This window comes from Bradysia coprophila, unplaced genomic scaffold (genome assembly GCF_014529535.1).
Source record: "Bradysia coprophila strain Holo2 unplaced genomic scaffold, BU_Bcop_v1 contig_324, whole genome shotgun sequence".
NCBI classification, from domain to species: domain Eukaryota; kingdom Metazoa; phylum Arthropoda; class Insecta; order Diptera; family Sciaridae; genus Bradysia; species Bradysia coprophila.
In genome coordinates, this window is record NW_023503584.1 from 497159 (window position 1) to 619054 (window position 121896).

Sequence of the window (121896 nt, forward strand, 5' to 3'; positions counted from 1 at the left end):
TATGCAAGTTTCCAGATTTACTACATCGGCCTCTCTTACTCATGTTTTCAAAGAGTGAGAGGAGCATAATTTTCGAAAGAGTATAGTTAACAGCGAGAGAGAAAATGTTAAACTTACATTCAATACGCATACGTAAAAGAAACCAAAACTTTCCTTACGCTGCTGTTTTGTTTGTAATTTCGTTTTTCGGAACACAGTGTTAAATAAGTCTGAATATAAGCCAACATAATAATTTAGAGTTGCACTTGGTCGTTGCCCACAGAGCATATATAGACAAAAAATTCATAGCAAAATTATGTAAGTAAACAAATTGAAAACTTGTTTCATAAGATAAGATTAGACAGACATTTTCGGCATAAAATTTTTGTAGATTTCCTGAGAAGTGTCGTACCAACAACATATTGATATTTCATTCCATCCGAACCTCCAAGACTTATTAAAATGCTACCCCGCCCAACACTTAAGGATTTGCAAGAGATATCCGAGGAATATAACTTAAATATTTCCGACGATAAGTTGAGTTTTTACATGAGTAAGAGACGCATGATAAATCGATTGAATGAGTGAGCTGAGGTCAATTGGAATTTTCCCAATATAGAAGCCATCGAACATAATTTGGAAGGTTTAAACGAAGTAAATGCATGGAAAAGTCCTCTCGACGACAAAAGGCTTAAGTATGGAAATCGGCCGTTTCATCGTGCCACACCGCAAGAAAATCCGGACAACGCATGGTAAGCTACATATGTTGATTGATATGAAATATGTTACTCGCTGCATTCCTGGAAAACGAGTAATTACTTCATAGACATGAGCATTCAAACTCAATTCGCTGCGGCTTAGTGAGTAAACTTACGTAATTGTTTGGAGCTTTGTATTACTATTTTGACTTGTGATTGTAACCCTCTCACCCTCACTCCGCAGATCATCAGATTCTAGAGATTACGGTACTTTCAAACGTATCGTATAGGGTTACTTCAGTTTCGTTGAACGTTTCGTTTGAAATTTTTTTAACGCAATTTCTTAACATGGATGGGGTTTCAAACATACTTGAAGATGATCGATTGTTCTAAACGCGATTCTTAAAACTCCCCTAGGCATCACATATGCAATATAAAGGGTGGTCAGAATGAAGACCAAGCTCAGCTACTAGCAGACAAAAAACTTGCCATAAAGGACAACATCTTCATTGGAATGGTACCGTTGATGAATGGTTCGAGAACACTGGAGGGATTCGTGCCCGAATGCGATGCCACTGTTGTTGAACGCATTTTAAACCATGGAGGCACAATTGTTGGTAATGTGACATGTGAAAATTTGTGTTTAAGTGGTGCTAGCTTCAACACAACGTACGGACCTGTAAGGAATCCATGGAATACCAATTATTCAGCAGGCGGATCGAGTTCTGGTAGTGGTGTTGTGGTAAAAATTTCAAACCGGAACCATTTACTATGATTGAAAACATTGATTTTAAGGTGGCTGTAGGTGATGTAGACATGGCTTTGGGTGGAGACCAAGCTGGATCCATTCGAATTCCATCTAGCAGTTGTGGTATTGTAGGACTCAAGCCTACGTACGGATTGGTTCCTTATACAGGAATAATATCGATCGTTCGAGCAATAGATCATGTTGGACCAATGGCTCGAAACGTAACAGATTGTGCTCGATTGTTAACAGCGATTGCTGGTTTCGACGATGGTAAGGACGATAGACAACCATCGACTGGATTCCAACCAACGGATTATCTGGCTGAGGTTCCAGAACAGATAACCTCGTGCATTGTCAGAGGTGAACGAGTTTTGTTTTATTACAGGTCAATGCAGCTAGGTCTGGCGTTCTAAGAATTGGTATTTTAAAGGAAGGATTTCAAGGATGCGATGACGTAATCATCGATTGCATTCAAAATGCAATTGAGTTGATTAAATCGTCTAATCAATTTGCGGAAGTGACAGAAGTATCCGTTCCAGATCACTCGAAGGGTACATTTTCACGATCTGATAGCATTTTTTGAGTTCTCCAAGAAACGCTTCTTACTTACAGCTTCAACACCGTTTTTTTCACCCATTCTATTCTACGCCACTCAGGATCAATTGATCGATGGATGCGGTTAGCTCTAACCTAAATTGTATTGTAATGCACTGAAGAGACAACCTTGTTTTTAGGATACGGCACTTCAGTCAGTGGTGTCCTGTCGAGTGCTCTGTCTGAAAAGGTGTACGATGGTTTGAGGTCACATGGGCGTACACTTCATGACCTAGCCAAGCAGCTTATCGTATCAAGCGCTTACGTAAAGAAGTATTGTGGACATGCGAAGTACACGAGCTATGCAAAGGCTCAAACCTGGTTTTGGCATATCGGCAAAGCTTACAATAAAGCATTGGAAAAGGTCGATGTGCTACTGATGCCTACGTTGCCGATATTGCCTGTTAGAATACCTTCCCCCGACGCACCTATAAGAGGTAAATTGAAGCTGAACTGGAAATTTTGGAACAAGTCTCACATATTTTTTGTTGATTATAATCTGTAGAAGTGATGGCTGCAGCAGGTGCTAATTTGATTAAAAATACGGCTCCATTTGATTTAACACATCACCCGGCCATTACTTTAAATGCTGGATACGACAAGGTAACTAATTTGCCTATCGGTTTACAATTGGTCGGAAGATTATGGGATGATGCAACAGTATTGAAATCGGCTAAGTTGATCGAGGATTCCTTGGCTGAACTGCAGAAACCATTTAGTTTCACTATTTGATTTTGGAAGCTTGCGAACAATAAAGAATTTTTTTACGGAATGGAAGAACAGACGCTTCATTAATCTTAAATATAACAGCAAAATGTCAGTAATCACTAATGAAGTAACTGATTTCATATGTCTCTGTATGGTAAGACTGTCATTATGCATCAGCTCAGAGAGGGAGTTTGGGTTTATCTTTGCATCGACACATAAAAATTTGTATGCATCAATGTCCAAATGTTTATTTTGACGAGTTGGATTATGATCCGCGCCTTCGGCTTTCATGCGGGATCATTTTTCTATATAAACTCCCTGATTCAAATTAATAAATGGAAGTCATGACTTATTCTTCATTTCTACATTAATGCAAATAAATCGTCGCTGATTCTTTTCGTTAAAACTGATCCGTTCGTTCAACTGTTACAATCGAACATATGTACCGCCTAATTACCACCTAGTTACAGGTCGGTTGCAAGCGAATTCGTGTGTGATCTGTTTTCATCGCAGATGCCACATTTAAATGAGGCACAAAACAAATGTTTTTTATTAATATTTTTCGATGGAGTTTTTTTTTTGTTTTCCTTTAGAGGCGCCTTCACTCAGTGATGTGGATGTGTATTAGGGTGTAGCAAGTTTTTTTTTCTTTAAATCGCGTGTATCAGTCAGAAATTTTCCAATCTTATTGGAGAAACTGATCTGAGGTTTCCTATCTGTTAATTCAACATTTGACAATGTGATTTCACACCCTGATGTTCAGAGTTACGATTTAATTATAATCCGCTAAAGTGAAAACCAAGCTAAATTAAGGTAAATGATGGAGAGTTGACCTAATGGAAAAGTGATCTTAAGCGAGATCTTAAGTTGTCCGTGTAAATTTGTATGAAGAAAATATGATCGGTCAACTCACCATCCAATAAACCGCGAGTTGTCCTATGACGTTTGTATATGGGACAATTCACGATTTGTTGAACTTATATGAAATCGGACAACTCACGGTTCACGTAGGTTAACTCTGCATTTTTATTAATTAATTAACTTTGTTAAACGAAATCTTCAATAATTAATAAAATTTATGTTAATTAAGTAAACAAAAGATAAATCTTTCAAATAAAAGTCGTTCCATGTAACATTGTTCCAAAATCGATAAGAAATTCCAGTTCAAAGTTTAGCTTTGTCAATTTAGGTCAACTCTCCATCATTTACCATATACATCTAATGTATAAATTACCAATTGCCAAGTATGTGCTTCGGTATGTGTACATCTGATGTACAAATTACGGATAACATTGATTGTACTGTGGAATGTGTGTGTACATCTTATGTACAAATTAACGACTGCCAGGTCTGTGCTTCGGTCTGTGTACATCTCTTGTACAAATTATAGGGTGCAATATTTGCGCTGTGGAGTGTGTACATCTTATATACAAATTACCGATTGTCACGTATGTGCTTCGATATGTATACATGTTATGTTCGAGGCTATGTTTGTGCTTCAGTGGGTGTACATCTTATGTACAAACTACCGGGTAGAATCCTTGTGCTACGGTAGGTGTACATCTAATGTACAAAATGTCGACTACAACTTTAGAACTTTGAAAAGTTCATACCAAATGAACGAGTCTCCACGATTTTCTTCTAGTTTTTTAAAGTATTCAACTGAATGTTAGGTTTTTTTTTAAATAACTTCCGGTTCATGAGCCAAGCGCGTTACCAACTCTGCCGTATGTAAAATGGTTTTAATTAGAATATAAGTTAAATTTTAGCTGAGCATTATTTGTACATTTTATGTACCTTCCTCATAGAAGAATATTTGAATGGTTTCTGGTTTCTTTTTACAAGACCTTTTCAAAAGTTTTAACAATATATGCCGAAAAGTACATAAAATGTGCATAAAAAATGTTCAAATGATGCTTCTCTAGATATACACTTATATTCACACTTTGACCATCTTTTATACACGTCTCAGTGGTCTAGTTCGTAACGCGTTTGGCTCATAACCCAGAGGTTCGTGGTTCAAATCCCGGTCGTGTCAAGGTAAATTTTTCTGAAAATCGTCGAAACTCAGGAAAACTAGGAAAACTCCATCACAAAAAATTTACAAAAGTTGGCAAAAAATAAGAAAGAAATTAGAAGAAAAATTATTTTTAAGAATTTAGTTGATTTATCGTTGTCCATTAAATGTACGTTTAGTGTCCATTTAATGTACACTTATTGTACTCTTAATGTACAATAAGTGTGGATCAGTTTCAGGACCAGTTAAGGTGTAGATTACTGGACCACATCAATTGAGCATTTAATGTACATTCGAAAGTCAAAGCACATTCGGTGTGATGGGCCCATTTTCCGATGGCAATTTATGTACATTGCGTGGGACAAATTGTTAACTGGGAGTTGAGTTTTTAAAAAGTATGAATTATCAAAATAATTCAGTTGCTTCTTCAATTATATCAACGCACTGTCTTTCTTTGTACTAAGGGGTATAGAAACAGACATTTTATTCAATCGTTGATTGAATATCCTGTGTAGATCAAACGTTGCATCCTTATACAGGACGTTTGGTATCACTAAAAATACCCCCAGCTGAAATGCCCATAAAAGAATTACTAAAATATAACGAAATATAATCAAAGAAAGGAAAACAAACAGAGATTTTGCCTACCCACTTTCACTTTAAGTGACTTTAACAAAGACGACAAAGCTGTTTCGACCTCAAGATTCACACAAATAAAGGACTGAACCGATCAAAGTTCGCTATCCTTTTTCATACAATGGCTATCAAAAATTTAAAAAAAAATTGTCAACAGGTGTGTGCTTGGCCTTCTGATTGAATGATGTCAAAGTCGAGAGGTCCCGTGTCCACATCCGCAGCTGGGCAAGATAAATTTTCTTTCATTTGTGTCTATGTAATACATTTGTTCACTTCCCAATTATGAGACAGTCCTATGATTATATCAAAGATGCAATTATTTTAGGCAACCCGGAAATGGAATCGTTTCCAAATTGCTATACACCCTAATGTGTATTTAGACGAAAACTGAAAAACTGATCAAATAAACTTGAGGTGTGCTAAAAACATCATTGACATCATGGAAATTTTTCAAAAGAGAGTTTATGCTTACAGACCTTAAAAGCAGAGCAACGTTCTACGAATTTGTCAGTTTCTTCTGTAACTTAATACGAGTTGAATCATAAAAATGATTTACTTAACCGCTATCCTATTGGTTACAGCATCTTTTTGCGGTGAGCTGGCAATAAATTTTGTGACGAAAAGAAAACCGTTTAACCGTTTAAAAAAATAGAAACATCAAATGCTGAAACATGTAAAGTTGGAGAAGATGGATGTACATGGGATTGTCGTGGACCACCACCTGGAGCTATAACTTGTCTTGCAGCCATAGCAACTCCCGAAACCTGTGTTGTCGGTTCAAGTACAAGCTTGTGCGGAACAACGTGTACATGCAGTAAGTGACGAATTCTAAATCCTTGTATTGTCGGTTGAGTTTTATGTGAGTCATTTCCGAAACGTAGACAAATCCAAAGCGGAAACATGTAAAGTTGGAGAAGATGGATGTACATGGGATTGTCGTGGACCGCCACCTGGAACAATAACATGTCTTGCAGCTATAGCAACTCCCGAAACCTGTGCTGTCGGTTCAAGTACAAGCTTGTGCGGGACAACGTGTACATGCAGTAAGTAACGAACTATAACTGCTTGGAGTTTTGAATGAGTTTGAATGTGTCCCATCTCCAAAACATAGACAAAGCTAAAACATGCAAAGTTGGCGAAAATGGATGTTCATGGGATTGTCGCAGCATTCCAACAAAACCTGGACATGTGCAATGTGCTGCAGTTCCAACACTTTCCGATACTTGTGCTGTTGGTTCAGTTGTAAGCCTATGTGCAACAACGTGTACATGCAGTAAGTAACGATTGTCGATCGAATGCATCAGTATAAAACATTTTTTGAACGAAAATCCTTTTTCCACAGAACAACAGGAAAAGTGCAAAGTCGGCGAGAACTGCCAATGGAATTGTGTCACAATGCATTCTGATCCAGACATAGTACAATGTGCAGCAGTGCCGAATACACCATCTGAATGCTATATCGGGGAAACATCGTCAATGTGTGGAACAACCTGTACATGCACAGCATCTACGCGCAATAATAATTTCCTCGATCGAATTCGCGAACTGCTTGTGAATTTTTTGAGACGAATTCTCGGTCTGCGTGTAACTTCAGGAGATGCATGTGAAAAGTAATTTCGTTTCCCAGACCTAGAATTGAATATTCGTTGAATATAGAGCGATAATTGAGTTGTTCGACTTTTAGTATATAGCGAGAGAGAAAATAATGTAAAATATACAGTCAATGTGTAGACGTGAGAGAAACAAAAGTCTTATTTCTTTCCACTGCTGCTGTTTTTCTGCATTTTCGTTTATCAAAAGATAAGCCACAATAATAACATAAAGTTACACAAAGCTGTTATGCGTTGTTCCTGTTAATCATTGTGGTAGATATAAATATATTCTCAGTGCATAGAAGAAAATATCATTGCGAAATGTAAGTAAACCTCTATGAAGTAAACCAACTGGACACTTGTTTCACAAGATAAGATTATCGCCCAAAACCACTTACAGTGGAGGTGTGACGCAAGTTTTATTTCCAAAAAAAAGACACAAAATTTTAGAAAGAAAATTATACCAAAAAAACTGCGTCTCAAAGTGGGAGATGTTTCGACTTTTCTCCGTTCTTTCAGAAAATGTTTTTCCCTTTTTTAAACTTTTAAATTTTTTGTGTCTGTGGTTTTTAATAAAGTAGTGAAGTATGCGAATATTTCAATACCTTTTTTTTCATTTCTTCATTGCAAAATTACCATTAAGGCTGCTAATGGTAGTATTGGTATCATAATACTACTCTATTTGACGTGTAAAAACCTCTATTACCCTGCTAGGTGCTTTATTAATAAAAATCAGCTGTTCCTCATTTTCCTAATTGTCTACCATTTGTGATACTAGTTCTTTTATTAGAGGATTTTTTTTTAGAATTTGGGGAAATTTGAGAAATAGGTAGGTAGGCTGTGCAAGTAAGACGGACGTGAAAATTTTGCTCCGTAAATTTTTTAGTAAAATTTGCATTTATTCCTTCGATTTCTTGTGTTTTCGCATCGAAAACGTTTCGAAAGTATGTTTCACGGGAACGCGCCTCGGATAATTTGAGAATTTCATCCATTTGGACAAAAATTGGTTCATATTTCTATGCGCGAAAATTTTGAGTGCAAGCATTTAAACTCGAGAAATGAGTTCATATCCCCACTGCGATCTAGGCTGAAGAACCACTTACGTGTCTCTTCATATGGATGAAAGTTGGGCCGACTGAAGATAGAATAACTGGTTTGACTCGATCGTGTCATAGGATTTGAAGAAAACCTGTTCAACGCATGAGTGATGCCAAGAAAGTTTTGAAGCCTGGACGCACCAGGCAAAGGCGTTGCAACAATGGCCGATTCTGTCATAAAACCACTCGCTAAACGAAAAGAGGACTGGTATCCATTAAATGAATGAAGAAGTTTCACTTGCAGAGATTGTTCAGAGCAATGAAAAAGCTCAAGCGGTCGGTTCATCTCCCCACTGCCGACAGTTGGTCCGTACACTAACTGTATTTCGGGTCTACGACGATATCGCTCGCGTAGATCCGTATCTGGCCAAATCTCAAGACGTGTGACAGCCTTCTGCCAACCTGAATGAACGTGACCCTCTGCATATCAATTATCTCCTCTCCAGTCCCAATGCATGAATTTCCCTTAAGGCAAACAATAACGACTGGATGATTTTGGGTGTCAGGACACGAGAAATGAAGTGAACCATGGACACACGTGAATGAATGAACGGTGAAGGATATAGGAGTCAAGACGAGTGTAATAGGATGCGAAAAGGTACAGAGTATAACAGGATGCAAGTGGAAAAGGTAATTGATGAAATCTGATAAAGTAGCTAGTCCGACCACATAGATCGTGCGACGGTGGTCGAGTTAGTTACCACAATAAGTACTCTGTGGTATATAAGAAAACAGTAGACCAGAGTGGTGTGCCCTACACTGATATTATTCAGAACACACATAAATGTCAATGGGTGGTAGCTGAATTATAAAGTAAAGACATTTAGTGATGTGTGCTTTGAACATTATCAAGGAGAACGAAAAGGGGGGATTAGGGTATGACTCACGATCATGCCAAAGTCCTCACGTTCAATGTTCTCATGGGATCGCTCACAGGAGCACGTTTTGGTTACTCAAGTCAAGATTTTTTTTTGAGAATTTGGTATAATCAAGGCAATAAATTCAGCGACTTTTTTGAAAAACCCTGAAACACGTGTCGACTAGAATGTGAAACTCAATAAATTTGACTTTTCAACGAACTCTCTGTCTGCCATATTTTCCGAGTATGGGTCAAATAGCTCAATAGCTTAAAACACTCATAGCTCCGAAATTATAAATTTTTAAGAAAATTCCTTCAAAATAGTTTCTTAGAATTACGTTCTTAACACACCCTGAAAATTTCAGCCAAATCCACCAAGTAATTCAAAAGTTTCGTTGTAACGAAGTAACAAAGTAACAAACTCACATAGTATCAAAGGTTGGTGAAATCACGACAGAGGAAAGTTAACCAGGCAGGAGCGCCGATTCGACTAGGGACCTGATTAATCTAGTAGCCCTATATCTTTTGCGAATAAAATTTTTCAATTTATGTTAGTGTTCATTTGAGTTCATTCTCACACAGTGTATTAGGTACCTAATTTGACGTTTCGAAAATGAACCGCTCCTGCCTGGTTTATTTTACTCTGCCGTGGTAATATTCATAAATATCAAAAAATATGAAAATCCGTTTTTTCATAAATTTATTATCTCGGCCAAATCTAAACCCATTTTACCGTGTGATATCTCGTTGAACTACTATGGACGCCCAGATTACGAATTAAATACTTTGGGGGTAGTAGGAGCAAAGGGAGAAAAGTAAAAAAGTTCCTGTATGTTCCTCAGTCGTACGGACTTTCTTTATTAATTTTATAGTGTGAACGGACTTGCGTCACGGCCCTTGACTAACGTAGGGCCATGATGAAGACACTTTCCGCATCGAAATTTTGCAGATTTACTGACAGTGTTTGTCATAATATAGCAACAACGTATTGAAATTTGATTGCAGCCGGTCCTCTAAAAACCTGTGTATCTTGTGCACCAATTTTTAAAATGTGAATTTTTTCAGTACTAGTCCAAATGGAGATGTGCTGAAATAGTACATTTCGCCATCGAAATTTTTTCAAATTTACTGATTTACTGAGTGGTGTCGTAATAATAACAACATATTTACATTAAATTGCAGCCGGCAGTCCTCTAAAAATCTCATTAAAATGCTACCCTCCCCAACCCTGAAGGACTTGCAAGAAATATCCGAGGAATATAACTTAAATATATCCGACGATAAGTTGAGTTTTTACATGAGTAAGAGACGCATGATAAATTGATTGAATGAGTGAACTGTGCTCATATGGAATTGTCCCTAATACCTATAGAAACCATCGAACACAATTTGGAAGATGTAAAGGAAGTAAATGCATGGAAAAATCCGCTCGACGACGAAAAGCATAAGTATGGAAATCGGCCGTTTCATCGTGCCACGCTGCAAGAAAATCCATACAATGCATGGTAAGCGATGATGATAAAATAGGGGGAGTATTTAAGAATTGATCGCTGGAAAATACGAAAATTTATTGATAAGGTGCTTCAACGATCACTTTTCTGATTTTCTAGCGATCAATTTGTATTTTCCTTTCACAAATCTCTAATTATGTTTTTGAAATGATCGGTGTAATTACATCCCACAAAAAAGTATTTTTTGGTACGAGTGATGAAAAGTGGAACCCCGTTAGGGCAAGCTTTTGACTGGTCCTGAAAAATTCCTCTTTCATCAAGATTTACAAACAACGTTTCTTGTGCCGTAAGGATCATGATGATACGAAACAATACAAAAACAAAAAATCAATCTATTTCTTTGCAAACTGCATTCATTTTCTAAACTAATGTGATTTACATTGTCTACCTCAGTCCAAAGTCTTGCTGCTTTGAGTGGAACCAATGCTCTCTCAGAGACGTCAAAATGCCACCTTATTTCTTTGAGAGAGTATTGCTGGATTTTATAAACTAAATAACGAGGTATAAGGGGAAGAGGTTGTAAGAAAATGGTTTCGGAAAAGTCAGCGCATTCCATTTTCTTCTTTAAACAATTGAATTAACTGTAATTTGTGGATGTCAGTGGACCTTAATCTCTTCAATGTGATCCTTGACTGTGTTTCACCAAATCTGTAAACTTATAGGCATCACATATGCAATATTAAAGGTGGTCAGAATGAAGACCAAGTTCAGCTACTAGCAGACAGAAAACTTGCCATAAAGGACAACATCTTCATTGGAATGGTACCGTTGATGAATGGTTCGAGAACACTGGAGGGATTCGTGCCCGAATGCGATGCCACTGTTGTTGAACGCATTTTAAACCATGGAGGCACAATTGTTGGTAATGTGACATGTGAAAATTTGTGTTTAAGTGGTGCTAGCTTCAACACAACGTACGGACCTGTAAGGAATCCTTGGAATCCCAATTATTCAGCAGGCGGATCGAGTTCTGGTAGTGGTGTTGTGGTAAAAGTTTCAAAGCAGGTCCAACAAAACCAGTTACTATGATTGAAAACATTGATTTTAAGGTGGCTGTAGGTGATGTAGACATGGCTTTGGGCGGTGACCAAGGTGGATCGATTCGAATTCCTTCTAGCAGTTGTGGTATTGTGGGACTAAAGCCTACGTACGGATTGGTTCCTTATACAGGAATAATATCGATTGTTCGAGCAATAGATCATGTTGGACCGATGGCTCGAAACGTAACAGATTGTGCACGATTGTTAACAGCGATTGCTGGTTTCGATGATGGTAAGGACGATAGACAGCCATCGACTGGATTTCAATTAACGGATTATCTTGCTGAGGTTCGAGAATAGATAACCTCTGTCAATGCACCAGAGGTGAAAGAGTCTTGTCAAATTACAGGTTAATGCAGCTAGGCCTGGCGTTCTAAGAATTGGTATTTTAAAGGAAGGATTTGAAGAATGCGATGGCGTAATCATCGATTGCATTCAAAATGCAATTGATTTGATCAAATCGTCCAATCAATTTGCAGAAGTGACAGAAGTATCCGTTCCAGATCACTCGAAGGGTACATTTTCACGATCTTGAATTGTCTTCACATCCTCTACAAGAAACTTTTCTTACTTACAGCTTTGTCACCGTTTTTTTCACCCATTCTATTCTATGCCACTCAGGATCAATTGATCGATGGATGCGGTTAGCTCTATAGAAATATGTGTTGTAATGCCCACACTGAAAGAAAAAGTTTTTTTAGGATACGGAACTTCAGTCAGTGGTGTCCTGTCGAGTGCTCTGTCTGAAAAGATGTATGATGGTTTGAGATCACATTCTCATACACTTCATGACCTAGCCAAGCAGGTTATAGTATCAAGCGCTTACGTAAAAAAGTATGGTGGACACGCGAGATACTCCAGCTATGCAAAAGCTCAAACCTGGTTTTGGCATATCGGAAAAGCTTACAATAAAGCATTGGAGGAGGTCGATGTGTTACTGATGCCTACGTTGCCGATACTGCCCATTAAGATACCTTCACCCGATGCACCTATAAGAGGTAAATTGAAGCTGAACTGGAAATTCGGACAAGTTTTTGTTAAATATCTTTTGTGGATTTTGCAGACGCTATGGAAGCAGCAGCGATTAGTTTGAGTAGAAATACGGCCCCATTTGATGTAACACATCATCCGGCCATTACTTTAAATGCTGGATACGACAAGGAAACTAATTTGCCTATCGGTTTACAATTGGTCGGTAGGTTATGGGATGATGCAACTGTATTGAAAGCGGCTAAGTTGATCGAGGATTCCTTGGCTGAACTACAGAAACCATTTAGTTTCACTATTTGATTTTGGAAGTTATGCTTGCGAACAATAAAGAATTTTTTACGGAATGGGGGAACAGAGGCTTCATTAGTCTTAAATATAATAGCCGTGACTAAAGAAGTAACTGATTTTGTATCAATACTGTTAGGGAAAACTAGATTTTTAGCATGACAAACCTTGCAAAATTCTATTTCAGCAATTTGTACATTGAAATCGGTATCCCTTGTATGTCGACTGTGAAGAAACACTCTGTGAAACAATCGAAAATCAAACAATAAATCCGCATAAATTTGAAAGCAAGACTATGTTCAATTTTGTACTAAAAAGAGTATGTTTTGCTGGTTCTGCCGCGACAGCTGTTTCGCCGACAGAAACAAAACACTACTGTCAGGTCTGTCACTCCAGTTATAACCAAGAAGAAGTGTTGTTCCTTTCGATTAAATTTAATTTTCCGATTTTAAAATGGTGCTAGTAACTCCAACTTCGTCAATACTGTTGAAATGGAATAGTGTGAGGCGATTCAATTTACTTCCCCTATCAAATATCGTGAGTTTTTTTTTAACAAAAATGCGAAAACCAAAAACCTCTAAACGGAAAGTCGTTTTCAGCTTCGCTCTCAATATTCGTCTGTCAAGGAACCGACAGACCAGCCAGATATTGTGGTTCCGAAGAATCCACTGGAACCGTTTCAGACAGCTCATCTGCAAGCCGAAAACGGTGCTATTTACGATAAGAAACCCTGGAAATTAACTCTCGAAGCAGGCAAACGGTACTCGTGGTGTCTGTGCGGAAAATCGAAAAATCAACCGATTTGCGATGGAACTCACAAGAATACCTTCCTGAAAATAAAATTGAGGTTGGTGGACACATTCGGTGTGTTAATTCTAGGGACAAGTCGTTTTAACCTATATTCGATTCCAGACCTATTCGATTTCAAGTGGAGAAAACGGGCGATTACTGGCTGTGCAATTGCAAACACACGAAGAACCGACCTTTCTGCGATGGAACCCACAAGTTGCCAGAAATACAATCTGCTACAGCTGCTGTAAAATAAAAATTATTTCACACACTGCAAGTGGTGTCGGTGTTGCTCGTTTCGCATTTGTTAAAATAGGATTTAGGATTGAAATAAATGAAATCAAAGAAATTGTGTTGGTCTCATCGCCGTGTGGTGCGTCTCAAGTGATATCCTCAGATTCAAAACTCGGGCTAAATTTGTAAGTGGAATAGAACCAGGTGAGAGCATCCGGCTGTAATATGTTTGAAGGCGCGATATTGAGAGACATCCGAAAAAAACAGACTATGATTTGAAGATTGCACTCACAATGTGGGTTGATGAAATTGATTTCTTTGATTGAATGTTGGAAATGCCTACCTGTGTTCTGATGTAGCAGAATTTTACGGTTTTTAGGTGAGCCTTAAGGCAGGGACTATTTTAGGGAAAATTTTAGAGAAAATCGGGAAAATTAAGGAAAATAGGGAAAATTACGAGGAAAATTAGGAAAAATTAAGGAAAATCGGGAAAATTGAGGAAAATTATAAGGAAAATAGGGAAAACTAAAGAGAAAATAAAAAAATAATTTTTTTATTGCGTAAACCTAGGCATTTTGAATTCAATATTCGTTTGTTCTGCATTTCACAGTTGTCAGCCGCCACAGTTGTCGGGGTTTTTATACTAATTGTAGATATTTGGGTGTTCTATAAAGTCATCAGTCAATCTAGATTATTTTATTTGAGGAACAACGAGAAGTTTGCAATTTCGAAACATTTACCAAAATTTCACAATCTCATTGTGAAGGATTAACTAGCTAGAGCGAAAAAAATTATTTGGTTTGAATTATATTCTGCGCTGGTGTTTTTAATATTCGTCATATTTAGAATACGAAATGGAATTTGGAGCTGGCTTACTACGGGACAGTAGGGGTGATCTTTAAAATGATTAACATCCTTGACATAGTTAATTTGTCACTGAGACTTGAGGTAGTAGTTAATCATTAATATTTAAGAATAACTTTCATGTCAGTTGATATAGTCGTTTTCGAAAATGTAAATTCAAGATATAACATCGGAGCTGAAAGGCTCTTTCAATAAAAACGGAAGTGGCAGTCGCTAATAGGGTCTTGAGAATAAATGACAGAGATCTGAACAAGTTTAATTACAATAAATACGTCAGTTTTCCGATTGGTTTGCAGATTGAAAACTCAATTATTACAGATACTACAGATATCCTGACCATAAAATGGTAAAAAACATAAAATTGACCTCTTTTGTTTAATGCTATAAAGATTTAGACATTAAATCTAGACGGATTATTAAATCACTAAAAATTGTTACTCTTTTGCAACTCTTCTTAACGTGTGCAACTCTTTTGCAACTTCTTACAATGATTTCCTCTCGGTCTAGACGAATTTTATCCGATACCGAACGAAGTATTTAAATCCCCGATTACTAAAGGTTGCTGGTTGCTAAGTGATGGAGATAATAAGCCTGACCGAGTTATTAGATTTTGATTAGTTATCATTTGTCATGTAGAGGTAGCGGTTGACTGGAACGTTTAGCTTGTGATTCTGGAGTATCTAGTTAAATGAATTTCGAGTGAGTTCACCTTGCACGGTGATTATGGACAAAATTGCGATTTAATGAAATTGTGTTTAGTTGGTCATTATTTTAAACTAAAAAATTGTTCTACTTTATGCCTCAAAAATGCAACGATTTTTTTCGGAAAATTAGTTTAAACAACGGAACGGACAGCCGAATATAAAAAGCCAAAAGTTGCGCAATATAGCAATAGATGTAAAAATTGTCAATCCGAGGCGAAGCCGAGTCCAGTTTAGGCACAAGTTAGCAACAAGATTTTATGTACAGGAATGGGATCTTCATTTTTCCAAACGTCATATATGAACATCCATTTACGCACTACTTTGATCGCACTACTGTACAAAAAGTTCATATAAAAAATGACTTTTCCCCAGTACTCCTTGCGACAGAGCACCTCAGACATACGTTTAATTTTCGCGGCTGATCAAGCACCGCGGTTTTTGGTGTTTCTTTACTAATAAAATCGTTTCATCAGTACTCATTATGTGATTTCAGCACACCCGCCCTGAACAAAAATAAAGTTTTGCCGAAAATGCACCCAAAAATTGATCGCTGTTCTGAATAAGCTGGACCAGATGCTTCCCCAGCCCATACAATTTTTTCCTTAGTTGTATGGGTGTGGGGAAGCATCTGGTCCAGCTTAACGGACCATCGTTTTGAACTCCTCTAGGGTCCCTCTATTTAGAACAGCAATCAATTTTTGGGTGCATTTTCGGTAAAACTTTATTTTTGTTCAGGGGGGGTGTGTCAGATAGAATTTTATTTATTATTAATTGAAGAAGTCTAAGAGACTTACATTAGTATTTAGATAACATGAAATATCGAGATGGAGGTCTAGTTCGCTATTCACTACAAGGTATTTTCTTCATTGGAGAGAAAAAAGGACTCGATGGTTTCAATCCACTTTGAGATGACAACAAATACTTTCAGGAAATCGTCCACCACTATCAAACCATTTATTTTATTTACCCATTAAATCTGGAAGAGAGTTTTGAGGTGTAATTTAGAATTAACGTAAAATCGGGAAAAATAAGGAAAATCGGAAAAATTCAGGAAAATAAGGAAAAATTGGGAAAATCAGGAAAATCAGGGAAAATTAGGAAAATCGGGAAAAAGTTTTCCCTAAAATAGTCACTGCCTTAAGGTCAGAAAAGGAAAATATTCGTGGTACAAGGAACGTCTATGAAATATTTTCGATATAAGTGAGCTGTTCCAAGATTTTGGTTTCTAGATTTTGGGATTCAGACCGATTCACCGATTTCTCTAGATTTTTTTAAATTTCCACAAGGTTTTTTAATGTTGTCGAAATGACATACTTACAAAAGTAGTGATATCAGTCAAGCCCTTAAATGCAATTACCAGGAAATTTTCCCATTTTTCATCTATTCTTGAGGTTATTGTCAGAAAATGGCTTTTCCTTTTGATTTGAAAGCTAGGTGTACTAAGGCAATATGCCAGGTCTTAATAACCAGTCTTAAAGCGTACACCTTTGACCGGAGCGAATATTACTAATGAAAAGGTAATAGAATTCTGTCACTTTTTTAAACGTAATAGAGCAACGAAGATGTCTATAAATCCTTGCCTGGCGCGTGTATATCATATATAATATCGTACTTGTATATTTCATTCATATGGTGTAATCGTGAACACTTATGGACTTATCACTTAGATACGTATGACGTATAAACCTCTGACGTTTCATGGTTTCACGTATAAACTTAAGCACTTATAAGTTTGACCTTATAAGCAGTCGACTTATAACTTATGACCTATAACCACCTTACTTATAACTGACTTACATATAACTTATAAGTTCATATTTATAAGTCGACGTATAACTTATACGCCATTTGCGCAAACTGTCTAATGTTTACATGAAATATGTATACTTATACCATAACAGAAATTCTGATTTCCGATAAGCGTTCACAGTACAAACAAACCATCCTCCCAAGAGCTGTTTACTTACAATGGCTACAAGAATTAATCAGTTCAAATTTTCTTATCATCAAATCGCACGTCAGTCTATTAATGTAATAAACTGATTGTCGTATCAGTTCAATTCCATTTATCAAACGAGATAGGAATGGACAATATTTAAACCTTGCACAGGGAAAATGTATTGAGGGAAATCAGTTTTCGTGGCTTTAGTGTACGTCGTTTTTGTCAGAGAAAACATCATGGGCTATGAATTAACGCGTTTCGTTGGCGAAATTGATCCTGACTTTCTTTGCCAAATGTGTAAATTGGTTCTGGAGAATCCGGTACAAATACCTTGCGACCATTTGTTTTGTTACGATTGCATAAAGCATCGAATTGCAACTGATAGGACATGCCCCGTTGACCTGACCCCTATAAAGCTCTGTGGTGAAGTACAAGTATTTAAAGCTCCATGCTTGGCTTTTCGCAATCTTTTGTATAAACTGAACATCATGTGTGACTTTCGTAAGACAAATAGTCTGACCGCTCAGATTTCGACGCTAACAATTTTTTGCTTTTACAGAAACTCTAGGATGCTCGAAGATTATGAAATTGGAAGGTCTGGCTGAACATGTGAAGAACTGTGAGTACAATTGTGACTCAGAAATTATTTGCGACAAAGGATGCAACTTGACAGTGACTCGACGGGCGTATTTAACTAGCAGTTGTTCGATACATATGAAGAGAGAAATTGAGAACCTGCAGCATCGGGTCAGTTTTCAGAGAAAACGTTTCGAAGGCTTGGCCAATTGCCTTTATGAACGCATTAAGAAACTGAATGACGAAATAAACTGTAATCGCATCCAGAAACAGCAACTGGAAAATGTAATTAGGCGTCAGCACCAAGAACTTTCGGCTTTGAAAAGTAGAAACTTAGCAAACACTCAACCAAAATGGCAGATGTGCCACAACATGAACATCGACGAGAGCAATAATTTAAAAATCGACGATCATAACTTGTCCACATTCGCGTTCGTTCAGTCTTATCATCCATTGAAACCAGAAAGGCCTCACTTCCAAATACAATTATCCACCGCAGCGAACTCATCCGCTCAGAAAGGTGTTTGGATTGGATTGACTCGGAAAGGACATTCGATTGTTCGCAATCCCGAAGCACGATCTTTTGCTTGCATCTGGAACGGACGCATACAATTGGATAATGACTGTGTCGCAATGGGACCGAGATGGGAAGATGGAGATGTCATTAAACTTGGATTTACATTTCCGAACAACTTTATGATGACCGCCGGCAATAACAGTGCTGTAGTGTGTCTATACAGGAATGAGAAAAGGTTTTTCGAAAGACTTGTTGAGATACCTAAAGATGGATTTTTTCCAACTATTTGTATTTATGGTAAGGACTCCAAGGTCACATACATCTACCATTAAATGTGATGTAAAGCGGAAAAAATTGAATTTTCTTTTCAGCTTTGAATAATATTATTTTTCCTTTCTGAGTAGGCCCTATAGACACAGACTCTACCCAATTGGATATAGAAGTAGGTATTCAAAAGTTATTTTTGATTGAAGTGTAAAATCACCAGTCCGCAGAAAGACTGGTAGTTTGGGCGTCCTATTACTACGCTATGTGCTTTGTGTCAGCATAGTCAGATAGCGTGTGTAGTTGTGGTGTATGTACTAAACATTAATAGTTATTTGTATGCTTGCTAAGAGGACTGAAAGTAAAGCTGTCAATTCGCAGGACCAGCTTGAATTGACATTTATTTACTTTCGGTCCTCTTAGCAAGCATACAAAACTTAATACGTAACTCTTTCGGCCTACTCAATCGATACGTAAATAACTATTACGTATCGATTGAGGAGGCCGAAAGAGTTACGCATTAAGTTTTATATGCCGCCTACTGGGGACGAAAGTTGAAAAATTTAATCTTAAGGGTCGAAAGTGGCAGAAAAATGTAAGCCCAAGGGGCGAAGGTTTCGTCGCGGGTTTACATTTTTTCGCCAGGCGAATCGCAACAAAATTACTAAATCAGTTGCTTGCTTTGTTCAACATCTGTACATAACACTGGCTGAAATAAAAAGGACATAAAAATTCAAATTGATGTTTACACGAGTGTATAACGCTGAAAATATTCTCCGGTATCATAATCTACTATTATGACATCGAGTGGAAAGTACTTTATTAGGCTTCAGATATGTCATTATGACATGACACATGAGGCAGTAGAAACAAGAATCGTATGGAGGTACAAGACATCGTGTGCGATAAAATACCAGCATATGACTCTTGTTATATAAATATAACTTCCTTGATCTTGTATTGCTTGTGTGGACAACCAATGAAACGATTTGTTTACGAAAATTTGTTTATTGTTTCCCTTTGCATTCGGTCGTCGTTACCGACCATAATCATGGCTAAAACAATAAGTAATCATAAACGAATCGGCTCTACATGTTGAAGCTGAGCTTCACTTAAACTTACGTTACTTCTAATGTCACAACAATTTTGAATTAAATTCGATTTCTGGGCCGCAGATTATATCTGATGGGTTCAATATTGTGTTGATTGTTGTTGTTTGTGTTGACATGACGTATGTCAACATTTGTCAGAACATCTGTTGCAGGTGGGCTACTGTACAAAATAACTATTATCAAAGCGTTGCTATTATGCAACAGAGGCAACTAAAATAAGCAATTTTCAAACAACGATGCATAGTTGCATAAATAACTGTTGTCGTAGTTATCGATAACAGACGAATTCGTAAACGCTTAAACGAAACGATTTTTAATTAACTTTTATCCCTTGACCATCAACGCTACTTGAACGGATATCAATTTTCCCGCTATAATGAAGTGCCGCTGATAAAATCATAAACTTTTTCATTTTCTTCCGAAGGGTTGGATGACATTTTTCACGGCTATTAACAACGTTTTGGTAATTATCTTTTCCAGGATTTATTTCTTTTCAATAAAATTTTTTGCATCGCAAGAGGCGGGACAACATAGCTTAATGATTTTCGTCTACTATTTCACTGTAGATATTAATATATTGGATTCGAAAGCTAATAGAATCAGTGCCGCTTTTAGCTTTTGGGCGCCATCGGGCAATTGGAAAAATAGGCGCCAATTTAGTAAAGCTATTTTTTTAAGGACCTCGGGCGCCATTTTCTTCTACTCCACTTCGGGCGCCACGGGCATTTGCCCTTTTGGCCCATATGGAAAAGGCGGCTCTGAATTGAATGATGCATTTATCGATATAAATGTAACAAATTTCGCGATGGGAATTTTTTTCCAGCTCTGAAACCATCGAATACTATTCATCGCATAATTAGGATTCACCAGCATGTTCGACGTAGAAATCGATTGATGTATGAGAATGATAAAGGGACCTCAACCACTTTTTTGTATATTTATCCTCTTCCACATAGCATTAGGCAGCGTGTACGAGGAATTTTATTTTCGTGTCCCGTAGATTTATCCCAACAAATCATCTACTTAATATTTAAAGTTGTTGAAGTCAAAATGTGCCCACTAATAAATTTTATATCCGCCACGTGTCATCACCGTCCGCAAGTATCATATACGAATTTAATTTGACGGATTACGGTTGAATAAACATCAGCAATCACATCATTAAGGGGTTTTTTCTTCTCTAAATAAACGCAAGAGGAATGGATACATTACATATGCAAGCAAGTCGTATACGTTGATGCACTTTTTTCGACGCAAATATACCAGTAGCTGTTTGTGTTCAGATTGTGTGTGACATCAAGTGGAAATTGATTCTGGGAGTGTGTAACACCTCGTGTGCTTTTACAAATTTCTTGATTTAATATAATTTTTTTTGTCGTCGAATAAATTCGGATCAAACATCCAAATGTTTATTTATATGAGCAATATGATTAATCCGATAACAATAATATCTCCATGATGCACACACGCTCTGTTGTTGTGCGGTATATCTTTTGAATATATTTTGGAATTAGCCTTCGACCGTTTTTTATGCTGTTGTCCTCCCGGAGTGTTTTTTGAATATTAATTTCAAGGCGAAAGGAACGAATCATTCAAAAATAGATTACGTTCGATTATGTCATTGTTCCGCCGGTACAATAAAATTTGATAGTCCTTTGGTGCAAAGAGGAGGTGCTCCTCCGAGAACTTTAGGTACTGAGGCTACCGAGGTAATGCATCTGGAAACTTTCTTTATATAACTTTTTACGGACTGCTATTGATCTGTTACCGATAGATAACAATCGACAGATTCTCTGACTGTATGAATTTTAACAGGAAAATGCATGTTCAAAGGAATGAAGTAAAAGATGTCGCTTCATTATTTTGAAACTTGCTTATCCTCCAGTAGCGAAATGCCAAATTCCAACAAGAGTCAATGTCGTACAGTCAATGTGGTTAGGCCTAAGGATTGACCTATAAGTCTCATTAGCGAAACCGAATACCTCACTCTGAACAGACAAAAAGGACCATTGGACAAAACGTAACAATGAATGAATTTAACTTCGAAGTGGTGCAGTCGTTTAAGTACCTCGGTTCGATCGTCAATATCAACAATGATTTAGAGGAAGAAATTCAAATGAGAACGCCAATATGTGTTATTAAACACTAAGACACTAAGCTCCCTTCTGAACAGTCCGACGAAAAACTATATAAAACAATGGCTAGGCTAATCATTTTGTAGGGATGTGAGACATGGACACTAACAAACAAACAGGTAAACGCACTCAATGTATTCGAGAGAAAAATGTTACGCAAAATTTGTAGCCCCGTCCAGGAAAATACCATTTGGAGAGCACGGAACAACACAAAGTTGAGCGATTTTCTTGGCGTTTATCTTTTTAGTGTAGGAGCGATCAAATCATCCAGACTTCCCTTGAAATGGGCGAAATCCTGACATTTTGCTAAACCCCAAATGTCAGCCCTTCCAAGTGAATGCGCGCCTGTTTCAGACGGCAAGGGCAAGCATATGACCAGTATTATTATCGGATCTATTACTTCCATCGATCAACGTATTTTTTATCAGTTGACTTCGAATCTTGTACTTCAATTTATGTAAACATTTTACTATATAAAGGACGATATTACCCAGCGCTTGTCATTATTTTTGTCGTCGTTATCGATAACAGATGAATATTCGCGTGTGACATGTTAAGATCGGATAACAAACGATAGAGCAGCAAAAAGGATACTTGACACGAACCGAACATTATTTGAAATCGAACAAAGGGTAGACCGCGTAAAAGATAGATTGATACCGTTGAATATGACGTAAAGAAGCAATTGAAAGCAGGGCCTACTTTTTAGAAACTTTTAGAGAAAATCGAGAAATTCAAGAAACTTTGAGAAATTCAAGAAACTTCGGGAAATTCAAGAAATTTCGAGAAATATTTCTTGAATTTCTCGAAGTTTCTTGAATTTCTCGAATTAGAGAAATTTCAAGAAATTCAAGAAAAATCAAAAAATTCGAGAAACTTCGAGAAATTCAAGAAATTTCAAGAAACTAATTTCTCGAGTTTCTTGAAGTTTCTCGAATTTCTCGAATTCGAGAAATTTTAAGAAATTCGAGAAAATTCGAGAAATTTCAAGAAATTCAGGAAATTAGTTTCTAAAAAGTAGGCCCTGATTGAAAGAGTGTATAGTCGAAGATCGCAGCAATGGCGAAGTGTGCTATAAACAGACAAAACGCGGTTGGGTTAATATGGTCAACGAGTGGTTGATAAGTAAGTAAAATTATACAAAAATCTGACCGCTTCACTAATTCATTTAATCTATTGCACTACTCTACAGATGGTAAATAGAAAATTGCTGCAGTTACGAGTTCGAAAACCTATGGGTATTTTTCCCTCCTGATTATAAATCCAGAAAAAACAAATTTCTAGGACGTCTGGATCAGGAGATAGTGTGAGAACAATATTTGTCTCTCTCACACCAGTTGAATTCCCATCTTAAAATAGGTCTAGCTCCTGATCCAGACGTCCTAGAATTTTTTTTTTTGGGATTTATAATCAGCGTCATTTTCATACAAGGAAGCGTTGAAATGTACTTTTCGGTTCACTTTTTCATCGAATCGTTCACTTAAAATTCAAATTTTAGGCACACTTACGGCGTGAATACCAATAGGTTTTCGAACTCGTAACTGCAACGTACAGGGTGTCGAGTAGTGATTAATCTATTATCAAAATTAATTTTCTCGTGCGAAGCTAGGTTTGTTTCACTTAGTTGCCAAAAAAAAACGAACAAAAATTGACGTCCAATTTTTATCTTTGAGTATGAAAATTCACTTCGATCTTATCAACGCACTCCAAGAACAGGCACGAGATCCGAATGTAAATAAGAGGCCTCCACGATTTATTAGTCCAAAATTCACATTAAATTCAGTTTTTTATGTTAGTATAATCCACTACGTTACGGACGTTCCATGCAAAATAAGAGGCCAAATGAGCGTAAAAAAATCTTGTGGCTTTTTTGGAGTGCGTTGATTTGGCCCAGTGGTAGTGGGTGCCACAATGTAGAAAAGAAAAATCACCTCAATTAAAGGTTTTCAAGACTCTCGTTGATGGAATTTAAACATTTCAATGGAAAACATTATTGAAGTTCGTAAACTGCATGCACTCATCATATTCGTATTCATTCAAAAGTACACAGAAGGGCACACAAACAGACCACACCTCTCACATATTTTGGTTGGTTGGAATCAGAACGTTTATTCAACACCTTGTTTTATCGATTAGTTGTAAACGTATACGCGCTTGTTAACGTGTAAGCGCTGTAGCAATGTAGAGAGTGGATAGTGTATAGCAATGAGAAATTCAAATTTGAATTGCTTTTCTAAATGTTGAAAACTTGTCGACCAACACATTGCTCCCATACTAAACCACGGAGCTATTCAACTTATAGAGTTATTTTCAAAAGAACACTGGAGGGAAATAAAACATTTTCCGGATTCAATCACAACGAAAATTGCTTTTCCACTTTACACCTCACTTACAACCAAACCTAATCTCATCATCCCTTCGGTGTCTGTTCCATGCTAAACCGATTTTAACTGTTGGAGGTGTGTCTTAAAAATACGGGTTACAATAGTAGCAAAATGTACCATGCAAGTAAATATTTTGTTATCTCACACTTTCCACATTTTCTCAGCAAACAAGGGTAGATATTTTCAACATACGAACCAGTTAGGCTTTGTAAATCGTTTGGTGTGGTTCGTACAAGTTGCAGGGGTGAAAAATCATTGTTATTTTAATGGTAAATTTATTGAAACACATTTTTTGCGAAAGTTATAGTAACGTGATAATAAACTTCCGAAAATAAGTAAAGTGAGAAAAGGATTCAGTCTCTGTAATTGTAATAAAATTGAATGGTGGATCATTGGACGTTTCTGTGATTCATATTTAGTTCGGTACACTATAAAGGAATTTTGTTTGAACCTTTTTTTTCATATTTATAACTCGGTTCTTTAAAGTTAGTTTAAGTTCACAGCTAAGCTAATCAATCGTTACAGCACTTGGTACATTAGTGCGCCTGAAATTGTAAATAAAAATATTTCTCGCACCTCTGGTACCCGAATTGTGGGATAACTTCTTGAGACCTCAGCGCGAAATACCCGTTTAAAGTTCTAGGGCTGGAGATAATATAGCAGGATTATTGAAACTGTTCTTAAGTGTTTTTGATTCATAGTACATTACTTGCCAATGGCATAGCCACAATGAGTAAAAAAAACAAGTAATAGTTCGTTGTTCACCGAGTGGAAAAAATTGGAAATTGTATCGAGTGTGTTGCGAGGATCACAACTCATACGATAAAATGCAATTTCTAAACTTTTTAAATAGGGGAGAAAATGATTATTTTCCTTCCTGCGTTTAGGAAAACTGTTTTCACCATTTATTCTATTATCAACTAAGGTATTTACTCAAAAAACTTGAAGTAAAAATCTTTTACTTCATTTGTTTTAACACTCATTTTAATGTATACTGTAGTAAATAAAAGATCGCACGTTATAAGACTATTACATCCACAGTCATGTTGAGCTGATTATAAAACATTTTCCGCCGGCACTTACTTAACGTTACATGATAAAATTGTAAAATCCTGTAGAGAGTTTGATCGTAAATCTACAATCTATATCCAGCAATTCTTCATCTTAATTCATATTTTCAACCTTGGATGAGTCCGCAAGGAATCGAACACCTAGGCTGCTATAAACATCGTTCAAAACCACTTACAGTGGAGGTGTGACGCAAGTCCTGTTATCCACTTACATAAGAACTGTGTAACTTATGCCACTTATGACGCAATTTTTTTGTTACAATTTTCTTTCTACAATTTTTCTTGTGAAATTTTTGTTGACAAAACTTTAGCGTACTTTCCTCATCAGCTGCCATTTGTGACGCATATCTTTTTGCGTGTCGAATCTGTAAGCGTCACCTACACCGATATCTGTTCTTTTGTAAGTGGATAACAGTACTTGCGTCACACCTCCACTGTAAGTGGCTTTGGGCGATATCAGTTCTTTTGTAAGAAGATTTTTTTGAGAATTTGGTATAACGCAATAAAATCAGCGAATTAAAACAACCCTGAAACACATGTCGACTAAAATCCAAAACTATAACTTTACATTTAAACCGAACTTTATAACTGGCATATTTGCCAAGATATAGATCACATAGCTTACGGTTAAAATGCTCATAGCTTCCAAATAAGCGACTTTTTAGTAAAACCCTAAAACACGTGTCGACTAGAATCTAAAACTCTATAAATTTGTCTTTTACCCGAGATTTCCATCTGCAGTATTCTCCGAGTTACGGCTGACATAGCTCGCACTTAAAACGTTCATAGCTCCCAAATAGACGACTTTTTAGGAAAACCATGAAACACGTGTCGACTGAAATCTGAAACTCTATAAATTTGTTTTTTAAACGAACTTTCTATCTGCCATATTTTCTGAGTTATGGGTACTATAGCTCAATAGCTTAACACGCTCGTAGCTCCGAAATTATAAGCTTTTATAAAAATTCCTTCAAATTAGTTTCTTAGAATTACGTCCTTAACTTACCCCGAAAATTCCAGCCAAATCCACCGGTAATGACATGTTGCATAATCGTGAAATCACATCGAACCATTTTTAAATGAAAGATGTTAAAATAAGCATAACTTACCATTACACCTTATCAAAATATTCTTTAGGTTTTTTTTAAACTAATGATGAACATTAATTTCAGAGGAAAGTATGACGTCAGACTTGTGCGGTCGTTCATATGTAATACATACACTAACACACTCGAATGATTACGTAAACGAATTACAGTGAACGACATCTCAAATGTCTCACTGTCATTTTTTTCAGAGAATGTCATTGTGAATTTGCAATGACACAATAAAATTCTCAGAAAAATTTGACAGTGAGACATTTGAGATGTCGTTCACTGTAGGAAAATTTAAATTGCTGATTTAAAATACTAATTCACTCAAGAGATGTGTAAGATTGTGTATTTAAGGGTTTTGAAACCCGAATAACAATAATAAAATATTTCCAGAAGATGCAAGTTGTCTATTCAAAAGTTTCGTTGTAACAAAGTGACAAAGGGACAAGTTGGTAAAATTCATCTATTTCAAAATCCAAAATGTATGGAAATCAATTTCTTCATACAAATTTTCAAGTTTTGAAATTTAATATCTCGGCCAAATCTTAACCTTATGAGGCGTGTGATAGCTCGTTGAGCTCGTATGGATGTTTAGATAATAAACGAATAAAATAAGTGGGGGTAGTAGGAGCAAAGGGGGAAAAGTCAAAAAGTTCGTGTATATATGTTCATTTCATTTATTTTTCATAATAATAAAACATAACAAGTGACCTGCGTAGCTCCGGTTTTAAACAATTCTAAGGAGCTACTTTAAACTGTTCCTCAGTTCAGTGTGATCGGACTTGCGTCACGGCCCTTCATTAACGTAGGGCCATGATCCCTAGTCCTGCGGAAAAGAATTTTGTCAAATTTTTCAGTGTGAACGGACTTCAATAACGTAGGGCCATGAACAAAACAGGACTAATTTTAGTTAATAAAAGGAAATTGTTCTTGGAAATCTTACTGTGTTGCCTCCGTAGAAAAATCCAACTTTTGTATCTGAGCTTTTCTTTGATTTCGTACGCTATTTCAAGTGACAAATGAGAGAAAATAGTGAAACCAAGAAGACCAGCTTATATACCGAAAATTGGATTTTTTACGTGTGAAGCAGCTTTCCGCTATTTCCCCAATATTTCCATCAGCAGATGGCAATTTCTCAATGCAAACTATCCTACACTTGTTCATGGAACGTTTTGCTGCTGTCTTGTGTAAGAGGCTAGCGGAAGCAACTGAAGATGGTCAGTCCACTCTGACCAGTGACCGCCGTTAGTTCTCGAGGTCGAAACAGCTTTTCTTTCTTCTTTTTTGTCACTTTACGTGATGTGTGGGCAAGGGAAGAGCTATAGCTCTGTTTGTCGTTCCGAAGGATAGTTTCTTTGTGATTTAGTGAATGTGAAAAGGAGTCCTGTTTTGGTTTGTGTGCAGATGTCCGGTTCTTGCAATTTGCGCCCCTGAGCTTTTCGTCTCAGGTTAAGCAAAATTGGTATGTGCGAAGTTGTTTATGTCGTCGTAAGATGAAAGGTGCCCTGGCACTATCGTTGTCCACTCTTACCTTGTTAGGCGGCGCTTATTGCATGGATTGGGGTATTAGCGTTTTTTGGGGTTCCCATTGTGTTCCACTTTGCAAGAGGGAACAAGAAGTAGCTGTGTGAAACGAATGAATGCAATAGCCGTGTGAAACGAATGCAATGTTACTGAAATCTCTGGTTGGTTTGTATCCTGATTTCAAACGTGATGATGAATGTCTGATCTGCCTGATGGTACGCGGAATTTCTTTAACGGGCCTACGCGACCTGTGGGCGAGAATCTCATCAAGCCCGATGTGGACAAAACCGATGTGGACAAAATCGTTCTGCTCGGACCTGGATGACGCAATTTGATTTGGGTCGGGCCAAAAAACGGACCAAGAGTGAATGATTGGAGTTAGGGAGGAAAGCAGATTGCGGAAAGCGAAAGCGAAAACGGAAAACGGAAATGTTTCTTTGTGTTGAGGATTGAGGTCAGTCTTTGCAAGTCGAGTGCTTGTGAGTCACTTCTTGCAAGAGTCATTTTCGACCAATGATTTTGTCGTTTGCTGCTGTGCTTCACTCGCTGTTGATCGCTTTAGCAGTCATCATAGTTTTGCTTATACTGTTACTTCACTCGCAATTGTAATTTCGTAGATTCAGTTACGGTTTATGACTTCAAAGACTGGATTTAGTCTCTTTTCTGATGTTTCCATTGTAAAGCCGACTAAAGTTGATCTTTGCAGATCGAGTGCTATAGCGAGTCATTCCCTGCAAATTGAGTTTCAACGTTTGTGTTTTGAAGGCGACTGGTTGATCTTTACAGATTGAGTGCTGGCGAGTCATTCTCTGTAAATAGAGTTTCGTCATCCGAATTTTGGGCCAGTTAGTGTAGCTTGAGGCCATACTTCACTCACTACGAGATTTTCTTCTACTGATTTTGTTCAGTATTGTTGCTACACAGAAGGCTAAGAAATATTGTTGCTGCACAGAAGGCTAAGAAACATTCAGTCAAATTAACTTCAATCGAAGTTTTTCGCGAGATTTTCGCATTGTTTTTCCGTTTTTCCATTTCGTTGTTTCGTTGTCGTTGTTGCTGTTTTGCTGGTGATTGTGCAATTTTCGCTGGATGGATGAATGGTGAAAATGAGCGGATCAGACGGTTGGTGACGTGAGTACGGTGCATGAGAATTTTTATTTTTTATTTTTTGCTTTTGAAGCTCAGGCTCAGTTCTTTTGTTTGCTTTGCTGCATTTTTTGGTGATTTCGTAGCAGCTTTCCGCTATTTCCCCAATATTTCCATCAGCAGATGGCAATTTCTCAATGCAAACTATCCTACACTTGTTCATGGAACGTTTTGCTGCTGTCTTGTGTAAGAGGCTAGCGGAAGCAACTGAAGATGGTCAGTCCACTCTGACCAGTGACCGCCGTTAGTTCTCGAGGTCGAAACAGCTTTTCTTTCTTCTTTTTTGTCACTTTACGTGATGTGTGGGCAAGGGAAGAGCTATAGCTCTGTTTGTCGTTCCGAAGGATAGTTTCTTTGTGATTTAGTGAATGTGAAAAGGAGTCCTGTTTTGGTTTGTGTGCAGATGTCCGGTTCTTGCAATTTGCGCCCCTGAGCTTTTCGTCTCAGGTTAAGCAAAATTGGTATGTGCGAAGTTGTTTATGTGAAGATTTAGAGAAATTTTTACGGTTCTTAGCCACCATGCGGAGAAAATGCCTTTCTGTGAAATTTTTTAAAATGAAAAGCTCATTTGAATGAAAGGTGGATTTTATTTCAAAAAAAAAAGTCAAACCCAGTCTACCTTTGTTAGCAAGGACGTACGTCTCTGTATAATATTCTTCTCTATTTACAAAATAACGCAGAGCACCTTGGATAAGGTAGATTTTTCTCCAAAGATATTTCGTTGAATACAAATAATCTAAACTTGTAGCAGCTCACCTTTGCACCGGTTACCAGGCGAGGAACATATGGCTAGATACCAACAAAATTTTCAGCACAAAATAATTCTGCAAAGACCTGGAGCACATTTTCAAAAGTTGTGGATGCTGACATCACCAAGCACTTCACTCACATTTTTCTCTCAAAACCTTAAATAACCTTAAGCCCTGTCTATCAAGTTCGTTGTTTAAACAACAGTAGGAAACACTACAAAGAGTAAGAGATAACCACACCACTGATTCAATTCTGTCCCATCTCCATTGAGTGAACAATCCGACCAGCCGCAATTCCTAAATTCAATTTGTTTTTCAGAAAATAATGGACGCAGGCGAAACCGATGATGTTCAAACGGATAGGAGCTCAACATCTTCGACCGAATTAACTGGGCAAACTTTCCGATCGAACAATGACCATGACATCAACAGTCATACGAATTCTGGTAATGGTTTGTCGAACAACCATCACGATTCTTTGTCCGACGAAGAACTGTCCGACTTTTCGATGAACTACAGTGATGACGAAGATAACAAAACTGGTTCCGGACTGAATGGTTAGTGTAATCATTATCCATTGGCAGAAAAACTGTTTGACTTTTGGTATTTGCTTTCCTCATAGTTCCTTCAAGATTGTTTCCATCCAACAACGCGTCTATCAGTCCAAATGGAAACTACACTACGAACCGCAGTGGACAAGTGGTGAGGAAGATTTTTACGAACTCGAGAGAAAGATGGAGGCAACAAAATGTGTCTGGGGCATTTGCCGAACTACGGAAACTCGTTCCGACACATCCGCCAGACAAAAAGTTATCGAAAAATGAAATTCTACGAATGGCCATAAAGTAAGTGGAACGATGGTGGTTTTAGGTTGTGACAGCACTGTGTGGGTTTTGAATTCCTCACACCACACACCATTCGTGTATCTTCATTTCAACAAAGAATTTTTCTTTGTTCCAGATACATATCCTTGCTGACGAATGTTTTGGAATGGCAGAATCAACAAGACCAGCGTCGATTGCCCGACAACGAAAGAAACAACAACAACTCGGTGGCTTTGGTAAAATCGGAGCTTACATCGTCCGATAAGAGTCGTGCAAACAAGACATCAATTAACAAATCCATGGAAATACGAAACGACTCGGCGAAATATTTGGACAAGGACTTACAATACTCCAGCAACAAATTGATGCGATCGCAAAACAATTTACTAATGATAGCTCCACTGAATGGTGTGGCTAAATTCAACATGGAACATCGAATCAAAACGGAAATTGTGGACGAGGAGATTAATTTGTGTGATGTGGCAATGACTAAGGAAATTTCCGATGCTGGTCGGAAGATGTTTACACCGTCGAATATCAAAGAGAACAATCCCATTCAGTTTAAGGGTTGCAATTCATCATTCGACACGTCCAACATTATGTTCAAGAACAATTTATTGTCGGTGCATATTGAGAGAAGTGGCGCTGAAATTGAAAGGGCCCGAAATTTTGCCAGCACAATCCAATTTCGCCCGATGTTACATCTGCAGGATAATTCAAGCATGAAAATTGAACGACAATGCTCGATTAAAGACGGGGAAAGTGGGCAAGCATCAGGTAAACCGGGAAAGAATAAACGAAAGACTATGGGCGGAGCTAAGGCACTAAGCGAAAAGCGAAAGAAAAACTAAGATTGAGCTAGGTGTTTGGTGCAATAGTTTTCATCTAATAGTGACGTGACGTAAAATATGATCTGTGTTTGTTTACTCGAAATATATTTGTTCAAAGCTTCAGAGTCTTTAGTATGTACCAATCGGACGTTTCCTAAATGTGTATACATTGCAGGAGCTAATTTCGACGATTTTCAGACCGTCATGAGCTACGATAAGGTGTGGGGTAATCTGGCAAACGGTGCTAAAACGACGCATTTCTCAACTACATAAAATGTGAAATCGTGAATTTCCCGTTAATAAAATTTCGTAAAAGGGAATAGTTATTTGCATCCAGGGCCTATTTTTGGTAATTTTTTGGAAATTTTTACCAAAATTTCCAAAAAATTGCCAAAAAATTCCAAAAACTGAGATCGTCAAAAATTGAATTTTTTCACAAATTCGAACAGTTTCGGCAACTTCTGAGCTCAGCCTTGTGTCTTAGCCGGCTCTAAATGATTTTATTTGCTTACTGACGCTCTCATCTATCAAATTAATCACTTTCGACTTCATTTTAAAGCTGATAGTGTCAAGAATCAACTAAAATCGTTGAGGGCCGGCTAAAACACAAGGCTGAGCTCATGAGTTGCCGAAACTGTTCGAAATTGTGGAAAAATTCAATTTTTGATGATCTCAGTTTTTGGAAATTTTTGGCAATTTTTTGGAAATTTTGGTAAAAATTTCCAAAAAAAATACCAAAAATAGGCCCTGTTTGCATCACTTGGATTGAAACCACGAAATTACAGTATACGAATTCACACAATACTGTGATTGAGTGGTTTCAATCCTGTGATGCACACAATGTTACACTCGTCACACCATGAAATACACAAACAAAAAAACCAAATAAAACACACCGTTCGAGGTTGAACTTGATTGTATAGAAGAAGAATGAGAATAAAAACGAAACCGAAAATACGCGATCTAAAGGCGAACGAGTTGATCGTTCGATGTGCATCACACTACTCGTTGATACGGAGAGTAAGCTCCGCCTTCGTATCAAATTTCTCTCTTTGACGAATAACATAAACAAACTCCACCATTAAGGAAAACATAGCCTGGATCCCTAGACCTGTTTGCAAGGTCTGCTGAGAGATAATTAAAAAAGTGTGGTTTCCGATAACTTTTGACGCGTGATATTCAGTGTTTTCATGGTTTGATGAGTGTAAAATTAGGTTGATGACTGGTATAGTAAATAGATTCCCCGACACCGTGTTCGTTTCTTCCTGAGATAGGAACCACATTATATATCCAAAAATATATATGTCTCTGGAATCATATCACGACCAAGAATAAGTTAGGTGTAAATTTAAAATTGTTTTTACCATAATACCATAAAAGTACAGTTAATTAACCCGATTTGCCGGTTTCTTTAGTTTATTTGTCTTCAATTATAGAGAAAAGGGATGCTTTACATAGGAAAGACTATTGAATTGAAGCACTTTTTAAACCAAACAAATTTTCAACTTTGACACATTTCTTAGGCCCACCACCCACCTTGTATTTTCTACACAATAGCTTCCTAAGCATTTTTTCCTGGTTCTTTCTATACAAGAGAAAAATGTCTGAAAACACGTATTTTAAGCTGGGAGCGGCAATCTATCAAAACTGAACCACTCCTACACAAAATGTATTTTTTTACTCTAGACAATAGATCTACTCGGTTTGCGAAACTGATGACAAATTTTAGACATTTTTTTTCAAGCAATTCAGCGCTTTAATTTTCCTTAACTTCAAATATAATCATTTCACTGTTACTAATATATATTATCACATACGCGCGGTGTTCGGATGTCAAAATTACTTAACTAGAAGTTTAATTCAAAAATTACACTTCAGGTCTATGTTGCTGCCTCGTTTTCGCTTATGTGATAAAATAGAGTACACTTAGGACAAGGACAAGTGTACTTTATTTTATCACATAAGCGAAAACGAGACAACAACATAGAACTGAAGTGTAATTTTTGAATAGTGTTATGATGAAAGAGATAGAAATATTTTGACAAGTACCCCAAGGCAACTTATAATAAACTGATCTTCGGTCCTCTCGCTCTCAACGTAACACGTTGAAAGATAACGCAATATTTTGACAAGTACCCCAAGGCAAGTTAAATTAACTAGTCTTCGGATCTCTCGCTCTGATCATAACAGTCTATTAAACTTCTAGCTAAGTAATTTTGACATCCGAACACCGCGCGTATGCGACAAAAGTATTTAATTCAACTTTCCATTAGAATTCTCTATGTTGACGGTTTTCTTGAAAAATATTTCAAAACCTACAAAGGTGGCTCTGTTTAGTTTGCACACAAAGATTAGTACATGCAAACCTCGGGGTCTTGGCCCAGCTTACTTTGCTATTTAAATATTGTTCCCGGTCTGGCTAATCGATAAAATCGATGTATTGACAATCCGCATATTATTTATTTTGAATTTATAACATTTTAGTAGTTTCTCCAATGTGTCGTATATTAAAAATCACAATAAAAATAAAGGATAAACATTCACCAAAATCCATCATGTTTTTTTGTTAAGTTGTCACTTGAGACTGCTCTCTGCATAACCATCAGATCTGCTGCATAGTGGGGAAAATGTCAGACTAGTTGATGATACACATGTTTACAATAATTAATATGGCTGCTGCATAAGAAAGATTTTATGTTTGAATAATCAAGTTTCCCCGAAGTAAATCTTTACGTTATAACTGGTAACATGCCTAAAAGAATTACTTGCTGCCTTTGTTCCAAAAGAGTGGAAACAAATAAACCAAGGGTGCGAATTGGAAGTCCTTCTGTGTGGCCGTTGTTCGAAATTCATATTGAAAAAATGAGTTTAGAAATTACATCTTTCTCAACTGAAGCAAATGTTTGCATGAAATGCTACGGGATGTTATCGCATTATCAAATGTCTGACCGGGGATCAAACAAAGTGACGAAGGTTTCAAAGCCAGCGGACACTCAGTTGATCATAACAAAAAATGTTCTTCGAAGTGCTTCAAGAAATAATGAAAATGTTACAGATCCTGGTATGAAAGTGAATAGTAATCTACAATAACAACTTTTCTTAAGTTGCAATTAAAACTGTTTCATAGCTCATCAATCTTCATTACGTCAACCCGACACACCGACACCACAGCCACCCGGTAAATTATTTCCAACAACTAGCTACAATGCAGTTTAGCCCTTTCCGGTTTTCTTGTTTTGAGGGCCATAACTACACTTAACTGACATACGAATCGTATTTAATCTTATCAATAATTCTTTAATCTATGCCAATAAGTGCAAAGCTCAGAGGCGAGTACTTCATCGGAATCGTTGAATGGCGACATCTTGTCTACCCAAAATGAATCACATGTAGCGGTTAGAAGCAATAGACATTCGGAATCTGATTCAGCAGTGCATAACGGTTCGATGATATTTACATTCTAATTATCGAATTCTTATAAGATGATAGAATTGCAGGTACGCCAGAATTAACAAAGAATGTGTGCGTAGACGGGTTGGTGGTTAATACAGATGAAAGTCGCTCTTGTTTACACCGTGAAAATGAATCGTTTGAGCACAATGTAGATCAAGGTAACGAAATCATTTTAGTGAAGTATCACTTAGCGACATAGATTTACGGAGGGCTGTCTTCGAAATCGTTTTTCTGTTATTTGCATGCAAAACATTAAATGATCTATGTCACATTTTGCATCAAGGTATTTTCTACTTTAGAATACGATGAAAACGTCGAAGACAATTCTCTGTACGATCCTTATCCGAATACATCTAAATTGGAGGATCAAGTTCATGAAAACCTTGTTGAGGACGACCGGTCGATTGTTACTTCGTTGCACATTGAGTTTTTGCAGAATTCGGAGAATAGTAGTAGTAGTAGGAGTAGAGGTATGAGTTAACTTGCACCAAATAATATGGATTAATGACACAATTGAACTACGATATTTCTTGTACATCAGATGAAATTGGCGATACTATTGGTGAATTCGAACCAGATTCGTTGTCTTCTTCATTGGCTTCGGGTGATAATGAAGAAACTTTGACTTTAACTAATGCCGATCTCATCGAACTAAATGTGCAAGGAGTGAAGAGTTCAGAATCGTATTGCTTCGTATGCAAATCGAAAACTGGGAGAAGTTCTATTCCTTGGGCGGCGATTCAACAAGTATGGTTTGAACTAAGAATATACATTCCGAAGTCCAACAGAACATGCCAAGACCATATTGACGGAACGAAAAAATTCAAGAAAGAAGTTCTTGAAATTATTGAAGCCACCGAGCGCAAAATTACTGTAAAAAATGATCAGTTTGAACGTTGGTTACATGAAATATCGCAGCTTCCCCAATCCAGGCCATGTAATTTAGAAATTGATGGAATAGAAGCCGAGGAATACGTGATGTTCTTTGGTATCAAGAAAGAATTTTTTGACGATTTGTTAGAATATCTTATAGGTAAAACCTTTTAGTTCTTTTCCAGTCGAATCCTCATTTTTTCTTTGACAGGAATGAGAAATACTGATGCCCGATCACGTCGAAGTGCGTTAGGAATGTTTCTTATGCTGCTAAGAAACAATATGAAGCAGGAACTGATAGCCTTCCATTTTTCAACAACACAACAAGTAGTCAGCCAAGCTATTGACAGTGTATCCATTGCACTTGAACAACATTTTGTACCCAAATATTTGGGATACCATCACATCACGCGTGAGGAGGCACTTCAGAAGCACTCACTTAAGCTGACATCGAATGTTTTGAATAAGCCAGAGAACTGCCTCGGTGTAATAGCTGATTGCACATATAATTATATAGAAAAACCAACCGACTATCAGCTTCAAAGAAAAACATTTTCATTGCACAAGAAACGAAATCTGCTCAAGCCACTCTACATAGTTCTTCCCGATGGATACATCCTTGAGGCAGCTGGACCTTACTTTTGTGATGCTAAGAACAACGACGCTGCCAACATTCGACACCATTATGCCAATTCCGACCTTCTGTTGTTCTTGGAGGAAGATGACTTCTTCATTTTCGACAGAGGCTACCGGGATGTTGTGGATGAAACAGAAGCACAGGGAAAAACTGTTTTCATGCCACACTTGTTGACGGGGAAACGAACCCATTTCGAGTGCTCTGAAGCTAATGACTCCAGAAAGGTAATTATCGTACTTTATATGAATATTTTAAGCAAACCACTCGGGAAAATTCTATTTACCAGTCAATTTGCTGTGTTGAGTATTTGCGTCATACCACCGACCCACCATTACATTTGACCAATGAAATTAACTTCGACATTGACCCTGTGACAGCATTTAACCATATTGTTCCCCCGAGTGAATTGGTATTCTGCTATCAAACTTCGATATCTAAGAGTTGTGATTGTAGTCTATGTACGTACACATTCCCAACAAAAAGCGCTTCAGTAAAATCGAAGCAGGAAGCTGAGTAATCAATCGAAATAATAATTCCTTAAAGAGCCGAAGGTCCAGGAAAAGTAGCAGTAAAGCGTTACACTTAGTGCGACAAAACCTTAGATTCATTTTTTTTAACTGTTAACGATTGCATACGCGGCCCCTTAGAGTTACTTATTACCGGTTTTACACATTTCAAGGTTGGGTTCTATTTACTGACACTATCACAAATTACGAAACTATCGATAACTTTTTGAGTTTTAATTGGATGTTAAATGATTGCAGGTTACCATGAACAGATGGGTGGTGGAGGCCGTGAATGGGAGAATCAAAAATGTGTTTCCATTTTTTAAACACACTATTGAGGGAACGTATGTCCCTAAAATTATGAGATTCAACCGTATCGCCTGTGCCATCATGAACAAGTTTTTTCCACCACTGACCAGAAACAAAGAATTTCACGACGTTGTCTCTGACGTCGTTCAAAATCACAATGTGAATACCAACAACCTCAAAAGTGAAATTGAAAGACTCGGCATTCAGCGCATGTCAGCCCGATGGCAGAAAGCATCTGACACTTCGATTGCCGATTTTCCGGAGTTAAGCATGGATGATTTACAACGAATCACACTGGGCTCATACCAATTGAAAATGGCAGAGAAATACATCCAACAGCACATGAAAAATGACTCCGAATTCGACATATATGTCCACAGACAGAACGATGAAATTATTCGTTCGAAAATTCAGTCTCGATTTTCAAATTCGAAAACCCACAACTCTTGGATCAAATTCGATAAGAACCAGAATGGACATGACAGCATTACGGGCCTTTACTGTACTTGCAAAGTTGGCGAACGCACCCTTGGGTGTTGTAGTCACCTCGCTGCAGTAATTCGGTACCTGGGATATGATAGGCATCAACCTGTGCGGGTTGTGTCTCGGTCACGTAGTGCTTGGGATGCGATCGACTGTGCTGGAGAAAATTCTGAAAGCGAGGCTGAAGAATAAACGATAATCATAGTCTCCGTGACTGAAATCCAGTCATTTTCATTTATTAATTTTTGTGATTACATATACGAAGGCTGTGAGCTTACTGCTAAAAATTCCATTTTTATAATGTTAATGAAGACTAAATAAAAACCTATTACAAAAATGTAGATTTAGAAGTTTTATCCACCATTAACCAGAAACAAAGAACTTTACGAAATCTGAAGAACCAGATAGAAATGGTTTGCTCTGGACAAGCACTGTACATTTATTGACACTTTCGACACTGTCATAATTCAGTTTCGGCTGGACTTGATTCTATTCTAGGTTTGTAGTTATACATTGCAAAATATTTATCTTTGCAACACGATTTGATATCTGAGATTACCACGGCAGTCATGTGAAACCTATATTAAATAGCAATATGTAAGAAACACATTTGTTTTTAAAAAGAAAATATATCTACAATTTACACCATCACAAATTCCAGTACGACAGATCTTAAAAGCAAAACACATAATTTTTGTTCATACATGAATGAATTTAGCCGTTTATTTATTTATCTCTGAATGATATTTACATCAGATCCATTATGTCATATGCTGCCAACAAAAAAAAAAAAAAAATCACTCATACACTTTGTTCGCCGCTCTCATCTTTCAGCCGAATTTATGATCTTAGCCCGTATTAACCTTTTGGTATGCAATCGCACTGCCAATCGTCAACCGAAGAGACGCAAATGACGTATGATTTATGACTTTTACGTCATTTGCGCTGTCTAATATGTTATTGCGAAAGACTGTCCGTTACACCCAAACTCCTTAGGTGACTAGGATTCAGAAAAAGTAAATGTCTGTGAGAAAGATTAGATTTTAAATATCAACTTTCCAAAAGTATCAATAGTTATTTTATTTTTGCACACCAAAATGACGGAGCAACACTCAAAATAAGACGTCACAATCACAAATTATTCACTTTCGAAATGGTAACAGGAGACGGAAATTTTTCAACAGAAAAAGGGACATCGCTGCTCATACTCCATTTAATTTATTTTTAAAAGTGTAAAATTTTCTATGACAGAATACACTACACAGTTTGACCACCTTAATTTTCATAGTTTGGTTGCTAGAGAAAGTATTGAAAGTACTTATAATTGATCGTGTACGGGTTTTAACAACGCACTTCAAGCATGAGTGGGACTCTCAATAGGGTACTGAAAGTGGACAGTGTATCGAACAAATTTTGGCACTGTGAAAAAATTCGTGCAATTTTTTCATACAAAACAGGCAGCTGTCATTAATAGCACTTTTGCTTGAAGTGCGTTGGTTTTAAGTTTTTTTTTATTATTCTTTAAAGATTGCCCACAGTTTTTTAGCACAATTGTATCGTCTACTTTTTATTCCAAAAAATAGATGGCGTCGTCATACACACGCACACAGCTGGTGGATATGAAAAGAAGTGTCAAAACACTTTTTTTTCTCACACAATTACAATTTGCAAATAATAAAAGTTCTCTAAATTTCTAGAAAAATTTAAATTTTCTTTTTGTTTGCTTCATGTTTATTATGATCTTTTTTGAATGCTATGTTGCACAACGGTAAGATCACATAGTCCTCGTTGACGATTTGGTAACGAATCGGAATGCATTTGTTCGTTAACGAAAAGCATTTTCGACTGCGAACAAATTTGTGTGTACAAAGTGGAAATTTCGAATTATTTTTCAGTCACCTTCACTAGCAGCGACTAACAACAAACCTCTACAATGTCGTTGTATTGTTGGGGCAATACGGCACATGGGGAATTGGGTCTGGGTGGCATCGAAGATGAACAGGTTGACCAGAAAACACTTTTACTTTGAATGTTAAGCATCAATGTGAAACTTGACGAATTTTGTAGATCTTGACACCGCGAAAAATGGATTGGTCGCAAGCGTCTGAAGTCATTCATGCGTCGTGCGGATTAATGCATACACTACTGTTGACCAAATCGGGACGCCTGTATTCGTGTGGAAACAATGATCATGGTCAATTGGGTCATGAATTGTCCAGGAAAAGGCCACGTATGTTTACGTTTAGTATGTGGCTTCTCATCATCTAAAGTCGATATGCATGCAAATCCCTTTTTGTGTTCATCTTAGCTGTTAAATTTACGGTCCACATGAGGCCGATCACACTTCACCGGTGGTACCGACACAGGAATGTGTGACAATGTGTTCTCTGTGTTTCAGAGTCCATTCCGGCCCTGGAAAACTATAAAATTGTTCAAATCGCCTGCGGTGTGGCCCATTCAATGGCTATGGATGAATGGGGACAGGTTTACACGTGGGGTTCCAATTCGCGTGGCCAGCTCGGCAATGATACCACCAATTACGGACCAAAGCCCGTCAAAGCGCTAGCCACTAAACACATCGTCCAGATTGCAGCTGGACAATATCATTGTCTTGTGCTAACGAACAGTAAGGAAACAGAAATGTCAATTCGTCGAAGGTGAAGCACAATTCACAATTCGGATCTGTTTCAGCTGGCGAATTGTATTCGTGGGGTGCGAATGCTTATGGACAATTAGGCATTGGAGCAGTGAGCGAAATGTCCAATTCACCGATGCTAATAACGTCATTGGCTGGAGTGCCAATAGCATTTATTACTTGTGGTGGAAATCATAGTTTTGCGGTATCAAAGTGAGGAGAACTCATATACCTAATACATCAGGTCTGCCATCCCTCAAAGTGAATCCGCTGAATTGACGATATTGTCGAAAGTCATTTAAAGTCGGGAAAACGGGACATGAAGTCGTACGGTCTATCTTTTTAAATCTCCCGCCGCCATCAGCAAAACAACGAAAAGTATTTGGAACTGTGACAGTACGAAGCAGTGCGGTCCAGAAATTTCTGTGGGCTACTTGTTCCTTTCCACTGACAACGTAGTCTCGGTATTTACTTAAAAGGGCCGTCAGCCTTTCATTGCCTTGAATATAACAGTGGCCTGGAGCCAAAGTCAGAACGACTTCATTGTTTGGTGTTAGTAGTTGAGTGAATTTTCTGAGTGCAGGAGACGAATAGGTTTTTGCAGGGACCTAACGTCCAATGGCCCTCAGAGAGTTCGTACTATCTGCACATCTTTTTTGAATGGCAGGCCTGTCCAGTATAGTAAGACGACTGCTTTATTCATGTTTAAAACCAAAAAAAAATCCTTCCACAGATCCGGCTCAGTCTTCGGATGGGGCAAGAATTTATTCGGTCAACTCGGTGTAAATGACAATATCGATCGACCATATCCGACACATTTGAAAACACTTCGAAGTCTCGGTGTTCGCTATGTAGCTGCCGGTGATGATTTTTCTGTTTTTCTCACATCGGACGGTAAAGCATTTGAAGTGCCTACCTAACAGACCACACTGTTCTCACCCGCTATTCCACATATTCTGATCGTTTCAGGTCAAGTGTTTACATCCGGTGCTGGAACATATGGCCAATTGGGCCATGGCAGTGTTCAAAATGATTATTTACCGCGAATGGTCGTTGAACTGATGGGAACAATTTGCACACAAATATCTACTGGACGACGACATACTCTAACGTTTGTGCCTTCTCGTGGTCGTATTTATGGATTCGGTTTGGGGTGTTCCGGTCAATTGGGAAATCGATCGGCACAAAATTCGTCTGTGCCGCAAGTGGTTGTAGGTACGAACCGCAGCGATCTTCGAACGAATTTCTGTTTTTTTTGTGTTAAATTACTGATTCGTTTACGCAGGTCCATGGGTATCGCCAAGTGGTACGTCTTTAATCGCTAAAGATGCAGAACAACAGTCAACGGTGGTGCATCAAATTTTTTCGGGTGGCGATCATTCATTCGTTTCGACCGTCATTCAAAGCAACAGCAACGAGGCAGTCGATTTCCGGATATACGAGTGAGTGGTTCCTATCAAATCGATCGATGTCGTTTACCATACGAATCGTACCGTTTTTCAGTCCGACCACACAAATTGTATGCTTTTCGGGACAAATAGCCGAGTCCTGTTCGAAAATCAGCAAAGACGAAACGATTGACATGGATCTTATGGCACAAGTGGAAGTTATTTTCAAAAGTCAGGCCTGTTTCAATGCATCGTTCCTCGCCAACAAAACCGGCAACTTCAGTTGTACGCCGAAATCGTCGGGAATCGATGTGACCGCAGCGGAGAAAGCATTTTCGTGCATCGCAAAATTCGAGAATGATACGCTGAAGCAAATCGTAAGTGAAATTTTCGTTGATTTATTTGAGCAGTTTTCGTTCTGGTGAAAATATTTTTCGCTCGTTCGGAGGGATTCTTTTGAAAAACAGTCGACCGAAATCCAACGCAGGGGAATTTTTTACATGTGCCCAGAAGGACAATCGACCCTAGAAGGCAAAACCACTTTCAAAAACTTCCTTCCTACATAATCTCCAGTTACACGAGCCATACAGGGTCGTGTGGGGTGTCATTAGAATGGTAATTGCATGTAGTTCCGGGACATATATCTTATTGGGGTTTAAATTCGTCCACCACTGAGATACCTGCAGTTGAATGTTTCAACCGAAAAAGACTGAAAAACAGAAATTTCGCGATGTATGTCATTAGAGACGTTGAACTTATGTTGGTTCAATAAGACCCTATTTGCCCTGAAAAAAACATAAAATTACCTTTCTGTAAGAAAAGTGTATGTTTTCGGTTTTTGATCACCTCACACTAGCGACACTAGATTCAAAGAATTTTTTTGGCTTCTAAGGTCGAGAACCTTTCTGTGCTCATATAAAAAATTCCACTTGAAAATGCGTCCGATTTCGGTCGGCTGTTTTAAAAATAAGCCTCTCGCCCAAATAGTCTAGTCTTGTAGTCTCGAGAGTAACGGGACAGCGTTCAATCGTGAGTTGGTAATATTTTTTGTTCCAAAGTAGAACGGCTTTAGATAAAAGCATTTCATTTATCTGTGTCTCTCGCTACGATACCTTATAAGCTTTCGATGCTCATATTCGTCAATTTGATGCCTTTGCTGAATTCAAACTTCTGTGAATTTATTGAGATTTGTGATATTTCGGAAATAATTCTTTGTCAGAACCGGTGGTCACTGAATGATCGTTGAAAATTATGCACCTGCAGATAGGGTAGAGTATGTGGGTTGAATTCGCTGAGAATCGGGTACCACCATTTGGCACGTCTTGCAAAAGTTGTAGAATGAATCTGAAGATTTTTATAGCTCTCGTCAGGCGAGATGATGAAAAGTGGTACTTAATCCCGACGTACTCCATGCTGAAGTCCAAACATACGCAGAGTTTTCAAGGCATAATAAGAAGTGATGGTCTATTAGCAATTGTCCAAAAAGTGCACATATTCGTCATGTATGTGGTAGGCGAGTATACTCGAGAGCAATTACAATGACTTTGAATCTCTCACAGACGGTAAACTAGAGTATTCTATCGAGTCTGTTGCTTCGATTGATGCAATCATCTATTATAGATGATCTATATAACAGTGAAATATTAGTGTTAACGTCAGAGCTCATTGTCTGCTTTCATTGTCGCTACAACAAAGCCGTCAAAAAGAGATTGACCAATTATCTAATTCTATTTGTTTGCCATGCGCCTCAGGCAGCTCAAGAATCCACAAAAAGTTTTGATTTTCATCCGTACCGTCGATGGTAGTGGAACATAGTCCATCCAGTCTACAAAGAGAGTTAGCTCAAAACTAGTTGGGGCTGCAATCTGTAGTGATTAAATTTATCATAGCAATAGCACAAAACGTCGGTCTCATGAGTTCAAGGGAAGCTGGTAGAGACACGCTAAAGTTTAAAAAACATGATTTTCAAAAGGTCATAGAGGCCTATGCACTTGAGATATGAAGCTGATGAACAGTGGTAGCAGAAGAGGGACATTACCTTTCCCAATATCCAACAAATTACTTTTGGAGACCGACGTATATCCCGACAGTAGCTTAAAGTTTTTCCCTGATATTTGGTCACAATGGCGAAACTCAGCGCACTGAAACAATTAATTAATTAAACTGGTTAATTATGATATGCTGGCAGTCTCAGCTTTCCATCGATACCACAATTGCTATGACTCATTCATATCAACAGTGTCACCCTGTTGAATGGATAATTGAGTAGAGTCCTTCTTCGACTACCGCCCTGTCCTACAAAGCTTACACTTACATATTCACTAACGAGATCAAACTTCTCTTCTTTCTTTCTCGTCAGATATGGGACGGCGTTACAATCGACCTGATCAACTCACTGAAATCGTCACCAGCCGACATTGAAACGCTACGCATTTACTTAATCTTGCCGCTGTACCACGAATTCGTCAACTCAAAACATTACAAAACGCTGCACTCACCATTCTGCAAAGCCGTACTCGCCCTGACCAAAAATCCGCAAACAATCGTGTTGCGATGGTGGTGCAGCCAGTCGAAGGACTATTACGAACGTTTGGTGGAGATATTCAAGGGCGTCGTTTCGTACATCATTGATTACAATGTAAAAGTGTTTGGTGCGAAGCCACGAATTCAGTACGATGCGTATTTGGAGTTGTCGTTGAATGTGATGAGATTATTGTTTGCGGCCAATACCCAATCGGAGAAGGTGCCTTATAGTGTATTCACCATACCTGAACTGACAGAAAACATAGACTTACGATCGGACTACGTCAGCTGGTTAATGGACAAAAGTGTAAGGGAGAAATTGAGTCGGGAATGCGGACAGTTCACCTAACGAAAATTCGCAAATTTTTCCAGCCAATGAACTTTTACCTCTGCAACTATCCGTTCTTATTCGATGCCAAAGCGAAAACATTGCTGCTGGAAACTGACCAATCCATTCAAATGGGTATGGCGATGCACAATGCAGCAGCCAATTCGGCATTAAGTTCACTACTTCATTTGAATGTCAATGCATCACCGTTTGTGGTGCTACAAGTCTCGCGTTTAAATTTGGTCGAGGATACAATCAAAGAGATCCAACTGTGCAGCAAAGGCGATCTCAAAAAACCATTGAAAGTTAAATTCCACGGCGAGGAGGCTGAAGATGCTGGTTCGTGCTGTTGTGCTCATCGAATTCTTTCCGATTTTCTAGCAAAAAAATTCTTTTCCATTCACAGGTGGTGTCCGGAAAGAGTTCTTCATGCTTTTGCTCAAAGACTTACTGGATCCCAAGTATGGCATGTTCAAGGAATATGAAGACTCACGCGCCATCTGGTTTTCCGACCATTCGTTCGAAGACGATCAAATGTACAATCTGATCGGAACGTTGTGTGGCCTGGCCATCTACAATTTCACGATCATCAATCTGCCGTTTCCGTTGTGTTTGTATAAGAAATTGTTGAACGATGCGGTTGATCTGGCGGATCTACGTGATCTGTCGCCGGTGCTTGCCAATTCGATGCAAAGTATTTTGGACTATCAGGAAAGCGATATGGAGTCGGTGTTCGGGCTGCATTTTGAAATAACACGAGAAATATTCGGCGAAACGCAACAGGTTCTGCTGCGACCGAATGGTGATAAAATTCCAGTTACTCAAGACAACAAGTACACACAATCCGTTTTTGATGTCTTGCCGTGGAGGTTCACTAATTTTTTTCTTCTTCCATCTTGCTCACCCACAGAACCGATTTTGTGACGAGTTACATCGACTACGTAATGAATGTTTCAGTCGAAAAACAATTTGCCGGATTTCGGGACGGTTTTATGAAAGTATGCGGCGGACGCGTCTTAGAACTGTTCCAACCGGCTGAACTGATGGCTGTGGTAATAGGAAATGGCAACTTTCCGTTGCCTTTATTGCGAAAAACATTGTATACAACTCGATTGCTTTTTTAGGTAATAGGAAACGAAGACTACGATTGGCATGCATTAGAATCTGAAGCCGATTACAAAAATGGATATTCGTCCAGCGATCAAGTGGTAGGTTTGATGAATTTAACGTCTCGTCTTGTTTCACTACCAATATTTTCTGCCGCACAGATTCGATGGTTTTGGGAGGTGTTCCACGAGCTGCCACTGAGCGAAAAGAAAAAATTCCTGCTCTATCTGACTGGCAGCGATCGCATTCCCATACAGGGAATGAAGGCCATCAAAATTGTTTTCCAACCGACCAACGACGAAAAGTTTCTTCCAGTCGCCCACACATGCTTTAATCTGTTAGATCTGCCTAGATATGGAACGAAAGAGCGTCTCAAATACAAACTGTGCCAGGCAATTCAACAGACCCAAGGATTTAGTCTGGTTTAACCGGGAAGAACCATTTTTTTCTTGTTTCACGTTATGTTTAGTTGGTTCAATATCATGAATCAGTGAGTGGGGGGATGGGGGTACCAATACCCAATATATCTGTGACACGGAAATTATGAAATAAATTGTTGGTTTTTTCTCATTCGATGGTTTGATTGGACTGACAGTAGTCGAAATCGCAGTCGCTTCAACTGTTACAAAGTAACTCGCGGACGGTGTGGTCATATCACGAATTTTTACTGATCGAATCAATTACGTCGTTTCCACCAAGATTTTTTTTACGAATCTGACTCTGACCTGAAGCTACCAGACCTGAACTTGAAATGTTGGGTTCAGCTGAAAACCCTTCCCATCCAGTTTTTGGTTTCAAACTTTTGGATTGTATTAGCAGAGAGGTTTCTTCAACGGAGATGTTTGCCTTTCGAAAGTAAGAGTTCCATAATTTGACACGAATTTGGTTCAATCATGTACGTTTACTCAGAGGGATTCTTCTGAAAAACGGAAGACCGAAATCGGACGCATTTTCTATTGGAATTTTTTATAAGTACCTAGAAAGGTATTCGACCCCAGAAGCCAAAAACACTTTCAAAAAATTTCTTCGAATCTTGTGTGGCTAGTGTGAGGGGATCGAAAACCGAAAACCAGCACTTTTCTTACAAACATTTCTCCAGTTACACGAGCCGTACAGGATCGTGTGGGGTGTCATTAGAAAGGTAATTACATGTACTTACGGGGCAAATAGGGTCTTATTGGGTTTGAAATTCATCTACACTGAGATATGCACAGTTGAAGATTTCAACCGAAAAAAGACTGAAAACTTACACTTTTCTTACAGAAATTTCTTGAGGTACACTGAGCGTGCATGGTTGTGTGAAGTGTCATTAGAAAGGTAATTGCATGTACTTTCAGGGAAAGTAGAGCTTACGGAAGTTTGGTAGCATCTTCGATTCGATATAAGCACTTAAACATTTCTCATAATTACTCGTAGATGCTTCCAAACCCCAATAAGTCCCTATTTGCCCTGAAAGTGCATGTAATTACCTTTCTAATGACACCTCACACGACCATGTACGTTTCGTGTATCTCGAGAAATTTCTGTAAGAAAAGTGTAAGTTTTCAGTCTTTTTTCGGTTGAAAACTTCAACTGTACATATCTCAGTGTAGATGAATTTTAAACCCAATAAGACCCTATTTGCCCCGGAAGTATATGCAATTACCTTTCTAATGACACCACACACGACCCTGTACGGCTCGTGTAACTGGAGAAATTTTTGTAAGAAAAGTGCTGGTTTTCGGTTTTTGACCTCATACCAGCCACAATAGCTTCGAAGAATTTTTTTGAAAGTGGTTGTGGCTTCCGGGGTCGAATACCTTACTGGGCACATATAAAAAATTCCAATAGAAAATGCGTCCGATTTCGGTCTTCTCTTTTTCAGAATAATCCCTCTCATTAATTGTCTGTTCATTTTGCATTTTGCGATTGTTTCTATAACAGAGCTCGCTTTGATAATCGATTGTTATTCGGCACACATTCTGTTGATTATTATTCAAAGCACATAGATCTCACTTAACATTCAATGTCATATTGGCGCAAAGACAGATTTTGGTTTCTTGTGGTAGCAGTTGTAATCGATGAAACACCGTTGTTAAAAGTGTGCTCGCAGAATAAGCCTTTGATCGCGTAATTTCTTATACACACACGGAATTTTGAAAGCCAACACATTTTCTGTTTCTGTGTTTTACTTGAGTTTCTGATTTCTCCATAAAAAAATACATGCAAAATTCACAAAAAACAGTAAACCACGAAAAAGAATATGTGTCTGTGGTCAAAATTCCGTGAGTGTACCCAAATTCCAAATGTATACCCAAAAAACTGAGTTTGGGGTGAACCAACCTTGGAACACCTCATGCATGCCGAAAGTAACCCAAATCCATCGAAAAATCCGACGGAAGTTAGGAAGTGCCAGAGGAATCATCTGTCATCCCAAACTTTAAGAACCAACCTAGTGGAAGTTAATACTAAATGATCCCCACGATTTTCAACAAGAACGTCATACATCGCAAACATACACACCCATACAAATTGGCTTTTATATGGCAATTGTATGGAGATTTGGGGAGCTCCAACTTCCAAGATATGGGTTTTTTCCAACTTTTGAAAATTCCATTCTTATTTTTGGGCCATTATTAGCCTATAACCAAAATTTCAGGAAAATCTATAGAAACGTTTAGGAGTTGCTGGATCCACTTTCCACAGGAACTAACTGACTAACTAATTAGGCGATTTAAATACCCTCTCTAGCAACCAAACTAGGAAAATTAAGGAGGTCAAACTGTGCAGTGTATTCTGTCATAGAAAATTTTACACTTTTAAAGATAAATTAAATGAAGTATGAGCAGCGATGTCATTTTCGAAAATGAATAATCTGTGATTGTGACGTGTTTTTTGTGTATTGCTCCGTTATGAAATGAAATAAATTTTAAAATTTGTCTATTTCGTGTGACGTTGATATTGCCTTAAAAAAGAGTGCGGCAACTCTATTACTAAAAAAAGGCAGTGTCACATTTGTCAAAATAAGATGGTATTTTGACTGCGTCAAAACGAAGTTTAGTTGCTAGAGATGATACTGGCGATTTGCATTATCTGAAAATTCGAGATTTTGCTTATTTTCACACAAAAATCAATATTTCGAAGTTCAATATCTCGGCCAATATTGGATATTCCAGATATTTTAGTTTGTAGCCAATGGAGAGAAGTTAAAACTTGCTGTAAATATGCTCCGCCGTCACGAAAAAAAATAAAACTTTTTTGGTAGTGGACTTGCGTCACGCCCGCTGCAGTGACGTGCGGGCATGATGTACGATAGGTATTAGCAGGTGTAATTGATGTTGACAGTTTTATATGTGAAAGTAAATAATATGGAGAATTCAAAAGATAAATACAGTGCGCATACAACTATGCCTGGATGAGTTGTTTGGATCTGAGGTATAGTTACGGGCGTAAAATATGTACTATTAACGGCGACATTGAAGGAATATAGGCCACCTTGTCCAAGTAGAAGAATGATAGAGCGCCGAGCTCGTTATACAGCAACTGTTGTGATGAGCTTAGGTCTCGTCTTAGGCACAAAGTTGCTGCCACAATGCACTTCAATCAAAAACGCTTCGAGTGCCAGCTGCCTAATGGATGGATATGTACTATCCAGTTTCAGTACTCTATTTTGAGTGTGTTGAAGCCACATGTGTTTGAATTTATATTTGTTTCGATTTTCAGTTTTTTTAGTTCAAATAACTTTTGCTAAATTTTATAACTTATGTCTGTCGAACCTGTCGAAGCAGTTAATCGCCAATTTTATACGTATAATATAATCAACGGCATTGAGATTCATTTAACGATTAAGGTGATGCGGTCTCTGGATAGTACGATATTTTCGTGTGTGTACGATGTAGCATGGTCGAACAGTGACCAAGATTTGTTCGATAAGATTTCCGTCGCAATGACCGTGTTCGTAATGGGTTCGCTTGTATTAAATTTGGTCGGACCAGTTCGATATGGAAAATCAGCGTCGTTTATTTCGACGCATCCGAATTACCTAAATTACAATCTAACTTCGAAATTTGTGTGGAGGGTGGGTAACTATTATAGTCGTGGAGTCGAGATTTTGTATACTAATGAGTGGTTGTCTTCAGTATGGCTTCATAGCCACAATTCTTGTGCCACTTCTGATGGTCTTCGTCACCCCATGTTCGAAAATTGGAAACTTTTGTAATGCTGCTGGCCTGACGATTGATTGCCTACATTATTTTAATCGGTAAGCCTTCAATGAATGCACTGATAAAAAAATTTCGTAAACATACGTCCAGTATGTATGAAATGGCTGGCAGACAGCTTCATTTCTGCCTTAATTCGGATATGTATATTCCAACGTCTGACATGTATATCGTACATGTTCGACGTATTTAAACATACGAGTGACACAAATAGTCACGTACAGTATGTATGATTATACGTCGGACATGTACGATATACATGTCAGACGTTGGAATACACATATCCGAAGTAAGGCAGAAATGAAGCTGTCTGCCAATCATTTCATACATACTGGACGTATGTTGACAAATTTTTTTTTATCAGTGTGCTTCATAAAATCGCGATTGCCACCTCACGCTTTCCTTCATAATGCCAGGACAATTATTTATCCGTCGAAAATCTCGCCGAAAGCTACGCCTCAAACTCTGTGGTTCTTCCTGCTAATGGTTCTGATAACAACGCTACATGGATTCATCCAATCACATCATTTACTGAACGTTCACACTTCAAGCGTTACCTCTTTGACCTATTTGGGTAAGTACAGTTTTTACGACCACTGTTTTTTAGCACACCATAGTTGGTGGCAGATAATGTGTAAGGCGGGAAAAATGTTGGCACAGTTGCGTGACCAATTCCTTCTGATTATCAGGCATATTGCTCTACATCGTCGGTGCATCAATTAATTCCTACCACGATAATCTACTCATTAATTTGAGGAACACATCGACCACAGCAGGTAGATTGGACAGCAGCTCCAATTACAAAATTCCTACAGGAGGCATTTTCGAATACGTTTCGTGTGCCAACTATCTCGGCGAATTGATGGAATGGTGGGGTTATTTCATGGTGACGAAAGGTTATCCGCAGGTAGTGTATGATGCTAATGAATGGGTTGGTTGAGGCTTGGAAGGATGTTATTGCAATTATGTTTTCAGTTCCTGTTCGCAATATTTGCGACTGCATTTTTGGGATGTCGGTCCAGATTTGCTCACAAATTCTACAAGGACAAGTTTGGTGGTGAGTATCCGGACCACAGGAAAGCGATAATTCCATTTATTTACTGATGAGAGGTGTATTGTATTGATCTGGATTGTAAGGAACTCTGGTACGGTCGGGGAAATTTTGTTGCTTTTTATTTACAAATTCACGCCATAGTATGTCTCTCAGAATATGAATTTTAAGTAAACGAATGATTAAAAAATGAACCGAAAAATACATTTCAACGCTTGAGAATATTAATGCTTTGTAATTTAGACTCACGTTCCATTTTGAATTGGGTAGTGCAAGTAGTGCACCCATGTAGTGAATTGTCATCACTACTCACTGGCCTCGTCGATAACAGGGAACATTTTGCAATTCCGAGCATCTTCGTTTCCAGAAAATTATCTGTGCGTTGTCATGGAAAGAAAAGATCGGAAGTAAGTCAAGATCGAACAACTCACATCGATTCTGCTTTCAACTTATTTAAGAAAGAAATGCAATCAGCTTCAGACAATCGTGACCTTTAGTGAACACGCAACGTTTCAGCACTCGCGCACTCTTCAGTACTTTCGACAACATCTCATACTCAACAAATCTTAAAACTCCTGAATCGTCCAAACAAAGTTTTTTTCATTCCTGATCACAATGGAGTCCTACTCTATCAGAACATACTGCTATTTTTGGGTAAGGTAGTTTTGGCATACCCTTCCCAGTTTTGGATATTTGATTTCAACGGAAATTTTTCTTTAGCGAAAGTAAGTTCTTCATGATTTGTTATGAATTCAATTCAATCACGTAAGTTCATTCAGTAATCTTCGGTTTATTTAACAATAAATTGCCGCGAAGATTATACATATCAGCATGCAATGTACACAGTTCATTACACCAACACAGTCTTTTATAATAATTAAGAGTCAATCTGCGAAAACTTCGAACAATTTCAAACTCCAAATCCTTCCGGGCTGTTTGAAAGTGGTCAACGTCTAAAGTATGATTATAATTGAATAAAAACTTAATACAAAGCCGGACCAGCCACACTGGGAAGTCGGGAGTTTTCCGATTGGTATTTCGGATTTTTTTTGGCGCTAGGTTTATGATGTCATGAATGGACTATTCGGAATAGTAGAGGTCCAACGGCATCAATATCTTTCAAGGTTTAGTTTTTTTCTTGTAAACACTTCGAGAAGTTTGTAATTTGTTCCTCTCAGAATGCCTACTGCACCGCTCCAATGAACATTTTCGAGAATTTTAAAAGACCAACGTAGGCTTCTCTAATACCTACCAGCGCCAAAATTTCAAATAAGCCCGTTTTTTATTGTCAGAGATTTAAATTAAAAACGAGTTTGACCTTTCCAATGGCACTGGGTTAGGTGCAGACCAATTTTTGACCAGTTGCAACATGAAAACAAAATGGTTTCAAGACCAAATTTGACCTGTAGATTACTGAGAGGAATCCTTTTAAACATTTAGTGCCTGAATTTTAAAAATCGACGATGGCTTGTTTTTGTGTTTCACACAACTTGTTCGACGTTTTCGCAAAATGACTCTTAATACTTCTATATGGAAGTGGATCATTGCAATTCGTTCGTGCTGCAACTATAATGTTAAAGCGTTGCTTGTTCGCGATAAATATGTAAACTAAAAGGTCAAGTACCTCATTCATATTTATGTCAATAAATTACTGAACCTACCACCTACTACACTTTCATGTTCATTAATATTCTCTTTATATACTTCATTGTAAAACAGTGTTATCGTGAATTCTTTTGTTTACATATTACTTTATGCAACGCACTTCAAGCAAAAGTGATCATAGTAGTCAGCTGCAGAAAGTACTCTATTTTACATGAAAAATTTTTTACAGTGTTTTACAGCTGTGTGACAGACTGTCAAGTTTCAGAGTACAACTCATGCTTGAAGTGCGTTGCTTCATCCAATTCTGGGCCTTACCCACCACACAGTATTTCTTTTGCCGCTATTTGCACTCACTGTGTGCTAATAGAATTTCTTATAGGCACTCGATCTCTAAAGCTTGTAAGAAAACTAGGAAAAAACCAAGTCTCGTTTACATGCTTCTACACCGAAAACCATTCATTTCATCAATGAGGCACTTTTTTGGATGCCCTCAGTATGTAAAATGTAGGACGTAACTCGGACGAAAAATAAAAAGCGACGTTTTCGCGTGAAGTTTGTTGATCCGAGGCGAAACCGACTGTTTAACTTTTCCATTCTTGTGACGTAAATTTCTATTGTTTACTTTTAAATACTCAATGAAAAGTAAACCATTAGGAGAGTCGAGAGTCCTTCATAATCTTCTGCTGGAAAATCATCATAAAATTAAAATCGAGAAACAGAACTCAATCCGTGCCGTTTCACCATACAAGTTTTCACGTATGGAAGTTACATCTGTTTCTGTTATTTACAATATTCTTACATACAATGAATTTCTCCACACTACGACGTCGGTAAGACCGGTCTGGCTTCAATTTATTCATATTAAAACTGTTATGAAGGTCTAATTCACATACAGTTCATTCGTTCCGTTGTTTGCATTGCATTACAGGTTGCCAAGAGGTTGGTTGTCCAACAGGTTCAGCATCCGATGTAGTGATAACATTCTGTCCAACTGTGTGTTCATGGGTTGTTATCGTTTGCACCTTTATTTTTTGTCGTTTCGTTACTTATGATAGAATGCACAGCTCTGTAGCAGTGCTGTGTAGAATGATATCGTGGTGAAGACAGTGTTACGGTCTTAAAACAGTACATCGCATAGCATATCATCAGTTTTTTCGTAGTATCTTCAGCAAGAAACTTGCAATAATTCAGCCTTTAGCCGAAGTGAAAATAAAAGGTTCAAATTTTGAAAACAAACAACGCGCTTCAAGCATGAGTGGTACTCTAAATAGGCTACTGAAACTGGACAGTGCATCGAACAAATTTTGGCACTGCACTTTTGCTTGAAGTGCGTTGAAACAAACAAAGAAACGAAGAGCATTTATTTCACCTGCGAAATTTTGGTAAGAAATAGTTCCAAAGTTGAATGGTTCCTGATGTACTCGGAAAACACCCTTTAGTCATGAATTCTCTTCCCACTTTTGGGGAATTTTGGGTCTGGCTATGACACCGATGTGATGGAAAGAATACATGACTGGTTGATGTGCCATACTTAACCTATCACATACGGTTATTCATCTGTTATCGATAACGACGACAAAAATAATGACAAGCTCTGGTGTAGTGCCCCTTACTATATTAAGTAAGAGAGAAGTAAGTTCTCTCTCTTTAGTATAAGAACCATGAATATGTTACTTAAGTGAATAAAGAATCATTCCATATTATATCGTCAAGCAGTGCGTTTCACTTAATACAACACTCCCGTTAAGACTATATATACCAACTATATATATACATGGCGACCGTGACAGTGATATAAAAAAAAAAAAACGATAAGTGGTCGGGTTAGTGAAACCGTTGTACTGCAAAGTAAATAATTATTAATAAAGTGAATCATTAAATGAATAAATTATGGGCACATCTGACTCAAAGCCGCAAACCGCCACAACGGATGGTACTAACAGTAATACTGATGTTAATAGTGTCAATATAATTCAAGAATTTTCCGAACACAAAACCAGCACTGGCATTTGTTTATTAATAATAGTGGTACTATTGGCAATTCACTTTATCTATAAATTTTACACGTTACATAAAAAGTGTATCGTAAAGCGTGAGAGACAAGTACGCCAAATTTGAATATTGAATATAAAAACAGAAAAATAAACCACGAACAATATTTGACGGGATTTGAAAAATAAATGAACAAATAACATTACTGGAATTGATGGACATCCAAGAGCACAGGCACGAAAATTCGTACAAATTTGGTCCGTGGGGTCCGTGGAAAACAGGAGAACATTGCTAAGTCAACAGCGAAGGCACAGAAAATCATAGATCGCACAGGCGCGTAAGGTCGTACAAAATTTGGCCCTGGGTAAACAGATACACATAGCAACAGGTATGAGTTATGGAAATTAAAATTTGATTTTTTTTTATAAGAAAATGTTTTAAATTTTGAAGTTTTTATATGTAACGACACGCGATTGAAAATTATATTTTATGCTTACGTTTTAAAATCGATGTTATATGAGAACGATTGTTTATTTTGCGACAGGATGTTGAAATATTAAATACGACGAAAAGTTGTTCTAATTAAAAAGAAAGAAAAAATATTTTTTTCTGATGTCAGCGAATTTAACACGCGCAGTTTTGAAATTCTTTACACGCGCAGTTTTGGAATTATTTTTTTTCGCTTACAATCGGTATTTGGTATTATTTTATGAAAGAAATACGATACTAAGTTTGGGACAGGATGTATAAATTTTGAAAATAATTGCAACATTGTGATTGATAAAGCAAACAAAGCGTATTTAATGGTACGAAATGGAAACGTTTGAATCAAAGCCTTTATTTGATTTAACGGAATTTTTAATTGTTTATTTTTCAATTTTATTTTTCTTGATGGTCTTGTCATTGGTTTTAATTTGGTTTTATTGTCAAGCCCGAACGAATAGATTCATTTGATGTGTTTATATTGTTGGAAATCTGGTGAAGTTGATACGAATAAGTATTTTTTATTTGGCAAAGTATGACTACATGGACACAATTAAGTACTAAATTAGACGAACACAGAATAGAATTTGAAAGAATTTATAAATGCCTGAGTGTTTCAATTAAAAGGAAAATTCAACGTGAAACTTTCGATAAACATTTACAAGACATTATTGAAGTATATAACGCTGCGACAAAGTTGATAAGAACGCACGATCTGCAAGAAGACCATTTGACTTATTGTACGGAATTTCACACAAAAATTAGAGATCGTCTTCTCAAATTGTTTGGAACTTTGAAAGTACACATTGTAGTACCCCCCGGAGTAAAAGAAATTGACCCAAAAGTACTTGATAAAGGTGATTCAGACTCAGATTCAGAAATGGTACAATCAGCTGAAGAGTTTCTTGCCTTGGCAGGAAAAACTATCTCTAGGAATTATGCAGGTGACCCATTAGCCCTTACAGCTTTCATAAACTCTATCAAACTTCTCGAGAAGATGGCAGGTACGACGCACGTTACCCTTTTGATAACATATTTAATGACTAAATTGGAAGATAAGGCTATGGAATCAGTCCCTGAAGATCCACAAACTATTCAAGAAATAATTGATGGACTTAAAGTAGGCATTAAACCTGAGACGTCTAAAGTAGTAAAGAGTAGGTTACAGGCTTTGAAGTTTGACAGATTCAAGGTTCAAGACTTTGCCCTTGAAGCGACGAAATTGAGTGAAGCACTCCAAAGAGCTTTAGTGTTGGAAGGTGTTGGTAAGGTCAAAGCACGAGAAATGTGTGTAGATGAAACTATTGACATGTGTCGGGCGAATGCTCGAAGTGATCTGATTAAAGCCGTATTATCAGCGTCTCAATACAATGATCCTGATGAAGTAGTTGCTAAACTGATTTTAGAATCGTCTACCGAAAAGCAGGAAAAGCAAGTGTTAGCATACAAGGCACAGTTTAGAGGTAAACGGGGAAAAGGTAGAGGCCGTGGTGGTTACGGTAATTACGGTAATAATTATGGAAACTATAATAAATGGAATGGTGGAAATAATAATTACCATCAAAACGGCAATGGTCGAGGTAATAATGGTAGAGGAAGATCCTGGAATCGTGGCCGTGGTCGTGGTCGCGGAAGTTATCAGAATTATCAAAATTATCCGAATCACTCAGTTAGAATAGTCGAGGCTTTGGGAAACGAGGAAGCCCCTCAGCGATACCAGCAGCTGGGGGAAACAACAGCAATGATGCCGTATCAGTCTCAATAGTCCAAAGGAAGGTTCTATCTATGAACCCAAACTACTCAGATTTTATAGTTTTGAGTAGTTCGATTTCAAATAAACAATGCACATTCCTAATTGACACGCAGGCGGACATAACTCTCTTAAAAATTTGCGCAGTCCGCCCAAGAGCGCTATTAGATGTAGAAAATTTGATTGACATAACAGGAATAACGGAAGATCCCATAACGACTTTGGGTTGTACGAATGCGACGTTGGGTAATGACGATTTTAGAGTAAATTTTCCAGTACATGTAGTACCAAATGAATTCAATATTCCGTCAGATGGGATCCTAGGTAAAGACTTCATGAAACATTTTAGATGCAATATAAATTACGGAGATATGACGTTTAGATTTACATTAAACGAACAAATGATTACGGTACCAATAAGGGAAGGTCCCGAAGTAAATACGATAGTTTTACCCGCGAGAAGTGAGGTAATTAGACAATTCAATTTGAAAAAAGAAGTGTTAGAACCCCAGTGGGTCGATTCTTGGGAAATTAGTGCAGGAGTCTTCACAGCTCGCACAATAATTAGCTCAGCTCAGCCGTTGATCCGAATTCTCAATACTACGGATAAAGTACAAATAATGAAAAATGACCGTCTACCAATTCAGAAGTTGTCAGATTATAAGGTTTACACAACGAAAAAGGAAATCTCTTCTAAAGAAAGGACAGAAACTTTACTGAAAATTTTAGAAAACAAAGTTCCTAGTTACGCTAAAGAACAGCTTTTCCCGTTGATAGAAGAATATGCGGACGTTTTCGCATTAGAAACTGACAAGATGACCACAAACAATTTTTATGAGCAAAAATTAAGGTTAAAAGATGACACACCGGTTTATATAAAAAATTACCGTACACCGCACAGCCAGATTAATGAAATAGAAGCTCAGGTGAATGAATTTTTAAAAAATGACTTAATAGAACCAAGCGCATCCGAGTATAATAGCCCTTTGATTTTAGTCCCGAAACCCCCTTTGAATGGTAAAAATTAATAAATTATAAGCAATGGTTAGTTTTAAGACTAAGAAAAGTTTAACTTTCAAAAGGAAATAAATAATGTACGAAATAAATAATAATACGATTGGCATACACCAATCTAGCCGAAGAGGGATGGTGTAGTGCCCCTTACTATATTAAGTAAGAGAGAAGTAAGTTCTCTCTCTTTAGTATAAGAACCATGAATATGTTACTTAAGTGAATAAAGAATCATTCCATATTATATCGTCAAGCAGTGCGTTTCACTTAATACAACACTCCCGTTAAGACTATATATACCAACTATATATATACACTGGGTAATATGGTTATGTAGTAAAATACATGTTAAAAAATTGAAGTACAAGATTTGAACTCAACCAATTAAAAATACTTCGATCGATGGAAGTAATAGACCCGATAATAATACTGGTCATGTGCTTGCCGTCTGTAACAGGTTGTTAAATGTCGATTTGATAATAAACGTTTTCTCAACTCAGTGACGAAAAGTGAAACTTCTGTTGGGGAAAATGTTGTATGCAACTCGGTGATAAATGTTAGGCACATGATGCCTAAAAAAGCATTTAGTACTTGATGGCATAACTAATTTACAACGCATTCCTGCCATGGTACTAGAATTTTAAAGTCACTCCGCCACTCGCTAACACTCTTTTTTTCATATTAAGTTATGTCCCAGAAGATTTTTTCCATCAAGATTTGTGTATATCCATAAATATATCAAGATTTGAGTCTTCAAGTCAAATTTTTCTAAGGAAGACGCGGCCCCCACTGCGTCACAGCTGGCTTCGGCACTGATTTACATTGCAAGTGTGGTGTATAGTAGTTACTTGATCACAAATTGCGTTCAGTTGGAAGAAAGAAACAAGTTGGTATATATATGTGGTGTAAATGTGATTTTAGATTGTTTTTCAATGAAAATTTTGAATTTTATGCTTTGTTTTTAAGCCGAAAGGAATTCGCTCTCTAAATTACAAAAAACATTGTATGAAACACGATTCGTGTACTCGCCTTCGCCTCGGTTTGGTTCTTAGTGTGGCCGGTCAGGTTAAATAAAAAATTTAGTGCAATTTAAAATAAAGAAAAGAGTTTTAAGTGATTAAGCCTAAGTGTGATTCTTGTTTCATTTATAACTATCATATCAGTGCGCGATTTGATAATCAATTATTATTCGTCGTTGATTATTTAATATGCCAAACGCATAGGTATGTACGTCTGATCTTGACACAGAGACAAAGATAGACTTTGGTTTGACCGTTTCTTGTGTAACTGTTGTTGTAATCAGTATAACACCGTTTATTGAAGTGTGCTCACCAGATAATGGAACTTGACCCGTGATCGTTTAAGTTCTCTTGATAGAAATTGCATGGAACTATACCGCTACTTAATGAGTGTGCCTTCAATTTGTTAAACTCGATAATCGATAGTGATTAAAGTTTGTGTTCTTTTGCAGTGAATCACAATTGTAGCTCGTACGTAAAGTTTAATCATTGCTGCGTCAGTCAGACTTATTTTTACAGCAATTCACGATGCGATCGCTGGATAGTACGATATTTTCCTGGGTGTATGATGTAGCTTGGTCGGACAGTGACCAAGATTTGTTCGATAAAATTTCCGTTGCAATGACCGTGTTCGTACTGGGTTCGTTTGTATTAAATTTGGTCGGACCAGTTCGATATGGAAAATCGGCAAGGCCTATTTCGAAGCATCCGAATTACCTAAATTACAAATTAACTTCGAGATTTGTGTGGAGGGTCGGTAAATATACAGTCGTGGAGTCGAGATTTTGTATACTAATGAGAGGTTGTCTTCAGTATGGCTTCATAGCCACGATTCTTGTGCCACTTATGATGGTCTTCGCCACACCATGTTCGAAAATTGGAAACTTTTGTAATGCTGCTGGCCTGACGATTCATTGCCTACATTATTTTAATCGGTAAGCCTTGAATCAATGCCTCATAAAATTGCCATTTCCACCTCATGCTTTCCTTCATCATGCCAGGACAATCATTTATCCGTCGAAAATCTCGCCGAAAGCTACTCCTCAAACTTTGTGGTTCTTTCTTCTAATGGTTCTGATTACAACGCTGCATGGATTCATCCAATCACATCATTTACTAAACGTTCACACTGCAAGCGTTACCTCTGTGACCTATTTGGGTAAGTACAGTTTTTGCGACCACTGTTACTTGACACACTATAGCTGGTGGCAGATTAAGGTTCAAGGCGGGAAAAAGTTCGACGAGTGAGTGAAGACTGGTGGTGGTTACAACTAGGTGGGAAAACAAACCCATTGCCTGCCTGCCCGAACATTCGAAATTGCTGATAAATTAATCGACACTCACCCTGCTCCTATATAATGACTTGAATCATGTAACAGTTGCGTGACCAATTTCTTTTAAATTTCAGGCATATTACTCTACATCGTCGGTGCGGCAATTAATTCCTACCACGACAATCTACTCCTTAACTTGAGGAACACATCAACCACATCAGATAGATCGGACAGCAGCTCCAATTACAAAATTCCTACAGGAGGCATTTTCGAATACGTTTCGTGTGCCAACTATCTCGGCGAATTGATGGAATGGTGGGGTTATTTCATGGTGACGAAAGGTTATCCGCAGGTAGTGTATGATGCTTATGAATGGGTTGGTTGAGGCTTGGAAGGGTGTTATTGAAATTGTGTTTTCAGTTCCTGTTCGCAATATTTGCGACTGCATTTTTGGGATGTCGGTCCAGATTTGCTCACAAATTCTACAAGGACAAGTTTGGTGGTGAGTATCCGGACCACAGGAAAGCGATAATTCCATTTATTTACTGATGAGAGGTGTATTGTATTGATCTGGATTGTAAGGAACGCTGGTAATATACACGACACGGTCGGGGAAATTTTGTTTCTTTTCATTTACAAATTGTCAGGAATGGAGCTGCGTCTGACTCTCAAATTACAAGCAACGCATATCTGCAACTAAACACTGGAACTCATCCCTCCTACTCACTGGCTTTGTCGATAACAGGAACATTTTGCAATTCCGAGCATCTGCGTTTCCAGAAAATTATCTGTGCGCTTCAAAGTTTCAACTATGGAATCGACAGCCTTACTATCGGTTTTCCTACCTACTAGTCCTACCTCAGACGTGCCAGTGTTTCGCGACATACAGTTTTTACGCATGGTCATCTCGATTTGTAGCATCGAAACTTTGTCCAATGCCGAAGATCGTGACAATAATTCGAGGTTTTAATTTGATTTAATTTTTCAATTGCCCGTTCGACCCTGCTACCTTCGATACCAGTGCCTTTTATAAGGATTTTTCACTGGGGTGCACAACTTTCCGAAGGGCCCAATTTTTTTCTCGAAAGGGCCCTCACAAAAAAGCCGACGTTTATCATAAAATTTACATTTTTTGTTTTCTGTTTCCGGCACCTCTTCAGCGCCCTGGGCTTCGTATTACAGCTACCATTTCCAGCACCCCATTTCTTATTCCCAGCGCCCTTGGCTTAGCACATAGGCTAAGCCGGCACTGTCGTTAACAGCTGTGAAGGTAGGTCAGACCTCCCACTGAATTTTTCGGACAATTTTCATTAAAATTTCAGACATTTTCTACGAAGATTTCGGACTAATAGTGCGCTTGGGTATGGGTAATTGGTGGGCATAATTTGATAATCGATAGCAAATTCAATCGGACGCGATGATTTTTATTTGAGTCGTTGTTTCTAACGTGATTTGAAGGGTCGCATCATTGGTCGATGTATGCGCCGAGGTGCGCTTTGTGAATTCGAATAATGAAACTTTTGGATTACAGCGAATGAAAATTTTGAATCGCAGCGCAAAGTTTTAAGAAACGATGTGGCAGTGACAATTAAGTTCACTGGACGGATTTATAAAAAGTGGGGTGCACTGGGGTGCACTGGGGTGCATTTATCAAAAGTGTGGTGCACTGATAGGGGACTGGGGTGCACTTTTCCTCCGACTTTGTATGTTAAAAAAGGCTCTGTTCGATACCATTCCTTTGGAAGCGTTCTGTCCTTTTCCTTCTTTCCAATTCTTATTCTACACTTTAAGACGTTCCACAATGCGACGTAACGAAAAAATTGTCTGTTCCATTTGACCTGTCGAATGGTTACTGTTGCTGGTAGGCTTTTGGCAGTTTTCCTTTCAACGCCAAAATGTAACTGAAAAACACAAAGAATTTTATGGTTTCCAACATCTTCGTGTAATTCAGGAAGCTGGACATTGTCGACTCACTCTTCTAAATTTTTAATCTGTCTTTTCGTCATATTGCCTCTAAAATTCAGATGCCGCCAAGATTATATTCGCTTTCCGAATTTCGCATACAGTGTAGGATTGTAGAATATCTATGTTGTCATTACCTGTCCAACGTTGGTGCTTCTTCTTGGACAACAGCGGCGTGATAGTCCAAGAAGAACCATCAACATTTTCTACTAATGGCAAAGAATCAACACTCAGCATTACCTGTCCAACGGCATCAATATCTTCCTAGTCATGGACAGTAGTTTTTTTTTTGTAAACACTTCGAGAACTAGCTACAGTCACGGCAGAGTAAAATAAACCAGGCAGGAGCGGTTCATTTTCGAAACGTCAAGTAAGGGACTTAATACGCTGTAATCAAATTTTTATGTCCTCCGGGTGGGTGATAGACCATACCTGTTTTACACTTTCATTGCGAAAATGAACTCAAATGAACACTGACATAAATTGAAAAATTTTATTCGAAAAAGGACAACTAGATTATTCAGGTTCCTTGTCAAACGTCCACTCCTGCCTGGTTAACTTTACTCTGTCGTGCTACTGTGCATACACACACTAGTCGTAAAAGCCCACTCTTTCTTATATTTTCATCTGCGAATTCCTACTGCAGCATGGTATGACCATTCCTCATTTCCTTCTGTGGATGTCATTTATGGACGTTCCCATGCTACCATTTTTAAATTAATTGAACGCAGCAATCGCATACCAGCATTTCTTTTATTCGAACAAAGTATTGTAAAGTCAAAGGTAAAAGACACATTACTTGTAACCTATTATTCCACAAGCAATGCGACCCCCTGCGTTTCCTGTTGTCAGTGAATCTTCTACACCACCTTTTCCCAAATCATCTCTGTCCTTGTGAACGACCAGACCCCGTCCAATAATACTTTGTTGTCCACTCAATGTTATACGGTCATCAAGAATAGTCATGCTACATGTGCCATCAGCATTTGCTACTATATTCCCTAAGTCACCTATATGACGAATTTTATCTGTTTGTGCACCGTGATTATGCTTCGGAAATTTAAAATAAAATCAGAAAAAAATATTTATTTATTAAGATTTGATCTACTTCGTCCGGATTATAGTGGGATTTCATTGTCGCACATCCTCCAGATATATCACCTTTCTCGTGTACATGAAATCCTTTTTTTTGAATACACTTAAGTCAGTAGATGTTCAATGTTCACAATTTAAAACCTACCATGTTCACCAGCAGTAAGTCCGGCGAGGGAAATTTGTATTGTTACTGGTCCCGAGCACGAAGTTTGAGTGAAAATAACAGTACCTTTAACATCCGAAGAATCCAGAACGGCTATAGCTGTAGCTGGTTCATTTTTACTTATTTGACAATTTTTCTAGATTTTTTTTAAAATAAAAGATGAGGAAAGTTTAACCTGGGTGTGTGACTTTCATGGGTGTAATAGTTGATTATTATTTGCTACTGTTACACCCGTGCCGGACAGGTAACTATGTGGGCACGTGTGACTCTCACATACTTTAAAAAAAATCTTAAGCCAAAGTTACGTCAATTTGGATTTTTTAATCATTACTTACACCGTCAAAAAATTGACAGATAGACGACAAAAAGCCAGCATAAGTTTCCTGTTGAGCAAAAATTATAAAATCAATTCCATGAGTTTTCTATGAATAATAATTGAACTACTCTCTGAGTGCTGGTTAGGGTGATCAGCAACAACGAAAATATTACTTTCATTTTAATATCTTTACTTTGTAAACTTTATGTTTATTACGTTCTACGTGCCAAAAGTTTAAATCTCGATACTTCTATTTCCAGTCGCCCTTATATATATATATACAGCCTTGAAACGATATGTTAGCGGTTAAATCCATCACGATATTTCATGACCAACTGATATATTCAATTGCAGTTGAAGTCACGAATTTCACCAATCGGCATAAGCGATAATTATTTGAGTAATCGAATATCGACAATATTTATCAATAATAATGCCCTACACGTCAAAATACCAATCTTGGCAACAGGTAATATCGTTTTTGAGACGATACTATCGTCCAAAAAACGATATTATCGTTTTTTTGGAGGATACTATCGTCTAAAAACGATATTATTGTTTTTTAGACGATAGTATCGCTTTTTAGACGATAGTATCGTCCAAAAAAACGATAATATCGTTCCTGACGATATTGACGGTGTGTAAATGTCCTGCCACCATTGTCCCGATAACAACTTTATTCAAAGTGCAATCCAATCCTCCAAAAGATAAAACGTTGAAGCTTTGAAGGTTATTTATTGTTGAAGGAATGGAATAGTTCCCAGTTTTTAGAAATTTCCTCGAAAGCAAATGAATTATTTGTCTTTCAAAATTACATGTTTAAAGAGCGAACGTGTGCGTATCTAAAATACCTACCAACGACTATAATAATTTCAGTCAGATAAGTTCGTTTCTTATTGCCAGATTTATAACAACTTGCTATCTAAAAGTTAAAAACGATTTTGACCTTCCCAGTGCAGACCAATCGCCGACTGGCTTTGGTAGTGAGTATCCGGACCACAGGAAAACGATAATTCCATTTATTTACCGATGAGACGTGTATTTTGTAAGCAACGCTGGTAGTATACACGGGTAAATTTTGTTTCTTTTTATTTACAAATTGTAAGTGATGGATCTGTGTCCGACCCCACTCTCAAATTACAGTCCACGCAAATCTGCAACTAAACTCTGGAACTCATCCCTCCTACTCACTGGCTTCGTCGATAACAGGAACATTTTGCAATTCCGAGCATCTTCGTTTCCAGAAAATTATCTGTGCGTTACCATTGGAGGGAAAGGTCGAAAGTGAGTCAAGACCAAACCATTCTTAAACTAATAGGCAACACACATACCTGTTCTCTAAAGTTTTTCTCTTTTGCTGCCGCACGAGATAAGAGAATTTTCGCTTTCTCAAGCAGTTGCGTTTTTTTGATCAATTTCTCTTTCAAAGTTTCAACTGTAGAATCGACGGCCTGAAATTCGGTCAGGTCAGTCAGGGCTTTCCTATAGGGTTTTTTTTAACTAGTCTTACCTCAGACGTTCCAGCGTTTCGTGACTTACAGTTTTTGCACAGTCCGGTACGCATATCCAGCTCGATTTGTAGCGTTGAAACTTTGTCCAATGCCTCGGAATACGATTGCTGAATTTTATCGAGTTCCTGTCGGAGCTTAGTGGTGTTGTCCTAGAAGATCGTGACAATAATTCGAGGTTTTAATTTGATTCAATTTTTCAATTGCCCGTTCGATCCTGTTACCTTCGATACCGTTCCCTTGGAAGCGTTCTGTCCTTTTCCTTCTTTCAAATTCTTATTCTCCACTTTAAGACGTTCCACAATGCGACGTAACGAAAGAATTGTCTGTTCCATTTGACCTGTCGAATTGTTACTGTTGCTGGTAGGTTTATGGGTGGAGCTCAACGATTGGGCCAGTTCTCCTTTCAACGCCAAAATGTAGCTGAAAAACACCAAAAATGTTATGGCTCTTTCCAACATCTTCGAATGATTGAAGCTGGACATTGTGGACTCACTCTTCTAAATGTTTAATCTGTCTCTTCGTACGTTCACTGTTATCATCCTGTTTGAGCATGTCATAGTCCAACTGTAGTTGAAGATTCCTCGCCTCTAAACGTACGTTTTGCGCTTCGCAAGCGGACAGTTTTTCGTGCAATTTCTCAATTTCGGATGTAACGGCATTGCTTCCCTTACCCTCCAGTTCCATGGCAACAATTTTACGTTGTTGCATTTCGATTCGTGACTTCAACGCATCAAGTAGCTCCTGATTATTATCGGATATGTCCAGTCGCTTATCCCGCATCGAACTACCATCTCCATAATCGCTCGTCTGGCATGATTCGGGACTTTCAGCTGGCGTATACTTGCTTGAGTGTAAATTCGGACACGATGGTGCCAAGCAATATGATTTTTTGCCAGCTCGTAGTCGATTTTCGAGCAGATTCTTTTCCCGTTCCAATCGGGCGATCGTTGTTTTGGCAGTGCTGAAATGTGAATTTAATTTCTCCAGTTCCCGTTCGCGTTCTGCCAGCTTGATTTTCAGATTGTCCGACAGTTGTTGGAACCTTTTCTGCTTATCCCACAGACTCAATTCGGCAGCGTCTTTTGTGCGACGATTTTGCGCCAGAGCAGTTTGCTTGCGCAGTTCTTCTTTGGTCGAGAGAAGCTCGTTTTCGATTTGATTCAGACGTTTCTGCAAAATGTCTTCGCGATTCGAATAATTCCTATCGGATTTGACCGAAATGACCGGCCGCTTCATGAGTTGCGTCTTTAAGGATTTGACCATTTCACGGGCCTGGCCTTCACGCTGACTTATGTTTACAATCTGGCGCTTCATTGCTTCTAGTTGGGTGTTCAGAATGCGATTTGTGGCTTCACAACGATTCAAATCGGCACTCAGTTGAGCCACTTGTTCAGCTGAATGGAGAGATGTGTCGTTAATGAATTTCTGCTGGTCGTCCTGGAATGTAAATTGTGAAATGTAAAATTGATCGACAGTTTTGATACTGATCTTCTTACATGGAAGTGCGTTAAGGTGTCAGTTAGATCGCCAATGTGGCGGTCCTTCTCTTCCAACATTTCTTTCAGTTGATCGATCTCTCTGCTATTCAGTATGTTCTCTGACATGTCTTTGTACTCAATATCCTGATCGCTTATCCTGGAAAGAGAAGACAAAAAATCGAACAAAAATCACAGAAAACTCCCTCCACATTGTACCTCTCATTCAGCGACGCTATTTCCTTATCTTTCTCCATCAGAGTTTTCTCCAGGAAGTTTTCTCTGTTTCGAACATCTCTCAGCTTTGCCTGCAGTTTCTCCAAATCTCTTTCCAGTGTTTGAACTTTAGCCTTTGAATCTGTCGAATCAACGTCCGGCTCATTACTGAATGTCACTTGCCGTTCATTCAAAAACATATCCTCGATATGCTTGTCCGACATTTGCGAAAACTCCTCCTCGAAGACTGACACATCAGTCACTGGTACCGCAACACTTTTCCCTTCCATGTCTTTCATTCTTGCCATCAATTTCTCGTTCTCTCTGTCCTTCATTCTCAATTTCACTTCCAAATCGTCGACGGTGTTCTGCAACAATTTCACTTCATTCCGATGATCATCAAACGACTTCAGGCGATCTTGTCGTTCGTTCCGGAGAAGATCTTGATACCGCGACAATGTGGTGTCCTTTTCCAATAACAAATTTTGCAGAGACGTTATCGTGACGCTCAATATGTTGTCATCTTTGCGCGGAGACTGAGCTCGACTGAGTTTGTCCCGTTCCTCTTTCAATTGTTTCTCCTTTTCCTCCAAATTGCGTTCCAGCAATTTAATGCGTCCTTGGGCAATAGCCAGACGATTCTCCGTTTCCAGTAACAATGAACTGCGGGTGGATGCTAGGCTCATCGCTTGCTTCAATTGAGATTCCATGGACCTTTGAGTATTTTCATTGGACAATGCAAGGCTATTGTCTTGCATTGGAGTTGTTGCTGTTGCTGAAGTCGTTTTTATCGTGGAAGTGTGTTGAGGAGATAGGGTTTGCGTCGCGACTGGTGGTGTGTGTGGCTCGTTTGACTGATCGGTATTGGTTTCCTTGTCACTAGTACCTAGTTAGATAAAAAAAGAAGAAATTACGACCTGCCCTGTGGTGCATATATCCTCCATAACTTACCGACTAGTGCTTGAGTTCCCTTTTCCAACATTTCACAATTTTCATTGCGATTGTCTTCGAACAGTAGTTTAATGATGTTCCAGTGTTCTGTGCCAGTTACTTCCCGCTGAATGTGTTGCTCCAACTCAGCAGTTAAGTTTTGGATTTGCTGTTGTAGGCCTTTGTTCTGCTGTTCCAAATGTGTGGTATGAGTCTGGAGTTTGATCATCTGAAAGTGAACGTACCGTTAACTAGGCTGCCACCGAACACATTTAAGATGAGCTTTTACCGTGATCTTATTCTCCATTGCATCACTGCCCAAACTGTCATTGGCCAATCGTAGGTACTCGTCCACTTGAAGTTGATGGTCCATTTGGTTCGTATCCTCAATTTTTTTGTTCAATTTTTTCTTGCATTCAATAACTTGAACGAAATCAGCAAGAAAGTCGTTCACCGGGTACATGGGCATATATTCGTGGTAACTCTGACGAAGCTCTTTGAAAGTCTTTGAGAGGAATCTGCATGGAATGGAATGCCATTAGATCAATTCGATTGTAGTCGATGAAAATGAATACTTGAGCTTGAAATCATTCTCCGCATTCTTCTTTCGGAAGGCTTCCTGTCGCTCATCTAAGTCATTTTTCACCGCTTCCAGTTCCTGTTGCAATCGAGCAATTTCGTCGCTCATCGATTTACTTTCTCGTTCAGATAGGTCATGCAATTCTTGAGCTGAATACAAGGAATGGTCACGGCTCTAGGAAAGGTATTTCAATTTCCAGGTACTTACTCTGCTGAAGCTCTCGGCTCAACTTTGCGATGATGTACTTTTCGTTGCTAGTAGCTTGCATGTCCACCACTAAGTGCCTCAGATTGATTTCTTCTTCGGATGCTCTTGCAAGAATCTGTTGCTGTGATTTGATCTGACGGACATGGTTCAAAGATCATTAGTACAATTGCTCTGGCCTCGAAAGTAACAGAAAACATTACCTGCTCTTGCGACAGATTTAACAGCTTTTCAAGGTGGTCACTGTGAGCTGTAAGCTCATCATTTCGAGTAGACAGTGCATTACATCGAGATTCCAAGTCCTCATACTCCGTCCTGGTTATGAAATCGACCACGAAATTATTTCTCACCACTCCCAGCTTCTCGATTCGTTCAAAATTCAATCCGGTCTCGTTGTCAACGTCCAGCGTCTTCACATCTTTTAGTATTTCAGAATTCAAGTAGCTCGTTTTCGTCTTCAAATTGTTCAATTCAGTCCGGAGTGCAGCAATTTCATTTTTGTCATCAGTTGCAAGTGGTTCCATCTTCGTCTGCTTGATTTTATGGTCCGAGTACAATTTTCTCGATTCAATCAATTCTCGGCGTAATTCAAACATCAGTCGATTCAGCTTTTCCTTCGTTTGTTTGTGGATTTTGCTCAGGTCTTCATAGTCTTCTTGAGCAAATTTCGTTTTCTTCACTTCGCAATTAATGGCATTCTTAAGCTGGACCATTTGTTCACTCTGCTCGGCCAACGTTGAGTCTTTCGTTTCGTCAGTCGTTTTCGTAATTTCGGTCAACTCATTGAATTGACTTTCGTATTCTTTCAATTCGTCGATCTTCATCTCATTTTCCCTTTGTTTGCTTACAGCCTCCGCCAATTCCAACCGAAGCTTTTCGATTTCAGCCTCTTGATCCAAAATGTGTTGGTACAGTGAGCCGAATTGTTGCACTCGTTCGTTGATAACTTTTTCACTTCCCTTAGCGACATCATCACCGTCTGCATTGACACCCTGTACACCCTGCACGGTATTCGGTTGAGATTTCAAAGACTGTCTCGCTTTCGGTACAGGTCTATCGGATTTGTCGCTTTTCTCCAGAATTTTTTCACTTATTCGACACCGTTCTTTCAAAGCGTATTCTCTCTCCTTCGATGCGATTAACTCGTTTTGAATTCTCATGGCTGGATGGTACCACCCACTTACACTGCGAGCGTCCAGAGCGTGCAGCAGTTTTTCGAGGATTGTTGTATCAATGACGACATGATCGGATTCGGCTATGGTTTTAAACGGAGTAAAATTAGTCATTAAAATGAGTGCGTTATAGCCACAGGACCCACCGTCATAGTTTCGTAATTTCTCCAGAATGTTATGCATTCCCAATAAAAGATTCTCGTTTTCCTCCACGACCATGGTGTACTTTGACTCCCACTCTAAGATCTGTGAATTCAATTCGGCTGTATTCCCGTCACTGCCGATCTGTACAATATGGAAAGACACAGAGATTACTATAGGCAGCTCTAACGCTTTTCAAGACTCCACAAACCTTCATCTGCTTCTGACAATTTTCGCAGTAGTTACAATTTTGCTTCGCCACGCATCTATCACACTTAGCACCGTTTTCAGGCACATTGTATTTCGCAAGACATTTTTCGCAATATTTGACCTCGGATTCTCCTTTGCCAATGGCAACATCGACAGAGTCTGCGTCGTGATCGGTTCGGTTACGAAGCTGGTCTATCACGCGCCTTATAGATATAAAAAAGCGTTGCAGTCAATAACGCAGATGATCATTAAGGGTTGCTACTCACTTTAAATCGTTTTTATCCAACTTGAGCTGTAAGCGCATCTCCTCCGAAGCACGCAATTTCAGCATCAATCGTTCGTTAGTTTTCTCGAATCTTCTTTGACGGGCCGACAACGTATTCGTTGAAACATATTCGTCTTCCGGGATACCGAGTCGTTTCCTGCGAGGACATTAATTAGTATCTGTTTCGAAACTCTCGAACCGAGAGTCCCAAAGTCTCGAGATTCTGGGAATTGCACACTCCTCGACAAATGAACAAATGATCAAGGGTTGCGGCTTTCTCCGGCGTTACCTTAAAACAACATTTTCCTGGGCTTCGTTTTGGAGCGAATTCAATTCCATGACCAAAGCCCGAATCTGTTTGTCCCTTGATTGAACTTTGCTATGCAATTCGGTGTTCTTCTTTATTGCTTGAGACAATCCATCCTCTCCATTTTGATAAGACTGGAGTGCTTCAAGTGCATCCATTGCCTAACGGAAAATACAACCCAAAATGAGTTTAACATTTTGCAGCGGTAGCGGAACATCCCGTACCTGTTTCGACTTATGAACATTGGCTTCTTCTAAATTGGTTATGATTTCCTGCAGTTCTTGGCATCGTTTTGTCGAGTTTTCCAGCATAAGTTTGATATCGTCACAGCATGATTTCTGCTGTGTCTTTGTCGCACTCTCTTGGGTACGTTCGCGTTCCCTTGCCAATTTATTCATCATATCCGTTGAGTCGACAAGCTCTTTCGACAGCTCATTTAATTTCGTTTCGAGGTCGGTTATGATTTGGTCGCGTTCTCGAATTGCCTTTGAAAATAAGGATATTTAGATGGCATGTAAGTATGTGCCGTGCCTATCTGTATAAAAAAACTCTTGAAATGTGTGGCCTTCTTTGCCTGACTAAGTTCTACTAGCAGAACTCGGTAACATTCTCTTTGCTATAGTAACACTATTGATTGAATGTAACATTCACCCTTCGACCTATTATGCCTCTCAATTTCTAATTACCTCTGTCAATCGCCTCATCTCGACTCGGTCAGCGTCGATGTTATACCCCGGATTTACATTAAGAATCTCGTCGTATTTAGTTCTCAGCGAATCCAGTCTCTCATTCTTTTCTTCCAGCATTTGCTTCCAAACCAGAGCTCGATTTTCCAGTTGCTTTCCGAACTCTTGCAATTCGAATTCCCGTTCTTGTTTCTCATTTTCCACATCCATCATGTGCTGTTCCAATTCAACGGTTCGCTTATTCAATGAATCGATTGTGCTGTCTTGTTCTTTGATTTTTAACCGATACTCGTCCATTTGGTTGGTGATCAAAGTCAAATTCTTCGTTGCATCCAACAAGGTTACTTTCAATTCGTCAACTTGAGTGGATTTGGATGCACATTGTGACTCGAGTGATGCGATGTCACGGAGCAATCGTTTTATGTGCTTGTTTTTGGTGCTGATGTTGTTCAGTAGCTCCTCCTGCTTGTCGATTTCGGACAATGCATCCGGAGAGTCTTCACGTTCGCTTCCAAAATTACTTATATCGTTCGAGCGTCGTTGAAGGGAGGCATTCTCTTCGTTCAACTGTGGAATATGGGAAGCGCGAATTTAATCAAATTCTACAGGGATCAAGGAACAATGGACAATCTTACTTCTTTGATTCGGGTCTTATATCTCGTCTTTTCAGTCTCTAGCTTTTCAACGGTGGTTTTCAGTTGAGCGAGTTCATCTAATAGGGCTGCTTTGTCTGTAACGTAACGATTGTTACAAAAGAAGACAAAAAATTGCAATTCCGACTAAGTTACCAATTTTGGTAGTCGACTTGGTTGACAGTTCTTCCAGTTCCGTGAGCAAGTCATTCACCTTTAACAATCAACAATATTTTAATATGTTACCCGATCACATTAGGTCATGAAATCCCGTCTCATATTTACCATATCTCCTTTGTACTTCAGAATAGTCTGAAAAATTTCGAAAACTTTTTTGAAATTTTTCTTGTCCACACTGTCCTTCTTCGTTGCAACCAAAAACTCATAGATTTCATCTTTTTCGATGTCGGTGAGACTTTTGTAGGAAAACGATAGCACCTGCTTCCAATCCATTTCCTTATCGATTTCTCAATGAAATTCACCAAATCAATTTTATTGTCAACGTCTACGAGTGAACATTTTCACGGAAAAACTACAAAAAGCGAAAAATAGCCCGGTTTTCATTGAATGAAATGAGAATTTTTAACTCGATTTTTTCGACATCCACCACAATTTCACAAGTTTATTAAACAGAAATGACCAAAACAAAAAACAGTTGTGTATGCCTCACAGTGTATATATATACTCCCTAGCAACGTAGGGTATGTTTTGTTTTGATGCAGGTGCATTACATTTTTGTTTCGCGTGTTCATTTTCCTTTCATTTTCTCATGTCGCTATACATATACATGGTTGATAGACTCTCTCAAGCCTAGATTGGGTATATCGTTTATATATTACAATTTACATATCTTTCGATAGTAATTTTCCGATTACCCTTTTTGCCTTCTGTACAAAGATAATGAAAATTTGAGATTCGTTTAATACTCGGCAAAATTAAATTTGAAGGAATTAAAGGAATCTGCAATTTTCATTAACTTTGTACAGAAGGCAAAAGGATGATCGGGAAATTAGTATCGAAAGATATGTAAATTGCACTCAGTAAAATTGCACGAAATAAATGAATGAACCAAAATCGACCCAACTCTTATTGAAATTTAACTGTTAGTAACATCGAAGTAGTAGATTCGAAAATTTCTAATGATATAAATTTTCGAATCTACTACTTCGGTGTTTTAATTTTGTTTATGAAGCATGGCTATGGCTCAATGGTTAAGTTTCAAACTTTTATCTTGGTATTATTGCAAAAATTTAGCGAGTTCCTTTGACAATAATTTTGAAACTGTAACCGAGCTTGAATTTTTATTAAATTAATAAATGAAAAATGAGGATTTCTGGTAGAATCTACAGCAGCAAAAATAAATCGAGTAATAGAATTGAGCAAAGGCTTTGTCGGGAATGAATTCTTTTCTGAGCAGCTTGGTACCAAGAAGTTTTTTTTAGTTCTAACAGAAGGTAGTGTATTTGATTTTGCCGAGTATTAAAGGAATCTCCAATTTTCAATATCGTTTTGTTTTTTTTTATTCGCCGTGGATGTTAAATGTTTGGGTTTGGTCCCAAGCAAGGATCAAAATATAGCAAATTACACACGCGTAATTTTGAAAACCGACACATTTTCTGTTTTGTGGTTTACTGGTTTTTTTGTGAATTGTACATGGAGAAATAAAGAACTCAAAAAAAACACAGAAACAGAAAATGTGTCGGTTTTCAAAATTCCGCGCGTGTAACACACAAAAAAGTATTCTTTTCTAACTACACATAACGCCGATTCCAACCGAGAAACAAACCCAAACATTAGAGGGTTTATCATCGGTTAGTCCCGTGACTTTCAGTCAAGTATCGTTCGTGTTATGTACAGAAGCGTAACGTACTCGTTAACCCTACAAATACATAATAATCCTTATCTGTAAAGTCACTTTCTGTAACATGACTTATGACACTTCGGACTAAGATACTCAAATATAATATATATTATGCACCTGTTGCCAAGATTGGTATTTTGACGTGTAGGACATTATTGCCCTAGCCGAAGGCGTGGGCCATAATGCCTACTCGTCAAAATAACAGTCTGGCAATAGGTGCATATCATATTTTATCTGTCGAGAACAGATATATCGAGAAAAACAAAAATCCCTAGAGGGATAAGCTCGAGATTATCGTTCTAGACAGATAATAAATGTTATGCATCTATGGCCAAATGTTGATTTTGACGAGTTGGCGAAGCCAAAGGCGCGGATCATAATCCAACTCGTCAAAATACACGTTTGGACATAGGTGCATATTATTTTTTATGTGTCACTGCAAAGATAAACCCAAACTCCCTCTCCGAGCTGATGCATAATGTTAGTCTTACCACACAGAGACATATATAAATGAAATTATTATTACAATCTTAGACATGTCAAAATATCTACTTGACCTCTGGAATAATTTAAAATATCTACACGCAAATTTGTAACATGACTTACGATGGAATCACCCATATATCGGATGCATGTAAGTAGTGCGTTAGCTGCACAGAATGTTAAACTGAAATTATTTATTATCAATACAGTGCAGAGGGTTCACGTTATAGATATAAATATACATATGTAGGTTGTACGTAATCCCTTCATTGTTGATGAAGGTGTCCTATTTGGACATTATGAGAGAAATTTTGTTAGTTGTGAGTAGGTGGTAAAACTAGTAGAAAAACTGGGAAATTTCATTTTGAGGGTATTGTTTGTCGTTTGTGGAAAGATCGTAGATCGTAGCGATTTCTCAGCAGCCTTGTAAAAATCAGTGTTAGCTCGTTTTAAGGCCAGGTTATGCTCGTTGACATCTGTGCGATAGTAAACACCATAACCTGGCCTTAACTACATGTTTTTCTTGGGTGCATTGAGCTAGTACTTTACTTAACAGTGCCATTTTTGCCGTTTGCTCTGTTGCCCAGTATTAGTAGAGTACGTCCGTGGGTTTAAATTTGTATTTTTCGAGTTAGGACGTTAAAGCCCGACCCGAAGGGGATTCCTACTCGTCAAAATAAAATTTTGTACCGACGTACGTACTGTGCTTTATGTGAATAGGCAATGTAAATGCATACATTGCCGTATCACGTACATGTACATTCTTTGTTGGAGGCTTCAACTGCAAAATACTGTGCAGAATCATTAATATAAGAAGCAGCCATAGTATCCCTCACAGTCACATCCCACAAGAGTGATTTACCATGACTCCACGGTATCAACGTCATGCCGTCTGGTCTTTTACCATCATCTCTTGAAACACCTGGGGGCTGTATAATATTTGGGACACCTATAGATCTATAGCTACAATTGCATAATAAAATGTACAAATCTACCGAGAATCCTATGATCATGTGTTCTAGATGAACTGTACATTATATTTTTAAAGGAACATGTGGCGAAAATTTCATAAATTATCAATAATAATTATTTTTTAAAGTTTGAAAACTCGACTTCTTTTGGGAGCCTGAAATTTAATGTTTAATCATCAGAAATTATTTGCCTGAATGTTGCTAAACTCAACTCAATTTAAGTTTGCAATTGGTTAGGATTCTACAATTTTAATTGTTCCACAGCGTTCCACATGTTGTCAACAAAAGAAGCGCAAAGAGTGTCGTTTCACTCACAAACGTGTGGAATTGAAGAAGCGTAAAGGCAAACGCTACTTCTATGTGGTGGAACACGCGTGGAACAAATAAAACGAAAGAAACAAACGAAACCCACCAAAATTGCATTCTTATGATGAGATCAGTTTACTGCGTCTAAACTACATCCTTTTTCTACTATGTTTAAAAGGAAATGACAAACAAAAGAACTCTTCAAAGTAAACTGTTCGTAACTCAATAACCAGTTAGCTCAGTGCGAAAGTCACTGACTCAAGATCGAGAGGTCCCCAGTTCAATTCACGCCAGTGACAATGTTTTTTTTTTTTTTTTTCATTCGCGTTTGAGAAACCCAGCACTTTGTTTTATATAAAGTAATCGATCTCACATCTGTAAAGTGGGCAAAGGACGAAATATAGTAACATTATTTCTAGAAAAATTAAAAAAAAGCGAAATTTCCAATATACGTTTTATTCGTACATTGTACTGATAACTCAACCATTGGTCTCATCGTCGAAATGTACGTTTTATCCGTACGACTTTTTTTTTGCGTGTACATTGATTACGTGTATCTGGAGTCGGTTAAAGCTGATTTCGCTGGCCATTAGAGGAAATTTGCCCTAAAAATATGTGGAAATCAGCTTTAACCGACTCCAGATACACAAAATTAATGTAAGAATTGCTGCAAATAACTTATACCACTTATTTTTGAAGAATGCATAACAATTCCACTCATTCTATAGGAACGGGCACTTGAAGATAGATAGTAAATTGAAAATTTCGTCGTAGAGTGACCTTGTTGCAAACAAAATGTCGTAACAGATACTTGTTGTGAGGCTGGTATGGCGAGTGTGGTATTGTTGTAAAGCTTAGACTGCAGGCTGATCAGGCATTATTGTTTTGTTGCAGACATGGTCAACCTGTGTATTGCAGATGAGTCCTAGTTTCGCCGAGGATGGTGAAAATAAAATTTTTCAAATATGGTACAATTCAGACAAATTTTGTAAAATCCATTGTCAGCGTTTAATAGAGCATTGAATCCTCTTCCAATATCGCCATTCAAAGAGTTTCAAACTTTCTTCGTCTTGGACATGTCACCATTCAAAGATGTCAAATTTTCGACTTTAGCTGGCTGTAGCTACGTGGTCAAGTTGTCGAGGGGAGCCATTTCAAGACGAATTAGCTTAGAATTAGTCCCTCTATCCGTTGCGATAACAATCTGTATTCAAATTGACTCGTCGGTCCCGCACGGCCATGCGTGCTGGTTCTCCGAAACGGCTGGAAAATTTTGCGAACTGAATGTGGTTCCTTATAGTACTCGAGTCCCTCAATAAGAATATTAAAAAAAATCAGAGGTGGTGTCGCGACTCTATTTAAGTTTTGTTCAACCTCACCGTGTGTGATAACTAGACAAAATCGGTATTCTAAATCGCGTCAATATTGTAAACCATAATTAAGACGGTATTTTGCGATGGTTAAGCCAAAACTATATGTGTTTTGGAGAGCTATCGAAATATTTGAGCTTTTTTGAATTCCATTGGAAAAGTGTAACAGAAGAATACAAAGGAAGATTAAAGCTCGCGAAAGTTCTTCAAAAACAGAAACACAGTGCGCTCATCAGTGGTAGTGAACGCTCCACAATAGTTTTTAAAATCGAAAAATATGCATAGCAGTTACAGTACACGAAAATAGGGATTCGATCAAAGTAACACGGCTACACAATACAACACCGATTTGGACAATAGATCACTAAAATGACCGCTGGCGTGACGATCGACCATTCCTCACGTTTCCGTCATCAGTTTCACCAAACGAAGAGGTCTATAGAATTAGCATACCCAAGTCAAGTGTCATTTTCAATTATTTAAAGGTTGATATAGGATCATAGTGTCATACACACAATCACTTCCGTTTCTTCCGTTTTCATTTTCACTTTATTCGCATCTAATTTCAAGTCGATAACATTTTGCATCATCAGTTTTGTCCCAATTAACCAGCTTTGCAATAGGACGACTGGGCTTAACGTACAACGTGAATTCACTGTTCACTCTTAGCGGGGCAAATTTGTTGACCACAGCCGCTTTAGTTGGCTTGAATCGGTATTTCGATTTACTCTCGGTTGTCGATCGTTCTGAAGCTGTAAGCAATGTAACCCGTTAGCGACTTATCAGAGTCATCAGTCAAACAGTCATACACGTACTTGAGTTGTTGGAGTCGATCAATCGGTAGGACGGTTTATTTTGATGGTATCCCAGTTCAACGCATAATTCGGCTACATCTGCGTCGGTCGGTAGATGCGGTCTGGGGAAACATTTAGTGTGCCAGATACCGAATGTCTGTTCGATGACCTGACCGTAACCGTCATGGCTGCAATAGAGTCAAATGTTTTGAAAATTCGTGGAAAGATCTCAATTGTGCAACATACTTCACTTCTGGATATTCCAAACCGTGACAGTACAGTTCATCTTCACCGCCAGGGCAATCTTTTTCTTTGTCGCAAACGAAGTCATTTGGTACGCACAGGTTGGAGCTGCAAAAATAACATTTCAAAGTCGTTGCATATCAATTCCCAATGGCTTGTTACCTTCCGCATTTAAATGTGTTGTCACGACAGTGGCATATAGCCGGATTCTCGTCACTCTTGTCCCAGCAATTGCGCACTCCATCACAAATCTTTGATGAATCCGTTACGCTTAGGGGGAATTGGCAAGTTAGTTCTACTAAATTCGAGACTGAATTGAAGTCTTACTTGTAGTACGTGTAACAGGAACATTCTGTGGGCTCATCGGTGAAATCTCCGCAGTCATTGACATGATCACAGAACTTGGTTTTCGAAATACATTTTCCGTTTCCACATTTAAGATCGGTGAAATTACACTCTGTTGACGGGAAAATGATTGAGTAAAGTCGCCATGGCCACTCAGCAACGAAGAGCTAGTCTTACCTTCTTTACGATTTTTGCAAATCGCATCACTTTCATCACTACCATCCTGACAATCGAATCTTCCATTGCAAATTTTGTCTTCCTTCAGACAAGCACCAAGTAAGCACCGATGCCCATTGCATACGGGTGGATGATGAACATTGATACAGTATTTCGCTTGATTGTCTTCATAAAAGAAGGGAGTGAGAGAGAAATAGCTTTATCTAGTTTAAGGTCAGCACATAACATCCACACTTACTAATAACGATCTGAATCGCTTCATAGGAAGATTCTAAAGATTGAACGGGAAGGATTTTATCGAAACTGCAAAGACCTTTCCTGGCTTTATAGAATGCAATCGGATAGTAGCCATGTTCACCTATGCTACACATAACCACTCCACCTTGTGTAACTTCTACAACAAAATGAATTTTATGCGACATGAAAATTGTCGTCAAAAGAGGAATTTACCATCGCCATCACAATGAAAATCGGCGGAACTGTGGTCATTCCGACCATTCGTAAAGCATCTGAAATTATCGAAACATTCTTTGTCCGATTCGATCAGCTGGAGAGAAACCATTTTTCCGAATTTATTGTGCGACAAGGCGAAACATTGTCCGGATCGACCTAAGTCAGTTCTGTTGAAAGTTAAGAAAAGCGACAATTGACTGATCATCAGGCGAGAGTACGAAAAGACTACCAGTCAGATAGTCATCAGGACTTACCTTTCCAGTAAAAATGTTGGCAAACTTTCTCGATTGAAACGTACCATTCCTTCCAAAAACAGTAGCACGCCGTTACTACCACTTCCCATTTTAACGAAACACGAAACCCGATGAACTTGCTCATACGGTCCGACTACGTTCATAAAAGCCTGCGACTTTCCAACCACTACCGTCACATAGTCAAATTCCAAATTAACCGAATTCATGCACGACAGTTCCGTTACCACACAAGTATTGTCCAGCAAAACCCCGATACACACCAGTCTGCCATCAACGTAAATATCAACGCTCCACGGCCAATGATGGTCTTCAATTGTGCTCGGTGCGGATGGAATTTTCGTTCCATTCGATAGAACCGATGGTTTCTTGTTCGGCTGAATTATCGGTTTTAGTGGGGGTGGTTTTGCATTCTCGAATGTGATTGGACTGATTGGCTTTGATGGTATCAGCGAGGAAATTGTTTTCGAATCAACGACTGTGGTATGATGAGGTCTTAGAGAATTCGAGTGTGGTTCACATTCCACGTAGAGGGCTGTGCACTGTTGTGGATTTCCCACACATTCGTATTGGCTGTCGACCTCGTTTTCTATGTCGTTTGGATGCCGTTTTTTAAGTCTTCTAATTTCAATTTCAACGGCATCTGTGTCAACTTTCGTCAGGTTAAAGAAGCTGTAGCCACTGTAAAAATGGACAGGTAACATTAGACTTTTATGCAAGAGTCACAGTGTTTTGATGAGTTTTATATGGCCGGCCTAGGTGTGCCTGGTCACCAAACACTAAGATCACATTTCCAGACATTCTCTTTCCTCATTGAAACTATTGAAAGCCGGAGCCTAAGGAAGTTGCAAGAACCATTTTCCCTTTACAAATTTTGCAACTACTTTTGCAGCTACTTCAGGCGTAGTAGTTGAAGTAGTTGCAAAAGTTGTTGCTGAAAACATTTTCCTTTTACGAATTTTGCAACTACTTCAGGCGTGTGAAAGGCGGTGGTAGAAATAAATGGAAACAACTGCATCGATAACACTTGAGGAAAAAGTTTCTCTGGAAAGGATCTTAGTTCTTGTGCACCGCTATCATCAAAGTTCTGAAAGAAATCTTTTTTCACAAATTCTTTACCTAAATCCAAGAAGCGAACAAATTTGACCGGCGGTCGTAGCGCCATTTTCGTCCAAATTCAACGTATCTCCGCACATTATGTTCCATTCACCGCGTGTATTTTTGCTGACGATACCTTTGTTGTTCAGGACGGGTCTCGTATTTACATCCAAAACAACGGTGATACCATCACAAAGTGCATCTGCAGAGGCAATTCAATTTCAGTCAATTTCCCCTACCAACGTTGGTTCGTTACAATTTTACTTACAACAATCGAGTTCATCTTCTTTCAGGTCGCAGTCATACTGATCGTCACATCTTGAGTGATTGGGAATGCACTTCTTCGATAACAGGCAAGCGTACTCGTTTTCCGAGCAGGTCACTAAAAATGGATTAAAACGTTTAAACTGTGGAATATGGTGCTGCTAAAGTTGAAAACTGATCAGCACTTACAGCAGTCTTGTTCGTCTGTTAAATCAAGGCAGTCCACTTTTCCATCACATATACGTTCCGCATTGCCATGCTATTTTCCACAAAAAAGGAATTTTGTTTAACGAACTTAATGATTCGAAAGACGCTAGATGCTAGTTTTATGATCCTTCGCGGATCAGTAAATACAACATTGATATTGCAGCAAGGTTCATAAAACCATCAACTGTATCCTAAGGTCAGTATACCTTCAAATATTCACGACAACTACATCCGACTTCGTCAGATCCATCCTCACAATCCCTAAACATGTCACAACGGTTGTCGATATGAATTTTCTGGTTTATTCTGAAAAACGAAAAGTTTGAAATGTTTGCGAAGCTATTGTCCAACCACATACTGTGTGCAGATAAATTTATCTTTGTCCAAGAAAGTTGGCGTCGGTGAAACGTCGAAAATAGGAGTGGGAGTAGTGGCGTCAACGGGTGGTGTAACTGGTGGAGAAATAAATGAAGGTACTGGTAGTTTTGGCGGCTTAGGCAACTCTGGTAATGTCGGAAGTTCTGGTAATTTCGGTGGCTTCGGAAGATCTGGTAACTTCGGTGGCTTCGGAAGATCTGGTAACTTTGGTGGCTTCGGAAGATCTGGTAACTTCGGAGGCTTTGGAAGGTCTGGTAGCTCTGGAGGAGTCGGAAGGTCTGGTAGCTCCGGAGGCTTCGGAAAGTCTGGTAACTTCGGAGGCTTCGGAATTTCTGGTAATGTAGGAGGCTTTGGAAGGTCCGGTAACTTCGGAGGTTCTGGTATTTTTGGAGGTAATGGTATATCCGGAAGTTCTGGTAACTGCGGAGGTACTGGTATTTCCGGTAGATTTGGCAGCTCTGGCACCTGTGGTAATACCGTTGTTGGGAGATCAGATGACTCTGGTAATTCCGTTGTTGGAACATCAGGCGAATCAGGCTCTTCGATTTCTATTGGTTTTTTGTTGAAAACAGTTTTTCCGTCAATATCGACCACCGTTTCGTCTGAGCTAGTAGGATTATCCTCTATGCTAGGGTCATCGCCTTGCACTCCATCGTCTGTGATATTCATTCCGAGCGTATCATCCAGAAAACTTCTCGATCCACACTGAAGTTCATCTTCTCCTCCCAAGCAATCGACAACTCCATCTTAATAAAAGTGAGATGATTGGTGTGAAAGGTAACGTCTTTGAAAAAAAAAACTTACTGCAACGCTTGGATTTTGCTATACACAATCCGCCACCCCATACGCATCGATGTCCAGGACAATGTTGCTTCGGTCGTTGGGTCAGTACCGTTTGTTGTTTCGATATTATCCAATCGAGGTACAAAGCAATTCGTGTATATACTCCCGGTTCATTTGGTCGCGCACAACCTTCACCATGACTAACGATACCAGCCAGATACCATTCACTTGGATCCACAACACTTTGGCAGAATAAAGGTCCGCCTGAGTCACCTATTCGAAGAGATTAGATGCGTTTTACGACTCTGTCACGCCACAGACAGGCTGACAGCAATTATTTGTCTGAAATTACCTTGACATGCGTCTCGTCCTCCTTCTTTTTCTCCAGCACATATCTCTTCACCTTCTCGGTCCTTAGCGTGTTTGCATCGACCAATGATGGGGACAGATACTTCGCGAAGTTGATCAGCTTTAATGAAACAGATTTAGTTATTGTTGAATCATTGACGAAATTACAAAGATTTTTTTAGTTACGATCAGGTCCTTTCTCGCGAATAGCTCCCCATCCCACAGCCTTACACATTGTGCCTGCAGTCGGTCCTACAAATAGAACGTTTTTTGTAGCAATTGGCAACGGACTTCGTTGAAAAAGGCATTACCCCAAATCCAGTCATCACCATTAACTGATGCTGACGTTCTTCCCGGGGCTGGCATGCAAATGGGTTTCACCCAACGATTAAATATTAAGGGACTCTCCAGCTTGAGCAGTGCAACATCATTGATCATGTCTATACGACAAAGAATTTGGCATTAAAACGAGAATAAAACAAAAAAATGACCGCAGGTCATACCGAGTCGGTTGTAATTTTCGTGTTCGGCAACGAATGCTACAGCTACGGTTTGGCTCATTGGCGAATAGCTAAACCGACGAAGCATTCCAGCTCTGACCTCGTAGTAGTAGTGATTGTATTTTGCCACACAATGAGCAGCCGTTATCACCCACAGTTCACTGTGTATAATTCCCCCGCAATGGAAGTGACCGTCGCGATACATGCCAATAATAAATGGCCACATCAGTGGATCAGCGTCTGTTCCGCCGACCACACGGTCATCAGCTCTCTTGTTGCGTGGAGGTTCTGCCATGTTACGCTTTTCTCGCACTCTCAACATCGGTTTAGTTTTGAAAATCAGCTGCTGCAGACCACACTTTATAGGTGGACACTTGACATGAAGAACTACGTTTTTGTTGTTGGGTCCGAGAGGACATGATTCCATTATTTCCGGCAGGTCATCTCTACTTCTCAATGACCGGCGAATGTACGGTGTAGGAATATTTCCAGGGAGATATGTTAGTGTCGGCTCTCTGTCAGGCATTTGATTTCAAAATTGTTGTCGCCGAATTTATTTACTTCATCTTACCCTTGCAACGGTCCGCATTCGGCTGCACATGCTTCTCTTGCCCATTTCGCAGGATTGTCACAAACAGGATACCATACTCCCTTAAAATTTCGATGCAGATAGCCTTCTGTGTACGACACCATGTACGACTTAAACGATTCGGGGTCAATTAAGCTAAGGAAAACCTCTTAATCAGAAACACCTTACCAGCTGTTCTCCAATCGTTCTTGTTATCATGCCACAGTCCTGTTCATCCTTCCCATTTAAGCAATTCTCAAACCCGTCGCATTTCTCGGTTCTCGTGTAGCACATCATCAACGACGAATGCTGTGCATCATTGTATTCATCTACGGTGGAGTAACAGGAATACGAGAATTTGTCGCAACCAAAGCATCCCATTTCATCCGAGCCCATCGGGCAATCGACATAGCCGTCGCAAATCTTTTCTTCGCTCAACCGAGATTTACATGAGCATGCTGACTCGTCGCTGCTGTCCAAACAATCTACTTTCGAATCACACCATTTACTCTTCAAAATACACTGATTCGATCCGAAACAGGCGATATAGCCAGTCTGACATGCATTCTGCATATTCGCAATTGTACGATTCGTGAAAGCCATTACTTGGTTGGCGTACGATGCATAAATGATATCAGTTTCGGATGGAATATTGTACGCATTTCTCTCTTCTTCCGATTCATTGTCGTAAATTCCGTGATCATTGTTACGATAGTGGCCCATCGGACGACCCACTTGTGGCAGTTCCGATGGAAGATATGTACAATACAATGGTTGGTTGGACGGTTGATTAAATCGCATGATCGTCCTGTTACCCCGAATGTTCATTCAAATTAAAAACTTTTATTTTCAGAAAAACTATTTGACCTACGCTTGATCGGCTATTCCCTGTTGAACGATTTGCGAACCGATGCCTGGTGAATTGGCTGGAACATATACTACACCTGTCGAAGGTGTAAAATTCATTTTGTGTTAGTAGGTAAATTTCAGTTTGTCTTTTCACCTGGCTGATGTGTTCTTGGTTCGATTGGATTCTTTTTCGGGAACCGGAAAACTGTGTTTTGGATCAGTTAACGTATTTTTTGTGTTAATTGCTATTTTAATCTTAATTTTAAAGTTAAGTTCAAGTTATGATATATGACCTGCCCCGGAACCAATACAATCAGTAAGTTAAGCAAGTGCTCAGCTAATACAAATTGATAGAAAGTCTTGAAAACTGTAGCTTAACAGATGAAAACGTTGAATTCAGCTTTGTTCAAATAGTCCTAATCGACCTTTGTTTTCTCCTCAAACGTTTCTTTTTGGTAAAGTTCAGTAATTCAAAAATGTTCCCAACTAACAAAAATTACGCTTCCAAGAGCTATTACACGCATATAACGTTGATGAAAAATGTTGATGGGTTGTGGACCTATTCTCTTTTTCAGTGTAAAATTCTCATGGAAATGACTTCAACGAAAGATCGGTTTTCTCCAGTGGATACACATGACTTGTGCAAACGATTTATAATTGTTTTTCTGCCAGTGCGAAAAACAGATAAGGAGGTGTTTAGGGAGGTAAATGGATTCTCGCACACGCAGGAAAAAAAAATTAATATTCAATTTAGTACGTAACTGCTTCCAAATTTTTATTTCGTCACGTGGATTCTCACCCCACTGGCCAAAAAAAAAAAAAATTGTAAGCAGTTAGGTAATGTAATATGCTCAAAAAATTTTGACGGCTCTAACATCGAATATCAAAAAATATAAAACTCCAATATAATCCATAAGAGTGGAAAGTCTCGCTTTCGTATTTTTATTGACGTCGGCTTCGTCTCGGCTTAACAAAATTCCCATCAAAACTGAACTTTTCAACTGCTTTTATCCCTTGTTATATAAATAATTATTAAATCTATTAGCGAACAATAGAAGTCTTCGTCGCACTTTTTCTCCATCCAATATGAAAATAGTATTCGTACCACGGACTAAAAGTCTTTTTTAGCGAATTCGATTCCAGACCTCGCCTTCGACTCTGTCTGGAAACTTCTCACACGCCAAAAAAGACTTTTAGTCCTAGGTACGAAATGTACTATTTCGTTGAAGACATTTTAATTTTACACTAAAAAAACGTCTAAGCAACTCGTCAACATTTTTTATCAACCTTTTGCGTTTGATAGCTCTTGATGGTCCCTACAAAACTAGGAACTATGAGCATCCAAAGTTTTTCACATGTTTTTGTTTTCCCTAGGGTCGAAAGTGGCTTATTACACACCTAGGAAAAACAAGAAATTTGGTTTAGGTTTCAAAAGCATGTAATAGTATGTTGTGTTACAAGTATTGTAATGTTGATTTTTTCAGCACTAGACCCAAGTTTTCCTTACGAGCGGAGCGAGTAAGGAAAATTGGGTCGTGTGCTGAAAAATCTCATTACAATACGTGTAACACATCATGCTTTGTGCCAACCGAGAATTGAAATAGACAAATGCCCAAAAAATCATAATTTTCATTGTAAACAATCATTGCATTTTCTCAAACGAATGCTGTAACAACTCATACAAATTCCATATCAACACTGCTTTGAGTGTTGTAATATCACATCAAACGGGCGCTGAAATAAGTCACTTTACAACACTAAAATGAGTGTTGAAAAGAGTCGTATTTCAATTCTCGGTGGCACAAAATCCATTACAGAACTCGGGATAAAAGTTGACAAGTCTCGTTTTAGTGTGTTTATTGACCTCGGCTTCACCTCGGATCAACAAACTCACACGAAAACTCTACTTTTCAACTTTTTATCCCTTGTTATGTAAAAAACTATTTTAAGTCATCAAGGGTCAATTCTAGATCGAACAGGTCGTCAAAAATAAAATAAATTATGAAAAACTTCCACTAGTTTAAATTAGTGGACCAGCTGAAAATCAACTGAAGCAAATTCATGTCCACATTTCAGTGACGTCGACTGTAGATTGCAGCAAGTATTTTGTTACGAAAACTTTATGTTGATGAGCATTTTTGTTTTTCAACTTAATTTGACCGTTTAACACACAAGACAAGCTCTAAATTATCTATGCAAAGAAAAATTGGAAAACAAGTTGTGAAGCTATCAGCAAGTTACAAATTTGTCCTAAAATCCTAAAATGAGTAGGGGCGTTTCCGTTAGTCTATCTTTACAATACTAACTGTACCACGAAACTACTCCTGTGAGATTGGCATGTAAAGTTTGTCATTAAATTTTGCTCAAGAAGTTCGATAACGTACCTCCCGCAGTCTGCATCATTGGAGACTGAACGCTAAACATCGGATGAGCCACACGAAACTGTTGAGCCGTTTGACCTGGATAGAAACAAACTGGATTCGTTGAGAAGCTATAGCCTATCATTCGAGTCATTCAATCATTTTGAACGGGAAATTTGTTTTTTTTTAATTCAAAATCAAATACCAGGATTCTGTAAAACAACTGCTGCAGCTTTGACATGCTCACCGGTTAGTGGTAATTGTCCTCTACCCGTCACATGATGAATAGTTTGGAATTGAGGGCCATTGAAGTAAGAGACACCTGATGGCGGAACCTGTGAACTTTGACGAGATATTTGATCGCACAGAGACAAGAACGGTCCACTGGCACCTTTGAAGAACATTCCAAAATATTATTAGCATCCTGTAGACCTGCACAGATCGGTATAGCTTACCTGTAGGCTCTGGCACCTTGACGTTAATACTTTTGGCGTCATTGCTGCTCTTCATCGTATCAATTCTCTGAAGAGGAATCATATCGTCTCGAAACATCGTTTCTTTGTTGTTTCTTTGCTGGCCGTCGAAGTTTCCATGTAAATCTTCGTGAAACCTGGGAATTTCATTGTAACTGTACGAATAGACACCATCGCCGAAGTAGGTCTGTCCAACATTTTCGTTATTTTTTTGAATATTGGGCACTGGGGAAGGCTGCTTCGGCCGTATTGGTTCATTTGTTCGTTGAGCAATGTCCAGGTTTTTGTTTTTAATCTTTTCGCTTTCCTTTTCCGCGTTGGTAGGTGCTTCAAAATTATCGTAACTGAATCGATGGAATTTCTCATTGACTTCTTTCACCAATTTCTGAAAGTTGTCATAAATTTCGATGCACGCCTCAGCACCGGCTCCAACATATTTACTGCATTGCATGTACTTATGCTGCAGTTCTAACAACTCTTGTTCGGCACGTCGTCTATCCCGTACAAAGTCGCTGTTTAAGTGTTTTCGCGATGTTGAGTAAACGTTTCGCTTCCTACGTTTCTTTATAGCTTCGTTGCTTCGCTTCCCAGTTGACGCCTTACATTTACCAGGCGCAGAGTCCTTGATGTAATTGAACACTGAAACCCTTTCACTATCATCAGCGTCGTAAAAGTCAATTTCGCGTTTCTTCCGATTTTCGAACATATCTTTCACTCGAGCGAAAAAGTCTGTCTCATAGGCGACCTTTTCCATTTTCACGTCATCCGGCACATGATTAGGATTTGTATCTATAATGGGAAGTGTGTACTGAAGTTGTCGCCCTCTTACGAAATAAGTTTTGGTAACCTCACCTTCTGCTTCTGTTTTTCCCAGTTCGTCAGTGAAACGAAGAAAAACCGACAGATAGATGAATAGAAAAACAACTACGACCGTCAAAAACGTATATTTCAGAGCCAAATTGCATGACGAACAGGAACTTGGAGTCGTTTCTTCATAAGCATCTGGAATTTCGAAGGTAATTTTGAAGCTGATTACTCTTGACTGGACTTTTGTATAAAAATTAGGGCTTGAAAAAGACGCAAAAACATCTAATTCTTTAGAATTGATTTTTACCTCTGCATCGTCTACCACGGGTGATCATAGCATTTTTTATCTGATGGACTGGCATGATATTCCTTTTTGTGGTCACGAAATAAAAATCCAAAATTTCAGAGTGCCGACGTTTGAATATCATCCCAGTCCATCGAGTTACTAAAAAAATTAAAAAAAAGTGGTCAACATTAGCACCGAGTCTATTTTGATCGTCTGAGCGTTAGAAATCCTTCAATGTAAAACTTCTGAGCTCAATGGAAGTGTTTGCTTAAATTTTCTATTATTCGGTACCAAGAATATCTGAATCAAAAGTAAACGTATGTCAGCTTCGAAACACGAATCAAGTGACTTTAGAACTAATTTTTGATCTCTGATTTTCGTTGTTTTAGGAAACTCTTTGAACATGAAATGACTTCGAAGTAGATGTAAAACTAACAACTTTTAAATTTCAACATAATTTACATCCTATATCCGTCGAATACTGTTTTATGTTTAAAGCATTAAGCAGGTTTTCCAACGCCTTGTGTGAGCACGCAAGGCAAAATATAAAGTTTCAAAGAATTAGGAAGTATTAAGTAAACCCACTGGAAATGAACTTTAACGCTCATGTCAATGAATTAATGACTCATTTTCCGATGGTGCTCGTGCCAAACTAGTGCTGCACCAAAGCACCTAGCAGGGTAATAGAGGTTTTTACACGTCAAATAGAGTAGTTTTTTGATACCAATAATACCATTAGCAGCCTTAATGGTAGTTTTGCAATGACATTATGAAAAAAAAGGTATGGAAATATTCGCATACAATCGCTAAACCGAACTGGTGTGCATACGTTATTTTGCACCAGCTGGTCCTATTTGAAATTGTATGTGACCAGCTGGTGCAAAATAACGTATGCACACCAGTTCGGTTTAGCGATTGTACTTCGATTAAAGTACTACTCTATTTTTTCTATTACCCTGCTAGGTGCTTTGGCTGCACAATTCACGCCGTTAGTGTGCCTAAAATTTGAATTTTAAGTGAACGATTCGATGAAAAAGTGAACCGAAAAATACATTTCAACGCTTCATTGTATGAAAATGACGCTACGTTAGAAAGACCTCCGCACTTTCCATTTTGAATTTCGACCGCACTTACGGCGTGAATTGAAAGTAGAAATGAAAACAGAATAAAGTATAGTTTCCACTTAAAAAGAGCACTCCGTTTAGCCTCCGTCTACATGTCAGTTGTAAAATAGAACAAAAGAACTGTCACGCAAACGGAGTGGAAATTGAAATTATTTCAATTTTTTACTCCGTTTACGTGACAGTTCCTTTGTTCTATTTTACAACTGTCATGTAAACGGAGGCTAAACGGAGTGCTCTTTTTAAGTGGAAACTATACTTAAGTTGATTGGGAATTCCAAATTTTCAGTTGGTAATAGTCATTTAAATAACTAGTGATATAAAGATGTCAAGTGAATTGTTGGTCCAAGGCGTAGTCGAGGTCAACAAACACACGAAAACAAGACTGAAAATTACGATTTCTTGTTCTTATTGACATCTGACTCGCTCGGATAAACAAAGACCGTTAAAGTAAGTGAGATATTTTTGGTCGATACAAACTTTAAGTCCTTTATTTTACCATTATAAGCCATGATGGCCATAGTCTATTTTTGGAATTAAATTCTTGAAAAAATCGTGAAGTTTAATCTTAATTTTTAAACCACTTACAGTGAACGACATCTCAAAAGTCTCATATCTTATGATTTCCAGGTTTTCAATGAATTCCACACATTCCACACAGCTCACACTCTCTATCAGTATGATCCGCTGTGGTTGCCAAGGTTGTATATTATTAGGAGGTTACGCCAACAGCCTTTTTTCGTGGTGACAATAAATCAAAAAAAAAAAAAAATTGGCTGGTGTGTTGTGTTTCAAGTAAGTTGAATTTTTCGTTGTGACATTAACGCCATATAGGATTGTCGTGTGACGTCTAATGAAACCAAATAAATTACCGCATCGACTTAGATTTTTAATTAGATGGTTGCACGATTCACTGTCACAGTAAACGAGATAAAGAAATGACCGCAATTGTGGTATTATTTGTATTTAGGTGAATTCTTCGCAGCTGTCACTTCTTTTTTGCGTTACACACAAATGTCACAACGAAGAATTCAACTTACTTGAAACACAACACACCAGCCATTTTTTTTTTGATTTATTGTCACCACGAAAAAAGGCTGTTGGCGTAACCTCCTAATAATATACAACCTTGGCAACCACAGCGGATCATACTGATACAGAGTGTGGGCTGTGTGGAATTCATTGAAAACGTGGAAATCATAAGATATGAGACTTTTGAGATGTCGTTCACTGTATATTTTTCAAGCTTTACTTTCAATTGTACGTGAAAATGGTGAAAATCTTGTTCGAACAATAGTTGATAAAAAATTGTGCGAGATCTTTCGTCATTGCAGATGTCCATACACTTTTTATATATCATGCGAAAAGTGTAGAGTATTTGGCTTATTCACCAGAGGCATAAATTGAAGCTACGGTGAAACAATATCGGCGGTTTTTCGAATAAATTAAATTGCTGACAAAGCTCGTAGCGTGAAATCGAATTCACTTAATTTGAATTTCTACTGAAAATTTCTGTGGAAAAAATTATTAAGGTAAATGGAGCATTGCATTAAATCGCCTGTAAATATACACTACAGCGATCCACACTTAAAGTTCCAGAACAAATTTAGAACCAATTGAAAGTTTTTTTTTTAATTCTAACGCTTAAATTGTTTGTCAGCGAATTTTCAAACGTTCATCACTTATTAACTGTTGTGGAAAATCAGTATAAATCAAATAAATAAATCTGCAATTCGATCACTGTAGTAAAATCGTTGACGCACAGGGCTATGCATTTCAGCATATCGTTGAATACTCATAAAGACAAAGTCAACACTAAGCTGAGCTGGTAAAATATTCAGAAAATTTTTTCGTGCATTTTATGTGGTATCACAAAACCTGAAAAAACACTTGACCAACCGACTTCACATCTCATCAGTAATGCTTTTTTACCGGACGGCCATTTAACTGTTAAACTATGACACAATTAAATAACGAACTCTGGCTAACGTCGTTTTATATAGTAGTAATCATGTTAAAGCCAGGTTAAGACCTTAAAGGAAATGAAGTAATAGATTTTACATCCTGTTCTTTGTGAAGAATGAACAATTATAACAGTTCAGCGATCATTTTCTACTCAACAGTCCTTTTGATCCAAAAATGGATCGCTTCAAATGAAGTTATTTTCTGTAATTTTCCAGTCGGAACTTTTTACCTTGAATGACTATCTGCTTATTCTTAGTCATTTTGGTGCCACACTTTATTTCGGATTTATCACAAAAATGGTTTCCGTTCTAGTTTCTAATTTTCCATAATTTCAATTAAAATTTCGTTCGTTTAATATTCACATAAGTAACTTGTTCTAGTACATATTACACTTTCTCTTTTATTAATTTTTGTAATATGAAAATGAGTCACAAAAACACCAAAAAAAAAGAATCAATTTGATGATGGAAAAGTACCAATCAAGAAAACTATTTTCAATTATTCATCCCTCTGAACGTAACAAATCAATTTAATTACGACCGCGACGACTGACTTAAACAAACTGAAATGTCGAAAAAAAACTAATTTTCATAATTCGATGCATCATCGTTCATATTGTGCTTTCATGTACATTAAAATCGGAAAACTTTATTCCAACGTAAACAAAATATTTCATTGCAAATTTCGATGACACCATCAAAATGGTCTTGCCAATTGATTTTCGTATGCAATTTTAGCTTATATTTTTGTCATATCGTCGCGGGAACCTTCTTCGATTAAAGACTGAATTTTTGCCAAATGAATGCACATACAATTGGGTCAATGGTTTCATATATTTTGATTTAGGTTCAAAGACTTTTAAAATTCTACTCGCGTATGCTGGTTTGGAATAAAATTTTCTTTCGAATTGCATCGGAAAGTGAGCTTACGCACAAGTAATATTTTCCGGTATAACTATTTGTTCTTTCAACCTCATTTGTCTTACCCGTTAACCGATAAATAAATGTCGATTGAGACTTTAGGTAAAGCCTAGCCAAGACGTTGTTTTAGTGAACGATGTTGTCTTACTTAGCGATCGAAGGTTTTTACTCAAAATTTATTTGCTTAGCCAAAATTTGTTAGGATTCACTTGTTTTTGTATGATGGTCGTATCGTGAACTTCGAAGAGATCGAATCCCGATGAGCTGCTGAGATACGCAATGAAAGTGTAAAACAGGTATGGTCTATTGTCGGCCCGGAGGACATAAGAATTTGATTTTCGTGCTTAAACGCTCTCATTTTCATATTATTTTGACATAAAATGTGAGTGCGTTTAAGACGAATTCGGCGATCGACCATACCTGTTATCTACTGTCATTGGAGATACGTACCAATTACGACAACTTTGAACAAATGCTTTCGGGTATGTACTACATCGGAAATTATCTACTTTAAATAAACTGAACTCAGGCATAGCACTCGCAAGCTGGTTATCAAAAATAAAGAAAATAGGCAACATGTGTGTCAGCTTCGGTGCTTGATAGTGATGTGACTCAGGCAAAAACCAAGATAAATATATGGGCGGAGATAATGCTTAACAGATGGCCCAGGTTTCTAAGCAATTTTGAGATTTTGAAGAAAGGGTGAGATGGCGTTTATAGCGAACTTTCGTGCCACTGCACATCTGATTTAATTCGGTTATATATGGCATTACCTCCACTCTTGGCAAAAATGAAGGCAAATTAACGACCGACGGTTCGTTTTTAGACCCGTACGAAGTACTGGGGTCTTATAGGTTTACGCATACGTTTGTAACACGTCGAATTGGACTCCCTGAGTAAGGGGAAACCTATTGTGGTTGTCTAGAGATGCCAAATCCGCGAAAAAAAAAGTCCGTCTGTCCGTCTGTCTGTCTGTACGATAACTTGAGTAAAACGCATCCGATTTTGAAAATTCTTTTTTTTCCCGTTTGGTAATGTCAAAAGACAGGCTAAGTTCGAAGATGAGTGATTTTGGATCGACCCCTCCCGAGCTGTGGCCCAATAAGTGCTTTACGGTTTTTCGAAGATATCTCCGGACATTTAAACGTTAAACTTGTAAGTGATACGTCAAATAAAAGGTATTTACAATACCGATCGACAAAAAAAGTTTATGGAAATCGGATGACCGACTCGTGAGTTAGACCCCTTGGTGTGGAACAGGCACAGGGCGGCAAGCAGTTTTTGCTTGTAGGTCGGCCACATTTGAACATATTTCGTCTGTTTTAGCTTTATTAGATAGGTATTGACCGTACCAATCAGGGAAAAAAAAATTATGAAAATATGTTCTCCGGAGCGTGAGCTAGGTCTCTTGGAGTGAGCTCTTATCTGGCTACTCGGAAGTACAGTGAACGTGGTGTATTTTGACAATTTCTCGAGTAAATTTTGACCGAATTTCATGATTTTTTTTTTGTTTGAAAGGTATTAACGAATGTAAAGCGTCGGTACTATTTCCGATCTCCTAACAAAATGGCTGCCGGCGGCCATATTGGATTTTAGTAAAATAGAAATATCTTGGGAAAAATGATGCTTAGAGAGTTTCTGTTAACATGGAAATAATTTGTTATGTGTGTGGGGTTTCAGGGATTCCATATACGGACATCTATATACCTATATACAGCTATATTGAGCTATATACAGGCATATATTTATCTGTGAAATGTTTATTTATAGTGAAATATAGTTAAATATAGCGGTATATAGCTGTTTAAATAGGAATTTATGAAATTTGTCTTCGTACGGGGCTGTCTATATTGCCTCCGGCAATTTAGTTGTATATGATAACAAGGCAAAGAGTGGATAATGTAAGTGATTTTAAAGGGAGAATAGTTTTTCAGCAGAGAAGAAAATGAAGTAAGAGAAATGAAGAGTTTCACATTAAAGGCTTTTGATACGAATAGGTGTTTCGTACGGGTCGGCGTTAGCTATGTTTTTTATTATGTTACAATTTAATGTGTTACAACATATTTTTAATAATTCTCTAGATCTTTCCGTTGGCATGAATGTATATACCTCGCTTAAAATTGTATGTACATTTACCACTGCCTGGTGGGACGTGGCGAATGTTGACAATTTTTGTACTCCGTTAGCATTTGCATTGCACTAAGTCTTCCAGGATCGAAACAGTGGTCTGTGCTTGGAGATATTCGTTCTGCGAATGTCTTCAGCATATGGTAGGCAACTTTTTTGTAATCATCGCAAAAAGCCTGTGGAAGTTTGTGTGTGTAATCATCACATGGAATCAAATTTGTGGTTGTTGTGAAGATTTTGTAAAGATTACAAACAATTCCTAATAATAAAATGACTCGTCGCTTTTTAAGGCCGAACGGAAGAGTTGAAGAGCGGTTTTTTTAAGGTAATGCAGCACGTTTGTTCATTATGACTGAATGGAGAAGTTAGTAGCGTAGTTTGGATGTACGAAAGAATTCCCCGGTTCAAATCTCGTGTGTGTTAGGTTGAGTTTTTATATTTGAGAATTCGATCATTTTCATTATTACCCTAGAGGTCATAATAAAATTATTAACCTAGGATCTTAACTACTAGGAATAATGTTGGGTATAATACCTCGAAAAACAGCATTTAATGTCGATATATTCACGCCAATGCAATAAAATTATATATGATCTAGGTGCTCTAGAAATGGGTATAAATACGATGTAATTGCACCGAATAAAATCAGAACAAATACAGAGCTTGAACGGGCAACATGCCCTCAATGATGTGTTTTGTTTCTCAAATTAGTCTACTGGCGCTTTGGAGCTGGGGAGAATATCCAACCGCTGAACAGGGAGGTGGTGTGGTTTGACCAGACGGAAGAAACTGGAATGGATTTTGATGTTGTTGTTGTAGTTGCTGATACTGTAGTTGTAGCTGATATTGTTGTTCTTGATATTTTTGTTTTAGCTTAATTTGTTGTTGCTGATATTGTTCTTCCAGTTGATATTGTTGTTGCTTTATCTGATATAGTTGTTGTTGCTGACATTGGTATTGTAGCTGCGTTATTGGTTGATATTCAGGTTGCAGCAGTTGGTACAGTTGGCCCAGTATACCGACAGCAGGATTAACTGATGCAATAAGAATTAAACCCACAAGGCAATACATAATTGTTTCCTAAAAATAAATTGAAAAACTGACAATGACGTTGTAATGTTGAGAATTAAATAATTCAGAAGAAAAAGATGTCAACACTTTGTTATTGCAACCGTCGTTACATCATTCTCAATTACGCAATAAAACAAGTAAATGCATTTACTAGCCACACATTTGGTATCGGGGAATCTGGCACACGGTGCAAGAAGAATGCACTTCTTTTAACTTACGTAAAAGGTGAACTCGCACACGCAAGTTTATTGCTGCAAATGCTTTTTAGCCATGTCATGGACTTAATGACTCCTTTTACAAAATTTTGGTATCGAAAATTTGTGTGCGAGTTCACCTTTTACGTAGTTGAAAAATGCACCGTGTACCAAATTACCCCACGCAACACATTGAAATAAGAAAACGTCTCAATCACTTTTATATTAATCACCGTAAATGCTTCTCAGCCAGTTATTAATAAAATTTAGTTTTCTAACCATTTTCAAATATTGATGTACACTAGAGGAGAGTCAGTTGATGAGTGACCACATGCAGCACTCTAGCTTCTGTATTTATAAGAAATGATTTTCTGTGTCTAGTGAGTTGTATTTGTTATGTCTTAATGTGGCTCGTGCTCTCACTGCTCACCATTGATGTATAATAGAAGAACTATCAGAGACTTCTTTAAATCAAAATACAGGAACACAGGTCGAAAATAGTTGGTATTAGTCCAGATATTAAGTAAGATAATGCAATCGGAAGGTATTCTGGGAATTATGAATTAATTTCAGCTGCATCTTCAAGTTATTTTCAAAGGATATTCGATTTTTGTTTGCTGTTAAGTCTATATGCTCTTCTGCATCCACTGCACATTTATGGGAAATGGTTCACCCTAATGCCCACCACACAATGGCCCACCTACGCAACTATCTGATCATGAGGTCTGATTTATCGATACAAAGCTATGAACTGTACTGGCGAAAAGTCGTAGTATTATGTTGATCCGTATTATTCAGCTAGGACTAGAAACATAAGTGGGTGTGGTGACTGGTGAAAATGGAAGTATTACTCAATACAAGCTGGAACAACACACGATTATTTTGAAGTTATTATTTTAAGTATAAAATAATGGTCAACTTTTTAAGAGCACTCTTACGATTTACAAAGTTTCTCAAAAATTGTTTCATTACCATACGAACATATACGAATTTATATCGGAATTCACCGAGGGGCATCGAGACTGTCCAAGATCTTGTATCTTTTCCTTTAATTCCGAGGGGTTGCTCACTTTGATTACGCAAAAATTGGATCTCGTCAAATCAGTGAAATTTCGTTGTTTACACTTGATAAATTGCTATTACTAGTTGATTTATTATGATTAGAAACTGATTTAAGACATTTGACGTGAGTATTGAGTGGTTAATCACTTGATTAACAAATGGTTAATCATGTTAATCAGCTAAGTGAGCAACCCCTCGGTAATTACCTGTAATAGCCGGAATTGAAAATATTTGCCGGATGAACAAATTCAAAATTGCTGTCAAAATAATGGCTTGTTTCTCTATAAATAAGATGTTTAGAATAAAACGAGAATTTAAAATGTGGATCACTGTAATATCTATCATCATGCCCGCACGTTAGTAAGCGGGCGTGACGCACGTCCAGTCCACTACCAAAAATGTTTAAATTTTTTTTTTGGGACGGCGGAGCATATTTACATCAATTTTTTGACTTCCCCTCTTAACTCCAACGACTCCCAAACTTAGATATTTAAAATCTAGGCATACATACGAGTTCAAAGAGCTATCACACGTTTCAGTTGCTTACGATTTGGCTGAGGTATTGAATTTCAAAATTTTGTATGAAAGTAAGCAAAATTTCGTTTTTTTCAGATAACTGAAATCGCCTATACTACGTTAGTTAGTTATATAGTTAGTTAGTTCGTATGGAAAAGTGTATCCAGCAAGTCCTAGGCGTTTCTACAGATTTTCCTGAAATTTTCGTTATAGGCTAATAATGGCCCAAAAATAAGGATGGAATTTTCAAAAGTTGGAAAAAACCCATATCTTGGGAGCTGTAGCTCCTCAAAGTCTCCATACAAATGCCATATAAAAGCCAATTTGAGTGTGTGTGTGTGTTGTATATTTTGGTGCATAATAAATATGGTGTGGTGAAAGGTGTGTGTTGTTTTGGAATGTGTTTCTTGTTGGAAATTGTGTGGATCATTAAGTATTAACTTCCACTAGGTTGGTTCCTAAAATTTGTGATGACAGATGATTCCTCTGGAACTACCTAAGTTTCATCGGATTTTTTGATGGATTTGGGTTATTTTCGATATAAGTGACGTGTTCCAAGGTTGGTTCCTAAATTTTGGGATGACAGATGATTCCTCTGGCACTTCCTAACTTCTATCGGATTTTTGGATGGATTTGGGGTATTTTCGATATAAGTGAGGTGTTTAAACGTTGATTCCTAAATCTTGGAATGGCAGATGATTTCTCTGGCACTTCCTATCGGATTTTTTGATGGATTTGGGTTATTTTCGATATAAGTAAGGTTCCTAAATTTTGGGATGACAGATGATTCCTCTGGCACATCCTAGCTTCAATCGGATTTTTCGATGGATTTGAGTTATTTTCGAAATGAGTGAGGTGTTCCAAGATTGGTTTGGGTTTTTGGCTCATTTCTCTAGAATTTTTTAACTTTAACAAGGTTTTTTGATGTCATGTCGAGATACTTACAAAAGTGGTGATATCAGCCAAAAAACCCTTAAAGGGTATATGTGACGCAAGTCCTTCATCTTACTTACAAAATAACAAAAAAATGATCCGCCATCGTACAATTTTCTTCAGCATTGTGTTATGCATGCGTGATCAACACTACAATATATCTGGCTGTGTGATAGGGCCGTAGCCGGACTTCAAAATCCCCATCTACCTACGGATGCTGTGTGAATTGTGTATACTAAGTATGTAGTACGATAATAGATAATAGAAAATAGAAAGGATTTTCCAATTCAAAATCAAGTGTTTCTAATCCAACACGAAATTTTATTACATCCAAAGTCTCCTAAATCCTTTTAGGTTTCCGGAACCTCATAACGTGCTAATTTTACATGTTATGTTTTGCACTGTGCAGTGATAAAAGCAACCATTACGGTCTCTTGGACAGATAATTTCACATTTTCTTGAAACTCATATCTCTGCGATATCTGCAACCAAGCCCGTTCTGTAGTTATGGACATTGGAGTTTGAAACCAGTAGTTATAGTCAATTTTAATTCCACCGGTTAGTAGCTACAGAGAAATTGATTTAAATAAACAATAAAAAATGTTAATCTTGTTTCAAAGGAGCATGTCTCGAACGTTCCTAGTAGGGTCTAGTTTTGGTAAATTTACCAAATAAAAAACCAAAAAAAAGGCCCTGTTCCTAGCTGTGTAATGTATCCAGTGGCTGATGCTGATAATTTTTCATTTTTGCTTAGAGTATGCCCGGAGTTTTAATAAAAACCTCAATGCCAGTTCGATGCATGTGACACCCCTCACCCTCACACAAAAATTCAAAAGCCTTACCTGATCGAACGGCTGATGTCCAATGTGAAACATCAAATTCAACAAATTGTCTTCCTCCTCGACGATATTTTGACCGGGCAGCAATTTAAATTCGCTAAGCTCAATGTCACTGACATTCAGTTTTTGAAACAGCCATTCCGAATTCTTGCGCAGATAGTTGTACAGCAATTTCAGGCTTTGCTTACCAATCGAACTGGTCAATATGTCGCTGACAAGCATTTCCGATATGTAGTCGGCATTCTCGACATTGTACTCTTCGCCCGTTCGAGTACTTGGTGACGATTGATTTCCCGCGTGAAAATCGTCCATCTTGCGAATTTATTCGATTTTTCAACTTTCTATCGAGAGTTTCCAATTTACTTCAAGACGTTACCTTCACAGTGCTCACAAAACTCAATCCCACAGCTTCGCCAGTATCGTCCAGATCTCCCTTACTGCGTTGACTTTCCCTGGCATAGTTTATCAAAGCTGTAATCGATTCGGTGTGCTTATTGTCCTCATCAATCGAACAAATTGCCTCGGCAAGGACATTGCAGATGCTTGACTTTTGTTCTTGGGTTTCGGCGATGTTTGCTACACCACTGTCGCCTTCCATCGTTTCAGTTTTCGATGCTTCCAAGAGTTTTGTGTAAAGAGCACTGAACAAAATTTGAATCAAAACGGATTCGCCTGAGAGAAAATTTTCTGAATGAACCGAGTACACACAGTCAATGTGTTCAGTAGAATCTCACCGAGGGGACGAATTTCTGTTGATATCACGTCTGACAGTGACATGGAAATGGTGTACAAAGAGTCTGGTATGCAATCCCACATTTCTGTTAGGCAGGATATCGCTAACGACATAGCCTGGACGATAATAACGTTTAACATGAAGTCGAAGTATAAGTGGTCCGAGTGGATTCTTACTTGATACATTGTTGCTCCCGTCTGAACAGCCACAACTAGCATATGAATGACAGGATCAAGGACTGGATAGATTAAATGCAAAATTGCTTCCAACCACGGTGGTCGCTTCTGGTTCCACACTTGCCGTCGATCCAGAGCGAACTGCCAGTCTTTGATTTGACTCTTATCCAACGAAGACACAATAGTTTCGGTGATGTCCGACGATTTACCAGTTAAGACGATAATGTAAGTTAAGGCCAACACAACTTGGTAGTTTGTCTGGCCGACGGGATCTTTAAAATTGTTCAGGGAGAAGAAATCATAAAATGAACGGATCATATTCGGAAAGTTAGTCTAACCAATTTCGCCACTGATCCAATCAGCAATTTTGTTACATTCCTTGCCGCACAAAAATCCGTCGCATTTCGACGCGAATTTCTTTTGATTCATGAATGGTTGATCCAGCGATGGATAAAAGCAGTCACTTGTCGGGATGTTTTTCATCAAGTGATGATGAATTATCGACGAAACGAGCGAGTCTCTCATCAACAAAATCTTCAGCAAATGTGCCCAATTGGCTTGCGGTGAATTTAGAAGAACTTTCAGTTCCAGCGCAATGGCGGTATTCGGTCCAAAATCGGAACACTTAGTGGCCCATTGTCCGTTCTGATTTAGTGGGAACAATTTGGGTAGAGAGAATATTATCCACGGAGATGGAAGCCCTTGACCGGAATTGAAGAGATTGACTGATGTTGGACCCTTACGCATTATCTTGGAAAATTAAATTAATTTTTTCAGTGCCCTATGTAACGATCAGATCCGTATCAACCTCACCTTATATAAGGAGCCCAGAGGTACTCCTCTCAAAAGCAGGCAACAAAACAATTCCTGACACTTTGCATGCACGTCTCGTATAATTTTCGATTGACTCGTCAGATTCAAGCCGACGTACGATTCGCCATTTTCACAGATCGACGGAAGAATTTCGGCGACACACAACAGCAGATTACATACATCCACGAGTAGTAATTGAGATCGTGTCTGCCAGAAAATTTACAATTCAAACATCAAATCGATTGCACACTTCTAATCTACCAACATACCTGGCTGGGAACAGTCTGAAGTAAAGTTTAAAAATTACTCCGAGTTCACAATTCTAAGCGATATCGATACGCACCTGAGTGTAGCGAACGGTAAGCAACGACAATGTTTCGTTAAGCATACCAGCATATACCCTTTGGGCCATATTCGGCGGAACAGAGTTCCACAAATTGTTTTTCGTGCCTTGCATGTACAACCACCACATTTGTATGGTATATGAACCACGTTCAGACTCGAAAAACGGTTGATTGCATTCCCAGTTCAAGCAATCAGCATCTTGAATGATATACAGACTAAGCAGACGACAGTGTAAATCCAATAAACGTTCAGCTAATGCTTCGGTCATCTCAGAGTACTGTTTGTAGCTCAGCTAATTTGGGAACCGAATCATAATTATGGTTAAGCTAAGTAAAGTGAATGTAAAACCTTCAGTGATCCTCCACTTTCATCTCCCTTTGGTGGACATACGTTTTTCGTAACCGATTGTAAGTAAACCCAGAGAGCATTTTTAATCAAGGCTGAAGCACCTATCGTAGCCGTTAATACTGTCAAGTCAGCGTGATCTAGTGCTTCTTGACTCAGCGTGTGGATGTGTTCCAACAATTTATCAGCCGACTTGGTCACAGATCCAACAAATCTATAACACAACCAGGTACAAGTGAAGGAACTTTCACCACTCGTGCTTCACATACCTTTCGGGATCCGACGATTTTACAATAACTTTCGAATTCAAATTCAAGGAATCATTTGCTTCGTCTCCATCGTCATTGATTTCGTCTAAATTCAACAGGCCGGAGTTCTTTTTGTACGCCGCATAATACTCATCCTCCCACCAGAAAACGATTTTCACTGCAGCGAATGACGCGTATCGAGGAAAATCAAGTTTTCCACCGACAACACCAGGACAAATTGTTTCCTGAAGAACAGATTGATGTTCCTACATTGAATGTGAGATGAAAATGAGTAACTGCAACTGGTTGAATTGATAAATTGTTTGGCCAACCTGATAATATTGCATATCTCGTTGCAATAAAACTGGCACCCTGTCCATCAAATTACCTTCTTCCATTACCTCCATTGCAACCGTTCTTAATTTACAGACTTTTTACGGATAAATTGGAATGACTAAGAACTCCAAGAGAACTATAAATGTAAAATTTGAAGTTCTCGTTTCGATTATCGATCAAACAAAATTTCGTATCGTATGTCGGTTGTATTGTTTCCATTTCCTTTCGCCAGTGTTGGAGTAAGTTATTAAATAAGATTCTGAAACATATCGGAGCGATGAAGTGAAAACCCACTTTACAAATTTTTTCCTATCCCTGGATTAGCGAAGTCATATACAGTGAGATACATCACTTTAAAACAATGACGACTTTAGACTAAAATGGGTGAACTTTGGAGAGTGCTGCAGATCTGCTAAAACAACTATCGATATGAAAAAGTCTGTCTCAGGTTTCTAATGATACCTCACGTACGAGTGGTAGCACAGCTATACTACTTACTACAGCTATAACATAAGAAATATTCGGAGGCTTTATGCAATCATAACAGGCCTTGAATAGGCAGTGCTATAGTAGTAGTAGTTACTCGTAAGTGGAATGTAGTTAAGATTTTTTTTGTCGCTGTACATCTTCCTTTCACTAACAGTGTAAATTAGCTACCTTGTTATCCATGAAAGTTTACAGCGAGCTTGTTATTCAAAGACACAACAGAAATTAGATAGACCAAACTTAGTATTTATAATCTTTAATACCAGGAGAATATGTCGCCAATACAACTATCGAATCTAGTACTTCTTTCGATTTGATGATACGAAATCTTGTAATTTCTCAGTCTGCATTTTGCTACATAAGAAGGCACCAGAGTATAAGACATAATACACATCTCTTACATAATAGTGGTGTAACGGATATATTCATGGATAGTTTACAAGCCTATAGACTTGTAATAGATAAATCGGGATTGATAGAAAACATTTACTTTTTCGATTTATCTTCGAATAAGGATAATTTAGAATAAAAGATTTATGGGCTGATCATGTTGCACCATGCTAGATGCTAGGGTGTATAAAATATATTTCAAAAATCGATGATCTAATAATAAGTGGCTTGATTATAACTCAGGTCTGTCAGTGCAATCGTCAAATAATCTTCCAAACTCCAATTTTCTCCCAAAGAACCTCAACCACAAATACCGCACAAGCTGCAATCCAACCATAAGTAATTAACTCAAGCGCTTGTAACTGGCCAAAACTTGTCTTTTCACTCCCATCCTTGCTGGTGTTTTTTTCCAGCGAAATTTGTTTTAGCCATAACTGCAGATCTTCATCCCACCATTTGTTGTAGAGTCCAGCACTTTGAAGTCTATGTATAATTCCATTTAATCGTTCCACGAACGGGTAGTCGTACCATATCGCATACGAAGCAAATATCTTCCTCAGATACATTTCTGATGGAGCACGATAGCCACGGACTTTTAATTGGTGTTGACGTTTTATCAAGTGTTTAGCTCGACCGAATTCCAGCGGAAAGGACATTGATGTGTTGTACGCAAAAATTTGTAGAAAGAATTCTTTATAGTCCATCGAGTGTACTCTGTTGTTCCATTCTTCATGTTGAGATACATTGTTCAGCCAACTCATCGTGTGAATTCTCATCTCCTCGCTGTTAGTCATAACAACATACGGAGACCTGTAGAGATCTTCGAATGTGTCGATTTCAGGGTGATTGTATGGCCGAGTCAGATGGCTTTGAAAAGTGGATAAAATGAAGTTTAGCATGAAAAACCCAGCAAAAGTTACAGGTACGATGACAAACACTTCTGCCAACGAAAGACGTCGATATTCGATGTGCCCATTGTCATTCACTAAGAGAATGTTTAGGACATCGATCGCTGATTTAACAATTCTGATTTTTCTCTGATTAATGTACCGACAACACGATAAAACGGAGACGGTAACTATTATAGTCATTGAAGAAGTGACGAAAAATTCGTTATTTGTTACTGCCAGCAAGTAGGTCGTAAATTTTGGATATGGTAATGCTTCCGGCACAACCATTACTGCCGACAGAATGCTCATAGGGTAAAGAAATTTGATGCCAGGATAATCTCTGTAAAATTCTAATCCTTGGATCACATCCATTCCAGTTTCAAAGATGTCTGACCTAGTGGTGGTGTTTATTAACTTCTCAGGCGATATTACAACCGAAGAAGCATTTAGTACTCGCAATACGACTCGCCAGACGTTCAAATCAGACGGAATCTTTGTATCGAGAACTCGTAGGGGATGTTGTTGGAAATTCAACACAAGCGGGGGAAAAACGTTTTTCAGTCCACTTCCAGTCACATTCATCACTTCGAATGTTTCGAAAATGTTTAAGCGAAAAATGTCAAAAGGATGAGGAGCAACTGGCGAGTGTGGACGATTATTAATCGATCGATGAATGATAAAGACATTCACAATACTGTGCTTCCAGCACCATTCCAAATGTTTTTCCGTTTGGTTGATGGGGATTGTGTCTGAGAAGAAAAGTCCAATTTTCATGTTCACATCGAGCAGTTGAAGTTCTTTGACGTGAGTTAGTAATTTCAGGTTTTCTAAATAATTGCCACCACCAGGAGCCACAATCACAAATGTATTTTTACTTCTGATTGTCGTCCTCAGCACAGATGTGGTCGGGTTGGAAAAGCTCTTGAAAACATGTAAACTTTGCGGTGTAAATTCTAGTCGATCTGCAGTATGACTCGACCAATCAAAAAATTGGTTGCGGTCCACTGAAACGTCCAGCAAGAAGATATTATGGTCGAACTTATGGTAACTGTTTAATTCGTTGATTAAAATGCGTTCTTGACTTTGTGAACGAATGGTCAGTAGCACACTCATGATTGCCGAAATCGTTTCCACCATGATTGTCGAGTTCCAAACAACTACTACCTACCAATTCCAATATGTTCAATCATTCAATTCTTTTTTGATGTAATTATTCCCATTGCGTAATGAGTTAGTCAATTATTCAGGTGGGTGGTATTTGCTACCAGATGAATAAAAATTGTTTTGTCAATGATGTAACAGTTAATATTGTTAGAACGAATCAATCTGTATAATGGAAATGGAAATGGAAATGGAAACAATAAAATTTATGTTTCTTAACCTGTTACATACGGCAAGCATATGACCAGTATTATTATCGGGTCTATTACTTCCATCGATCAAAGTATTTTTCATCAGGTGATTTCCAATCTTGTACTTCAATCTTTGTAACATGTATTTTACTGTATAAAGGACCATATTAACCATTAGATTTTTGTATTGCTGGGTTGGTGATGAATAATGGCTTGTCCTTGTATCGCTTGACTTAATACGTTTCACTTAAAATGAAAAACTACTCAGTTCAGTGTGACTAGTTTATTGTTCATCCCTTGCATTCGGTTCATTGACAAACCATGTAATCATGGTTAGAAACAATAAAGACAAAAAACTTGGCAAATTTTTCACTTGATGGAGATAAATTCCTTAAACTTACGTTAAGTAGTCTAGTAGTTATTATTTTTGTTGTCGTTATCGATAACATGAATAATGAATGATGACAGGTTAAATAAACAAAAGATAGATATTTGAAATGAAAATTGGTTTCTTACAACATAGCTCCAAAATAGCGGATAAATTTAAGTTCAAAGTGGAGGTGGACACTGTCACTTTAGGACTGAACAACTCTCCATAATTTACCTTAATTAATTTAGGAATAAAACATTATTCGCACCTTCCCTACCACGGGGCGAATACAAGTTTCTCAGTTAATTTGTTAATGATACACTTGATAAAATTCATTCATCAAACATGAAAACACACTTAATTACGTTGAGCATACTACATTTAACAAAATATCCAGAATCATTCACTGATGGTTTTACTTCATAATTAACGTTATTAGTTTCAGCACCTTAGTAAACTGATCGTTAGATTTCATTTTCCTTTGGTTTCGTTTGTTTACTTCGTTCTATTCGTTCCACTCGTTCCACTCATTCCACTTGCATTCCATCACATAGGAGTAGAGCTTCTCTTACGTTTCTTCAATTCTACACGTACGTGCGAGTCTGGTCTACACTTTTATTGTCTTATTTCTATGATATCTCCGATATCTATGAGTTTCGATTTAAATCTTGTGTGTCTTAAAAAGAACAAGCGAAAAGCACACTCAAATAAATAAAGTAATAGAAGTAAAAGATCCTATAGTAAAACTGCAATATTAGTTATAGTTTACAATGGTGGAGGTGCGGTTCTCTTGATAGGTGTTTCTCAAATGCAACATTTAATAATAAATGGCTGAAATAGTCGTAGATGACGTATAGGTAGAGGTGAGTGGGCTGCCCATAAAAGTGAGCGCAGCATGGGCACTTTTCAAAAATATGTAATCGTCTAGACTTTCCGTACGATGTAATATTCATTCAAGGAATTTTAAAACGGCTATCGCACATAAAATCGTGTTTCCAACTGTGCTGTCAACATCGGTTTCGCCTCAGATTGACAATTTTCACATTTTTAGCGAAAATTTCCTATGTGGGCCTTGGGCATGGGCTGGGCAGTGGGCATGCTTTTAAAGATTCTTGGGCATGGGCTGCGCCGTGGGCATGCTTTTTTTAAATTATTGGGCTTTGGGCAGGGCGGGCATAAAAATTAGGTATGCCCACTCACCTCTACGTATAGGCTACGAAATTTTTACGAGTTAGAGATGCAACCACAGAGGTCAAAATAAGAACCTTCAAATCATTCCGTAGTATATTTTACTCGATGAGACCACGGGAAGCAACTTTTACCGCAACATTGACATAAAACGAATTTCCGGAAGGTGCAAAGAGTAAAGAAAACTTAGCTAGAGATCTCTTCTGCCACGGAAAAAAAGTGAGGTAAAGTTGACCAAGTTTTTTAGATACACGGGAACATACCACTTCTGAAGATTTTATATACAAAAAATATTCACCACATCGTCACGACGACGAGAATCGTCACATGAGGTGAATTTTTGTATGAAATCCGACATTTTATCGTCAACTGTGGTGTTTCACCGCACATCTGTATCTGCGTGACCTCCTCAAAGTTTACAGCCTTGAAGTTAACTACGCCTCGTTCGGCAAATTTCACACAAGAAGTACCATTTCAATCGTTTGCCCCATTGATAAGTAATGTACTATGTCGTGCCTCTGCTCTTAGTGATGTTAGAACAAAGTTTCGGTAAATGTCAAATTTATTTCCTGCTTAAATTTTGGACATTCTTTTTATATTTTTCTTGAAAGCTTCAGCCTAGCCGGGTCTGTTTAATCAACGAAGAACATGAGTGCGATCTTTACTTTCCGATAAGCGAAAGAAAGACTGCTCAAATTGCACAGCCAGTAAAAAATCGATCTTTTCAATAACAGAACATAAGTGCTTTAGTAATGAGAAATGTTATTGTCCTCTCCTCCTAATGATCCTACATATTCTCACCTTCCCCAAAAGTACTTCAACCGCAAACACCACACACGCTGCGGTCCAACCATAAGCAAAAAGGTCGAACAACTGCATTTGGCCAAATCTTGTCTTTTCTCTAGCAGATGCAACATTTCTGTTTCCCAATCGAATTTTTCGCAGCCATAGCTGAAGATCTTCTTCATACCATTTGGTGGATAGTCCCGCGCTTTCAATTCTATGCAAAATTTCATTTAATCGATCAACAAAGGGATAATCGTCACCTACGGCGTACGAAGCCAATGCCTTCTGCAGATAAATTTCTGATGGAATGTGATAGCCTCGCACGTTCAATTGTCGCTGTAGTTTTATAATCTGTTTAGCTCGACTCTGTTCCAGCGAAAACGACATCGACGTATTGTATGAGAATACTTGGCGAAAAAATTCTTCGTATTCCATTGAATGCACTTTGTTATTCCATTCTGCTTGTTTCAATGAATTGTTGAGCAGCCCCACCAGACGTATTCTCCGATCTTCGCTACTGCTCATAATAACATACGGCGACCTGAAGAGATCTTCGATTGTATCAATTTCTGGGTTATTGTACGGTCGAGTTATATGGCTTTGGAACATGGAGAAAATGAAATTTATCATGAAAAACCCGCCGAAAGTTAACGGTACAAGCAGATACACTTCTGCTCGGGAGAGTCGTTGATATTCGATGTTTCCATTGTCATTCACTAAAAGAATCTTTAGAACATCGATAGCTGATTGAAAGAGTCTGATTTTTTTCTGGTTGATGTACCGGAAAAGCGATAACGCGGACACTGCTGCTAATATTGTGACTAAAGAAGCGACGAAAAATTCATTGTCTGTGACCGCTAATAAGTAGTTCGTAAACCTCGAATATGGCAATGCTTCCGGCACGACAATTGCTGTGGTCAGCATAATAATGGGATAAAGACATGAGAGGTCCGTTGTACAATAATCTAAATTTGTGACAATATCGACTCCATGGTCAATGTCAAAGACCTCGCACTTAGTTGTGACGTTCGTAAGCGTCTCACGCGATACTATTACCACGGAGGCATTTAACACTCGTATTACCGTTTGCCAGATCTTCTTATCTGCCAGTTGTCTTGCATCGATCACTCGAATCGGATGTCGTTGAAAATTGAACATTGCCGGAAAAACGCTTTTCGATGATTCACTTTCACTTTCGGTCACATTTATAACGTCGAATGCTTTGAAAATGTTTAAGCGAAAAATGTTGAAGAGATGGCCGTATATTGGTGGATATGTTGAATTACGTTTCGACTGATAGGCAATGAAAACATTGACAATTCTGTGCTTCCAGCACCATTGCAAATGTTTGTTCAGTTCATCGATAGAGACTATGTCTGAGAAGAAAAGTCCAATTTTCATGCTGACATCAAGCAGCTGGAGTTCCTTGACGTGAGTTAGTAATTTCGAATTTTCTTTGAAATCGGTACCACCAGGGGCCACAATCGCAAATGTATTTTTACTTCTGATGGTCGTCAAGGCTTTCAGTCCTGCAATATCCTCGGGTGTTTGGCCGAAGACATATACACTTTGCGGCGTAAATTCCAATCGATCTGCAGTATAACTCGACCAATCGGAAAATCGATTGAGGTCAACTGAAACGTCCAGCAGGAAGATATTATGGTCGAACTTATGATAACTGTTTAATTCGTTGATTAAAATACGTTCTTGACTTTGTGAAGGAATTGTCAGCAACACACTCATGATTGCTGAAATCGTTTCACCCATTATGGTCGAATTCCAACACGATACTGCCTACCAAATTGAAATCGGTGGATAGTTCATTTAGTGCCGTATCTCTAATAAGTTAATTACATTTAAAGATAGACTTAACACACCATAATTGAACGGCGGAATAGTTTCTTTCCAATATAAACGATGACTGTCAAGTCTAGTCATTTACAGTAGGAGAGTCTGTCTTGACGTAGTTACCACCCTCAACCCTATTTAACGCATTTATTCAGTGTAAATTATTGCAATTGTTGATCATCAATTGAGCAATGCAACTATTTAAAGCATTCATCGTCGCCGAGGACATGTTACTTGACCTTGTCAGACACATCGAAAGGTATTTTACACCTGCCGAAATATTGATAGTCATGTTTTCGATTTGCTCATTTCATTGTGACTGGTCTTAATTATCACACTATTTGTGAGGTAGAACTATGAATTGAGTTTGGACTTATATATCGTCTTTATAATACAAATAAAAGATTTTGTATCAATCGGTTGAACATAAGATGTAATAGATTCGATAAATTTATTGGCTAAAATAACTTTTTTTAGTGTGGCACCGCCTAGTGTTTCATATCAAACTTCTTTACTTATATTTATTGCTCTGAAGACAACACAGATCAGAACGTTGTCGATAACAGATAACTTATCGTTTCTAAAATGGTCAGTGGTCAGTGCTTACGTGAGTGTTTTTTCTGTGAAATTTGTTGTACGGCAATAAGATGCAACAACAGTGTATGGCAGATAGTCATCACTAACCCTACTCACTTTAAACAAATCAGAACTTCTAGAGGAATGTAGACATGGGTCAGAAATCTTACGAAGCAGTCAATTATGCTTGGAGAATTTTTTGGTGAATGTAGATTTCGTTCCTCTAACTGATTCTAAACGATACTCTCGAATTGACGAAAAATTGTGTGTTGTATCCTGCATGAACACAATTGCATGAAAACGCATGGTAACGCATAGAAACGCATTCATTTTCGATTGCGTTGCGCGACCTTGAATCATTTTTTTTTTGTTAATTATGATGTATTGTTTAGTATCAAATGGAGAAACGAAATCGATATTACTCCGGAAGTTCTGAAAGGATTTTTTTTAACGTGAGAAGGGCCTGTCATCATCAGTGATCCTTTATCATTGATCTGACAAGGATGAGAATATTCAGAAGAAGATGAACTCCTGTCCGTCGTGGATTTTAGAGCAATATCTTTATTATCAAGTGCATGACAAATCAGAAGCATCAACTTAAAATATCGTGAAACAAAGTAATAGCTTACGTCTGTCATGTCCTTACCATCTTGTGAAAATCTGAAACACTCTTTCCTGACGCATTCGGTCCATCAAGGCACGTCACTTCGAACGGTACATAATAGTACATTTTCTACCTTGGTGTATATTTCGAGAATAACTTCGTATGTACAATTGTATATAACGAGCGCCAGCGAGTGTATATACAATTGTACATAAGAAGTGATTCGAGAAATATACACCAAGGTAGAACAATGTTTTATCTCCTGCAAGCTGATATTTCATACATTAGCGAAATAACCACAAAAATTTGGATTTAAAATTAATTAATTAAGCATGTTGTTTTAAAACGCATTCACAACAAAAAAAAACATCATACAGAGAATCCTTTATTTACTTACTCACACACATATACTATCCACCTCAACATTTCGTTCAAATCACATCATTCCGACTACTCTGATTATTTGATCGATGTAGAAGTGACTGACGAACCACTACCGACACCAATTGCATCTCGTTATGTGATTTGTTGGCGTAGTGGTCAGTATGTTTGGTTGATATGCTGCTGGTCCCGTGTTCGCTTCCGCCGTTCGGCGATTATTTTTTTTTTCAAATAAGTAGATGGAAAGTAAATTTACCCTAGGTGGGTTATGTGTGAATTATCCAATCGTATAGGCTGTGGTTATGTATGTGTTTGTGTTTATATGCAGAAACGCGTAATGTATGAAATATCAGCTTGCAGGAGATAAATGATTTTAGTTGTGAAATACTACTGCAACTAATTAAACTATTCAACGCGAAGTGCGTTGTGTCTGAGCTTATTTTGTAAAGCAATGAAGCATCATCACTCTTCTTCCCTCGTAAGCATCAAGATTCTAATTTTTCCATAAAGAACTTCAACCAGAAACACAACACTGGCTGCAGTCCAACCGTAAATGACTAAATCTATCGATTGATGCTGACTAATATCCGTCTGTTCAGTCGCAGCCACACCCATGCTCATATTATTGCTCAATGCAATTCTTCTCAGCCATAGCGGAAGTTCCTCATCTAACCATTTGTTGAACAGACCCGCATCTTGAATTCGATGCATAATACCGTTTAATCGATCGACGAACGGATAGTCATCGCTTATCATGCACGAGGCCAATGTCTTCTCTAAATAAATTTCCGGTGGAATGCGATAGCCTCGGACCCTTAATTGATGCTGACGTTGTAGCAAATATTTGGCTCGGCTCAGTTCCAGCGGAAATGACATCGATGTGTTGTATAGGAAAATTTGGCGAAGAAATTCGTCGTATTCCAATGAATGCACTTTGCTATTCCAGTCTGTGTGTTCCGATAAATTGTTGAGCAAACCGATCAGGCGAATTTTCCAATGCTCGGTGTCAGTAATAATGGCATGTGGAGACCTGTAGAGATCTTCGATTGTATTTACTTCAGGGTGATTGTAAGGCCGAGTCAGATGGCTTTGAAACGTGGACAAATAGACGTTTACCATAAAGAATCCAGCGAAAGTTAGCGGAACGACCACGAACGCTTCTGCACGGGAAAGTCGTTGATATTCGATGTTTCCATTGTCGTTCACTATCAGAATCTTTAGGACATCGATTGTGGTTTGGGGAAACCTGCTTTTTCTGTCATTAATATACTGGAAAAACGATAACATGGAGACGGTTGCTAATATTGTGATTAAAGAAGCGACGAAAAATTCATTGTTTGTTGCTGCTATTAAATAGTTCGTAAACTTCGAATAAGGCAACGCTTCCGGCACAACCATTACTATGGAAACCGTGATTATTGGGTAGAGAAATAAAAAGTCCGTACTGTAAGACTCTAATGCCGTGACAATGTCGATTCCGTGGTCAATGTCAAAGAGTTCGGACTTAGTTCTGGCATTCATTACCTCCTCACGCGATACTATTACCCACGAAGCATTTAACACTCCAATTACTGTTTCCCAGATCTTCGTCTCTGCCAGTTGCTGGGTATCGAGAACTCGAAGCGGATGTTGTTGGAAGTTTAAAACTGCGGGCGGAAAAATGTTTTCCAGCGATTCACTTCCGGTCACATTAATAACGTCGAATGTTTGGAAAATGTTTAAACGAAAAATGTTGAAAGGACGGCGAGCTTTTGGTGGATATGCTGAACTACCATTCGACTGATAAGCAACGAAAACGTTCACAATTCTGTGCTTCCAACACCATTCCAAATGTTTTCTGATTTCATCGATAGATATTGTGTCGGGTAAAAAGAGACCAATTTTCATGTTGACATCAAGCAGCTGGAGTTCTTTGACAACGGTTAGCAATTCTAAATTTTTCTCGAAATTAACACTCGTCAAAGCCACAATCGCAAATGCATTTTTACTTTCTATGGTCGTCAATGCTCTCATTCCGGTAACATTTCCGGGGATTCGGCCAAAGACATATAAACTTTGCGGCGTAAATTCCAGACGATCTTCAGTAGGATATGACCAAGCGAAAAATCGGTCGAGGTCCGCTGAAACGTCCACCAAGAAGATATTATGGTCGAACTTATGGTAATTGTTTAATTCGTTGATTAGCTTGCGTTCCTGACATTGAAGAGAAATTGTTAGTAGCAGACTTATGATTGTTGGAATTGATGGGCCCATTATGATTGAATTACAAAACGATACTGCGGCTTGTTGAATCATTCAATTTGGTTTTGTTATAATTGTCGACGCAGTTACCAATAATTACACTTCGATAATTCATGATTGTGCAATGTAGAACCGGTAGACAAAAATTCTTTCCGACATAAATATTTTAGCTGTCTGGTCTGTGGGTAAGGTTAAATGCGCATAACTTCACATGTCCAGTCCATATTTGTATTCAAAACTAATTGCTTGCTTCACAATAATTAATGATTGGTGTCAATTTGTGAAGGTGATATTCGTGTAGGCTTTTAAAGGGTTTTAGCGAGTGGTAAACCACTCTTTTGTGATTAACATTGTTAATCAGTTAATCAGCAACACGATTTTTGTGAATACGCACGGTTAATCATGAGTAGCCACCATATTTCACGATTAATTATAGTTTTGCGACGATTCCCCCGGTTGAATGGTTAAGCACTGATCATGTAAATCACGTCAATAAAAAAGAGTGGTTTCCCCCTTGAGTTTTACTTACAAGACCGATGGGTATTCCATTTGAAAGATAGATTATTGTCATTAAACGAATCGCAGGCACATTATGCACACAAAACTATTGTGACAATAGCCTGGACAATAGCATAAACCCAGAAAAAAATTGAAAACATAAGGAGGGATCAGGATCATGAAATTTGGTTAGAGGGATTTTCTTGAAAGTGGACCAGGCTCCGTCGGAGCTATTTTTTTGCGACGGTTTGTTCTTATGCCCAGATAGCCCTTGGTCCCAATTGTCCAAAACCGCAGTCGTTTTTGTTATTTTTGTTATTTTCGAACAATGGCACAGAACATGTAAGATATCTATGCTTGCCCCGGTTCTCCTGGCCAGTACCTATCCAACGAGCCGCCACACATGTGTGTCCATTGTCTGTAGCGGCAGTAAATCACGTATAAAAAACACCCTTTTTCGACTTTTGCACCTTCACCACCAGCCAAGACGCAAATATGAAAATTAAACGACAGCGGTTTTGGACTATTGGGGCCAAGGGCTATCTGGGCATATGAACAAACCGCCTATAAACCTATAAGACCCCAGTACTTCCAACAGGTCAAAAGATTTTGTGGTGTAGAACGAACTGTGAAACCTCTTCAATATTTTGCACCGAGGGGTGGATAAACGTAAATTTTGTTCGAACCTTGTTTTTTTTAAAGAAATGTTTTCTTGTTTTTTTTTGTTTTTAAACAAAAAAAACATTCTCTTTCAATTTTCAATTTCTGAAACAAGCTACTCCGATATTATTGAGTTATAGCTCATTCGATTCGTCGTTCAATTCTAGCGAACGGGTGTCTGCCATTTTTTTCAAAAAAAATCCAGTTTGGGTGTTATGTGTCTACATGTCATGTGATGTCTATAGGGTGGTCAGAACACTTTTTTAGCAGTAACTTGAGGAAGGAGTAACACAAAAAGTTGTGAAAAAAAGAAAAATGAATGAAAATATATATTTTTCGAAATGAGTCCATCGGAATCAGTCGGCTATGGAATGTCCCCCAGACACGTTGCTAATAAAAAAAAAACATTTTGGACAAAAATTTGATTCAAATTTACTCTTTTATTCCAGCGGAAAAGGTCAACTTTTTTTTTCAAATGGTCCGCAAATACTGCAACACAAAACTTCTGTGGTAGTTTTTTGGTATGTGATGGAAGCTAAAGCCATAATATGTAGTCGGCCCTTCAGAACAATGATGTTGCAGAGGTACAGTACTATTTGAAAGTTGACCATACTTTGTCTGATGGCTGGCCATGGGTGGTGTGTGTGGATGTCAGAGTGGGCTCAAACTGTCGGCCGTGGATAGGCCAACAATCCTGCAAAGTTTCAACTTTTTGTGTTACTCCTTCCTCAAGTTAATGCTGAGAAAGTGTTCTGATCGACCTCTGACATCACATTACATGTAGACACATTACACCCGAACTGAACGACGAATCGAATGAGCTATAACTCAATAATATCGGAACGAGCTTGTTTTCCAAGTGGCTGAGAAATTGGCGAATTGACTCTTAACCAAAAAAAAATGATGGCTCTTGGTTGTTTTTTTGGTTTTTTATGTTGTTTTTCTATTTTTTCTTCTGTTTTTTGTTAGTTTTCTAGTTTTTTGACTGTTTTTTGTTGTTTATTTTAGTTTTTTCTGTTTTTCTGTTTTATATTGTTTTTTCTGTTTATTTTTGTTTTTAAAAAGTTTTTGTTTTTGTTTTCAATCGCTTCGAACCTTGTTTTTTTAGTTTATCCACCCCTCGTTTTGCACTATTTACAGTAGCTTATCATTTTCCCTTCGGTGCATTTCAAATAGTCCCATTCGAGTTGTGCTAGAACCTGGATAGTTACTTTCATCGACTCTGCATTTAGTACCCTTTACTAAAATCGAGTTACTATGCTCCATAGATCCCTTACGATTCAAATTTCGCTAACTTTTTTATCTGTTTTATTGGACCTTTTACAAATAAAAAAGATCGAGAAAATTCCAGAACCTAACGAATCGAATCTTCTGAGGTCTACAATCTGAATCTATAGCTCACACGATTCAAAGTGCCACACCATCTCTTGATAGCACCCTAGTAAATTTTATGAACTTATCTTACATTATCTATAGTCCCTTTCTGCATAACTCTTTGAGGCTTCAGCATGAAAATAACAACGCATCTCAGACTTCTCTGTAATTGATTTTCAACTACCAACATATCAGATGAGTTAAATCCGAACCACCGCAGTTGAACAAAATTCACTTTAATTTTAAAATCACGATTCGTATACGACAATTCAATTTTCCGCTAAAAAAGGCATGATTTTACAACCTTAATCGTATTCAGTAGACCACGTTTCCTAATGCTACAGTACAGTACAGTACATAAGTCAGGTACATTAGACGAGGGTACATTAGTTATTTACGTCACAAGGACAGTTCACTTTCGCGTGACGCATCAAGTTCTCCATGCGTGTTATGGGAGCCGAAAGTAAAAAATGTCAATTTTGAGGGGCGAAAGTTTACTTTGGATGTAAGGTAAATGATGGAGAGTTGACCTAAATTGACAAAGCCAAACTTTGAACTTGAATTTCTCATCGATTTTGAAACTATGTTACATGGAACCACTTTTATTTGAAAGATTTATCTTTTGTTTACTTAATTAACATAAATTTTGTTAATTATTGAAGATTTCGTTTAACAAAGTTAATTAATTAATAAAAATGAAGAGTTAACCTACGTGAACCGTGAGTTGTCCGATTTCATATAAGTTCAACAAATCGTGAATTGTCCCATATACAAACGTCATAGGACAACTCGCGGTTTATTGAATGTTGAGTTGACCGATCATTTTTTCTTCATACAAATTTACACGGACAACTTAAGATCACTTTTCCACTAGGTCAACTCTCCATCATTTACCTTATACCAAATATCTAAGTTTTGGGAGTCAAGGGGGGAAATCAAAAAGTTACTGTAAATATGCTTCGCCGTCCCCAAATAATTATTTTAAACATTTTTGGTAATGGACCTGCTGGTCTTACTAACGTGCGGACATGATATAACTAGAGTAAATTTCATCAGATTTTCCTAATTTTTCTTTTATTTGATTACTGTGAAGTTAGTACATGAGAGAGCCGAGTACATGAAAAGTGAACGGACCCCAAATACTCTCAGTACTCCAAATATTTCCAATACTCCGAATACAATGTTGTTGATTTTTTTTTATTTGGGTCCTTGGAGCAATCACTCCGACTGTTCTGATGGCTCGTTTGGAACATAAATCGAGTAAATTTTGTCAGATTTTTTTTTTCATTTAAAAGGTACTGACACGTTGAAAGAAGTTTTTGAAAATGAACTGAGTGAGTTAAGTTACGACGCTTCGAGTGATGAAGGGTCAGGGCTTCCTTTTGTCTTATGTAAAAAATGTTGCATTGAATTCTGGAATGTATTTTCAAATTTGTAGATGGGATTTTTCAAATTTAGATTTTTTTTAAATATATCGGTGCGCCGCCGCAAATGACAATCCTAAACCTAGATATTCGGACATTGCGAAAAAAATGCCCGCTTATGAAAGTTGCGTCACGACAGATTTTAAATGATAAAGCGAAATGCGGGAAATTGCAACTATTATTGTACCGGTTAGTCTATTTTTGCCAACTGCAGAAGATTTTTCATGACGTATCGTTTTTTTGTTTGTTCTGCTTGCCGATATTTATTTTGACAATAACATTAATCAGGCGATATTATCGCAACGACAATGTGCTTCATTGTTACTTATAAGTCTGATTAAATCGGCCATATGTTCTCATCAATTTTGCAATAATATTTACTCATTAAACAAAAACAATCCAAAACCATCAAATTGATTCGAGAAAAGAAATACAAAAGTTCAGTTCGGGAGTTCTATTATACAAAGATTACAGAATTGAGTAACGGCGATGCTCTCTCTAGCACAGCAAAGTCAAATAAAGCAAGGCTGTATACTGTGAGGAGGTAGCGCCAATACAGACACGCGGGAGGCACCCAAGAAATGTAGTAGCTGCAGTGTTAAAATTCTAATTTTTCATCAATTTTCTTTTATGTGATTTTTTTGGTAAAATTTTTGTTGTTTTAAGTCAAAAAATTTTTGGTAAAAATTTCCCGACCTTCAAAAACCACACTCACTTCGAGGCCAATAAAACAAAATTTTCCTGGGGCAATTGCGTATCACATTTTCATTTTCATGCATGAGCCTTTTGCAAAATTGTAAGTTGAAGGATTTTGATTGTTTGGAAAAAGTCATTTTTAGCATTTTCTATCAAAAATTACCAACTTCAAAACGATGTATCTCCGGTAATTTTAAACCTACATAGTCGAGGCATAGCTCGTTTTGCTCGTATTTGAAGCGAGAATATGATAAAATCGGATTTGTGGTGATATAGACCAAATGGTAGAAACCCAAATTTTCGGCTATATATAGTTGCCGCTATCGCTCCGGACATGATCACAGCTCAATTGATTGACAAAAAGACAGATGCTCAAGAGAACAATACAATTTTATGTCATGCACCAAGCCTGATGAGTACATTAAAAGGTGAGGATAGACCCAATCGGTTTATAAGATGTTTTCAACTCTCAGTAATTACTTCGCTGTTTTGTCACCTAGGAAGTTTTATGTTATTATCGCAAAACAATGAGCCCGATTTTCCATGCAAAATTTTGTTTTTAATGAAAGGAATAGTAAGCGTTTGTATCGAACTTTCGTCCGCACATCTGATTCTGTTATATGACATTACCTTTTCATATATATCTACCTTGGTCTCTTTGATTTTGTTGCAAATATTGACTGGGACGATATCGAAATTTGTAGATTGTGTTGTTTCTTTAAAAAAACAAAATTGTGTCACTACCGTCGTTTTGCTAAGTGTATACATCTCGGTTGTATAAATAACTATTCTGTGGACCCTAGTGATATGAGTTTCCGTTAAATTTGTTCATATTGTGCATTTTCACTGACACTTGCAACAAATACCTTTTCGACAATCAGTTGATAAGTATATTACCTCGTTTAACGAAACAGTTGCATATGATTTTCTGATTCATTATTTTTATACTCAACTTTAGTATGTTGTACAAATTGAACAGGAATAACGCTGATTTTGTACAGGAAAATCGATCCTATTAGTCAGCATTCATTTTCTTTGACCTTCGAGATAACCATTTAAGTTTACAGACAGAATTTATATCGCGCATGGCATGACTAATGTTGTTGTGCAAAAATTGTCGAATAATAATTAAAGGTATTCGCAGCTGTATCAATGAGGAATTGGAAAACGTTTTCAATTTTTACGTCTATATAAGGCCCAATTATTTCAATCAAACTCAAATCGCTTAGTAGCGTCCCACCATAACGTTTATAGAGCCTTTAAAAAGATTGAAAATTTAATTTTACAATTCGAACATGTTTACGTTTAAGTTAACAATCTTTTTCGTCGTAATATCCCTGGTCAGTGTATTTGCACAAGAATGTGGCAAGTGTGACGATAATGTGGATGGAGCAGACGCTGCAGTTGGTAGTGGAGCAGCAGGAGGTGCAGGCACAATTGGACGAAATGGTTCACTGGGTTGTCCAGGATGTCGGGGTGGTAATGGAGGAAAAGGTGATGGAGCAGGCGCTGGAGGAGCTGGAGCAGTTGGTGGAAATGGAGGAGCTGGAATTGGAGGAGGAAAAGGTAAGGAGAATTGGCAATATAATGTTATGTGATGTTGTGCAGTCAAAGGGAAAAAAATGTTTGCTTTCTATCTAAAGGAAATCGTCAAATTTTCAAAGAATTTTCGTTTAAAGCTTATCCTCGGGTGTTTTGATTTTTTTTTTTTAGAAAAATTACCAAAAAATATTTTTCAAAATTTAAGAAATGTTTGGTAAAGTAAAAATTTAAAAAAATCATTTCTTTTTCTGTAACTAAAGTTTTCCCCTTTCTGAAATGGAAGTCTCAGATATCAGAAACAAGGGCCTATTTTTCGCATTTTTTTTAATTTACAAAAAGTTACCAATATTCCCAAAAATAGGCCCTGTTTCTGATATCTGAAATTTCTATTTTAGAAAGTTAGGTTCAGAACAAGAAATAATTTGAAATAATGAGAAATCGTAAACTCCAACTTGTTCCAGGTCATAGTATCACAAAATATTGTCAAAAGTCCCAAAGAAAAGTTTCATATTTTTACGATCTATTTTACGACTACGAAGAAGTTTCTCATAAAACTTTCTTCTATAACCTCAGATTCAAAATCTTTTCGATAAACAATATATGCAATTTTTTTTTCTTCAAATAATCGCAATTTTGTGAATCGTAACCGTTATCTCTAATATAAATTTATTTTAATGGAAGGTGGAGCTGGTGGTCCAGGTGGTAATGGTGGAATTTCCGGAGAATTAGGTGAATTAGATGATATTGTTAAAATGTTGCACAATAATTACTTAGTATTTTAGCCGGAGCCGGTGGTGTTGGCGGATTAGGTGGAAACGGCGGTGCAGGAGAACCAGCAGGAGATGGTGGAAAAGGAGGTAATAAATTGCTAGATCTTCTCATGACAAACGTTCGAAGAGATTTTGTGATATCGCTACACTTGTTATAAACGCCTTTCAGGTATTATTATCGCCTTGTGCGTGTTTTTAATGCCTTGGGCGATAATTAAGCTGGGCGATATTACTTCCTAGATTTTTAAAAAAAATAATCTTGGTTGAATTTACCAAAGATTGTTGAATTGTGGATGTGGTAATATCATGTAAACACTGAAGGTTACGCAAATCCACAAAAACACACGGAACCCTACTTTAAGGTGAATTTATTGTATTTTGATACACCTATACATACAACATGTTGTAAATATGTATTGACTACGTAACAAATTCACCCAAAGCTTGGGTTCCGTAAAACTTGTGATCCAATGAGCATTTGCATTACCTGCAGTTTTTGTATATTTTGGATATCACCTTTTTTGTAAGAGGGAGATATGAAGCAGTATTAGATGCCATAGTAGTTACAAGTAGATAACACCGATTTGATTTAAGGTAATGGCGGATGTGCTCGTGGACCTACGGCAGGAGCTGCAGGAACTGGTGGAGCTGGTGGAAATGGCGGTGCAGGATCAGGTAAGCGTGTTTTATGGACATAGTTTATTTTTGAGTTTGTGTACCGCGTGTGCAAATTATGTTTTCTTCCCGGTATCCAAGTCAAGATTTCCCAGATTTCCCGGTATCCTAAAATGTAAAAGTGACTTCCCGCTACATACATTTCCCACTGGTTTGTAGAGCTATAATTTGATTTCCCGGTATCCTAAAAATATGTCAGAAATTTCCCGGTATCCTGGATACCACGGATACACATAATTTGCACACGCGGACTTTACCCACGTATGTTTATTCATTTATACATCCCCAGAGTTGTCAATGACAACTTGTCATGGATTTCTTATTGTGTAGTTCGTGTGTGAAGTAAGTTTTCAATTTTGACTCGATAGGAAATGGTGGAGCCGGAGGTAGTGGTGGAAATGGAGGATATTCAGGTAAACAAGGCGGAGGTGGTGGTATTGGGGGAGCTGCAGGTGGTACAACAGCACAGAAAGGTGACCATGGCAAGAGTGGCATTAACTGTAACGCTCCAATTAGCTCCCCGATGTGTCAATGTGGTTCTGCTTCTACAGAAGTTACTACTACTTCGAAACCTGATGATGGTGGACATAACGGGAATGGTTCTGCTTCTGCACCCGTTACTACTACTTCGAAGCCTTCGAAGCCTAATGTTGGTGGAAATGGTTCTGATAAGCCCACACCTGTTTGTGGTTCTGAAAAGCCCACACCAGTTTGGGTTTCCAAATCTACACCTGTTAATGATTGGAACAACGGAGGATGTGAAATTTGCATAAATGATTGTGGCAGATATCAATTTGTGAGACCGAATGGACGTCAATTCGTGAGACCGTGTTGAAATCAATTTGTGTCTACCTTAATGTCAAACGAAGCTAAATTTCTATTTGAATAAAATTTATCGTTGAGAGAGCAAAGTTTTTCGAAAAATGCTGACAGCCACAACACCAATCAAATCATTCGCTGCCCAAATTTTGCCGTTATCTCCACAAAATCATTGGTGATTAAAGCTTATAAGGAAAAATGAAAAGAAGAAATGCAGAAATATAAACTACTCTGTGATGGATGGCGAGAGTAGCCCTGGAGTATAAAGTTTGAAAATAATAGCAATTTTCATAACAAGCCGATAATAATCGAAATTTTCAGTTCATAAATTGACATTGTAAGAATGACATGCTTAAATCTATCCCATTTCAAATCTAAAAGTGCTATGTAAATTATGAATATTT

The 121896-nt window shown here is 38.1% G+C and overlaps 14 protein-coding genes and 1 long non-coding RNA gene across 19 annotated transcripts; 10 read left to right on the forward strand and 5 right to left on the reverse strand.

The window, feature by feature from the left end:
- Positions 1–139: 139 nt before the first annotated feature.
- Positions 140–2841, forward strand: LOC119079669 (amidase-like). Its single transcript, XM_037187720.1, has 9 exons — positions 140–297; positions 371–532; positions 599–731; positions 1095–1419; positions 1473–1751; positions 1811–1976; positions 2038–2103; positions 2160–2456; positions 2525–2841. Exons 2-9 carry the CDS (start codon positions 442–444, stop codon positions 2749–2751), a joined length of 1584 nt encoding a protein of 527 aa, XP_037043615.1. The 5' UTR covers positions 140–297; positions 371–441; the 3' UTR covers positions 2752–2841.
- Positions 2842–5847: 3006 nt separating this feature from the next.
- On the forward strand, positions 5848–7128 carry LOC119079673 (multiple epidermal growth factor-like domains protein 11). Of its 2 annotated transcripts, XM_037187724.1 has the most exons (5): positions 5848–5973; positions 6033–6194; positions 6262–6423; positions 6492–6653; positions 6723–7128. In XM_037187724.1, exons 1-5 carry the CDS (start codon positions 5928–5930, stop codon positions 6992–6994), a joined length of 804 nt encoding a protein of 267 aa, XP_037043619.1. In that variant the 5' UTR covers positions 5848–5927; the 3' UTR covers positions 6995–7128. The 2 variants fall into 2 exon arrangements, with proteins under 2 accessions (XP_037043619.1, XP_037043620.1); XM_037187725.1 differs by lacking the exon at positions 6492–6653.
- Positions 7129–10123: 2995 nt separating this feature from the next.
- LOC119079670 (amidase-like) lies at positions 10124–12818 on the forward strand. 2 transcript variants are annotated; one of them, XM_037187721.1, is made up of 8 exons: positions 10124–10229; positions 10301–10433; positions 11102–11426; positions 11489–11767; positions 11829–11994; positions 12057–12122; positions 12181–12477; positions 12543–12818. In XM_037187721.1, exons 1-8 carry the CDS (start codon positions 10139–10141, stop codon positions 12767–12769), a joined length of 1584 nt encoding a protein of 527 aa, XP_037043616.1. In that variant the 5' UTR covers positions 10124–10138; the 3' UTR covers positions 12770–12818. The 2 variants fall into 2 exon arrangements, with proteins under 2 accessions (XP_037043616.1, XP_037043617.1); XM_037187722.1 differs by having other exon boundaries at positions 12181–12493; positions 12530–12722.
- Positions 12819–13127: 309 nt separating this feature from the next.
- Positions 13128–13909, forward strand: LOC119079674 (CDGSH iron-sulfur domain-containing protein 3, mitochondrial). The gene is made up of 3 exons (XM_037187726.1): positions 13128–13291; positions 13354–13601; positions 13667–13909. The coding sequence occupies exons 1-3, from the start codon at positions 13208–13210 to the stop codon at positions 13797–13799; spliced, it is 465 nt and encodes a 154-aa protein (XP_037043621.1). The 5' UTR covers positions 13128–13207; the 3' UTR covers positions 13800–13909.
- Positions 13910–17378: 3469 nt separating this feature from the next.
- LOC119079295 (E3 ubiquitin-protein ligase PDZRN3-like) lies at positions 17379–18728 on the forward strand. The gene is made up of 3 exons (XM_037187082.1): positions 17379–17480; positions 17512–17788; positions 17847–18728. Exons 2-3 carry the CDS (start codon positions 17524–17526, stop codon positions 18710–18712), a joined length of 1131 nt encoding a protein of 376 aa, XP_037042977.1. The 5' UTR covers positions 17379–17480; positions 17512–17523; the 3' UTR covers positions 18713–18728.
- Positions 18729–24473: 5745 nt separating this feature from the next.
- Positions 24474–31787, forward strand: LOC119079296. Its single transcript, XM_037187083.1, has 4 exons — positions 24474–24544; positions 30178–30415; positions 30481–30703; positions 30819–31787. The coding sequence occupies exons 1-4, from the start codon at positions 24542–24544 to the stop codon at positions 31531–31533; spliced, it is 1179 nt and encodes a 392-aa protein (XP_037042978.1). The 5' UTR covers positions 24474–24541; the 3' UTR covers positions 31534–31787.
- Positions 31788–39384: 7597 nt separating this feature from the next.
- LOC119079664 (probable E3 ubiquitin-protein ligase HERC4) lies at positions 39385–46324 on the forward strand. 2 transcript variants are annotated; one of them, XM_037187715.1, is made up of 15 exons: positions 39385–39541; positions 39669–39775; positions 39841–40003; positions 40172–40399; positions 40465–40621; positions 41142–41302; positions 41378–41623; positions 41694–41850; positions 41912–42173; positions 44156–44626; positions 44692–44986; positions 45054–45480; positions 45558–45699; positions 45772–45855; positions 45916–46324. In XM_037187715.1, the coding sequence occupies exons 2-15, from the start codon at positions 39707–39709 to the stop codon at positions 46180–46182; spliced, it is 3129 nt and encodes a 1042-aa protein (XP_037043610.1). In that variant the 5' UTR covers positions 39385–39541; positions 39669–39706; the 3' UTR covers positions 46183–46324. The 2 variants fall into 2 exon arrangements, with proteins under 2 accessions (XP_037043610.1, XP_037043609.1); XM_037187714.1 differs by having other exon boundaries at positions 39387–39541; positions 39841–40018.
- A 3246-nt stretch (positions 46325–49570) lies between these two features.
- LOC119079665 (3-oxo-5-alpha-steroid 4-dehydrogenase 2-like) lies at positions 49571–51216 on the forward strand. The gene is made up of 5 exons (XM_037187716.1): positions 49571–49811; positions 49873–49994; positions 50370–50527; positions 50643–50860; positions 50929–51216. Exons 1-5 carry the CDS (start codon positions 49587–49589, stop codon positions 51055–51057), a joined length of 852 nt encoding a protein of 283 aa, XP_037043611.1. The 5' UTR covers positions 49571–49586; the 3' UTR covers positions 51058–51216.
- An 8106-nt stretch (positions 51217–59322) lies between these two features.
- LOC119079666 (3-oxo-5-alpha-steroid 4-dehydrogenase 2-like) lies at positions 59323–60749 on the forward strand. The gene is made up of 5 exons (XM_037187718.1): positions 59323–59617; positions 59678–59799; positions 59866–60023; positions 60273–60490; positions 60559–60749. Exons 1-5 carry the CDS (start codon positions 59393–59395, stop codon positions 60685–60687), a joined length of 852 nt encoding a protein of 283 aa, XP_037043613.1. The 5' UTR covers positions 59323–59392; the 3' UTR covers positions 60688–60749.
- A 2095-nt stretch (positions 60750–62844) lies between these two features.
- On the reverse strand, positions 62845–63853 carry LOC119079682 (superoxide dismutase [Cu-Zn], chloroplastic-like). Its single transcript, XM_037187739.1, has 5 exons — positions 63803–63853; positions 63694–63741; positions 63341–63494; positions 63209–63282; positions 62845–63150 (listed from the first exon to the last, which is right to left on the reverse strand). Exons 1-5 carry the CDS (start codon positions 63851–63853, stop codon positions 62896–62898), a joined length of 582 nt encoding a protein of 193 aa, XP_037043634.1. The 3' UTR covers positions 62845–62895.
- A 776-nt stretch (positions 63854–64629) lies between these two features.
- Positions 64630–72123, reverse strand: LOC119079683 (centrosomal protein cep290; the record flags this gene model as incomplete). Its single annotated transcript, XM_037187740.1, has 19 exons — positions 64630–64926; positions 65006–65125; positions 65185–65334; positions 65407–65605; positions 65679–66622; positions 66682–66820; positions 66880–67762; positions 67828–68035; positions 68096–68324; positions 68382–68535; positions 68594–68726; positions 68794–69845; positions 69909–70047; positions 70115–70316; positions 70380–70535; positions 70668–70846; positions 70910–71170; positions 71372–71938; positions 72007–72123. Coding segments are annotated over 19 exons (5901 nt in total), but the record flags the coding sequence as incomplete, so codon positions are not given.
- Positions 72124–77521: 5398 nt separating this feature from the next.
- Positions 77522–91655, reverse strand: LOC119079662 (serine protease nudel-like). Of its 2 annotated transcripts, XM_037187712.1 has the most exons (28): positions 91494–91655; positions 87938–88087; positions 87068–87874; positions 86818–87003; positions 86637–86750; positions 84407–84457; positions 84275–84347; positions 83593–84211; positions 83407–83534; positions 82839–83350; positions 82647–82775; positions 82522–82587; positions 82340–82456; positions 82009–82260; positions 81185–81950; positions 81033–81132; positions 80809–80878; positions 80624–80737; positions 80377–80557; positions 79261–79938; positions 79004–79173; positions 78792–78947; positions 78554–78718; positions 78359–78488; positions 78194–78301; positions 78035–78139; positions 77810–77976; positions 77522–77746 (listed from the first exon to the last, which is right to left on the reverse strand). In XM_037187712.1, exons 1-28 carry the CDS (start codon positions 91522–91524, stop codon positions 77544–77546), a joined length of 6348 nt encoding a protein of 2115 aa, XP_037043607.1. In that variant the 5' UTR covers positions 91525–91655; the 3' UTR covers positions 77522–77543. The 2 variants fall into 2 exon arrangements, with proteins under 2 accessions (XP_037043607.1, XP_037043608.1); XM_037187713.1 differs by lacking the exon at positions 84407–84457.
- Positions 91656–95297: 3642 nt separating this feature from the next.
- Positions 95298–95898, reverse strand: LOC119079667. The gene is made up of 2 exons (XR_005088206.1): positions 95856–95898; positions 95298–95391 (listed from the first exon to the last, which is right to left on the reverse strand). It is a non-coding gene; the product is annotated as an uncharacterized LOC119079667 (long non-coding RNA).
- Positions 95899–98448: 2550 nt separating this feature from the next.
- LOC119079297 lies at positions 98449–102066 on the reverse strand. The gene is made up of 12 exons (XM_037187084.1): positions 101919–102066; positions 101608–101852; positions 101342–101552; positions 100992–101285; positions 100918–100932; positions 100649–100855; positions 100174–100585; positions 99836–100107; positions 99661–99775; positions 99303–99598; positions 98930–99238; positions 98449–98653 (listed from the first exon to the last, which is right to left on the reverse strand). The coding sequence occupies exons 1-12, from the start codon at positions 101991–101993 to the stop codon at positions 98477–98479; spliced, it is 2628 nt and encodes an 875-aa protein (XP_037042979.1). The 5' UTR covers positions 101994–102066; the 3' UTR covers positions 98449–98476.
- Positions 102067–118921: 16855 nt separating this feature from the next.
- LOC119079291 (PE-PGRS family protein PE_PGRS5-like) lies at positions 118922–121573 on the forward strand. Its single transcript, XM_037187079.1, has 5 exons — positions 118922–119252; positions 119910–119957; positions 120011–120085; positions 120593–120673; positions 121042–121573. Exons 1-5 carry the CDS (start codon positions 118982–118984, stop codon positions 121506–121508), a joined length of 942 nt encoding a protein of 313 aa, XP_037042974.1. The 5' UTR covers positions 118922–118981; the 3' UTR covers positions 121509–121573.
- Positions 121574–121896: the final 323 nt, after the last annotated feature.

What these genes read in the sequence shown, in the direction of transcription:
- LOC119079669 (XM_037187720.1), top strand. Translation starts at nt 442, where the DNA reads ATGCTACCCCGCCCAACACTTAAGGATTTGCAAGAGATATCCGAGGAA. An exon ending in CGTTCCAGATCACTCGAAGG is followed by an intron (nt 1,977 to 2,037) that starts GTACATTTTCAC and finishes TCTTACTTACAG; the next exon opens with CTTCAACACCGTTTTTTTCA. An exon ending in TCAATTGATCGATGGATGCG is followed by an intron (nt 2,104 to 2,159) that starts GTTAGCTCTAAC and finishes CCTTGTTTTTAG; the next exon opens with GATACGGCACTTCAGTCAGT.
- LOC119079673 (XM_037187724.1), top strand. Translation starts at nt 5,928, where the DNA reads ATGATTTACTTAACCGCTATCCTATTGGTTACAGCATCTTTTTGCG. An exon ending in CGGAACAACGTGTACATGCA is followed by an intron (nt 6,195 to 6,261) that starts GTAAGTGACGAA and finishes TCCGAAACGTAG; the next exon opens with ACAAATCCAAAGCGGAAACA. An exon ending in CGGGACAACGTGTACATGCA is followed by an intron (nt 6,424 to 6,491) that starts GTAAGTAACGAA and finishes TCCAAAACATAG; the next exon opens with ACAAAGCTAAAACATGCAAA.
- LOC119079670 (XM_037187721.1), top strand. Translation starts at nt 10,139, where the DNA reads ATGCTACCCTCCCCAACCCTGAAGGACTTGCAAGAAATATCCGAGGAA. An exon ending in TAAGTTGAGTTTTTACATGA is followed by an intron (nt 10,230 to 10,300) that starts GTAAGAGACGCA and finishes TAATACCTATAG; the next exon opens with AAACCATCGAACACAATTTG. An exon ending in ACCCGATGCACCTATAAGAG is followed by an intron (nt 12,478 to 12,542) that starts GTAAATTGAAGC and finishes TGGATTTTGCAG; the next exon opens with ACGCTATGGAAGCAGCAGCG.
- LOC119079674 (XM_037187726.1), top strand. Translation starts at nt 13,208, where the DNA reads ATGGTGCTAGTAACTCCAACTTCGTCAATACTGTTGAAATGGAATAGT. An exon ending in TACTTCCCCTATCAAATATC is followed by an intron (nt 13,292 to 13,353) that starts GTGAGTTTTTTT and finishes AGTCGTTTTCAG; the next exon opens with CTTCGCTCTCAATATTCGTC. An exon ending in TTCCTGAAAATAAAATTGAG is followed by an intron (nt 13,602 to 13,666) that starts GTTGGTGGACAC and finishes ATTCGATTCCAG; the next exon opens with ACCTATTCGATTTCAAGTGG.
- LOC119079295 (XM_037187082.1), top strand. Translation starts at nt 17,524, where the DNA reads ATGGGCTATGAATTAACGCGTTTCGTTGGCGAAATTGATCCTGACTTT. An exon ending in GAACATCATGTGTGACTTTC is followed by an intron (nt 17,789 to 17,846) that starts GTAAGACAAATA and finishes TTGCTTTTACAG; the next exon opens with AAACTCTAGGATGCTCGAAG.
- LOC119079296 (XM_037187083.1), top strand. An exon ending in AACTGGTTCCGGACTGAATG is followed by an intron (nt 30,416 to 30,480) that starts GTTAGTGTAATC and finishes CTTTCCTCATAG; the next exon opens with TTCCTTCAAGATTGTTTCCA. An exon ending in ATTCTACGAATGGCCATAAA is followed by an intron (nt 30,704 to 30,818) that starts GTAAGTGGAACG and finishes TCTTTGTTCCAG; the next exon opens with ATACATATCCTTGCTGACGA.
- LOC119079664 (XM_037187714.1), top strand. Translation starts at nt 39,707, where the DNA reads ATGTCGTTGTATTGTTGGGGCAATACGGCACATGGGGAATTGGGTCTG. An exon ending in GTCGATTTCCGGATATACGA is followed by an intron (nt 41,851 to 41,911) that starts GTGAGTGGTTCC and finishes ACCGTTTTTCAG; the next exon opens with TCCGACCACACAAATTGTAT. An exon ending in CCAGTTACTCAAGACAACAA is followed by an intron (nt 45,481 to 45,557) that starts GTACACACAATC and finishes GCTCACCCACAG; the next exon opens with AACCGATTTTGTGACGAGTT.
- LOC119079665 (XM_037187716.1), top strand. Translation starts at nt 49,587, where the DNA reads ATGCGGTCTCTGGATAGTACGATATTTTCGTGTGTGTACGATGTAGCA. An exon ending in CTTCGAAATTTGTGTGGAGG is followed by an intron (nt 49,812 to 49,872) that starts GTGGGTAACTAT and finishes GGTTGTCTTCAG; the next exon opens with TATGGCTTCATAGCCACAAT. An exon ending in TACCTCTTTGACCTATTTGG is followed by an intron (nt 50,528 to 50,642) that starts GTAAGTACAGTT and finishes TCTGATTATCAG; the next exon opens with GCATATTGCTCTACATCGTC.
- LOC119079666 (XM_037187718.1), top strand. Translation starts at nt 59,393, where the DNA reads ATGCGATCGCTGGATAGTACGATATTTTCCTGGGTGTATGATGTAGCT. An exon ending in TACCTCTGTGACCTATTTGG is followed by an intron (nt 60,024 to 60,272) that starts GTAAGTACAGTT and finishes TTTAAATTTCAG; the next exon opens with GCATATTACTCTACATCGTC. An exon ending in TGACGAAAGGTTATCCGCAG is followed by an intron (nt 60,491 to 60,558) that starts GTAGTGTATGAT and finishes TTGTGTTTTCAG; the next exon opens with TTCCTGTTCGCAATATTTGC.
- LOC119079682 (XM_037187739.1), bottom strand. Translation starts at nt 63,853, where the DNA reads ATGAAAGTAATATTTTCGTTGTTGCTGATCACCCTAACCAGCACTCAG. An exon ending in CCCTAACCAGCACTCAGAGA is followed by an intron (nt 63,742 to 63,802) that starts GTAGTTCAATTA and finishes TTTGCTCAACAG; the next exon opens with GAAACTTATGCTGGCTTTTT. An exon ending in ACTTACTGCTGGTGAACATG is followed by an intron (nt 63,283 to 63,340) that starts GTAGGTTTTAAA and finishes TTCAAAAAAAAG; the next exon opens with GATTTCATGTACACGAGAAA.
- LOC119079662 (XM_037187712.1), bottom strand. Translation starts at nt 91,524, where the DNA reads ATGACTAAGAATAAGCAGATAGTCATTCAAG. An exon ending in GGGAAAAACAGAAGCAGAAG is followed by an intron (nt 87,875 to 87,937) that starts GTGAGGTTACCA and finishes TTCCCATTATAG; the next exon opens with ATACAAATCCTAATCATGTG. An exon ending in GAATGCGGACCGTTGCAAGG is followed by an intron (nt 83,351 to 83,406) that starts GTAAGATGAAGT and finishes AATGCCTGACAG; the next exon opens with AGAGCCGACACTAACATATC.
- LOC119079297 (XM_037187084.1), bottom strand. Translation starts at nt 101,993, where the DNA reads ATGGAGGTAATGGAAGAAGGTAATTTGATGGACAGGGTGCCAGTTTTA. An exon ending in GAGATATGCAATATTATCAG is followed by an intron (nt 101,853 to 101,918) that starts GTTGGCCAAACA and finishes CATTCAATGTAG; the next exon opens with GAACATCAATCTGTTCTTCA. An exon ending in TTGGATCAGTGGCGAAATTG is followed by an intron (nt 100,108 to 100,173) that starts GTTAGACTAACT and finishes ACAATTTTAAAG; the next exon opens with ATCCCGTCGGCCAGACAAAC.
- LOC119079291 (XM_037187079.1), top strand. Translation starts at nt 118,982, where the DNA reads ATGTTTACGTTTAAGTTAACAATCTTTTTCGTCGTAATATCCCTGGTC. An exon ending in TGGAATTGGAGGAGGAAAAG is followed by an intron (nt 119,253 to 119,909) that starts GTAAGGAGAATT and finishes TTTTAATGGAAG; the next exon opens with GTGGAGCTGGTGGTCCAGGT. An exon ending in TGGAATTTCCGGAGAATTAG is followed by an intron (nt 119,958 to 120,010) that starts GTGAATTAGATG and finishes TTAGTATTTTAG; the next exon opens with CCGGAGCCGGTGGTGTTGGC.